General features: G+C 41.3%; 3 protein-coding genes across 7 annotated transcripts; all 3 read left to right on the forward strand.

The window, feature by feature from the left end:
• The first annotated feature begins 2243 nt into the window (after nt 1-2243).
• Nucleotides 2244-13784, forward strand: msantd2 (Myb/SANT DNA binding domain containing 2). 5 transcript variants are annotated; one of them, XM_016996777.2, is made up of 4 exons: nt 2244-2793; nt 9306-9564; nt 11367-11427; nt 12008-13784. In XM_016996777.2, the coding sequence occupies exons 1-4, from the start codon at nt 2281-2283 to the stop codon at nt 12858-12860; spliced, it is 1686 nt and encodes a 561-aa protein (XP_016852266.2). In that variant the 5' UTR covers nt 2244-2280; the 3' UTR covers nt 12861-13784. The 5 variants fall into 5 exon arrangements, with proteins under 5 accessions (XP_016852266.2, XP_016852267.2, XP_062817017.1 ...); XM_062960946.1 differs by lacking the exon at nt 2244-2793 and adding an exon at nt 2825-8754; XM_016996778.2 differs by lacking the exon at nt 9306-9564 and having other exon boundaries at nt 12008-12147.
• Nucleotides 13785-22321: 8537 nt separating this feature from the next.
• On the forward strand, nt 22322-81430 carry esam (endothelial cell adhesion molecule). Its single transcript, XM_008119086.3, has 7 exons — nt 22322-22420; nt 70360-70520; nt 72098-72311; nt 73763-73918; nt 74829-74951; nt 76294-76432; nt 77678-81430. Exons 1-7 carry the CDS (start codon nt 22384-22386, stop codon nt 78141-78143), a joined length of 1296 nt encoding a protein of 431 aa, XP_008117293.1. The 5' UTR covers nt 22322-22383; the 3' UTR covers nt 78144-81430.
• A 5012-nt stretch (nt 81431-86442) lies between these two features.
• On the forward strand, nt 86443-91022 carry vsig2 (V-set and immunoglobulin domain containing 2). Its single transcript, XM_062961241.1, has 4 exons — nt 86443-86777; nt 89333-89626; nt 90810-90929; nt 91015-91022. Exons 1-4 carry the CDS (start codon nt 86570-86572, stop codon nt 91020-91022), a joined length of 630 nt encoding a protein of 209 aa, XP_062817311.1. The 5' UTR covers nt 86443-86569.
• Nucleotides 91023-102689: the final 11667 nt, after the last annotated feature.

Below are 102689 nucleotides of genomic sequence, written 5' to 3' on the forward strand. Positions count from 1 at the left end.
GTCAGGAAATTCTTTCTAATGTTCAGGTGGAATCTCCTTTCCTGTAGTTTGAAGCCACTGTTCTGCATCCTAGTCTGCAGGGCAGCAGAAAACAAGCTTGCTCCCTCCTCCCTATGACTTCCCTTCACGTATTTGTACATGGCTATCATGTCTCCTCGTGATATCATGAATCATAAAACCTCTTCCTTCTTTTGCTATTGTGTCCAGGAGGAGCCCCTCGGGATTTCACATGCAGGAACCAAGAGAAACAGGGGTCAGAAGAGCCAACGATCTGCCTCAACCTACGGAACATCTCGCTTTTGGGGGATGCTTGGGGAACTATGGGAGCAAAGCCACAACTCCTAAGGGTTAGTTTTCACCAAGATCTATCTGGCTGTATGTGAAGAAGGGGTCCTCTAATGACTGGCATTTCATCAAGAATAGGGAGTACCCATGTGCAAGGCCTTAGATTAATAACAGAGGAGCTCAAGTGAGTGGATTCACATGGTTCCTTCTTCGGCCTGACCTTACATTAAGAATAGGGTTCTCCCATATATCTGGCATGACATTGAGAATAGGAGATCCACAAATGTGTGGCCTTACATTAAGAATATGAGATCCCAGAAGGCCTGATCTTATATTAAAAATAGGGCTCTCCCATATGCCTGGCCATACATTAAGAATACAAGATCACCTTATGCCTGGTCTTCTATTAAGAAGAGGGGTCTCCCATATACCTAGCCTTACATTAAGAATAGGAGATCCCCAAATACCGGGTCTTATATTAAGAGGGGTCTCACACAGGGCCGTAGCCAGAAAAAAAATTCAGGAGGGGTTTTGAAAATTTCGGGGGGGGGGGGGGTTAACCCCTAGCACACACCCCTCCCCGCTATACAAACCTGTCAATATCTGCTTGAAATAGTGCCTGGAGGGACTCTTAATGTTTTGTGTCTCATAGACTTAGCATGGGGATTTGGTTAACCAGTTAAAATTCATGAGTAAACCAGGTTTTTTTTATAACCTGAAAAATTTCGGGGGGGGGGGGTTGAACCCCTAAAACCGCCCCCTCGCTACAGGCCTGGACATATACCTAGCCTTACTTTAAGAAAAGGAGATCCCCTTATGCCTGGGCTTACATGAAGAATAGAGGTCTTCCATACACCTAGCCTAAAGTTGAAAATAGGATATCCCCGAATGTCTCACCTTAAATAAAGGATAGGAGATCCCCTTATGCCTGGCCTTACATTAAGATTAGGAGATCTCCGAATACCAGGTCTTCTATTAAGAAGAGTGGTCTCCCATTTACCTAGCCTTACATTAGGAATGGGAGATCCCCCAATGCCCGGTTTTCTATTAAGATGAGGGGTCTCCCATTTACCTAGCCTTACATTAAGAATTGGAGATCCCCAAATGCCTGGTATTATATAAAGAACTAGCTGTGCCCGGCCACGCGTTGCTGTGGCGAAGTATGGTGGTATGGGAAATAAAGTATTGAGGAATTGGTGGTAGTTAAGGTAAAGGGTAAACGTTTTCCCCTGACATTAAGTCAGTCATGTCTGACTATGGGGGTTGGTGCTCATCTCCATTTCTAAGCCGAAGAGCCAGCGTTGTCCGTAGACTCCTCCAAGGTCATGTGGGATGACTGCATGGAGCGGCGTTACCTTCCCGCCGGAGTAGTGCCTATTGATGCACTCACATTTGCATGTTTTTGAACTTCTGGGTTGGCAGAAGCTGGGGCTAACAGTGGGGGCTCTCTCCGCTCCTCCAATTCAAACCTGTGGCCTTTCGGTCCAGAAGTTCAGCAGCTCAGCGCTTTAACATGCTGCGTCATCAGGGGATATTATTTCCTAAAGGTTGTGAATATACAATATTTCTGATTTTTTTTGTCTGTTGGAGGCAAGTATGAATGCTGCAAGTAGGAAAAATGATTAGGATGTAATGGCCTTGCAGGTTTAAAGCCTGGCTGTTTCCTCCAAGTGAATTTTTTGTTGGGAGGTGGTAGCTGGCCCTGATTATTTCCTTTCTGGAATTCCCTTGTTTTCAGAGTGGTGTTGTTTGCGATATTTTATGTGCTTCTACTGTCTGTGGCCCTGAGAAAACAGAGGATTTGCCAGACTGTTTGCCTACCGGCTGTTAGGAATTGTGGAAGTTGAAGTCCAAAGCACCTGGAGGGCCGAAGTCCGCCCATGCCTGCGAGAGACCTGTCTCTTTGCGCCTCTGCTCCCTTTTCCTGCCTGGCGGAAGTCCCGCCCCCGGGGCCCCGCGCGGTCACTTCCGCCCGCTCGGCTCCGCAGCACCAATATGGCGGCGCCCTGTGGCTCCTCACAGCTCTCGGCCGGCGCGCCGCCGCTGAAGACGCCCAAGATGGAGGTGCTGTCGCCGGGCTCTCCGGGGGCGCTGAGCGACGGCAACCGCAGCCTGTCGGAGCCCTCCACGCCCAGCGGCGCCTCGCCCCTCGGCCCCGCGGGCCCGGGCTGCGTGGCGGCGGCGTCGGGCTCGGGCGTTGGGGCGCGCGGCGGGGCCTCCCCCTCGGCCTCGGCCTCTCCCTTCTCCCCCGGGGGCGCCTCGGCAGCGGCGGCGGCAGCAGCGGCGGCGGCCTGCCGGGGCATGTCGTGGACGCCGGCGGAGACCAACGCCCTCATCGCCGTGTGGGGCAACGAGCGGCTGGTGGAGGCGCGCTACCAGCAACTGGAGGGCGCCGGCACCGTCTTCGGGAGCAAGGCCCCCGGACCCGCCATGTACGAGCGCGTCTCGCGGGCCCTGGCCGAGCTGGGCTACGAGCGCACACCCTCCCAGTGCCGGGAGCGCATCAAGGTACCTCCTCTCCTGCACCGGGCACTCCACACCGCAGGGCCGAGGATGCCCAGTCACACGATGCCCACTCAGGGCTCGTCTTGGCCCGTCCACACAGCCATAGAACCCTGAAGATCAAGGCAGATCATCCACAGTGTCTGCCCAGAACCGGCTTATCTGAGGCCTCTTCCACACAGCTGTATAAAGTCCCACACTGTCTACTTTGATCTGGGTTATATGACAGTGTGGATTCAGCCCCCTTCCACATAGCTGAATAAAATTCCACATTATCTGCTTTGAACTAGGTTATATGGCAGTGTGAACTCAGGCCTCTTCCACACAGCCATATAACCCAGAATATCAAGGCGGAACAATCCCACAATATCTGCTTTGAACTCGGTTTTCTGAGGACTCTTCCAGATAGACCCCAGTTTCCCAGGATCAGATCCCAGACCCGGGAATGCCCCAGCCACAAAGCGCCCATTCAGGACTCGCCTTGGCCTGTCCACTCAGCCTTAGAATAAACAATATCAAGGCAGAACACCAACAGTATCGGCCTTGGACCGGGTTACCTGGAGGTCTGTCCAAACAACTAAATAAAATCCTACATTATCAACTTTGAACTGAGTTATATGGCAGTGTGGACTCAGATAACCCAGGGCCCTTCCACACAGCCATATAACCCAGAATGTCATGGCAGAATAACTCACAATATCTGCTTTGAACTGGAATATCTTGAGTCCACACTGCCATATATCCCAGTTCAAAGCTGATAATGTGGGATTTTATTCAACTGTGTGGAAGGGGCCCCAGTTCAAAGCAGATATTGTGGGATTTTCTGCCTTGATATTCTGGGTTACATGGCTGTGTGGAAGGGCCCTGAGTCCACACTGCCATATAATCCTGTTCAATGTGGATTTTTTACAGCTGTGTAGAAGGGACCCTTCACACGCTTTTGTGGGCATTTGTTCCACAGTTTCAGGCAAGTTTTGAACTGCTTTAAGTGGTCGATGTAGACAGGGCCTCGCTCTTCAGTGGCTTGGTAGCACATTAGAGACCGATTCCTCATCTACGTTGGCTTTGGAGAAAGTGCAGATTATACTAGATAGGAAACCCTGGGAGTGGAATGGTGATAACGCAAACTGCAGAAAGCTGAAGCGACCGAACCCAAAGGGTGCTTAGCCTCACCAACTGTTCCTCTTCACCCTGGAAAGAAGTGACTAGTGAAGTGCCATGCATAGAATAGAACAGCTTTATTTGTCATTGTGATATTGCACAGCGAAATTACGTGCTTTCCCCGCCGCACACACCACATAACAACACATCCATCCCTCCAAACACACCCCACCACCACCACAGTCCCCAATGCCAAACCACAGAGTTCAACATAACCACAGCTCTAGGATAAAAACTATCCTTTAATCTGTTTGTCCCTGTCTTTGTCACCCTGTACCATTTAGGGTACCTTATTAGTATTTAAAACAATTCAGTTAGATCCATAATAACATAAAAAAAAACCACAGCCGCCCCTTGTCCATCTGAGCATCCTAATATTTAGCCTTTCAGGAGGGAATGGCTCCCACACACTCTTTGGGAATTTGTAGCACTGTAGAGACCGAAGCCCTATCTACATTGACCATTTAGTGCAGTTTGAGGTTGGCAGCTAGATCAGACAAACTCCCACAAAAGAGGGTAAAAGAAAGCCCTTAATGTTCATTGATACTCTGGACCTCAAACTGGCAATAATCTGCACATGTTTCTTCGGTACCAGTTTGAAATTGTTATTAAATGGTTAGTGTAGATGGGGCTTGAGAGAAAGAAGTTGGTAGTGTGAGCTTTGGTCCACAATTTCTTGCAAGTTGGTCATTTACCTCAATTTTCTGCTAGATCTCAAGAATATTAAATGGTTCAGAAAAATCAAAGGTTGCCTTAAAAATAGTCTGGGTTGAACAGAGTAAAAAGTTCAATGTGGTGCTTTTATTTGCGAGAATTAGCCGTAAGGTAACAGTGTCTTTTTGATGACAAACCATTCTGTCGAGTTAGTGAAATTAGTCATCCACTGGAGTGGAATTTGTGTTTTGTTTTGTTAGCAATTTCTCCTAACTGGCTAGGAGCATATAAAGATGATGATTTGCACAGTGAAGTCGATTGGTTTATTCCCATGCTCAGGTTTGCTTGTTTTCTTTCTCCCTTTTCCTAATATTGAAGCAGCTGCTAAGTTTTGAAAAGTTTTCTGAAAAGTAATTTGCTGGTGTCCTTTTTTCCTTTTTGTGTAGAGCTTGCTCAAGTCAGTGCTGGTGAAATGAAATTTGATTTATTTTTAATGTGTTGACATTAATACAAGAGCATAGCTGGTTAGGACCTACTTCTGTTTGATTAAGGAGTTTTTTACACTCCAGTGTTGAAAGTGCTGTTATCCCGCTTCAGCTATGGTTTCCTCTTATGGAATTCTGGGGTTTGTAGTTTTAGTCAGGCCCAAAACCTCTTTGGCTGAAAATTTGAAAGGTATCTCCCTTAACTGCAAATCCCATGATCCCACAGGAGGCAGCCATAGCAGTTATAGTGTACTGTGATGATCTCCTTAGTTATGTCAACTTGAAAATACTCACCAGTGCGATTGAGGAGCACCAGCAGACACATCTTGTATAGGTGAACCTTCTGTCAGCAGTGTATCATAGTGATGATATAATTGATCCAGGGTTTTTAAAAAAACTAATTTCAAGGACTGTGAAACTGTTTCAAATTAGCTGCTCTCTTATGACATTGGCAACTGTTTCAAATCAGTAATACCTCTTTGGAATCATCTTTTAATCAGTTGGATAATTTTGGCTTGCAAGGAGCATCCTTTTTTTTTTTAGGCTCAAGTGTTCCGCAAGTTATAGCAATTGTGGGTCAAGTCCATTACTGACCGAAGATGTCTCAGGAATCCATGGTGGTATGACATTTTAGAAGTGAATGTCTGTCCGAAAATAGTTGCTTTACTTCTTTCCAGTATAATAGGGATTTATTTTTGAGACTTGGGTTAAAACAAGTATGTATTTTAAATCAAAAACATGGCTGTGTATCAGTATGCAAAGTGGTATGGGAGCAACTTAGAGACTGAGAGAATGAAGCTGGTAGCACAAGCTTTTATTTTGACTCCTTTTCAAATGAGGACAGTTCGCTTTGGACTAGATAAACTTTGTAATGATAATGTTAGACAAGATTTGTCATATGTACATTTTCTCCTTGTAGTATTTAAAAAGCACAATAATGTTGAGGAAATAAATAAATCAAGCTTCATAATGTAACACCTCGATGTGCCTTTAAAATGGGAGATAGGTAATAGAATTTGCCCTGATGATTTTCTTGGTTGCCCAGTACCTGTTTAATGTCATACATGTCTATTGGGTTGTTAAGATAACTGTATGATAATCTTTAATTTGTTTTTTGTTTAAATTTAGAGAGCCGAGAAAGTCATCAGTTTTAAACTAGGTGGTATTTTAGTGGGATGCGGTTTGGGATAGAATGTCTCTAAGTGCTCTTCCACACAGCCATGTAACCCAGAATATCAAGGCAGATAATTCACAATATCTGCTTTGAACTGGATTATCTGAGTCCACACTGCCATATAATCCAGTTCAATGTGGATTTTATACAGCTGCATTTGAGATAATCTTGAAATCTCTTATATCAAGGATTCCCTTCTCAGATCTCAAAGCTTTTTCTTACATGTGCCTTCTTGAATAAAGAGTCCACGAAAGACCGCTTTCAGCGTGTCCCAAAGGAAAGATTCTGAGGTAGATGGCTTTTTATTCTGGTGCAACAGTTTAATGGTTTTCTTTATATGCGGTATCTGTCAGGAGTGTTGGGTTAAACTTCCAGATTTTAATGATTTTGTCAGTTCTTTGATACTAAGCCTGGTCAGCCCTGGTTCATACTTGGATGGGAGACCAGCAACAAAGACTAGGCTATATGTTTCAGAGGAAAAAACTGGGGTCTCTAGGCAAGGGTTATTCAGGAGAGGTTTGTCACTGCCTGCTTCTTAGGCAGAGAGGATACGATGTGCCCAAGGCCACTCATTGAGTTTCCATGACTGAGTGGGGATTTGAACCCTGGATCTCTATCACTTTAACCACCCCATCACATTAACATGCACACCATAGCCTCCCATGCTGTGCATGGTTGCCAAGCCATTGCTTCATAGAATAAGAACAATGTTCAATTCTTGGCTGTATGTTTTAGTTCTATCAATTGGCAATATGGATGATAGACTTCTACTGAATGAAGCTCTGACACGACATCATGAAGTTTGCTTCCTCCTCTAATCTGGCTCTGGGCAGGTTGGTTGGGAAAATCTTTTGAAACCAATAGATCCAAGTCAAGTTTATAGTCAAATTACTGCCTTAGTTTTGAAACAGGCTGCCAGAAAATACTTTGAGATGCTAAATTGAGTCCCCAAGTAATTGAGACAGAATTTGGCATTGTTTGCTCTCCCAAAAGATCTCATCAGGGCATATTAAGACTTCTTGGCTAATTATGCTACTGTCACTGTTTGTTTTAATGCATTGTCTTTAATGAACCTCCTATTGTGTTCTGTTGCTTAGCCAGATAAACAATTTAAAGCTCAGCAGAAGTGTTTGGATTTTGGTGGATTTAGTTCTGTTGACCAGCCAATGGGACTAAGACTAGAAATAGGAAGTAGAGACTGTGTGAAGAAATTGCTCTTCTCCAAAAATAGTTTGAATGTTTTGGGTTCGGAAAAAGCTATTTTCATAGCTTGTGCACTAAAGCAGCTGGATGTTATTAGTTGAGTAAAATTTTAATATTGATAGAAAAATCTTAAAACAAATTCCTGCAGCAGTGATTAGTAGATAGCAGCCTGTGGGCTAGATTCGTCCATGTGAGGAGTACCCATCCAGTGCCACGTTCCTATGCCGGCTCATAAGCATGGATCTTACGTTGGGGAAGCAAGGCTGTTGTGGTCATGCCCTTTCGTCTGTGAGTTGTGATTAACATTATCCTGGCATTTATCTGAGTTGCTTAGATTTTTCAACAGTCCTGTGCAAAACTGTCTCAGCTAGGATCTTACATCGTTGTGTTCTTAAGTGTTATCTATAACTACTAGTTTTTGTTCCAGTATATTCCAAGTTCCCTTGTTGTTGCTTTCCCAGATCCATTGTTGGATTTTAAGAGGAGCACAGTGTTTTGTTTAAGCCACCAAATGTCCCCCTTTCTTTGCTATCTCCATATTTTTAAATAGCATCATGAAATCAACCAATTTTAATAGCTGTATTACTACTCCTAGAATTCCAGGTATTGGAAAGAATTAAATATTTTTGTGTAGTTCATGGTCAGTGGTTGAACAATAGTAGAGTCAGTGGAGCTATTAGGAAAACTTGCCAAAATACCCTTCATAAGAATACAGTTCTAACCTGCTAAAGTGGTTGCTAAAGTAGTGATACCTTTTGGCACCCGGATAACCACATTTTTAAACTTTGTTTTAACTGAAAACAAAGACACTATGTGGTTTATTTTCTTCCCAAATTCCCCCAAAAGATTTTATATTTGGTGAACGGAACATATTCTTGACAAAATACTAAGTACATTGTCTTTTGATGTTATGGTTGTCCAGTTTTAGTCTGTGGCTCATTCTTTAAAAGAGAGTACATTAAAAGAGTAATTTCTCATCTAAGAGTCAGGTAGAAACTGGGAAGGAGAGGCTCATAACAATTTTCCACAGTTTTACAAATATAGGGCAAGCTGCATGCAGCAAAGTGGGCAATCTTGAGTAAGAATGAAAGCGAAAAAAGAATTGTTTGAAACTTGGTGTATATGCTTCAGAATCTTGGCCTGGTTTAATGTTTGATAATTAGACCTGACCATCTTAGTATTGTGTATTTGATATTTGAGCATGGGAATTCAGAGCATTATTGATTTCACCTCTTTTAAATTTCAGCAGCTTCCCAAGAGACAGAGTGAGTTAGTAAGGATGCAAAATATGTAAGTAATATATTTTACTAGCTAAAGAGTTTAGGCCAACATTTTACTTTTAAATGTTTTCTTTTTGGAGTAAGGGATGATCCAGCTGTCTGCTTTTGGTGACTCCTTGTTTTTATTTCTCTTTCTGTCTCTTCTTTCTCTTAATTGCCTTCTCCAAACTGTGAGCATACTAGTAACTATTCTTTCTCCTCCTTTTGTAAAGGTGTACATCTCATGGGCTTGTTGGTATCTGGCTAGGACTTAGCTCTAAATTCTATCACAAATGATATTGGGAAGGGAAAGTCATTGGCAATAGAGATGAACAAATAAAATTGCTGTCTCTAATGATCTTGTAGATGCGTTGTCCTGTTGTGGCAAATGTACACATAACAGTGCTGTATGTTAGGGCATTAAATGACTGGAAGTTCAGACTGGCTTGATCGCTGCTTGATAGCATTCTTTTTTTGGTTAAAGCAGTCAGTGTGTGGCAGACCTTTGCTCAGCTAGATATGAATGAAAGTTGTGTAACTCATTGAGAATGATGACAGTAACAAAAGCATTTTCTGTTTTAGACCCTTCGCAGGTGTTACAGTCGAGTGAAGGAACATGGTGTTGGGAAAAGGAAAAGCAGTTACACATTTGAACAGTTGGAGCAGGTGTTTGGTCAAGGAGGATGGGATTCTCAACCTTGCCAACCAGTGCTTATCAACAGTAGTGGCCTATACCAAGAGCTTGAGTCAGATGGCAGTACAATGGAGGAGTACTCACAGGATGAATGGGGGAACCATAGTCAGGAGCTTCATTGCTACCAGTCAGGAGACCAAGAATTGGGTAAGAAATGCTAAACCTTGCCCATACTCTGACATTTTGTTTGTCTTCGTTGGGGTTGTGTGTTTTTTTATCATTACTAATGACATAATACAGCTGCTATTCCTGTTTCTGTTGACTGGTATAGCATGCTGATATCCAAATAGAACATTTGTGTTTTGTTCTCCACATGTTACTGTTATGGTAACAGGTGTCTTGTCAAATTAGGCAATGAGACAGTGCAGAGTGCTGTAGTTTGATAGAGAACTGGGTACTCGCACAGCATCTGGATGCATATTGCCTGAACTCTGTCTTGCCAATGTACCTACAAGCTGTCCAGAGTATTTCAGAGATATTTGGGCTTACAGAATTCAGAGAGCTTTTTGTGAAACAACTTTCAACTGAAAAATGGAAGTTACCGTGTTATGTACGTTTCAGATCTTGAATTTGATTACAGTATTCAGAACTTTGCTGCAGACTGGATCTTCTTGCTTGTTGTCACAATAACAGAAACATCTCAGTACATATATAGACATGTTCTTTTTTGTATGATATTGTCATGGGACTCAACACATGGGAAATTCTAACCAAATACAAAAACAGTTGTTACTCATAAAATGTATTAAAATGGGATGAATAATACGAATGAGAGGAACCAGATTCAAATAATCTAAATTGTTTATAGTAAAATACTGAAGAATTAGAGTTTTTTATTACAGCAGCATTTAGATTAGATGTACAGTTGGCCCTCCACATTTGCAAGTTTTTACTTTTATGAATTGGATTATTCATGGATTATTTGTTGCCGCTTTGAGTCCCCTTTGGGGAGATAAAGCAGGGTATAAATATATGTATAATAACAATTTTAATAAGCATCGTAACCCACTATGCCCTGACCTTCAGCCATGCATCTATCCTTCTCCACCAATGCCTCTACTTCATTTTCTTCCCTCCTGTGTCCAAGCAGCTGTGTCTGCTTTGTTCAGGCAATACCAATGATGTCACTAACTGGGGCGCAGACACACACAATGTGCAGCAGCAGCAGGAGGAACAGTTCCGATCAGGCCAGGAACCAGAGGGACAGCTGAGGTGGCAGCATGATGGCTCTCTTCCTCTTCCTTCTACACACCATGTGTGTGTATGTATCACCCAGGGCCTTGTTGGGATGTGCAAAGTGGGAGAATTAGCTCCAGGGAGCATGGTCAATTCCCTATGCAGCAGCATAGAAGAGACCTAGGGATCAACTGTGGGACAAGAAGGAGGCAACAGTGGAGCCCTGGTCTGCTGCCACTGTCTTCATGGTGACTCTTCCTTCCAGAGATGCCATTTGCACTTAGGAGGAGGGAGTCAGGTTTGTATGGGTCTGAGTCAGGGCATGGCAGCAAAGGCTGGATTTGGGCACCTCCTTGTGATGAAGAGGCCCTGGTGAAGCAGTAGCAGCCTTCACAGCCCTTAGCAGCCAAGAACAGTAAACAGGGGCAGGTGGAAGTGCCAGGAGAGAGGGTGCTACTATCGAGTCCCTTCTGCTTAGCGCTGCTGCCTGGCTAACAGGGAAAGGAGGTATGTGGCCAAAGCGGCCCCACTTTCAAGGGAGAGCACACCTAGCATAAGGTTTTGTGTTCAGAGTGGCAGCAAGTGTTTTAAATATTGAAGGGGGGTGTTAAGATATGTATGTTTTTTTCTGCTTTCACAGAGGTCTTGTACCCCTGATTTCAGCAAATGTGGAAGGTCAACATATGTTGCTTGACATTAATCGCAACAATTTGTGACACTGTTATAGACAAGTTGGCACTGCATTTTAAGTTATTCATGATCTTACCTTTTAGATGAGATCCCTACTATGAAAAAATCATTGAAGATAAAGCAAGAATCTTCTGAAGAATCACAGTAAGTAGCTTATGTGTTCCCTGGCTGTGACTTGAAAATTCTTACAGCTTCTGATTTGGGGGGGAGGGGGGGAATGGGGCGAAATCTGAACCTACTAACAGTTGCAGTGTTCGTCACACTGCATGTAATCAAAATTAAAACCTACTCTTAAGAAAGCAAGACCCTCACACTCTGTTACATGTGCTATTCACAGTCTGGTTGGCTGGATTGCAAATCTGATTTCTTTGCCAACCTTAGAGCTTCTTTCTTTCCTCGTCAAGTTTTTCTTGACAAGAATTGTTCATACCACATTTTCCTTGCCTCTTCCTAAGACTGAAGGAATACACCTTGCCCATTGTCACACAGTGGCTTTCCATGGCCAAGCGGGGATTCAAACCTTTGTTGTCCAATTCTCAAACCACAGTGCCACACTTTGTTGATTTGTTAATGCAAAAAAGGTTCAAGGCGTCATTTACAAATTTCTCCAGCTTCTCCCCATCTTTTGCTAGTTCTGCAACTTAGTATCTGACTTATGCATGTTCTGCTTTTTTAAACCACCTGCTTCAAAATTCACAATTTCTTTTTCTCTTCTTTTTTAAAGGAAGCGTGATATGATGCAGAATATTGTACAGATCTTGGAATCCGTCCAGTTAAAGTGGGAACTGTTTCAGAGCTGGACAGACTTCTCTAGGCTCCATCTTTCTAACAAACTGGCCATATTTGGCATTGGCTATAATACACGGTGGAAAGAGGAGATTCGATACCACTATGCTGAGATCAGTTCCCAAGTTCCCCTTGGCAAACGTCTCCGGGAATATTTCAACTCAGAGAAGCCAGAGGGCAGAGTAATCATGACCAGGGTACAGAAAATGAACTGGAAGAATGTTTACTATAAATTCCTAGAGATCACTATTAGCGAGGCCCGGTGCCTGGAGCTTCACATGGAAATTGACTGGATACCTATTGCTCATTCCAAGCCAACAGGTGGGAATATTGTCCAGTATTTATTACCTGGTGGCATTCCAAAAAGCCCTGGTCTGTATGCCATTGGATATGAAGACTGTCATGAGAAACCACAGTCTCCTGTCCATGAAGTCATCACTCAAGACCCTGAAAACGAGACTCTGGGGGAAGTGGAAATGCCCTTGACACAAACCTCCCTCAAAGTGGAGATGCAATCTACGCGAATCATATATTGTTACCTTGGCATTGCTGAGGTTAGGACTCTCCAGCAGTGCTTGTTCTTACACTTTCAGGCAAATACCAAAACCTTCAGCAAAGAGTGGGTTGGGATCAATGGATTTTTATCTCAGAACTGCATTGTAGACCCAGGGATTTCTCCCAAGTCCATCTACATCAAATTCGTGGAAGTGGAAAGGGACTTCCTTTCTGCAGGCTCATTGGTAGAGTGCCTGGAAAAAGCCATTGGGTACCCCTTGAAATTTAACAACTGAGTTTCATCCTTCATAAGGATCAGGGCTTTGACTCCTGTGTGGCATTTGGGATGAAATAAGCCTTTGTAAAAGAACGTGAACAACAACAAAATCATACTTGGAGGCGATTTTACAAAAAGTGTTTCCCAAGTCTGTAAAATATACAGCTTATTTGCTTGGGCCAATCAGCGGGTTTTGTAAAGCAAAGACTTTGAAAGGGAGCCTTGTAAATATAGTGACTGTTGGTACATTCCACATCGGACAAGCATACACTTTACGTTTCATACAAAAAACTGTTTTCCACAATGTCTCATTTTTACACATCTGTCTCTATATGTGTTATTACGATTATGTAATAAATAAGCAATAGATCATGGCAGGTTTAAAATTGGAGTCACACGAGACTGCTTTTCAGTGCCACTTTTAACCTCTCTTGTATATAAGTTAGCATTTCACACTTTTTCAACCATCAAGTGTTTTTTACTATTTCCAACCAGTGTTGCCTGCAAAATACCTTATGCTTCTGTGATATATCCCACTTTCCTAGTAGTGTTGCCATATCAACTTTATTTTTGTTTTGTTGGTTTTTTTGTTACATTAAAGTAATTCTGGTCTTTTTTTTTTTTTTACAAAAAAGGTCATCCTTTTTGTGTGGCAGTGAAAGTAACTCAACCACTGGGAAATGTTTAGTCAAACCATGCTTTTTATTACATGCAATCAAAGCTGTGAGAAAGGGGTGGGACAGGGTGGGAATGGGAAAGTTGTGGGATCCGGGTTACTAAGCATTTTTAATGCCGCGTCAAAATGTCACTATATAAACCCCATTATGCTGCTGGCAAGTTCCAGATTTTTTTACATTTCTTTTTTTAAAAAACTTCATTGATCCGTGGAAGTTGTGACATAACAATGAATGTGTCAGTCCAAATAAAAGCAAGCAAATCTGTCGATTTTCAGAAATGTGTTTTTAGTGGGATCTTTCTGGATTTAGCAAATAACTCATATTTATATGAAAATGTGTTTTATTATTGTTGTCTAAAATGTTATGAAATGTATGACAATCTACCAAAGGTTTAAGGAGGATTCCTCCAGGCTTACGCTCTAAAATCAGTGTAACAACATATTCAACCATTTATTTTCTGTCAAGACATTTATAAACTGATAAGCAGCCGGTTTCTGAGGACAGTGTGACTGGGATTATGTGTGTGTGTGTGTTTGCATTGTTTTTAAATAGCATCATTTTATATTTATTGTTAGCTGCCTTTTGTCCCTATAGCAGAAAAAAGCACCATAAAAATAAAATAAGAGCAGCTTTTAAGCAGAGTCGGAATGACCATCTGCTGTAGGTGCTTTGACTGTGTATTACTGTATGGCAGGGGACTGGATGGATGGTCTCTTCCAACTCTAGGATTTTAGGATTCTACATCTGGTCTCCAGAGTCCTAGTCCAACGGTCAGACTACTATTGACGCTCATTTCCTTACCAGGAAGTAGTGCACTCATCTCAATGTTCCGCACTGCCTTAGTATTTCAAAAGAAATGAAGTTGGAGGAAGAATATGATATAATTGGTACTAGTTTTTTAGTATTGTCATTGGATAAACATAAATATAAGTAATACAAACAGTCCTTTGTGAAAATACCGGCAGATTATCTATTTTCATCCCACCTTGCTTCCATGGAGATTGGGTAAATCTCATTGAGATAAATTAGTAATCTCAAATCAATATAAGCTTTGGCTTCAGTACAAAAACATCAATCCATCATTGGTTGTGAAGGTAAGGATTTAGGTTCTAGAAGTGTATAAAAGATGGTTTTTTTAAAAAAAATGTTGCAGCTTTCCACCTTTGCAAATGTAGAAGAAGGTCGCTGACAATTTAATTTATGACGCTTTTAAAATGTGCCTTTCTCTCCCAGTTCAAAGCTCATTAAGGCAAGTTAGCTTGCTGTTAACTGAACATTTGTCATTCAGTAACATCAACAAACAAACGGACATCAGTAGAAATAAAAAAATACTTTCAGGATTATTATGCCTGCTTATCTCAAAAATGAAGACCATTCCTTTTATGCCAGCAGAGGGAGTCCTGTTGCAAAGAATTAAGGGTTTCCCAAACTCTGGCCATATTCAAGCAATCTATACTATGATTTGTTGAAGGCTTTTATGGCCGGAATCACTGAGTTTTCTGGGCTGTATGGCCATGTTCCAGAAGCATTCTTTCCTGACGTTTCACCTGCATCTATGCATCTATGGCAGGCATCCTCAAAAGTTGTGAGGTCTTTTGGAAACTAGGCAAATGGGGTTTATATACGTATTTGTGGAATATCCAGGGTCGGAGAAATGAACTCAAGGTGGCACACAAGAGAAAGAACTCTTGTCTGTTTGAGGCAAGTGTGAATTTTGCAATTGGCCACCTTGATTAACATTGAATAACTTTGCAGCTTCAAGTTCTGGCTGGTTACTGCCTGGGTGAATCCTTTGTTGAGAGGTGTTAGCTGACCCTGATTGTTTCCTGTTTGGAATTCCCCCGTCTTCTGAGTGTTGTTCTTTATTTACTGTTCAGATTTAAGAGTTTTTTATGCTGGTAGCCAGTCACAAGGTGTTAAGATGCAGGATGTTCTGCAGTCAGTTAAAAACAAAATTCAAGAATGGCAGACAGAAGGTAATTGATTTGATATATTAGCATCCTGAAGATAGGATTGGCAATGAGAGAGGGAGGCACACATGGAGGTTGGTTGGGGCTTACATTAATATCCTGCCTTACTTCCAATGAACTCATGGTGGCACACAGAGCTTTCCAGCTCCCTAGTTCACGATCACAAGGCTAAACCTGATGGCTTGTTAACCTGTGTTAGGGGCTGGGATGAAAAATAATTATTTCATTTTTACAATATTCAGATACTGACCAAAGTGACATTCTCCTGATTACTGATCTACTAGTGATGTCTTAATGCAAGGGGAAGGCCCATGCCCCACTTCCAGATTTTAAACAGAGCTACACATATGTCATACAACAAAAAGTTCTGTTAAAACCTTAAAGACTAAGGTTTACTGTAGCATTGGTTTTTCTGCACTTTATCAAATGCAATATACATCAAACCTCATCTATCCAGAAATGGAGATCCACCGTTGCTAGAAATTTGGGAATACCCTCATGTCTAGCTTTGATTCACCAAGCCTACATATTCCATCTTGGGACTCCATCTGACCACCTCAGGACTTAATATTTTATCATTTTGAGGAAGAGTCTCAAAGATTGTGAATACTTGAACACTGTTTTGAAACTGTAGTTGTTCAACATAGTCTGGTTCTCTAGATCCTATTGGAGTGCATCGCCCAGCATTTCTCACAGTTTGTTTTGTTTCTATGCTGGGAGTTGCAGTTCAACATTTCATAGAGGAGCACATTTTACTAAGTGAAATATATAGTTTTAGATGCTTTGCTTGCTTGTGGATTTTGTTTCGTTCTTATAGCTCAGCACAGCTACTTTCATTTTTTTATAATGTTTAACATACACTAGTTTGTCCTGACTTTGCTTCTATTTGTGTTTGGGCTGTAGTGCCCATCATCCTCAGCCACATGCTGGATAGGGATGATGGGAGGTATAGTTTAACATGCATAGAAGACCATAAGTTGGAAGAAGTTATTATTACATGATGCAAAAAGAAGGGAGAAAAGAAGCACATATTCTTGACAAGCAAAAAGTTGCAGGATTCATTCTGACAGTCTTGTTTTGGAGGAGGAAGGAATCTCTAAAGTTCTGAGAAATGCTGCGAGTCAGTTCAGACCATGGAGAGACATTTTTGTAGTTTCCAAGAAATTCTCACTGGTTGTATTCCTGAGGCAACTCGAGACAAGGCAAAAGGGTCGGATATAAAAAATATCCATATTTTTGGCTTAAAGTTCTTAAACTACCAGTCAATAAACCTTAGGAGAAAACTTTCAGCATTGGGAGAGAGGGCAAACTACAAGCAACAGAACAATGGTATCGAGAGGGGAGTGTCAAATTGTAGACTCGGTCTGAATGTCCCCATGCCTGTTCTAAACAATGCAGACCTATTTCTAAGCAGTGGCTGACTCCAAACAAAGCAGAAAAACTGCTCATGTAGAATAAACAACAAACAGAGGGACAAAGAAATTGTATTTGTATCACCACTTCCCTCTCTTTAGTCTGGTGGATTCTTGACACGGATGGTTCAAAATGATAAGACAATAGATTTCTCTAGGAATACAAAACAGATTAACATGCCGCAGCTCTGCAAATGTAATCTGTTCATATTTAGAGATTTGGTTAAATCCTGATTTGATTTAAGAACATGTTAAAGTTGTTACTCTGCTGCTTAAATCTGATTAACATCAGTTGTGTTCATTTGAAGTTTGTTTCACCGGCTAGTAATTATTTGGGGGGGGGGGGGGTTTGACAGATGGGTGGGAAGTTGGTTATATTTCTCAGAATCAGGATGAGATTGCTAAATTAAAAATTGAAATCTCCCCGGGGCCCCTTCGAATGTAGCAGCAGATTGTACAGTATGAGCAACATAACCTACAACCCAAAACAAACTCCAAAAAGCAGGTATGAAGACCCATGACAACTAACTACCTTTAGTAGTTTTTGTCTCTAGTAGAGGTGGGTGTTTGGTAAAGCTAACGAGTCTCAATTGCTTATCCAAGATCGACTTACCCCAAAAGCTATATTTATAAAAGGGTAATGAAATTTCGGCCTAGGACAAAACAACAAAGCTACACATCCCAGAAACACTAAACTTGGCAGCACAACCCCTCATCCATGCCTCTACGTTCATACAACAAAAAGCTCCAGCTACTCCAGAAAACGGCCAGGCTTTGAGACTGCAAGGCTATTCACTGCTATTCCACCTGGCCAACAAAGGATTCCCATAAGCCACAGCAACGCGTGGCCGGGCAAAGCTAGTACACTATTTTTCAACAGATCACAACAATGTATGATGACTGCACAAATGTATTGACTCATGGGCTCCACTGTATTAAATATTACAGTTTGGCAATCCCAAGGAAGAGAGCAGAAATAGATGTCACATAATCTGCTGATCAAATAGTCCTGATTACTGCAGCACTTTTCATAATACACAGTTATGTTACTAATTATTCCATTTCATGACCCATAGCTGAAGTTCGTAGCTTGGGAAGCACTAGAGCTCTCTGATTCAGCATTTCAGTGACTTCTCCTTAAACTACACATCCCATGATTCTATAAACAGTTAAGGTGATACCATAGTGCTATAAGTGTGTAATGTGAAGAGGTCCTACATGACTGGCTAATGAAAAAGTTGTACAAGATTGATGTATTTGCAGCATTCCTTTTGTGCACCATAAAAGATGTGCTGTAGAAGTGAATTTAAGTATGTAAACAAAAGGGCCAAGGCAGCTCCCCTGTAAGGAAACTGCAATTATTTGTGGCTTTTTAGCTTGAGTGAGGAGGAAAATAAAGATGGATATGTACAAAGCAGGCATGGGCAAACTTTGGCCCTCCAGGTGTTTTGGACTTCAATTCCTAACAGCATACTTCTTAGCCCTCTTTTTAAAAGTTTTATAGCTGAAACTCTTTAAAAGGGTCGTTGTGGGTTTTTTGAACTCTAGGACCATGTTCCGGTAGCATTCTCTCCTGATGTGTCACCCACCTCTATGGCAGGCATCCTCAGAGGTTTGTTTAGAGGTCTGTCGGAAATGAGGCAAGTGGGGTATACAGTGTTCCCTCACTACTTTGCAGTTCGCTTTTTGCAGATTCGCTGTTTCGCAGTTTTTCAATGAACTCTAAAAGAATATTATAAATCATAAAAATTACAATTTACAGCCTAAGGAAGAGAGGAAGGAGAAGCCGAAGGGAGAGAAAGGGAGACCAAACAGCAACGAGAGGAGAAGAAGGCGAATTATCAACACACGATTGGTTGATAAAGACTTACAATAGTGTATAACTACTTTTCGGGATTAGCTTTTTCCCAAATATTTTATAATACTCTGGTCCAAATCCATCCCACCCTGGGGCTTTCCCACTTTTCAATTTCAATATTGCTTTCTCTATTTCTTCCTCTTTTATTGGGGCCTCTAACAATTTCCTATCCTCCTCCCTTAATTTTATATTCTAATTGCCTTCCACATATTCATTTATTTTATCAATTGAATGTTCTCCTGCTTGGTATAACTTCAAATAGAATTCCTCAAATATTTTTAACTTTTCTTTCATTTGTCTACATATATTTCCTGATTTATCTTTTATCTCATTTATCAACACACGATTGGTTGATAAAGACTTAAAATAGTGTATAACTACTAAAATAATGTATAAATATTTAAATAAATATGGGATCCCTACTTCGTGGATTTTCACTTATTACAGGTGGTCCTGGAATGTAACCCCCACGATAAGTGAGGGAACACTGTATATATATATATCTGTGAAATGTCCAGGGTGAGAGAAAGAATGCTGCAATTAGCCAACTTGACTAGTATTGAGTAGCCCTTATTTCTTTATTTCTTTTTTTATTAGCAACATTTATATCCCGCCCTTCTCACCCCGAAGGCGACTCAGGGCGGCTTACAAGTTATATTTATATACAATATATTATATTATTAACATAGCACAATATAAGCATTGTATATTACTATATTGTGCTATAATATTATATAATATTACAATATTATATGTAATATAAATATACAAGTATTATTATAATCCTCTCTTGCTGATTTTATTTTTAAATGAGATTACTCTTCCTGATCACCCTATATTTTAGCCTGAGCCTTATGTTGAGCCTGTATAATTTTTGCCTCTATATATACTTTGCACTATGCTCAGATTCATTGTTCTGACATGCTGTTTTATCCTGTTTTATGCTGTTATATGGTTTTATTGTTTATATTGTTTATATTGGTTTTATTGTATGACTGTTTATTATAAGTGACATTGGGCTTGTTCCCCATGTGAGCCGTCCCGAGTCCCCCTGGGGGAGATGGAAGTGGGATATAAAAATAAATTATTATTATTATTATTATTATTATTATTATTATTATTATTATTGTTGTTATTGTTATTATTGTTATTTTGTATTACATTATAATATTATTATCAATATTATCAATAGCCTTGCAGCTTCCTACCTGGGGGAAATCCTTTGTTGGGAGGTGTTAGCTAACCCTGACTGGTTCTTATCTGGAATTCTGCAATACTACAAATTGACTACAAATAAAGATAGAATTGCATAACATGAACTTACAGTAACAACATTGTCAAAAATTAAATATGTAAAAAGTTCAGTCCTTGATGCCTGGAGACACAGCTGTGGATCCAGGCATGAGGCAGACTGCGTTGGATAATCCAGAACGTTGGATAAGTGAATGTTGAATAAGTGAGACTCTACTGTTCTTCTTTATTTACTGTCCTGGTTTTAGAGTTTTTTAAAAATACTGGCAGCCAGGTTTTGTTCATTTTCATGGCTTCCTCCTTTCTGTTGAAATTGTCCACATCCTTGTGGATTTCAGTGGCATCCCGATGTAGCCTGACACAATGGTTCTTCCACCCTGGACATTCCACAGATAGATAGATAGATAGATAGATAGATAGTTACACATACATACAGTAGAGTCTCACTTATCCAACATTCTGGATTATCCAACACAGTCTGCCTCATGCCTGGATCCACAGCTGTGTCTCCAGGCACCAAGGACTGAACTTTTTACGGATTTAATTTTTGACAGTGTTGTTACTGTAAGTTCACGTTATGCAATTTTATCTTTATTTGTAGTCAATTTGTTAGTGGCCAATGTGTTGTAGTCAATGTTTTCAATACATTGCGATGTTTTGGTGCTAAATTTGTAAATACAGTAATTACAACATAACGTTACCATGTATTGAACTGCTTTTTTGTCGATTTATTGTAAAACATGATGATTTGGTGCTTAATTTTTAAAACCATAACGTAATTTGATGTTTAATAGGCTTTTCCTTAATCCCTTCTTATTATTCAACATTTTCACTTATCCAACGTTCTGCTGGCCCGTTTATGTTGGATAAGTGAGACTCTACTGTATGTATATGTATATTTATTTATTTATTTACAGTATTTATATTCTGCCCTTCTCACCCCGAAGGGGACCCAGGGCGGATCACATTATATACATATAGGGCAAACATTCAATGCCCATATACACATAGAACCGAGACAGAGACAGACGCAGAGGCAATTTAACCTTCTCCTGAGGGGATGTTCGATTCTGGCCACAGGGGGGAGCAGCTGCTTCATCATCCACTGTGATGACACTTCCTCATTCCAATATCATAAATTAGTTAAATTTGCCTCCGCACTTTATAAGTGGTACCTTATTTCCTACTTGATAGATGCAACTATCTTTTGGGTTTGAGTGATTATATTCCTTCTGTTTATGTGATTGTTTTAGTCAATTGTTATGTTTTGTTTTTGTTTTTAATTCTTATAGCGTTTTATAGTGTTTTCAGTGTTTTATTGTACAATGTTTTATGCTGATTTTATATTGGAAACCGCCCCGAGTGCCTTTCGGGAGAGAGGGCGGTATACAAATAAACTTTTACTTACTTACTTGCTAGGTCAGCAACGAGCAGGGGCTATTTTTTATTTTTTAATTGACGGGTGCTCACCCCGCCACGGGCTGGCCTCGAACTCATGACCTCATGGTCAGAGTGATTTATTGCAGCAGCTGCTCACCAGCCTGCGCCACAGCCCGGCCACACACCACTTGCCTCATTTCCTTTAGACCTCTGAACAAACCTCTGAGGATACCTGCCATAGATGTGAGTGAAACGTTTTTTCAGAGTGTTGCTCTTTATTTTGTCGTCTCACTCGTTCAGTCGTTTTCGACTCTTCGTGACCTCATGGACCAGTCCAGGCCAGAGCTCCCTGTCGGCCGTCACCGCCCCCAGTTCCTTCAAGGTCAACCCAGTCACTTCCAGGATACCGTCCATCCATCTCGCCCTTGGTCGGCCTCTCTTCCTTTTTCCTTCCATTTTCCCCAGCATCGTGATCTTTTCCAAGCTTTCTTGTCTCCTCATGATGTGGCCAAAATACTTCAACTTTGCCTCTAATAGCAAAGCCGGGCATTATTTCCTGGAGGATGGACTGGTTGGATCTTCTTGCGGTCCAAGGCACTCTCAGGCACTCTCATAAACTGCTCTGTTATTTACTGTCCTGATTTTAGAGTTTTTTTAAAAAAATACTGGCAGCCAGGTTGTGTTCATTTTCATGGCTTCGAAATTGTCCCCATCCTTGTGGATTTCAGTGGCGTCTCTGCGCAGCCTGACATGGTGCTTGTATTGATGATTTGAAAAAGTTTAAGAACTTTCAGGAGTGCGGCTTTTATGTTTTGATGTTGGGATGCTGCTCTTGTTTCCCAGCTTGGCAGAGGCCCCGCCCCTACCTGCAAGCCCCGCCCACACTTCCCACCTGATAGGCCCCGCCCTTGGCCCCGCCCCTCCGGCGGGCCGCTCTGGCTCCGGCACCTGCTGCGCTGGCTTTCTCTGCTCCGGAGCCGGGCGAGCGGGAGCCATGGAGCTGGTGGCGCTGGGGCTGGCGGCGTTGCTGGGTGAGTGAGCGCCTCTCAGATCCCTTGGGTCCCTAAAGGCAGCGGACGCTTCCTGGGGACCCTTGCGGCTTGGGTCGGGAGCGCGGCTGAGGCGGTTTAGTTCCCGCTTTTGCCCCTGAGGTGGGCTTTGCTTGCCTCCCCTGCCTCTCGCCTTCTTTGACCACTGGATTAGCCGCGCTTTTGTGCCCTGGGCTTGGGAAGGAGGAAAAAGTATGTGTCCATCTAGGACACGCATAGGCAAACTTGGTCCCTTCAGGGGTTTTGGACTCCAACTCCCACCATTCCTAACAGCCTCAGGCCCCTTCCTTCCGCTTAAGCGGCTGAGGGGGAAAAGGAAGGGGCCTGAGGCTGTTAGGAATGGTGGGAGTTGGAGTCCAAAACCCCTGAAGGAATCAACTTTGCCTCTGCTTCATCTAGGACAATGATGGGCAACCTTTTGCGCTTGGTGTGTCAAATTTCACCAAAAAACCTAGCATGGCTTGGATGGTATGTCACTTTAAGAAAAGAAAAAAACATAATTTCACAATATATATATAGTTTAAATAACAAAAATATATAATTGTAATATATAACTGTATTTAATAAATCAAAAACGATTTACTACCCTTATTTCCATGTACAACGATCTATGGTACCTCTTGCCGTTTCCACGCTGATTTCTCTCTATTCTAGTTTCAGTGTAGTCATGAATAATGAATAATATAATAATAACTAGCTTTGCCTGGCCACGCGTTGCTGTGGCTTATGGGAATCCTTTGTTGGCCAGGTGGAATAGCAGTGAATAGCCTTGCAGTCTCAAAGCCTGGCCGTTTTCTGGAGTAGCTGGAGCTTTTTGTTGTATGAACATAGAGGCATGGATGAGGGGTTGTGCTGCCGAGTTTAGTGTTTCTGGGATGTGTAGGTTTGTTGTTTTGTCCTAGGCCGAAATTTCATTACCCTTTTATATATATAGATATAATAGTACAGTAGAGTCTCACTTATCCAACATAAACGGGCCGGCAGAATGTTGGATAAGCGAATATGTTGGATAATAAGGAGGCATTAAGGAAAAGCCTATTAAACATCAAATTAGGTTATAATTTTACAAAAGAAGCACCAAAACATCATGTCAGACAACAAATTTGGCAGAAAAAGTAGTTCAATACGCAGTAATGCTATGTAGTAATTACTGTATTTATGAATTTAGCACCAAAATATCACGAAATATTGAAAACATTGACTACAAAAATGCGTTGGATAATCCAGAACGTTGGATAAGTGAGACTCTACTGTAATAATATTTATTTATTTATTTATTTATTTATTAGACTTGTATACCACTACTCCCAGTTTGGCGCGGAGCGGTTTACAGAAATAGATTAAAACAATACACTTAGCTTTAAAATAATAATAAAAACAATAAATACAACAATAAAAGCAACAATAAAAACAGACATAGCCCCGAGTTTTTCACAATAATAATAGAATGATTATACAGCAGAGTCTCACTCACAATAATAATAGAATGATTATACAGTAGAGTCTCACTCACAATAATAATAGAATGATTATACTATAGAGTCTCTCGTATCCAACACTCGCTTATCCAACGTTCTGGATGATCCAACGCATGTTTGTAGTCAATGTTTTCAATACATCGTGATATTTTGGTGCTAAATCCGTAAATACAGTAATGACTACATAGCATTACTGTGTATTGAACTACTTTTTCTGTCAAATTTGTTGTATAACATGATGTTTTGGTGCTTAATTTGTAAAATCATAGCCGATTTTGATGTTTAATAGCTTGTCCTTAATCTCTCCTTATTATCCAATATATTCACTTATCCAACATTCTGCCGGCCCGTTTATGTTGGATAAGTGAGTCTCTACTGTAATAATAATTATATATATATATATACTAGCTGTGCCCGGCCACGCGTTGCTGTGGCTAGGACTTAATTTTTCTTTTCTTTTTGTTGTATGAACATAGAGGCGTGGATGAGAGGTTGTGCTGTCAATTTTCAAGGTTGTGGGGCGTTTAGTTTAGTTGTTTTGTCCGGTGCCATGATTCCATTACCCTTTTATATATATAGATATATATGTAATGTGTATAATTCCCAAGGAGTAAACAACAAAACCACTGGACCAAATCACACCAAATTTGGCCACAAAAGACATAGTCATCCAATCAATCTGAATGTGGCAGCGTGGCAGCAAAAATAGCTAGGCATGTCAGTGCTGACATGCGTGTCATAGGTTGGCCATCACTGATCTAGGACCTCATCTAGTCTTGAATCTTGTATTGAAGCAGCATGTGCCGAAGGAATCTGGGAAGCATTTGGACAACACAAACCACAGAGTTCTCATGCTCAAAAGCCTTCTTTCGCCAGCTTTTGTGGGAGTTTGTTTTCTGACCGCCGCAGTTTACATAGTCAGTGTAGATGGGCCTTATGTGTGTCCATGTTACATCTATATAGATACAGATGCATATTAATATATGATAGGTAAAGGTTTTTCCTCTGACATTAAGTCTAGTCATATCCAACTCTGGGGGTCACGTGGCCGGCATGACTGCATGGAGCACCGTTACCTTCCCGCCGGAGCAGTACCTATTGAGCTACTCACATTTGCATGTTTTCGAACTGCTAGGTTGGCAGAAGCTAAGGCTAACGGCAGGAGCTAACCCTGCTCCCCGGATTCGAACCACCGACCGTTCAGTCAGCAAGTTCAGCAGCTCAGCGGTTTAACCCGCTGCTCCATTGGGGGCCTCTTAATATATGATATATGCATGCAAACTCATAAACAGGCACATACTTTCAGTGTGTTGTCAAAGACCTTTGTGGCCTTCCGGCTGGGTTGCTGTGAGTTTTCCGGGGCTGTATGGCCACATAGCATTCTCTCCTGGTGTTCCGCCCACGTCTATGGCAGGCATCTTCAGAGATTTGTTCAGAGGTCTATTAGAAATGAGGCTAGTGGGGTGTATATATATCTGCTGAATGTCCAGGGTGGGAGAAAGAACTCTTGTCTGTTTGAAACAAATGTAAATGTTGCAATTAGCCAACTTGATTAGCATTCAACAGCCTTGCAGCTTCAAAGCCTGGCTGCTTCCTGCCTGGAGGCATCCTTTGTTTGGGAAGTGTTAAATGGCACTGATTGTTTCTTTTCTGGAATTCCCCTGTTTTCTGAGTGCTGCTCTTTATTTACGGTCTAGATTTCAGAGTTTTTCTTAATACTGGTAGCCAAATTTTGTTCATTTTCATGGTTGAAATTGTCCACATGCTTGTGGATTTCAGTGGCCTCTCTGTACAGTCTGACATGATGGTTCTCCCACCCTGGACATTCCACAGATATATATACACCCCACTTGCCTCGTTTCCTTTAGACCTCTGAACAAACCTCTGAGGATGCCTGCCATAGATGTGAGTGAAACGTCAGGAGAGAATGCTTCTGGAACATGGCCATACAGCCTGGAAAACTCACAGCAACCCAGTGATTCTGGCCATGAAAGCCTTCAACAGCATGTTCTAAGTTTTGTTTGCGCACACTCAACTCATGGGCTATGGGACTGAAGCTTATACACAGAGCCCACTGTGCAGAATGTACTTCCCTAGCCTAAGTATATAGCGTATTTATTCAATTTTAGATGCCACCAATTGTAAGATAGACTCTAATTATACCAGCACCAAAAATACGTAAGACACACCTGTGATTCCATTTTTGGAGATGTTTAACTAGAACAAGATTGAAGAAAAGCAATTGTTACTCAACTTCACCCATGATCAACCCTGTGGCCCTCCAGTTGTTGTTGAACTGCAATTCCCAGTATCCCTCACTATTGATGCCTTCTATGGCTGATGGGGGTTGTAGCCTGGCAAGAACTTGTATTAGAAGGGCTTTGAACTTTTGGATTCCAAAAGATCAGAGGAGGTACCCGCGGACCTTTGTTGTTCTCCCATGCCCTTCTTTGCACGGCTCCCTTGTTTGTTTGCCTTGCGATAACTTGGACCGCTCCTCGCAGGCAACTGCTAATCTCTCCGCCAAACATTGTGTAAGTGTTGGGGGCCTTTAGCAAATAATACCACAAATACTTTCTGTAAATACAGGGAGAGAGTGCTTAGCTAATCCTTGGCAACACCACACTTGTTCTAGTTTGTGACTGTAAAGTGAAACCTTGAAAGGTTAGAAAAAACAGGTAGTTTGTATTGTGTGAGAGACGTGTAATTAAAACAGGGCAGAGGTAAGCTTTTTTGTTTTTGTCCATTCAAATGGACATGCAGGTATACCAGGGCCTTTGAGTGTTTACATGTGTTCAAACTAGGGTTGTGTGTGCTAGTTAGTCTCTCCGCATTTGCAGATATGATTATTCTCAGATTTATTTATTTATTTATTTATTTACAGCATTTATATTCCGCCCTTCTCACCCCAAAAGGGACTCAGGGCGGATCACATTACACATATAGGCAAACATTCAATGCCTTTTAACATAGAACAAAGACAAGACAAACATGGCTCCGAGCGGGCCTCGAACTCATGACCTCCTGGTCAGAGTGATTCATTGCAGTGATTCATTGCAGCTGCTCTCCAGCCTGCGCCACAGCCTGAGATGTGATGAAAAATGTTCTCTCCAGGGATCTCCCGGGTTCTCCAGTATGGGTCTATGGTCAATTATTTCCAGTCAGTGCTGGGGGACCTAAAGATTTCTAGAGATATTTCTGGAGAAAACAGCTCTCTAGGAATGTCTAGGTTCTCCAATGTGATTCCAGTGAACACTAGTCACTTTAATGGTGTCCTGTGCTCTGAACCTCAGTGAATGTGGAGGGCTGACTCTACGGGCAAGTACAGTCCCCAAGTTATGAGCAGGTTTGTTCTTAAATTGAATTTGTATATAAGTTGGAACAGTTACATTTTAAAGTGGAACTCCAGCCAAATATGTATATATTTTTAGCTTTGGCTAGCATAAGGGAAGGGTTAACACCCTTGTTGTGTTTGTTTTTCTGTCTGTGCTCCTGTTCAGAAAATATTCCCTCACTTTCAGTCCCTGTGATAAGTGGATTTTGAAAAATTGGCTTGTGAAACAAGAGTTGGTGATAGTTTCTCAAGTCGCTCCTGGCACGAAAAATAGAGCCGTGACAGTTAAAGTAAACTACAGTTAAAGTGGAACCATAATGCTAGGATTGACCAGTGTGAAGGGGCCTCTGGGGGAAGGGATGTCCAGAGCAAGTGGTGTAATTTCGCGAGAGTGTGGGTGGAGTTTTGAGAGTGAAAAATTAAATCCGGATTCCATTTTCTCAGCACTGAATGTGGGAGTCACTGTTTGGAGAAGCTGACCACTTCAGCTGTCTCCATCAAAAGCCTTGTCCTCCTTGTTTCTTTTCAGTCCTGCCATCCTTGCCTCCTTCCCCAGCTCTGCGTGAAAGGCAGCATTTCAAGCATGGATTCTTTGTTTGCAAAACAGCTTCTCTGTAAAATCGGTGGCAGTTGCCTGATAGCTTTAAAAGGAGATGGAAACGATGACTCTCAAACATGACACTGGAAACTTTTTCTGTACTTTTTAAAGGAATTCCTCTCCAGGGACTGGTTGGATAGGGCTTTGTATGTATTTCCATCTCTGATGCTATCGTACCATTCTCATCTGGGCAGAGGGAGAAAGCAGTGCAGAGATTTGAGCTTTGTATATTGGCATGGCTTAAATGATGTACGAGGAATCCTTTTCCCTTTTTTGGTAACCCCAGGGATGAAACTGATTCTAACACATCAGTGTCCATACCTCAAAGCCCCCAAAGGCAGCTTTTTAAAACCTTGATGTAGCATAGGAAGGAGGGAAAGAAGTCCTTTATCTCTGATAAGAGTCACGGGAAGCTGGTAGGCAAGACGGGGCTTCTCATGGGTCATGTAAGGCCTGCAGGCTAGAAGTACTTCGTTCCCAGCATTTCAAAAAATTAGGCAACAGCTTTCATAGAATCATAGAATAACAGAGTTGGAAGAGACCACTTGAGCCACCTAATCCAACCCCCTGCCATGCAGAAAAAGCACAAAGTATTCCTGACAGATGCCCAGCTTTATTTGACAAGGTAGACATTAATAATAATATTAATAACAGAGCCACAGTGGTGCAGTGGATTAAACCCTTGTGGTAGCTGAACTTCTAATCTGAAGGTTACTGGTTCGAATCCGCAAGATGGGGTGAGCTGCCATCTGTCAGCTCTAGCTTGCGGGGACAACGTCTCTGTAGACGGCCAATTCTCTCAAACCAGAAGCGACTTGCAGTATGTTCTCAAGTCTCTTCTGACACAATTAAAAATAATAGTAAAAATAATAATAATAATTTTATTTCTTACCCGCCTCTCCTTGTGGCTTGAGATGGGTTACAGAAATAATAATAATTTTATTTCTTACTCGCCTCTCCTTTCTTACCCACCTCTTGCCTGTTAACTGGATTCCCCTCTCCCCTGGAATTAGAAGGGTAAATTTTGCAGCAAATAATAATAAAAAATATTTCCCCAGCTCCATCAAACACCACAATCTTTGGAGCATGTCTTGGGCCTTTTTGCACGAAAGAAAAGAAATACAATTCATTGGTAGAGTACCTGTTTGCCTTACCAAAAGTCACAGTTTCAACCCCAAGGGAGCGGAATTACAGAAAATTCTGCCAGCATTTTTCGTATGCCCTATGGAAATGACTGTGATTCTGCTTTCTGGGCTAGCACAGTGGGTTAAGCTATAGAATATCCTGCCAACCAGAAGGTTGGCAGTTCAAGCCCGGGTCGGGGTGAGCTTCCGCCATTAGCTCAGCTATTGCTTACCTAGCAGTTCGAAAACAACAAACTAAGTAGATAAATAGGTACCGCTTTGGCGGGGAGGTGAAAAGTGCCCTGAAAAACATGCCGGCAAAATCCAACCTGGAAGGCATCCATGGATTACAGGCTCCTCGGCATGGAGAATGAAACAACAGCACCTCCCCATGGCCAAGTCAATCACAGCCAGATGCTGGCGACGAAAAGAGGGAAGCCTTGCCTCTGTTTATGTGTTTTTTGTCTTTGTCAATTGTATAATGGCATTGAATGTTTGCCATATATGTACTTGTAATCCACTCTGAGTCCCCTTGGGGAGACGGAGCTGAATATAAATAAAGTTATTATTATTATTATTATTATTATTATTATTATTATTATTGCAACTTCCTGTGGCATCCTGGGATATGTAGTTTGGTGAGACACTATAGCCCTCTGGCAAACAATTCTGAATGTCCCTCCCAAAATTATGAATCCCAGAAGTCCATAGGATAGAACCACGGTAGTTAGAATGAAATAACAGTCAGATTAAAAATTGCTGTTCAGCAGGGGAATATATTGGCTCAGAGTCTGGTAGAGTCTCCTTGGCTGGATGGCCATTTTTTAGGGATGCTTTGATGGTAGAATGGGGTTGGACTGGATGGCCCTTGTGGTCTCTCCCAACTCCGTGATTCTATTTTTCTATTTTGTTCCTTGTCCTTTCTCCTTGAATTTTGTATTCAGTATTTTTGCCAATCACATTCTCTATTCAATTCTCTTTGCCAAAACATATTATAATTATTTTAAAATACCCCCCTTCCCTTTTGGCAGAGTGAGAGTTAAAAGCTACTCAGACAACTCCAATGTTGTCTAAAGAAAGTCAGAATTTTTTTTCCATGGATTTTTAGTCTCTTGAGTCTAAAAGTTCCTCCTGCCCCAGGGTCGTGAGAAATGGAACAAGGGACTTTCTCAACAAGTGTTGTACTTAAGGCCAACTCATATCTGCTAATTTTATAAATAGTCCTTGCTCACAAACAAACCCCTCTGCCCCTCCCAGTGTGGAGTCCTATTCCGGCTAGAAAAGCTTATAATGTAGTTATCGGCCCTGGGGAAAGACACAGACGCACAGCAACTGTTCCGTAATGTTGGACACATTCACGTCCCAGGAAGTGGTCCATTCCACGGATACAGATATGGAGGGTAGAGCGTGGTTCCCTCGGTTTAATTTCTGTCTCAGTTTCACATGGAGATTAATCATCTTAATCTCATAGAGCGAGGTCATCAAATGAAATCCGCCTTCATCCTTTAATTCCCAAATGTTTAATAGCTTATAGCAGGGGATATCTGATTGGAGAATTATGGTCAGGAATTATGGATGTGCTGTGAAATGCCCAAAGTCCAGTTTTTGTGGTTTTGTGTGGTGGGTAAGGTGAAGGGGGGCGGGGAGGATTAGGTTAGTTTCAAACCAACATCTCCTCCTGTAAAATGGGCCCAGAGACTCAGCAGTCCAAGGAGGCTGGTTGTTTCATTTAGTACATCTTGATGCTAATTGGATTTCACCTTCATCCCCTCTTTTTCATCTTTTCTACAATTACCATCTTCCCATCCCTTCTTTCTCCCCTGTTCTCAAGAGTTGTTTTCCTGGGGAGCAAATGAGAATGGTGATCATTAAGATTTTAGTTGCACCACGTGAACTGCTGTGGTTCTATCGTATAGAATCATAGGAATTGTAGGGTTGCTGTGAGTTTTCCGCGCTGTATGGCCATGTTCCAGAAGCATTCTCTCCTGACGTTTTGCCCACATCTATGGTAAGCATCCTCAGAGGTTGTGAGGTCTGTTAGAAACTAGGAAAGTGTGGAATAATGTCCAGGGCAGGAACATGAAAGGCACTGCAGACTAACTCAAGCAGAGAAGTCAGCCATAGCAGAGCACTTGATGAACCAACCTGGTCACAGCATAATATTTGAGAACACAGAAAAGCTGGACCACTCTCACAACCACCATGTCAGACTACACAGAGAAGCCATTGATATCCACAAGCATGTGGACAATTTCAAGAGAAAGGAGGAAACCATGAAATTGAACATTTGTCTATTAATATTAAAAAAAACCCCTCTAAAATCAGTAAATAAAGAACAACAGAAAATGGGAATTCCAGACAAGAAACAGTTAGGGCCATTTAACACCTCCCAACAAAGGATTCCCCCAAGCAGGAAGCAGCCAAGCTTTGAAACTGCAAGGCTATTCATTGCTTATCAAGATGGCCAATTGCAACATTCACACTTGCTTCCAGCAGACAAGAGTTCTTACTTTCCACAGATATATAAACCCTGCATGCCTAGTTTCCAAGAGACCTCACAACCACTGAGGATGCTTGCCATAGATGTGGGTGAAACGTCAGGAGAGAATGCTTCTGGAACATGGCTATGCAGCCTGGAAAACTCATAGCAACCCAGTGAGTCTGGTCATGAAAGCCTTCGACAACATATAGGAATTATAATTTTTCAAGCTCTTTAATCTTCTCTGCCAAAAAGTTCTGGCACTTTACCAAATGGCAACTCCTTTGATTCCACTCCATGGCAGTTAAAGTGATGTCAAAATGCATTTAGTCAGTGTTTCAAGTTTTGGTTCTGATTATTTCGGGCTTGGAATGATTCTGAACTAGCAACCCTAATGATCTTTCTTCCCATTTATGTATAAAGCACAGCGGGGGGCATTTCTCTTCCCCTCCAAAATAATAATTTCTTCCCGCAGATATTTTCCTTCAGTTTCCAGATTTTTAACACTGCAGTCAATATAGTTTAAGCATCTAAGACAAAAGGGCAGGCAAAGATGCCAAGGGAATTCAAAGACAGCATTTGAGGTGCATTTTCAGTACCTCATTCTTTGCAATACCAGAAGTTTAAATATTGAAGGAAGAATTTCAAGGAGCCGTAGCAGGATTCTTACTTGTGGAGTAATGCTCTCATTTTACACCAGCTTCATGCCTGATGGCAACACACTCTGTTTTCTATAAGAAAGAGGAGGGATGTCAAACTCACACTTATACTTTCTGCCCTAGACATTTTCTCCCTTCCCAGCCCACATCCAGTAAAGAAGAACCAAAGTGACTGGAGCAAACATTTCAGAGGGAGATAATTGTGTGTGCTGTCCTTGAATACTCGCCTGTGCATCATTCAAGTCAGTTCAGACCTTAGGAAAGATCGTTTTTGTATCACACATAGAATACTCTAGCTGGGGATGCCAAGCATTGTTGTCCAAGAGTACTATTTCAAAGTACCGAGATTCAATATACACACTTGTTTGAGCTTCCTTGCTGCTGTGGTTTGCTTAGGATGACATTTGCCTCTCATGCACCTAAAGCAGGTAAGTGAGCTAGTGACTCCTGGCAGCGAGAGCAAGGAGTGCCTTTGCCTTTGGGGAGCCCACAGGCAACTGTCTTGCAGCTGAGATGGCACTTTCAGACCCTTATTTTTGATGACAGTGCATTGTTTTCTGTTTGAAAAGTGCCCTTGCGATCTCCTTGAGTTTGACATGAAAGCAGAAAGTGGTACACCTGGGAGAGAGATTCTCAGGATTTCTAAATTGGCATCCTTCTTTCTGGAACTCGGTGCAATCACCTTCTGAATGAGACGTGGCAGGGCTGGCAAAAGGCATTTTGCTTCTTGAGGTGGAAAGCCACATGGACTTCCTCCCATTCCATTCCAGTGCAAAAACAAATGAGACAAATGGTGTTGGGTTATTATTCTCCATAACACTAAAGTACACAGAAATCTATAATACGTGTAGAGATACAGTTGTCCTATTGCTAACTAATATACAGAATAGAACAATGGTAACTGACAAATTATAATCCTTACAGGCACATGAGTAATGCACAAATGAAAACCGTTTACAACATTACATCAAACATTATATTCATGCGTGTATGTTTCAGTAACAGATAAGTATGTTCAGTGACTGAGTACAATACTTTGAATTCCAGTATTGTCCCACAAACGCATGAAAGAACCCCCAGAAGCGACCTGAAGAAGGGATTTTGATCCAGAAACAAGGATTACAAAATACCCGGGAATCCTTGTTGTTCTACATTCCTTTATGTTTTACATTCCTTTTGCGCATCTCCGAGACATTAACTTGCATGGGACAGTGATGAATTTATCTAAAGTGTTAACCACAATTTACAGAAGAGGTTATCAGGTGTTTATTCCTTTGACCATGCATTTCTAAGACTTTTATCTACGTGGGACAATACTGGAATTCAAAGTGTTGTACTCAGTCACTGAACATACTGATCTGTTACTAAAACATACAAGAATGAATATAATGTTTGATGTAATGTTGTAAACAGTTTTCATTTGTGCATTACTCATGCGCCTGTAAGGATTATAATTTGTCGGTTACCATTATTATTCTCCATCACAGACAAAGCCAGGGGCCAATTGAGGGGATGCCGGCAAGCTGCTTAGCACTGCGCTTTCTCCTCCAATACTTTAACGAAATTCCCAGTTAAGAGTGAAAATGGGAGTGAGCACCTGTTCTTTCAATGACGGTGTAAAAGAAAGAAGTTTCCGAAGACGTTGCATGCCATACAACCATGTAACACCTGCTGAACATATGGCCATTAAGGAAGATTTCCAGTTTTCACTCTTGCAACTCTGCTTCCCAAGGTTGGAGCTTAAAACTACTGTCTCACTATATATCTAAGACACCAGTTTGGCAACCCCTTAGCAAGCCATAAGTATGAAACAAAGAGGGAAGTGGCATAGAGTGAGACAGAAAGGGGCATGTGCTGGCCCTTGCACAATTCAAGATATAGGATATGAGTGAGTTACCTTGACTAGATACTATTAGACTTCAGCTCCCATCAGCCTTCACAATGGGGAAGGCTACAGAGGACCGCAGTCCAACAATATAGAGAGCTACAATTCCCTAGCTCTGCCCAAAATTGTCAACAGTGGCAGCTGGTGATGGATTTCTCCTTGTTTAGGGAAGTTAGTGCAAGGTCTGTCCTAGCCAGTTGACACCTAGAAGATATGAATGAAATGAAATATGTTCTTGAGAAGGCAGGTGTCTTGGCAATTGCACTTGTAAGTAAGCCAGAGTTGGTTGGAGTTGCCAGTTGGGCATACATTCACTAGCAGCAACTCCTGTTCTGTTGGCACACAATGTAAAGTAAAAGGTAAAAAATCCCGTCTAGGTAAGAGGCTGAATTTGGCTGACAAGTTTCCCCAAAATGTATATTCTGGCTTATTCTCTTAGGGCCAAAGTGTGTAGTATTTTTTTTCTGTACAAATTCTTATTTTTATTGGTAGGTTTTTTTATAAGTTCACAAACATATCTGAATAATTCAATCTGCTGAAATAATTCAAAGTGTGTAGTATTAATTCGTTTTAATACACTTTTGCTGATATTCTGCCTTTCTCCTGAGATAGGACCATTATGTAGTGATTTTTTCAGATGAACTCTCTACGTTTAGAGCTAGCCTTATTATTGGGCAAAGTGGGGCAAGGACCACAGTAGGTGGCTACAGCTACAAGTCAACAAAGCTATTCTTTCCAAATTCCTGGCCTTTCCCCCTCTGTGGAAGGATGAAACTGTCACTCCACAGAGCCTACTCTGAACCCCCTAAACTGTTCCACTGTCTTAATTTAGAATTCCCAAGCAATGTTTACAAGGTTATAATTTCAAAGCAATATGTATTTCCAAGAAAAAATAACTGTCAATTGAACCTCAGTAGAAGAAAAAAGGAAGTTATTAAAATGGTGTTGTATTATTACCAGTGGATTGGAGAGAAGCAAGGGTTAGCCAACAGGATTTTATTTTGAGCTGCTTAGGTGGTTCTGATAAAGCAAAATCAGTTTGTGGGCTTAGTTGACTTTTTCCAAAAGGCTCTTCGTCTGTCTGCTTCCTTACAATGAAGGATAAAGTATCCATCTGGGCTTTACCGTTAGTCACTCGAAAAGGCGCAGTGGGAGATAAGGGTGGTCAACCAAGGTTAATACGAGGCTAATGTGTTCTTAGTTATTCTGTCAGGCAAGAAGGAGTCTCAGGAAGGCAACCTGTTCCTATTTCCATGCAAACAGCTTGGTAAAAGTTGCTCTTTCAGACTACAACTACCAGATTCTTCCATCCAGTAGAGGATTGTAAGAGCTGTTGTACCAGTGACCCTACTCTTTCCTTCTTCCTCCTTTTGCTATGGGCATAACTTAAAAAGCTCCTTTTAAAAACAATAAAAAGTTATTTTTAAAGTTATGTCTGTAGGAAGAACCAGGGCATGCATAGAGGTGATAGCGAAGTGCTATCAGGGACAGAGAAAACGCAGAGTTACTCAACACCATCTTTGCCTCAGTCTTCTATTAAATTTAAGGTTTCACACTCAGGCACTAAAATGAAATGCATAGATAGGAAGTATAGGTGACACTTGGCTTGACAGTAGTGCATGAAAAGAATCTAGGAATCTTAGTAGAACAAGCTGGTCATGGGCCAATGACTCTATTTACACTGCCATGTTATGAAGTTTTAAAATACATTATGTGATCAGTGTAGACTCATATAATGCATTTCCATTCAGTTAAACAGCATTGTGTGAGTCTATAGAAATTGGAAAAGTGAAAATTGGCCCCATGTTCATTCTTTAGTGACAGATGGGCACAGCTGATCCAATCCTCCTTATCTGAGCCAGGTGCTTTAAGGTCTCACATCTGGTCTCGGCTAGCCTGTTCCCTGGAATGACAAATATACTGGCTCCTTGCCGTGACTGAAGACTTGTAGGTGGGTAGGAATTGATCTCTGGCTACATTTAGGCAGAAAAAATGAAATGCACAGATAAATAAGAGGTGACACCTTTCTTGATAGCAGTGTGTGTGAAAGTGAAAAAGGAGCCTTAGTCGACATGAGTCAACAGTGTGATGTAACCATGAAAAAAGCCAATGGGATTCTAGACTGCAACAATGCAGGTATAGTCAGTGTCTAGATTGTGAAGAGTCGTATTACCATTCTATTCTGCTTTGGTCAGACTTCACCTAAAATGCTGTGGCCGGTTCTGAGCACCACAATTCAAGAAGAACATTGATAAGCTAGAACATCTCCAGAGAAGGGCGGCTAAAATGATCAAAGGTTTGGAAGCCAAGTTCTGTGAGGAGTAGCTGGGTATGTTTATCTCAGAGAAGAGGACATTAAATATTTGAAAGTACAGTAGAGTCTCGCTTATCGAACGTAAACGGGCCGGCAGAACGTTGCATAAGCGAATATGTTGGATAATAAGGAGAGATTAAGGAAAAGCCTATTAAACATTAAATTAGGTTATGATTTTACAAATTAAACACCAAAACATCATGTTATACAACAAATTTGAGAGAAAAGGTAGTTCAATACACAGTAATGCTATGTAGTAATTACTGTATTTACGAATTTAGCACCAAAATATCATGATGTATTGAAAACGTTAACTACAAAAATGCGTTGGATAATTCAGAATGTTGGATAAGCGAGTGTTGGATAAGTGAGACTCTACTGTATATCATATTGAGAAGGAGTCAGGCTTTCTTTTCGAAGATCTAGAGACTGGGACATGGAGCAATAGATTCAAATTGCAAGAAAAAATACCCGGCTAAACATTAAGAACTTCCTGATGGTAATTGCTGTTCAGCAGTTGAATGTGCTACTTTGGAATGTGTTGGAGTTTTTTTCCTCTGGAAGTTTTTAAATAGAGGCTGGATAGCAATCTGATGGGAGTGCTTTGATTTGTGTTCCTGCCTTAGAAGGGGGTGGGACTCACTGGATGGCCCTTCTGGTCTCCTCCAGCTCCATAATTCTGTACTCTATGAAATAAAATTCTCCAAACTGAAAATCTGGAGAAGCTTGCAACTCTGCTGTGAAAAGCCAAACATTAGAGTGACTTTTTTGTGCAAGAATAACCGACATCCTGTTACGGTTCCATATTTTCTTCTGAGTAGACTTTGCAGATTTACTTTGAGTACTAAATAACTCTTGAAAGTTCATAAGTAGGATCTGAGTGCATGTGATGTTTAAAGGCCTTTGCCTTGTACTCACCGACCCCTAGAATTGCTGGGGCCATTCCCAGTTCCCAAAATCTAAGCTACTTAATGCTGTCTTACTCTCTTGGTTACTAAAGCTGAACTGTGTTACCACCTTACAGATGACAATGTTTGAATGTTTAGATGCTAGGATGGGAAATTACGTCTGGCAGGGCCAACGTGTGGTCAAAGAGTGCCCGGGGCCAGCTGGAGGGATGCCCTATATATGTCAGATGTCGGATCAAACCCTTGTGTCAGTTTGACCTTCATGGGTAAACAAGGCCCTTCTCAGAATCGCCTGAAGGCTTGGCAGGTGATGCAGCCAGTAAGTCTGAATGCCACTGCTGTATTCAAATTCTTATGCAGCCCTTTGCTTCACACGATTTGAGTGAATGGTAGGCAATTTGATCACAGGTTTTGTGCCATGCACCTTCTCAATGGTAAAATGCAAATTTCCCATCATTTGTGCTCCTTCAGGAACTGGCTAATTTTCTTTCTTTTCCCTTTCCATCACCACCACTTCAATGCCCCTAGTTTCCAACAAGTTTTATATCAATACCAGAAAAATACACATGGCTTTCCTATGTCCTAAGGGAATCCAATGAAACAAAACCCCAGTTCCAAAGGTACAGAGAGAAGCTGTTGTAATAGTGGGTGCATTCTGCATATAGAAGCTTCTATCAATATATATTACCAGGAAGATTAATTGATCCATTGGATTCTCTTTGCAAATGGAAGGGCCATGTGTACTTTCAACCACTTTGCTGTAAGACATGTGGAAATGCCAATGAGAGATGCTATTATGGATGATTGTGGTGGTCTGAACTCTCTTTTCCCTTCTCCTCCACACACTTTCCAACTCCTTTCATCCATATCATTCTTTCTCCAGTCTCTTTTTACATATTTCCTCCCTGAATGCTAGATTCTGCAGTCTGTGCATCAGAGAGCTGCTTCCACTAGTATTTTAGCACCATCCTAATTGACAAGACAGTGAAGCTTTTTGGGATGTAGCCTTTGGGGCCCCATCGCTAGCCTCTTTGATGTGACCTTGAGCGGAGTCAATCACGGCTTTAGATGAGCAATAGTGCCATAAGGCAACCTTGGAAGAACCACAGAGCTTTCATAGGGAATAAGCAAACAGCATTTTCTTGCGTTTATTACTGATTCTACCATGCAGTTCTTGCTGCTCAGAAACACTCTGCGTGGACTGGATAAGGCTCATAAAGATCTGGGAAAGGTGCAAAAAGGGGCAAGTGAAAATAATCAAAGCAATCTTGTTTTATATTTCTGTTACAGTTCATACATGTGCACATAAATGCTTTTCTACTGAAGCCTCACTTCATGCATCAGAAGGACAAAGTTGTAGATCATAAAACCTTTTACTAAAACGAATTGGTTTGTCTGAGGGGCTTTTTACACTTTGATTTCACTATAACCGCAGTGGTGCAATGGGTTAAACCCTTGTGAACTGCTGACCTGAAGGTTGGGTTGCTGACCTGAAGGTTGCTGGTTCGAATCCACGAGAAGGGGTGAGCTCCTGTCTGTCAGCTCTAGCTTGCAGGGACATGAGAGAAACCTCCCAGCAGGATGGTAAAACATCCGGGCGTCCCCTGGGTAATGTCTCTGTAGATTACCAATTATCTCACACCAGAAGCGACTTGCAATATGTTCCCAAGTTGCTTCTGACACCATATATATATACACACACACACACACACACACACACACACACACACACACACACACACACACACACATATACTATAACCACCATGGTTGTATGGAATCCTGGAACGTGTTGTTTCATAAAATGTTTAGAATTCTCTCATTCTGTATTTCTCCTGTCTTTCTTTATGTTATTGTGGTTGGCTGTCCAGGACTTCACTGGCCATCCTAAGGAAACAAGGATGGTGACAGGACTAGTCTACATGCAACCACAGTCCGCTGTTGTTAACAACATTACTGGGTAAACTAGACATCTTAGAAGTTGTGGCTTGCTGAGACCCATTCTCCTTGAGTTCATTTACTGTCCCTTTTTCTTTTGAAACTCCTAAGCCATCCTTCTTTTCAATATTGTTCAGTCTTTTGACCATTTATTGGCTTTTGTGTGTGACCCTGACAACCAAGTATTAGGTGAGAGGAGAAATTTCCCCTACCTTTTCAGTGTGATTTATCTCAGCATCAAGTGTATGAAGGATGGGATTTTGAGCACTTGGCACAACAGCAACAAGAGCACCTGTCGCAGGTGTTGGGCCAAGGAAGGGTGACAAAACCATACCTGCTTTCTTGCATCAGTCACTCGGCTGTGTTCTGTTTTTATTTCATGTTGTATATAAGGTAACTCACAGGTTGTGATTGCACCATCTTGTGTTTATATTCTGTTGGCTCAAACTCTGGATGTATTTTTTTCTTGTATGAGCAGATACATAGTAGATTAATTTTTTTAGAGCCGATTAAAACATTAGCCATCTAACTGTTCAAAATCCGCTAAATCTTCAGCAAATGCCAAGTCACATGGGCTGTAATAGCATCTCTGATGATGATGGATATGGGAAGAGGGTGGCATGGTAAGAAGGATAGTAGCGCTCTGCAAGTAGAATTAGTAATTCTAGGAGATATATACAAAGATCAACAGCTCTAAAGAAATGCAAGGGTATTATACAACATGAAGATAAAGATTTTTCCTTGGCTTATAGTGCTGGCTTTCCCATTCTGCAACATCCCCCCCTCCTTTTCCTCCAGTGTTGTAATGCCAGAAATGATGCATATGTTGCAAAGCGTAGGATACGGACCCGAGGCTGCTAGGAATTGTGGGAGCTGAAGCCCAAAACACTGGAAGGCCAAGGTTTACCCATACCTGCCCTAGAATGGCATGTGGGATTCCTCATGGATGGAAGCTGCTGCATGGTGCACCATCACTTGGGAGCATGCTGTAGATGAGCACTTCTGAGTAGGACATGCCTGAATGCCCAAGGTTCCCTAAGGACATCTCTGCAACCAGGCTTATGAAAATAAAAATGTTTTTGTGGTTACATCTAACTAAAGGGATATTTTATATATACGCATATACAAAAAGTCTGAAACACTGCACAATTATTTTTATAAAAAGTCATTTTGATGTCCTTCCCATCTGATGGTGCCACCTGGTACTCCCTGCTCCAACCTAGTGTTGCCATGGCCAAAATTGACTGACAGCCAGTGTGTTGGTTGCCTGTTTTTATCTTGTGGAGGGAGATCCAAGAGAGGCCTCCACTTTGCCATGACACTCCCCCCCCCCCCAATTCCCACCAGCCAAGAGATTCATCCACATTGGCTGATTCTCTTGTTGTTTCCCATGTGAAGGGGTTGCCTAGCCAGACCTCCACTCCCAGCCCACAGAACCATAAAAGAAGCACTTGATAAATCAAATAGCTTCTATTTGATTGGATTGGCAACTCCAGGTCTTTTTGAAGGTTACAATTCCCATCTCCTGGAGTCTGCATGAGAGATTATGGAAGTTGCAGCCCACTTACATGAGTTTCATACATTTGCATGCAGCAGTACATGTGAAAAAGATCTTGGAGTCCTAGTGGACAACAAGTTAAACATGAGCCAACAATGTGATGCGGCTGCTAAGAAAGCCAACGGGATTTTGGCCTGCATCAATAGGGGTATAGCGTCTAGATCCAGGGAAGTCATGTTCCCCTCTATTCTGCCTTGGTCAGACCACACCTGGAATCACACTGTGTCCAATTCTGGGCACAGCAGTTGAAGGGAGATGTTGACAAGCTGGAATGTGTTCAGAGGAGGGCAACTAAAATGATCAAAAGTCTGGAGAACAAGCCCTATGAGGAGTGGCTTAAAGAACTGGGCATGTTTAGCCTGCAGAAGAGAAGGCTGAGAGGAGACATGATAGCCATGTACAAATACGTGAAAGGAAGTCATAGGGAGGAGGGAGCAAGCTTGTTTTCTGCTGCCCTGCAGACTAGGACGCGGAACAAGGTCTTCAAACTACAGGGAAGGAGATTCCACCTGAACATCAGGAAGAACTTCCTCACTGTGAGAGCTGTTCAGCAGTGGAACTCTCTGCCCCGGACTGTGGTGGAGGCTCCTTCTTTGGAGGCTTTTAAACAGAGGCTGGATGGCCATCTGTCGGGGGTGCTTTGAATGCGACTTCCTGCTTCTTGGCAGGGGGTTGGACTGGATGGCCCATGAGGTCTCTTCCAACTCTACTATTCTATGATTCTATGATTCTTTGATCAGTTCATCCAAATGTTCTCTGCTGCCTTCTTTGCTGATGATACAGAATTGTCTACTTTAATGGCAGCATCTGGAGCCAACCACTCACCAGTCGGGAATATCAGGGAGGCCTTTACGTGGTTCAGGCTGCTCCATGAAGGTGAGGGTGTCCTCATCACTTGCCCTTACAGCTCCAGTGCAGTCACCATGAAAATTGGTGGAGTCTATACTTGCTGATCCTGGGATTCATACACTTTCTGCATGTTTCTCTACACATAAAGCCACAATGCACTTATCTTAAGGAACATCTTTGCCAGGAGAGAGGTGACTAGTGAGTTTTCAGATGCTGTGCAAATGATGAAGATTGAATCCCCGAACCGACTGCATTTAATCCAGCTGAACAGATCAAACCCATCATTTGTATACTTGGTGGAGGGGGTGAGGCTGGACGGAGAAGGGATGCAAATCCCTGAATTTAGGTCATTGAATCCAGCCTGTAGAAGGACAAAATTGCATTTTTTCAACAACAAAAAAGCCCTTGTCCTCAAACTTCTCATCCTTCTCCTTGCATAATCACAGCATGCCAGCAATCAATGATAGTGGGAGTTTGATGGGCTTATTCTCACTATAGCGTTCCCTAAGACTGGGAAAGTCTGTCAGTTTCACTTTCTTCCATGTTCCGTTTTTGCAAATTTTGGTAAATTCACATTTATTTTTTTTAAAAAAAGAATGGACATTTCATTTTCACCAGCCCCAACTCTAAAAGAAAAAAGGGCTAGTGGACTTAAGCCGTGCTAGTAACCCTTGCTTCCTTTTGATATATAAAAGCACAACTTCAGTGGATGTATTATTGGAATCCTTTCATACTTTACAGTTATTGCACTATGGCTACTCTTTAACTGACATGACAACATCCTATGGGATCCTGAGCTTTGCTGTTTGGAAAAATTACTTTGTGAACTAGAACTCCAAGAATTTCACATCAAGCATGGCCATGTTATTTGCAGGTCTGGAAGTCATAGTTCCCCTAGAAACCCCTTGAATGGACTCTGAACTGAAATGTGGACTCTGAACTAAAATTTCTTCATGTACAATATGATAGGCTCATTTGTAAACATTCTGTATTTTTATAATCCCATCATTTTAAATCAAATATTTTGCAAAATCCTAAAGTAGAACAGCATGACACTATACCAATATATAGGAAATATATCATTTTAGAACTAAATGTTATATGTAAATAAATATATTTTATGTTCACTCAATCTAAGTAACCCAATGATTCTCATAGTGGTGATGAAATGCTTTATGCTGCTACTTTAATTGTTCCACAGTTATATAAACCCCACTTGCCTAGTTTCCAACAGACCTCACAGCCTCTGAGGATGCCTGCCATAGATGCAGGTGAAATGTCAGGAGAGAATGCTTCTGGAACATGGCCATACAGCCTGGAAAACTCATAGCAACCCAGTGATTCTGGCCATGAAAGCCTTCAACAATGCTTTAATTGTTGTTACAGTAGAGTCTCACTTATCCAACATAAATGGGCCGGCAGAATGTTGGATAATAAGGAGGGCTTAAGGAAAAGCCTATCAAACATCAAATTAGGTTATGATTTTACAAATTAAGCACCAAAACATCATGTTATACAACAAATTTGACAGAAAAAGTAGCAGTAATGCTATGTAGTAATTACTGTATTTACGAATTTAGCACCAAAATATCACGATGTATTGAAAACACTGACTACAAAAATGTGTTGGATAATCCAGAACGTTGGATAAGTGAGACTCTACTGTATTGCTAAGTAATGTACAAAAAGCCAGCATAGTGTAGTAAATTGAGCCTGGATTAGGAGTCATAAAGACCAGGATTCAACCATGGAATCTACTGGTTGACTTTGGGCAACAATTGTGAGTCACACGCTCTCCAGATAAAGTTAATGGCAAGCCCTCTTTGCCAAGAAAATCCCATCATTGTTAGAATCGCCACAATTAGAAACAACTGAAAAGCACTCAACAAAAAGGTTACCTTCTTGGAAGGAGTTGTAGTTATAGTCAGATAGTAGAAAAATGAAGGAGTTCAGAGCTGATGTTTTGGCATACGATAGCCCTGGGTATAATAAGGTACTTGCATGTATTTGTGCAAAATCTGCATCTCCATGTCATGCAAATACAAAAGGCCCCATTGTAAAGATGTTGCACATTGATTCCACTTCTCTGTTCTCCTTTCCGAATCCTGGGGGATACACAATAACAATCTCTGATTTTTGTGATCTGGATTGCTTTAGGCACATTTGTTGCAAGAAGTCACCTGTGCCACCGGAGCAATGAGGATTGTAAGAGAGCAAGAAACAATGCATTTGGATAAGAGCCAGGCATGCAGCTGCATTTATGCCATTTGCTTGAGATATATACACTGAGTTTACTAAGCTGGCTTTCTCCCAAGGCATTTTTGAAAATAAGACACAGGTTGTCACAATGCAGCTCACACAATATGGATGAAAATTCTGATTCAGTTTTTTATGGGAATATACCCAAACACTTTTGGCTGTTTTTAATTTGTATTTTTAAGTATGTTGTATTTTTAAGTACCTTGAGTCCCATTGTTGGGAGAAAGGCAGGATACAAATGAAGATGAAGAGGTGGAGAAGAGGGAGGATTGGTTCAAATATGGGGAAAAAATCCATTTTTGAAGGATTTTTCCAACATTACAAGTATCTTCACATTTTGGACAGAACAAATTTAGGGCTAAATCTGAATGTGGGAGAAAGTGAAGCAGACTCTTTGTCCCATGCCTCAACCAAAGATCTTTTCTGTAAACACAACACCCTTCCTTCCTTTCTCCCTCCCCGCGAATCCCCTTAATGGGATTGGGAATAAATGGACAAACACCAATCACACCTCAGGGTGTAAATGGGATTAGGTGATTAACCCTCTGCCAGCGGGCAAGGCTCATCCTAACACAGTTGATCTCCAGAACTGTTTTCCTTTCCTCTGCTACCAGGACATTAGTAAGGAACTGGACACTGAACGCATAAAGGGCTAAGTGTATCCGCTAGTACAGGAAGGGATAGTTGGCACTTGGTTCTATCTTTCACCATTGCCTCACCACTAGCTACTTTCAGTGGGACACTGGATTCTATGAACAGAAGGATGGAGTGGCCATGGGGAGCCCTCTCAGCCCAGTAGTAGCAAATTTCTATATGGAACACTTTGAAAAACAAGCCCTAGAAACAGCACCAAAAAAGCCAACTGTTTGGTTCAGATGCGTAGATGACACCTTCATAATTTGGAGCCATGGAGAAGAAAAACTCAGCAAGTTCCTGGACCACCTTAACAGCATCCATCCAAACATCCAATTCACCATGGAAAAGGAAAAGGAAGGAAAACTGCCATTTCTAGATGTTCTGGTCATCCGCAAACCCAATCAACAATTGGGCCACACAGTTTACAGAAAACCTACACACACAGATAGATACCTCATAAAAACTCCAACCATCACCCAAGTCAAAAAAAGAAGCACAATCAAAGCCCTGACAGACTGTGCACAAAGAATCTGCGAACCTCACCTCCTCCAAGGTGAACTAAACCACCTAAACTGGGTTCTACAGGCCAATGGATACTCCACCACAGACATCAGAAGAGCTGCAAGGCCAAGAACAAGCCATGAGAGTCAAGACAAAGATCCACCCAGAGGAAAGGTGTTCTTACCATACATCAAGGGAACCACTGACCGCATAGGCAAACTGATGAAGAAGCACAACCTACAAACCATCTACAGACCCACAAAGAAAATCCAACAAATGCTACGGTCAGCAAAGGACAAGAGGGATCCTCTCTCCTCTGCAGGAGTCTACCGGATACCATGCAGCTGTGGACAAGTCTACATAGGGACCTCCAAACGCAGCGCACAAACACGAGTCAAATAACATGAAAGGCACTGCAGACTCACTCAACCAGAGAAATCAGCCATAGCAGAGCACTTGATGAACCAACCTGGACACAGCATATTATTTGAGAACACAGAAATGCTTGACCACTCCAACAACTATCATGTCACACTACACAGAGAAGTCATTGCAATTCACAAACATGTGGACAACTTCAACAGAAAGGAGGAAAGCATGAAAATGAACAAAATCTGGCTGCCAGTATTAAAAAACCTAAAAATCAGAACAGTAAATAAGAAGCAACACTCTGAGACATGGGAACTAGGGGCAGTTAACAAAGAATGCCCCCAGGCAGAAAGTAGCTAGTAGATGTATCCATTCAATGCAAATTAGGGTGATTAACTGGAACATTTAAGCTGGCAAGAGTTCTTCCCTCACCCTGGACTTCCCACAGATAGATATAAACATTCCTTGCTTAGTCTTTCCATACCTCACAACCTCTGACAATGCCTGCCATAGATGTGGGCGAAACGTCAGGAGAGAATACTTCTGGAACATGGCCATACAGCCCGGAAAACATACAACAACCCTGTTTCACATAACTGACAATATTCAGAAAAAAGACCAAATCAAAACAATAACGCAATAGTCCTTGTGGTTATCTACTTTCAAGTCCACTCTGATTTATGGCCACCCTCCTCTTGGGTTTCCTTGGCAAGATTTGTTTAACGGGAGCTCGCCATCCTTTGAAACTGTGAGAGTGTGACTTGCCCAAGGTCACCTGGTAGGTTTCCATGGCCATGTGAGGACTTGCATCCTGGTTTCCCAGAATCCTTATCCAACATCCAAACCACTAAACCATGCTGGCTCACAACGCAATGGTTCATGGTAATTAATAGCCCCCAGATGGCGTAGTGGACTAAGTGACTGGAAGGTTGGGTTGCTGACCTGAAAGTTGCCAGGTTCGAATCCCACCTGGGGAGAGTGCGGATGAGCTCCCTCTATCAGCTCCAGCTCCATGCGGGGACATGAGAGAAGCCTCCCACAAGGATGGTAAAACATCAAAACATCCGGGCGTCCCCTGGGCAACGTCCTTGCAGACGGCCAATTCTCTCACTCCAGAAGCACTTCGGTTGCTCCTGACACAGAAAAAAAAAATGGTAATTAATAATAATTGGTTTTTACCTCTCAACTTTTTTGCCTTGGAGCCACATTGTGTGTCATCCTCAGGTTGCCCTCCTGGCATAAGGATGGGGCTGTTTGCCAGGAGGAAAAACGAGACATGTGGCAACTGCCGGGATCCTCCTTCCCGACCCCCCCCCCCCCGATCTTTGGGCTGTTCTCTTGGCATTATGCCAGGAGGAAGGTGAGACAGGCGACAGCCAAGAGCACTCCGGAGGGCTCTTAGCTACTGTGTGCCTTCCTCAGGCTGTTCTCTTGGCATAAGGAAGGAGCCGCTCGCTCCATCCTTATGCCAGGAGGAGGACGAGACATGCTGTGGCTGAGAGCACTCCACAGGACTCTCAGCAGCTGCGTGCCTTCCTCCGCTGTCCTTTCTGCATAAGGAAGTGGGGGGCATCATGTCCTTATGCAGAGAGGACAGGAAAAACGAGGAGCGCCTGAGTTAAGCACCGAAGAGGCTGCATCTGGCCCCCGGGCCTTAGTTTGTCCATGCCTGTACTAGTGTACATGCCTGACGTTGCCCAGGTGTCAGTGAGGCTGCTGCCTGCCTGCTTGCTTTCTTCCTTCTCCAGCTCTGAGAATGTCACAATGTCTCTGTGGAAATGCTCTGGCAATGGAGAGTATGTAGCTCTTCACCTAGCCACAGCCAATCTGCTGTGTTCCTTTTGCTTTCCTTTGCTCTAGGCCTGAAAGGGGTGACTATTTTTAGTACAAACCCCTCAATTGTTTCAAGATGGATAATGAAGGATATGCATACCACGTTTGGTCCAGATCAATCAAGCCTTATAGGAGCCTTATTTATTTACAGCATTTATATTCCGCCCTTCTCACCCCGAAGGGAACTCAGGGTGGATCACATTGCACACATAAAGGCAAACATTTAATGCCATGACATAGAACAGAGACAGAGACAAGACGCAGGCACCGGGCTGGCCTCGAACTCATGACCTCTTGGTCAGAGTGATTTGTTGCAGCTGGCTTGCTTTCCAGCCTGCACCACAGCCCTGTCCTAGTGGGTACCTTGGTGGGGCAAGCACCCATACTTCGACTTTTCAATCTATAAATGTTCTATTGAAAAGCATCAGGGAACGTATAGCTTTGCTGATATTTGCAAAGTGCTATTAAAGATATAGTGAGTAACAATGACTAACACTGAAATCTGAGCTGGACAGATATTTCAAAAAAGCAAAGCAGGGGCAGAAACAGGGAGAAGTAAGCCTCCACTGGGATGTTACTCTTTGAGGATGAAAACTCAGAAAACGCTCCGCTGTGCATTTCTTTTGTCCTCTTCTCTTGAGGCAATTGTAACATTCGCAAATTGCATGTGAACGAAAATTAGAATGAACGAGAAGCCAAGTATTATTTCATTCGAGATGTGCGTGATGGAGTACTGTCAAGCTGGTTTTCTTTGTAAGCAAACAAAGAAGGCTTAAAATGTAACTGCAAACACCATCTGAGGCTATTGTGATCGAGCAATTGAAGGGAGCTAATTATGGATCATATAATCAAGGTTTGGGAGTCATGCATGCCTGCAGATGTTGTTGGGCTGCAAGTGATATGATGGCCAATTTTAAATATTTCAAGGGATGGTTGTATAGAAGATGGATCAAGCTTGTCTTCTGCTGCTTCAGAAACAAGAGCACCAACCAATGAATCCAAATTACAAGGAAAAAAAGGATTCCATGTAAACGTTCTTTCCTTCAGAGATCTACCTCTCTGTCTCTCAAAAGGCATTCCACTTTCTTTTTTTGAAAATGTTCAGCCTTATCAGTGAGTGTCTGGTATATGCTGGCATTTAACTGGATATTTTCTCTGGCTTGCAAATATGATTAATGCTTTGCTTTATTTTTTTATGCTGACCTTTTATTTGGGAGTGACCTTCCTGGAGATTTTTTAGTACTCTGTCATTAGCCTTTTTGAACAATATTGTGTTGCCAAGGTAAATTCTCAGCACCACCATAATTGGGAGTGATGTCAGGATTTTCTCTTCCCATAAAACCTGAGTGAACAAACAAGGCGATTTCAGTGAGAAAGAAGTGATGCGGAAGAAACATTAGAATTGTAAGCGCAAAATTGGTTTTCTGTCTGACATGCCTTGAAGACAAGTATCTGTGTTGCTAATAGCAAACACATACTGGGTCGAGATAGTTGTTGAGACAAAATAGGGCTATAGATCAGAGTGATCCCACTTTAACTGTCATGTCCTAGGAAATACTGAAGTTTGGAATTTGTTTAGTTTTTAAAAAAAATCTCTGCTAAAGAGCTCTGGTGCTGTATTATAGGGGGAGTGTTCTAGAGCGCTCTAGTAGAGAATTGTTAGTACTAAATTACAAATATCAGGATTCTTTAGGCTGGAGCCATGGCAGTTACGGCAGTATCAAACTTATAAAACAGTCTACTCCATATAGAATCATGGAGTTGGAAGAGACCTCGTGAGCCATCCAGTCCAACCCCCTGCCAAAAAGCAGGAGAATCGACAGATGGCCATCCAGCCTCTGTTTAAAAGCCTCAAAAGTAGGAACCTCTACCACATTCTGAAGTAGAGAGTTCCACTGCTGAACAGCTCTCACAGTGAGGAAGTTCTTCCTAATGTTCAGGTGGAATCTCCTTTCCTGTAGTTTGAAGCCATCTTCGGCATCCTAGTCTCTAGGGCAGCAGAAAACTGTCAGAGTAATTAAGCAGCGCAGCAGTAGTTGGATGGAGTCAGTGGAACGTTGAACGAAGAGACATCAGAGACGATGGTAAAACTACATACAAGTTTTACTGAAAGCAGTAATCAAGACAAACAGACTTGTAGACAATGGACACAGGACTTGACTCTCAGCAGACAGCACTCGAGTCAACTCAGAACAGAACAGATCAGAACTGATGCAATCAGCAATACACACACACTTGTGTCTGGACACTCCCTGGTTCCAGCCACACATCAAGGACATCACAGCTTCTCAGCAATTAACTCTTTCCAGACTATGTTACACTCTGGATGATGCAATTAGTATGCAATACAGGCAAGACACAAATTTCATTTAAACACTCCCAATACACAAATCCCACATTAACAAAAACAAGTTTGCTCCCTATGTTGCTCTATATTTTCCCCTGGGACATGAGAGAAGCCTCCCACAAGGATGGTAAAACATCAAAACATCTGGGCGTCCCCTGGGCAACATCCTTGCAGACGGCCAATTCTCTCACTCCAGAAGCAACTCCAGTTGCTCCTGACACAAAAAAAATGTCTTCCCCTCACATAACCACTATGTCAGCACACAGAAAATGTACTTCTCTTACTGCAAACACATAAGGTGTTCAGGAAGGGTTTTGTTTCCTATCTGGCTGAAGAAAGATGAGCGCTTAGTAGACTTAAAGCATATATTTGTACTCTTATCTACACTTTTCCTGAATTACCTTTTGAATTAGCCCAGCAAATCCTGTTGTGTTCCGGATGCTTTTTTATCCATGCTGTAAACAGCATGCGCTGCAATTAGTCACATTGAATTACATTCTACATTAGATAATATTAAATATTCTCTTCAAAGGAATGCATTAATTCTTAGGGGTGGGCTGCCATCCACATAAACAAAAACTAACACAACGGAAAGTCAGAATAGAAAGTGGCAGCTGTTCTAACACTAATGGCCTCTTTCAGATCTTGCACGACAGAGTTCAGAACAGCAATAGAGAGGGGAAATAACACAAGTTGTGTGGCACCACATTTTTGTTTTACCAGGCTAGATGTGTTTTAATGGGGCTTAGAATTGTTTCTTGTTTGTACTACAACTAGAATGTGTTGTTGAAGGCTTTCATGGCCGGACTCACTGGGTTGCTGTGAATTATCCTGGGCGTATGGCCATGTTCCAGAAGCATTCTCTCCTGATATTTCTCCCAGATCTATGGCAGGCATCCTCAGAGGTTGTGAAGTCTGTTGTAAATTAGGCAAGTGGGGTTTATATATCTGTGGAATGTTCAGGGTGGGAAAAAGAACTCTTGTCTGTTTGAGGCAAGTGTGAATGTTGCAATTGGCCTTGAATGGCCTTGCAGCTTCTAAGCCTGTCTGACAACTAGAATCCCTATGGTGGAGATGAATATGGGGAAACCTCTAAAGCCAAATGAAGCGTAAAAATTCCAGAGTTAAGAAGAGTAGGCTTAACTGCTTTAGTACATTATCCCTCCCCGTGCAGAGCAGAAACAAAATGAATTATGCAAGGTAATGAAATATATTCAGAGTTGCATAATATATATTGGTGTTAGACTCCAGCATTTCTTGGCACCTAGGGTTACCTTGCAAAGGCATTTGATTAAAAGCAGGGGAGTATATGCAGGCGTGATTTCACAATGCCTGTCAGGATTCTCTGGCTGCACAAATGTTCTGACCTTTTCTGGTCCGTACTTTGGGTTGGAAAAGCAAGGCGAGAGAGAGAGAGAGAAAGAGAGAGAGGCAGCCTCTTTGCTCCACATCACCTGGGACCAGACCATCCCTTTGCATTAACTTCTGTCGAGAGGCAACTAAGTAGGGCATTTTTAATAACTTTTGCTGATGGCCTATCATCCCATGATGAGTTGCAAAATCAATAAATCATGTGCGAAGTGCTGCATTATCTAGGACAGCTCATAGTAGTGTCTATGTTCAGAGAGAATTTCTAGGCTGGGTGTTGGAGGCTGCCATATTCCTCTGTGCCAGCTTTTAAAGAGTTGTTTCCTTCTGGTTTTTTTTTTTTGATGGGTGAGGTGAGAGGCAAAAGAATCCCAGATAGAAGGAAATGGAATGAAGAATCTGGCTGGAATCATGAATCTATTGCTAATTATACCATGCAGTGCCCACCTCCAGCATTTTCTGCTTTTTATGGCCTTAGGGAAAGAAGCCAAACTCACATTGTTTTGGAATCTTCTAAGAAAGGTGCATATACCAAAATGGCTGTGCCATAGAGTGGTGAAATGCTTATTTCCATTATATTATAGGACCTCCCTTCTCAGTTTCAGCCGGGCCACATGTAATACAGTAGAGTCTCGCTTATCCAACTTAAACGGGCCGGCAGAATGTTGGATAAGTGAATATGTTGGATAATAAGGAGAGATTAAGGAAAAACCTATTAAACATCAAATTAGGTTATGATTTTACAAATTAAGCACCAAAACATTATGTCATACAACAAATTTGACAGAAAAAGTAGTTCAATACACAGTAATGCTATGTAGTAATTACTGTATTTATGAATTTAGCACCAAACTATCACGATGTATTGAAAACATTGACTACAAAAATGCGTTGGATAATCCAGAACGTTGGATAAGCGAGTGTTGGATAAGTGAGACTCTACTGTAATGTTAAATGATAAATTGATAAATGATAAATTGATAAATGGCAGAAGGCTTATGACCTTTCAAGCTTTACTTTACTACCTTCCAGTAGTTCCAATTTGGCAGGGACAGTTGATCAATGTGTTGCCGAAGGCTTTCATGGCTGGAATCACTGACCAGCTTGATTAGCATTGAATGGCCTTGCAGCTTCAAAGCCTGGCTGCTTCCTGAAACCTTTTCATGGTTTCCTCCTTTCCTGAAAATGAACAAAATCTGTCTACCAGCATTTTTTTTAAAAAAAACCCTCTAAAATCAGGACAGTAAATAAAGAACAACATTAAGAAACCAGGTAAATTTCAGGCATGAAACAAATCAGGGGCAACTAACACCTCTCAACACCTCAGTGGCCTAGGGGATAAAAGCCTTGTGACTTGAAGGTTGCTGACCTGAAGGCTGCCAGGTTCGAATCCCACCTGGGGAGAGCGCGGATGAGCTCCTTCTATCAGCTCCAGCTCCATGCGGGGACATGAGAGAAGCCTCCCACAAGGATGGTAAAACATCAAAAAACATCCGGGCATCCCCTGGGCAACGTCCTTGCAGACTGCCAATTCTCTCACTCCAGAAGCAACTCGGATTGCTCCTGACACGAAAAAAAACCCACCTCCCAACAAAGGATTCCCCCAGGCAGGAAGTAACCAGGCTTGAAGCTGAAAAGCCATTCAGTGCTAATCAAGCTGGCCAATTGCAACATTCACGCTTGCCTCAAGCAGACAAGAGTTCTTTCTCCCACCGTGGACCTTCCACAGATATATGAACCCCACTTGCCTAGTTTCCAACAGACCTCACAACCTCTGAAGATGCCTGCCATAGATGTGGGCGAAACGTCAGGAGAGAATACTTCTGAAACATGGTAATACAGCCCAGAAAACTCACAGCAACCCAGTGATTCTGGCTATGAAAGCCTTTGACATTAGTCTGTATACTTGCTTTTCTATCCTTCCATTTTAGATTAGCAAAGAAATATTTTCTTTTTTACTTTTCTTTTCCTTTTTAACATTGTAACCGTTTTATATTAGATAACAATGGAAGAAGTTGCAAGGTGTTACAAATTCCCCTCTTCTATAGCCACTCTTGTATCCATCCCCATTCTTCATATATTTTTCAATAAAATTATATTGGGGGGGGGGGACATTAGGTGGAGGTCAATGGAAGTAAAGTTGCATGAAATGCTTTGTTTTTGGTTTACCCAGTAAAATATTCCAACACTATACATCCACCCATCTACCTGAAATTGGGCTGGCTTGTTTGCTTGAGAATGAAGGGAGACCCAGATGGCATACCTTGGGACTCAGCACAGAGCCTCCTCTGGAGGATGGCCTTGCATAATTCAGGGCCTCAAATAGCAGCTTCCCGCTCTCTTCTTCCTGTGCCCCACTGGGGAAAAAAATCCCAAGAAAAGTAGAATGCAAGTCGTCGTTTGACAGCTGTTATGGAACATGGCTTGCCTCATCACCTACTAGTTCAACGTGATGCTCAGTCTGGTTCAAAGTCACAGGGAGCTGTATTAATACCATGATAAAATAGACCAGATCTGACAGGTGGAAAAGCCAGTATGGAGCAAAGAGCAGGGTGGGCTGTCTTTCTACGTCTAGCTGTATGTAGCGATGTGCTGTATTAAATTATTACGTCTCTCAAGCAAGTACAAATCATTTAATCATTTTATTCCCATAGTTGGGGAGGATAGTGGGCAAGTTAAAAAGAGAGATCTTCCATCAGGATGGGGAATGCAAGAGCCCCAGCTGGATTCCTTTCACTTGAAGAATGCAAGGTTTGGAGGGCAAGGAGGCAGGCAGCAAGCATCTGTAGGCTGGTTCCTTCCTTCCAGTCTCCTTTCCTGCCAGTCTCATAGAGCAGTGGTTCCCAAACTTTTATTGACCAGGGACCACTCTCCAACATTAGTACCAAAAGGGTTAAGAATCATTTTTTAGTCAACTTTAGATTCAGTTTGGTTATTTGTGGTGCTAATTCAGAAAATTGCATTGGATAGACCACATCAGCTCTAGTTTCTGATACAGAACATATGCCATCCAATAGTCGCCATCTGCTTGCCCACAGAAAACCATGTTTAATAATCTAGAGCTGATGTGGTCTATCCAATGCAATTTTCTGAATCAGCACCCCAAATAACCCACAGGAACAGGCCTGCTTCCTGGCACCACATGGAATGGCTCTGCTCAGGGGGAGGGAGGAGGAGGAGGAGAAGCAGCAGTCAGGAGACTTGTTGTTGCACCTTTTGTGGGTAGTCACCTCTCCCCTCCTGACATCCCCGTTGCCTCAGCACTATGAGGGTTTCGCAAGACCAGTTGCTCTCGTTGCAATTGTGTAGTAACGGTGAGGCCGCGGACCATATTTTAGTTCTTGGGGATCACTGGTGGTCCATGGATCACAGGTTGGGAACCACTGTCATAGAGTTTCTCTTACGATGTTACGAGGTGGAGGGAGAGAAATGAGAAACGGGGCTTGAGGAGCATTCTCTTTGTTGGGATTTTTGGAGACACAAAAGTTCCTCTCTATCTCCCTACTTTGCAAGCATTTCAATATTTTCCCATCCCATTTTCCTAATAAAAGAAAATAACTGTGGTGCCAGTGTGGTTACAGGTTCTCTGGAACCCATTCCACTGGATGGCCGATTCTATGAGTCTATGACTCTACCGTGTTTCCCTGAAAATAAGACAATGTCTTATATTAATTGTTGTTCCCAAAGATGCTCTAGGTTTTATTTTCAGGGGATGTCTTATTTTTCCATGAAGAAGAATTCGCATTTATTTTTGAACAAAAAATGAACATTTATTATATCCTGTACAGTAGTTGTCATCACAAACCAACATAACCAGACAAACTCTGAATCCTATCAAGAATTTCTTATTACTACCATTATTTCCATGTGCAACTGGTATGTACATTTACCAATCCTGCATGCTCTGGTGTTCTGTTCAGCAGGCATGCTTCCAAATAGAAACTTTGCTAGGTCTTACTTTTGGGGGAGGCCTTATATTTAACATTTCAGCAAAACTTCTACTAGGTCTTATTTTTCAGGTATGTCTTATTTTCGGGGAAACAGTGTATGAGTCTAGATCTCCCAGCGTGATTGGAGGAAGTTGACCATCCAGTCACACTGGAGAACCTAGAGATTCCTAAAGAGAACATTTTAAATCATATCCATGAATAATCAAATCCATAAAGGTCAAAACTGCAAATGTGTAGGCACAACTGTCATCCTATGGAGCAGGGTGTCTACAAGAAACCAGACTCAGTTGCAGCTCTCCGTTAAATGCAGACCAAATGCGGAGCTAATATAGGCTGGTTGGGTGTGCTCCAAGCCTGATGTGCTCCAACCTGAGCGCTTGCTGCTACCCGACCCCTTGCTCTGTGGGCCTGTGAGTGGCTTCTTTTCCAAGGCTGGGCATTTCCTCCGCACTGAGGCTGCAAAGAGTAGGCGGAGGTCTCCCCTGGGGTTTGTCGCACACGGCCAGTGACGGATCCCCAAAGGGGACACTTTGGAGGCTGATGGCTTTTGCTGTCTTGCTCTGTACGTCGTGATCTGTCACTGCAGCCTCAAGCTGCAGGAGGATGTTCAATATTTAACTTGAAACCCAGCCAGTAAACTGGAAGCTGCTTTCCGTCAGTTCCTGAGGGAACAAATAAATAAAAAGAAGCTGGGAACAATGTTCGGGGGGGGGGGGGGGTACTTCTCTTCCCAGGCTGCTGATCTTAGTGCAGCAGAGCCCAGTCTCAGCTTTTATTTACAAACACTTTCTTCAGTTGTGCTTCCTCTTTTGGAAATTGTGTGCTCAGACTCTTTCTGGCTGCAGCTGTGAATACACATGATGCATCTAAAGAGTCTCGTGTCTGTGGTACATCAGAAAGATCGACAAATGCTTAGACAAGTGTTCTCTTTAGGAGTCCCAAGATCCTCCAGCAGAATTCTGGGAGAAGTTGACCATAGAATCACACTGGAAGACCTAGAGATTCTTAGAGCGAGCATATTAATCAAATTGGCCAATAATCAAATCCGCAAAAGCCAAACCCATAAATATGGAGGACCAGTTGTAGTCTATTTGTTAGCAGAGTCTTGGGCGGGCCTGGACAAACTTTGGCCCTCCAGGTGTTTTGGACTTCAACTCCCACAATTCCCAACAGCCGGTAAACAGCCAGTTTACCAGCTGTTCGGATTTCTGGGAGTTGAAAGCCAAAACATCTGGGGACCCACAGGTTGAGAACCACTACCTTAGGGTTTCCATCAGTCAGAAATTAGTTCAAGGCACACAATAATAACAACAACCACCCTGTAAAATGATACAGATTATTATTATTATTATTTTATTGTACAGTTTATTGTATAGTTCCAGAACTATTATTATTATTATTATTATTATTATTATTATTATTATTATTATTATTATTATTATTATTGGCACAACAACATAGTATGACACAGCAAACAAGAAAGATATGCTGTATTTCGTATCACAAAATCACAAGTCGAACACTTCCCAAGCTTTTAGGACTGTGTGATGTATTTTCGGATGATACGCCTAGATCCCAGTAGGGTAGCCTTTTGCAGTTGGCAGATCGTAATTTTGCCAATGTGTATTATTATTATTATTATTATTATTATTATTATTATTATTATTATCACCTTTATTTTTACCCTGTTTTTTTCCTGTAGGGACTCAAGGCAGTTAAGATTAGAAAGCTTCTACCTGTAGAAATCTAACAAATTGAGGAGAAAGCAAGACCAAAGCCTTAGACTGATGCATTTACTTTCTAGTGGCATGGATTTCTTATGTGTCTGAATAACTTCTTATGCAGATTCTTACTGGAACACCAAAATGGTACCACCCAGATATTATTTTGCCATCGTCATGAAATCAAGGACTGATGCAAACTCAGTTGGCCTCCTCACACTACAGACTTTGAAGAAAGAAGGAAAAGGTTATGGGAAGCCAAGAGCAATGCTTTCCAAAAGGGCTAAGACCCTTTGAAACATTACGTCTTGCACCCTACAAACTCCAAGTCCTCCTTCCTCCCTGCACGGCTAGCCCACTACTGGCCTTCCTCCCTCTCTGTGACTTCTTAAGTTCTTATGTTCTTATAATGGAGTTAGCTATTATTAGGCAGTGAGTTGTCTCACCATACCAAGCGCCCGTTGAGGTTACGTTAATCTAATTTCTTGTGGCTATGGGTAGAAAGAGAGTGAGCCCAGCCTTCGTTTCCCTTCAGGCAAAGCCATATACTTCCCCGGTGTTTTGAGACACTGGGATTGTGTGTCTCAACGTCTTCGCTCTGCGTGCCATTTGGGTGGAGGCTACAGCCTACCATTGTTCAAAACTGCCTTGAGAGGCCCTTAGAATGAGAGGCCTTCCTGAGAACCAGACTTATCGCCCCACAGCACAGCTTCCTGCCCAGAAGTTGTAAGACATTAGCAGGAAATGTTTCTGAACATCTGGTGGTAGGAAGAACAAATAACTACGTGGCACATAAGCCGTGTAAAAATACCCAAGGCTTCTTGAAAGGTCAGTGCCCTTTTCATATTCAACAAATGGTGTGCATCATAATACAAATGGTGATACATGGATGGAAAAATCATGGAGGGTGGAAATATATATATTTTTATTTTAGTTTAGTTGGCCTTGCTCATTGCACTAATCTCTTTCAGTCTGTGTGTGTGTGTTGCTTTATATGGCTTTAAATCAGGCACAGCAATAGCTTTCAAGCTTTCTAACTTAAAGACTTTCTAAATTCTGCTTCAACTGAGTCATGGAGGAGCTCTCCTGTGCTTATGATAGGACATTCAGCTGTTGACATGCATTGATGTGAAAGGAAAATCCAAAACTATACAGCACATACTATAGGAACATGGAATGTGAGAAACGTGAATCAGGGGAAGGTAGACATTGAAAAACTCTGTGGGTTTCCATGGCTGAGCCAGGGTTCAAACCGGGTCTTTCAGAATGCTAGTCCAAAACTCAAACCAGTACATGACACTGGCTCTTTGACGTACTCAGGTCACCCCTACTAGGAGAGAGCCAAGAATTCCAAGAATTATTTGGTTCATGGATGAGGCTGTAGATTTGTGATAGAAGTGTTTCTTGAAAGTACTGTATCTCTATTTTTTTCTCTCTCACACTTCAATGGAAGTCCATCATGTGACAAGATTTTTGAATTTTTGATATTTCTCATGGCAGCCATGGTCTTTAAAATGTGTTCAGGGATTATGAATCCCTTCACTCCATGTAACATAATAGCCTCTTATCTGAGACCACAGATTATTATTAGTATTCATAAAACTTGGGCTTGCGAGGTGGAAAAATAGGGTTTTTAATCTGTGAGATGGATGGTTTTATCTGCCATTCCCTCCCTCCAAAGATCTCTTGAGCCTTATATTCTTCATGACTGAGGTCACGTGGCAAGCAACATGTTGGCTGAGTGTTTCTGTCATCCCTCTGAATAAGTCTATTCTCACATTGTGACTAGTAGGATTGCTAAGTGATTGTTGACTCTTTCAGATTACTGATCATTAAGAAATTCTGGTGTTGTTCTACAACTGACAGTCACCACATTATGGAGTTGCAGTGCTTTGTAGACATTCCTGCTCCTCACTCTGAGTTGGCAGTGGCCTTGATATGCTCTTGATTCCAGCATTTCAGCCTTCCATTCTCCTTAATAAACAATCCCTAAGATGTAAGAGTAATGCAGAAGATGGCCCAAGAGGCATCCTGGATTGTGACTTGTTTTGTGTGGAAGAGTTAAGCTGTCGATCTCATGGGAGGCTTGTGGTTGTTTGGCTCCTTACAACATAGCAATGGGATCAACAGAACATGGCTGAGGAGGTGGGAAACGTAAGCTGATGCACAAATGTGTTTCATCCTGTGGAAAAAATGTGATGCTCTATATTTTGATCTGTGGAAAAATAGAGCTGTCACTTCATGGTTCTGTGACTACCCCTGCTTGAAATGCTATCTTGGCCACTGACAGGTAATCAATCAGAAAACTGGATATAGGGCTGGAGTTGGGCTTTCTCAGCAATGTAGAGATTTGCTTTCTATTGATCCATCCAGCTCAGGGCTGTCTATTCTTAACTGACAATGACTCACCATCGTCTGAGACAGAAGCCCTGACAGCCAAGAAACTTTTCAGTGGGGATAGAACCAGGGAACCCCTTCATTCAGAGAAAACACTGCCACCAAGCAGCAGCCAAAACTTGGAAAAGTTACCTTTTGACTATTACATTTTGACTAACCAACTAATAAGGTGATTGAGGATGACTGTGGTGCTATCACAGAAATGAAGAGTACCTCAAGAGACATCCAGTTCAACCCACTGTCATGCAGGAATACACTCCCAACACATGCCCATTCAGCCTCTGTTTAGAAACCTCCAGAGATGAAGACTCCACCACCCCTCAAAGCAGCAGAGTATTTGAACAGTATTACCATCAGGAAATTCTTATCCATGCACATTCTTATCCAGGTTCTCCCTAAGCCACTCCTCAAAGGACTTGGGCAGCAGTGATAAGAATAATAATGTGTTGGTTGTGCCTTCAAACCCTTTCTGACTTTTGTTGGCCCTAAAGTGACCATCCTATGGGGTTTTTTGGAGGGGGGCTGAGAGTGTATGGCTTGTCCAAGGTCACCCAATGGGTTCCATGGCCAACTGGGGAATTGAACCCTGGTCTCCAGAGTCATAATCTATTACTAAGAACCCTACACCATGTAATAAAAATTGACAGTGAATTACTCAAAAGGTTTGTCTTTCTTTGTACACTGCTTCCAATAGCCAACAGGCAAATGTGTTCAGGAGACCCAGTTGTAAGACATGCAGGCCACAGTCCTTGCCTGCTGTTCTTTTCCATTCCCCACCAGCAGCTGGAATTCAGTGGAGTGTTCCTTTTGTAATAATAATAATAATAATAATAATAATGATGATGATGATGATATTATAATAATATATATAATAATGATAATTATAATAATAATGATTCATTGGAACTTATGCCTGAAGTACCACCTCCCAGCAGCAAAGAACTGGTGGGATCACAAACCTGCAAAAGTTTTGGAAAATGAGCACGCAAAGATACCGTGGGACTTTCGAATCCAGACTGACAAAGTTCTGGAACACAACACACCAGACATCACAGTTGTGGAAAAGAAAAAGGTTTGGATCATTGATGTCGCCATCCCAGGGGACAGTCGCATTGACGAAAAACAACAAGAAAAACTCAGTCGCTATCAGGACCTCAAAATTGAACTTCAAAGACTCTGGCAGAAACCAGTGCAGGTGGTCCCGATAGTAATGGGCACATTGGGTGCCGTGCCAAAAGATCTCAGCCGGCATTTGGAAACAATGGGCATTGACAAAATTACGATCTGCCAACTGCAAAAGGCCACCCTACTGGGATCTGCACGCATCATCCGAAAATACATCATACAGTCCTAGACACTTGGGAAGTGTTCAACTTGTGATTTTGTGATACGAAATCCAGCATATCTATCTTGTTTTGCTGTGTCATAATAAAATAATAATAACTTCAAAGACTCTGGCAGAAACCAGTACAGGTGGTCCCGGTGCTGATCGGCACATTGGGTGCTGTGCCAAAAGATCTCAGCCAGCATTTGGAAACAATAGACATTGACAAAATCACAATCTGCCAACTGCAAAAAGCCACCCTACTGGGATCTGCACACATCATCCAAAAATACATCACACAGTCCTAGACACTTGGGAAGTGTTCGACTTGTGATTTTGTGATACAAAATCCAGCATATCTATTTTGTTTGCTGTGTCATAATAAAATAATAATAATAATAATAATAATAATAATAATAATAATAATAATAATAATAATAATTTATTTATTTATTTATACCCCGCCACCATCTCCCCAAGGGGACTCAGGGCGGCTTACATGGGCCAGAGCCCAAACAACATAATTGAACAAAAACAACATACATACAATTCACAGTATAACAAGATAAAAACAAAATACAATATAAAACAGGGATATTATAATAGTTAATAATATCAGTCAACCACCAAGTAAGCAAGCTCCAAGTGATTATTATTATTTATTTATTTGCTACATTTATATGCCGCCCTTCTCACCCCGAAGGGGACTCAGAGCAGCTTACAAATTAAATTTATATACAATATTATATAAGCGTAGTACAATACTGGTAATAAATTACTATATTGTACTGTATCAATATATTGTAATATTATTAGTAATATTACATGTAAAATATAATATGTAATTATATTATATTGTATTATTAGTATTATATCGTATTACAATATAATATTATGAATATTATATGTATATACAATGAATGTATATACAATATAATGAATATTATATGTATACACAATATGTTATAATTATTATATATTATTGTAAATTATATTGTATATGTGTGTGTGTGTGTGTGTGTGTGTGTGTGTGTGTGTGTGAGCGTTCTTGATTTCTGGCGCCAGAGTGCAGGCCCAGAAATTATGGTCCTGACATATATATATATATATATATATATATATATATATATATATATATATACACACACACACACACACATGCATGCATACACACACACACACACACACACACACACATACACATATATTATAATATATATATAAAATCGGCTGATTACTGATTTTTCTTTGTTTTTAATGGGTGTGTGATCAGAATGGAGAGCATAGCTGGTTCTACACTGCCATATAATGCAGTTTGAACTGTATTATATGGTTCTACGCTGGCAGTTCAAGCTACATAATATGGCAATGTAGAACCAGTCCATTTGCTACAGAGAAAGTGGAGACAGCAAGACCTCAGCAGGAGCTCTTTGCCGCTCTCCTTCCAGCCCTGCCCCATTGACCTCTCCTCAGTAGATAATTTCCCCAGTTGATCCCTCTCTTGCTCTACTACAGAATAATCTCTGTAGCTCTGACTCCTGCAATTAAACCAGCTTGCCCTGCTGCCTGCGGAACGGCATCCCCTCGCTCTCCCCAGCATTCAGGCATCCACAAGGGCTGTGGCTCTAGCACTCCTCGTTCTCACCTGCTAATATTTCCTGACCCGTTGCTTATGGCTGGTGTCATCAGATTTGCCTGAAGAACATTTTCATAGTGCCCACATTTTGTTGTCTGCCGTGAACATCACAGTGACAGGTGGCCTTATTGCTTTGGGCTATCTCCAAGGAAACGAGTGTATATCTTTGCTATTCACTGGAGTTTAAAATACCATTCTTAAAGCAGGGATGATGTGCACAAAAAGAAGCCCTCTTGCAAATCACTTGAAGATCCCCAGCTACACACTGCATGGAGTTCAATGAGAAGCAAAAAAGAGGGTGGGGGAATTGTGTGCCTGTCTGTCTGTCTCTTATGTTTATATGCTCATATCCCAGATGGTATTCTTTGCCAGCTCTGGCACAAACTTTCTCAGGAATTCAACCTGGGTGACTAGATAGACAATGTGTGGGTAAGTGCACAGAGTTGTACTACTGCCATGTCTATTTGTATGCTGAGAGTGTGCCTGAATTTCACAGTTTTTGTACTATTTTAACAGCCAGGGTTCCATCTGATGTGATTTGTAGTTTTGAGGAGTGCTTAGAATTCTCTGGTGGTCTTTCACCAGAGTCCATTGGTGCTTTCTCATAGAAAATTTGAAGTACAAAGCCAAACGATAAAGCCTAGAGTTCTGTAGGGTGGGCCCATGTTAAACTGTGATAGTCACACTTTCTGAAGATACATTCTTCCCACACTCACTTGACCCTGATTTATTGCATTACTCTGATATTTCTGTTTTCCAGTTTTGCCTTGGGCTCTGTAGACATTCACCACTTGAGTTTACTATTAGAAGGACACACATATATATTTGTGCAAGCATTCGTACACACAGTAAGTCCCCTTGGGGAGATAGGGTGGAATACAAATAAATTATTATTATTATTATTATTATTATTATTATTATTATTATTATTATTATTATTATATTATGACACAGCAAACAAGATGGATATGCTGGATTTCTTATCACAAAATCACAAGTCGAACACTTCCCAAGTGTCTAGGACTGTGTGATGTATTTTCGGATGATGCGCGCAGATCCCAGCAGGGTGGCCTTTTGCAGTTGGCAGATCGTAATTTTGTCAATGTCTATTGTTTCCAAATGCTGGCTGAGATCTTTTGGCATGGCACCCAGTGTGCCGATCACCACCGGGACCACCTGCACTGGTTTCTGCCAGAGTCTTTGAAGTTCAATCTTGAGGTCCTGATAGCGGCTGAGTTTTTCCTGTTGTTTTCCGTCAATGCGACTGTCACCTGGGATGGCGACATCAATGATCCAAACCTTTTTCTTTTCCACAACTGTGATGTCTGGTGTGTTGTGTTCCAGAACTTTGTCAGTCTGGATTCGGAAGTCCCACAGTATCTTTGCGTGCTCATTTTCCAATACTTTTGCAGGTTTGTGATCCCACCAGTTCTTTGCTGCTGGGAGGTGGTACTTGAGGCATAAGTTCCAATGAATCATTTGGGCCACATAGTTGTGCCTCTGTTTGTAGTCTGTCTGTGCAAATTTCTTACAGCAGCTGAGGATATGATCAATGGTTTCGTCAGTTTCCTTGCACAGTCTGCATTTTGGATCATCAGCTGATTATTATTATTATTATTATTATTATTATTATTATTATTATTTTGGGAAAAGAACCTTGAAGAAGCATAGTTGATATAATCATTGTGCTGATATTATAATCCTGCTTCATATTGACTAGGGCTGTTGGCACTTAGGATCCAACATTTAGAAGGCAGCATATTTCCCTCTCATAAACTATATGTGAAGAGACCATAAGCCAGAAAATAGTAAACTTTTGCCTATGTAGCTTTGCCTCTGCATATGCCCCTCCCCTCCTGTGACCTGGTGCCTTTCTCCTGGAAGTTCTAAAGAGAGAAGAAAGCTCAGAGTAAACAAGTGAGGTCACAGGTATCATTTATACCAAGTAGGTGTGGAAGGGGAGGAAGACCCTCAGCCATTGGTCAATTCTAGATAAGCCAAAGGTATATAATCTTTGTTTGCTACACACATGTTGCGACGGCCATTTGCATGGTACGGACCCACTAAAGTGAGTGTCTACGGCTGTTTGCCTTATCATCAGCTGTGATAACAATAAAAGGCTTGTTTTATTGCTCTCTTGGAATTCTCTCCTTTACTTTCCCTCCGGGCTAGTCTCCAACATATGAAGAACTGGTGGGAAAGAAGACATTCCCAAAAAATTTCACAGATGTGAAAAAAGACAAACTCTCTGATATTTCACAGATGAAAACTGGGACATCACAGTGAAGTTAAAGTGACAAAAAAATATTAATGAAGAAAGACACAGAAGCTATGAGAGGCTGCAGCATTTTGATTTTGCCTGAGCCCACCTCTTCCGTCACTGAGTTAGTGATTTTGCACTTGAACCTCAGTTTGCAGCAATTGACATAAGAGAGAGAAAAATGGGAAGAGGATATTGAAATTGGGACATTTAGAAAACAGCTGAAAAAATGAGAGTGTCCCTGCCCAATCTGGGTAGTTGGAGGATGTATTGATCCTATTTGGATTGCAAGGTGTCTCTTGGGCCTGGGCCCTTAAGGAGGTTGAAAGAAGGATCTCATTTCAGAGATTAGGAAAAGCCAGTTCCAACACCAGCAGGACCTCCAATTGCAACATTGTTTGAATCTACAGGAAGCTAATAGGAAAGAGGCGGATGCTTTGGATCAGTCTTGGTGCCTTATCAAGCAAGACGTAAGTGGCGCTTCCTGTTGTTGTCCCAGGCATTTCCAGGGTTTTGTTTTGCCTAAGTGTTCTTTGGAAGTGGCTGGGCTTGATGTCAGCGGAGGGTTCCGGTGAGGTGGGAAGGGCCCCCATTGTCTTGCATCCTCCTGCTCAATGCTTGACCTTGGTAGGCAGGAAATCCCATCCATCTGAAGGCAGATGGCACATCCTTTATGGAGCCAAAGCTGGAGGGGAGAGATTGGGGACAATGATAATGACATCTTGATTGTTCTGAGTGCTAAGGAACCAAATGCTCAGCATGGATCAGGCCTACAACCAGAGCTCTGAAGAGCTCTTTATTGGATGTCAGCTTTCAAAAGCCATGCTGGTGGGGACAGTTTGGAAACTGGAGTCCCCCAAAGTCACTGTTCCAAGCTCAGTGAACTGAGTGAACAGAAAGGAAGAGAATGACACAGAAGTGCCTTCAGGGTTCAGTAGCTGAAAGATATCAGACTAGGGTGGTGGCAGAAGTGAGATGGACCATATTCAAGTCTTGGCTGTGATTGAAACTAAAACAGGAAAGCACCAAATTCGGGGTATAAAGAAAGAAGCTCTCTGCTCCATAAAGATATATTTATTGAACCCATTACGTTTTGGTGTGTTTTCCTTTAAAGCCTTGATCTGTCTTCCAGAATAGGACATCCATGCAGACAGAACGTTTCACACAATTGTTTCTTTCCGTAGTTGTGTGGGTGTTACATCCACAACTTCCTGTGGCAATTTGACTGATTCTGCACGCCTGCCCACCTAGTTTATGTGAAGACTACTGCATCTTGGGGAACTTTGGAAATGGTTGTTTTGGGGGGGGGGGTCTCTTTCTGGGACCACATGAGAACGATGGGCCAAATTTGACCTAGCGTCTGAAAGTTCCTCATCAATAAAATCCATGTCTCAATCACTTTCCCAAACCATAGTTATCTGACTTGAGAATGGTTAAAGATGGAGTCCAGAAATGCCATTTCCTTCCTTGTGCACATTCTGTTCTTTGGGTACCAGATGCTATTAAACATGAAGGGAATAGTCTTATCCTGGGTCACCATCCACCAGAGTTTAAAGCTGATAGAGAAATCACTCACCAACCCACCTGTTTTAGTTTTTAAAAATCTCTTTCCAGTGTCTACAAAACCCATTTTGCATTCTTTGTTTGCAGGAATGCAAAGATAAAATGCAAATGGCCACTGTTTGGTTAAGAAATTCCAAGAGAGTTGGTGCATTAAAATGCATTAGACAAGTGGTTTCTGGTCACTAGCTCTTGTACAGAAGGCTTCCCGTTTAATGGACTGCATTTCTGATACTATTCAACATCGCCGTCATAATTATTTCTGGGATTTAGGCAGGGAGCAGGCAATGGGCAAAGTCTGAAAGATACATGATAATTCTCCCAGCCTTCTGGGCAAGTTCCCCCTTCTCGTTGACATCTTCCACGGTATCGCAATGTCAGGAAGATGCAAAGCGTTTGTGGAGCATCCAATTTCAGCTGATGTTTTGCCCTCCAGCCTCCACGTCCTGATCATAACAGTCAGAATCAAGCCCATCACTTGCCCCATAGATGCCAGCTTCCCTCTGGAATGTTAGTTCTGAGATGCTGCAATTAAAACATTAAATGCAAAGAGAAGCATTTGTATTTATTTCTTTATTGTCCTGAAAGGAGTGTAACACTAACAGCGCAGAGTCATAGAGCTTCTGTTTCACATCCAAAAGAGCCCACGATGCCCAGTGGTTGAAGTATTGTACTAAGCTTGGGAGTTCCTATCCTATCTTTGCAAAGCCATGAAATGTAGAGATGTGGCTATGAGTTGAGCACTCCCTCTCATACACCAGGCCAGAATACAAATATAGCTGATATGGAAATGAACAAATAGAATGTCTACCCATCATAAGGCTAGTGCACAAAATGGAAAATCAGGAAGGGAAATCAGGACAGTATTACCTCTCACTGCCAAGTGGGTATGGATTCCTTATGAAACCAAAATGGCACCCTTGTTGACTAAAGGAAAGCTGGTTGACTGTATTTCTGGAATGGAGCCACCCATGCTACAGCGTATTAGGTTACATTATAGGTATCAGGGGTAGGCAGCTTGTGATTACTTATGATAAGACGGCCATTAGGCTTACAGAAAAGATGCTTTTGTTTGTATGATGCTTTTGTTTGTAAGTAGAGGAGAGAGAGACCCTACTGCATGAGGTTCTAAAAATGGGTCCTGGTGATGCAGACATGTCTTGCTTTGAACTGGAGCATGCTAAAATAGCCACAGTTCTTGGGTTGCTGTATGGCCATGTTCCAGAAGCATTCTCTCCTGACGTCTCACCCACATCTGTGGCAGGCATCCTCAGAGGTTGTGAGGTGTTGAAACTAGGCAAGTGGAGTTTATACATCTGTAGAATGATGTTCAGGGCGGGAGAAGGAACTTTTGTCTGCCTTAGGCAAGTGTGAATGTCACAATTGGCCATCTTGATTAGCATTGAATAGCCTGGCAGCTTCAAGGCCTGGCTGTTTCCTGCCTGGGGGAGTCCTTTGTTGGGAGGTGTTATCTGGCCCTGATTGTTTCTTGTTTGGAATTTCCCTGTCTTCTTAGTTTTGTTATTTATTTACTGTCCTGATTTTAGAGTTTTTTTTAATACTGGTAGCCAGTTTTTGTTCATTTTCATGGTTTCTTACTTTCTGTTGAAATTGTCCACATGCTTTTGGATTTCCATGGCTTCTCTGTGTAGTCTGGCATGGTGGTTGTTAGAGAAGTTCTGTGTTCTCAAATAATAGGCTATGTCTACATTGGTTCATCAAGTGCTCTGTTATGGCTGACTTCTCTGGTTGAGTTGGTCTGAAGTGCCTTTCATGTTCCTTGATTCGTGTTTGGTGGTCCCTATGTAGACTTGTTGTCCACAGATGCACTGTATATGGTAGACTCCTGCAGAGGTGAGAGGGTCCCTCTTGTCCTTTACTGAACATAGCTTTTGTTAGATTTTCCTAGTGGGTCTGTAGATAGTTTGTAGGCTGTGTTTCTACATCAGCTTCCATGTGTAGTTAGTGGTTCCCTTGATGTCTAGTGAGAACACTTTTCCTCTGGCTGGATCTTTGTCTTTACTCTCGTGGCTTGTTCTTGGCCTTGCAGCTCTTCTGATGTCTATGGTGGAGTATCCATTGGCCTGTAGAGCCACAGTTCTTATTGCACCAGTCCATTCTTCAAGCACATGACAAAATCTGGAAGCACAGCTGCTGGAGCTTGTCTGCTCCAAATCTGTGCATTGCCACTCTTCATCTGTTTTCCCCTTCAAATAATTGCATAACCCCATGAGTTCAAAATCTTGTGAGACTAGGGTTTCACAATTTATTAGTTCGCAAATGACTGGGATGAAAGAGGATCAACATGGTTTTGCAGCCAGTAGTCCTCTATGTCTGCTTGCTGGAAGATGAATGATTAGCACTTTGGCCATGGAGATGTGAAGCAGTTCTAAGTAATGCTTCCCACATGCCTACAATGGCACATCACTCTCCCCAACTGCAGAAGCGCTTTTGGATTATCGCACAATCTGAAAGCACTTTGCCTGATCATTTCAAGGAGCTCAGCCCCACGTCTAGTCATTGGGAGTTTGGATTAGGAAGCATTTTGGGACTGTGGAAGCAGAACCAGAGCCTATTCTCATAGTCCTTCAGCTGCTTATTTTTCTCTCTTTCTTTCTTTTTGGATGCGGTATTCTGCCTTTGAGTGGGCTGGATATCGGAATTTTGTTTTCCAAATAGGTGATGTAAAACTGCTTTGGCACAAGAATGTTCTACTCTCAGGAGTTCAGAGTACAGTTGCCCTGTTCTGGCATGTGCTTTTTAATTAATCAGCTTTCGCAGTCCCGGAATAGAAATACTAATGAGAGGGGGAACGCCACTTTCGTGAGTTTGATAGTTTTAAGAAAATGAGCTCCCCCTCATACAACACTGGGTATCCTAAGGTGACCACTGCTCACAGATCAGTTGCACACAAGAAATTGTATTTACCAGTCATTTACAAGGATTGCTGAACACATACACACAAACCTTTCAGAGTTAACCAGTGCAGTGTGTTCCTACTGCAGTGTTTCCACCCTAAACTGGTAAAATTCCACTGAAAGAATTTGTTTATGCCATTCCAGGAATGGAATATCCTCCCTCCTCCTTTTTTTTGGAAGAATTGATGTAATCTGGATTATTGGAGGTGGAGAGTTACATAGGAAAGTTGACATAAAGTGAAATGATCACTTCAAATAGAGAAGAAAAATATATAGTAGCTAGCATTGGAATATGGAGACTATAGCAATGATATTATTAAACTGAATGTATAGTATAAGTTTTTTATGGCATAAGGATCATTAACCAATCTGAGCAGAAATCCTATTCATTGGTGTCCCCTTGCAGACCCTGTGACCTACCTTAAGTTCTGATCTGATTAAAATATAATGGAAAACCATGATTCCGGGCATGAGAATATGTTTGCACAACACGCTTTTGCATGCCATGCATATAATGGAATGAGTTACTAGGATCCTGAGCTAAGAGCATGGTGTGTACCTTCACAGGCAAAAAATGCCTTTCCTTAATGCTTCTGACATACAAGACAAAACTAAACATCAAAACAAAGCTCCACAAACACACAGAAAAGGGGAGGAAACAGCATGTAATATATGAAGGGAAAAGGTGATAGTTGAGCTACCTCTCTGTTGGGCCGTTTCACTTGTTTTTCATGTGTTGTGGCACAAGTTAAAATAAAAGTTTTCCCCTGACATTAAGTCTAATTGTTTCCAACTCTGGGGGTTTGGGGCTCATCTCAACTTCTAAACCGAAGAGCCGTAGACCCCTCTAAGGTAATGTGGCCGGCATGACTGCATGGAGCACCGTTACCTTCTCGACGGAGCATTACTTATTGATCTACTCACATTTACAAAGCTGGGACTAACAGCCGGAGCTCACCCAGCTCCCTGGATTTGAACTGCTGTCCTTTCAGTCAGCAAGTTCAGCAGCCCAGCGGTTTAACCCGCCATGCTACCAAAGGCTCCAGTTATGCACTATCAAATGGTTCACTTGTATATGTCCCATTCCTTTTTCATCCAGAAGCTCATGATATTCTAATTTAAGTCCAGTAGAGTCTCACTTATCCAACATTAACGGGCCGGCAGAATGTTGGATAAGCGAATATGTTGGATAATAAGGAAGGATTAAGGAAAAGCTTATTACACATCAAATTAGGTTATGATTTTACAAATTAAGCACCAAAACATCATGTTATACAACAAATTTGACAGAAAAAGTAGTTCAATACACAGTAATGCTATGTAGTAATTACTATATTTACGAATTTAGCACCAAAATATCACGATGTATTGAAAACATTGTCTACAAAAATGCGTTAGATAATCCAGAACGTTGGATAAGCGAGTGTTGGATAAGTGAGACTCTACTGTACTTCTTTCTTGTGTGAATCATCAAAGAAGTGAACAATTATTTCCTTACATATATCTGTTTTAATATTGGTTTGTCTGAGCATGTATAGTGTATTAAAACAGATGACTAATTCAGCTCTATTGATAATAAAGGCAAGTACCTTATAGTATCCATAGTTTTCTTTACAACTGAGTTGACATAGAACCTTATCTATTAAATATTTGAGGAAAAGTCTGTAGATCTTAATGACAGAAAAGGAATTTACTCAATTCTCTCTCATGCTCTGCAGGTCTGTCATCTGCTGTGTTGGAAGTGGAAGTCGGCCGCAGCTCAGTGACTGTGATCCAAGGACAGCGGGCCATCCTGCCGGTCTCGTATACCACACACAGCAGCAGCGAGCCCTATGTCACGTGGCACCTGGAAAGGCCAGGGAACCCTCATCCCTTTCAGGTAAAATTATCAGCAGAATTTCACAAAGGTTTGGAAAATTGTGCTAAGCTTCCACTCTGAATAAGTATCCCATTCCTGCATCCAACACAGCAAGATCAGTAAAGTGGGGAGAGCAAACCACTTGGTGGGCTAGATTCCACAATGATATCACCATGCTATTGTCATTTTTGTGCTTTTGTCCTCTTTTCTGAATCTGAGGGTTGGCTTTGCTCTTCTTGTTGTCATTTTCTCACTTATGGTGACCCAGAGGTGAACATATCACAGGGTTTTCTTGGTAAGATATGTTCAGAGGAGGTATGCCATTGCCTTCCTCTGAGGCTTAGTACCTGCCTTGCCCAAGGTCACCCAGTGAGTTTCCATGGTAGAGTAGGATTTGAACTATAGTCTTTAAATCCTAGTCCAACACCCAAATGTCTCCACCCTACTGGCTCCTGCTCTTCCTTTTCCATATGGAACTCACTTAGACCCCTTTTATATTACACAATTATAGCACTATGGTTTCACTTGAACTGCCATAGAAACATTCCATCCTATGGAGTAGTGGGATTTGCTGTTTGAGAAAATATCTTGAGAATTCTCTGCTCGGGAGCCTTAGTGTCTCATTCTTGCTTGCCAGAACAGGGTGCAATTCCAAGCTTTCTGAAGAGCTCTTCTTGGTGCCAAACACTGGCACACAATTTCTGCTATAAGATGCTGCTGCTCAGTCATTTAGTCGTCTCCGACTTCGTGACCTCATGGACCAGTCCACGCCAGATCTCCCTGTCAGCCGTTGCCGCCCCCAGTTCCTTCAAGGTCAAGCCAGTCACTTCAAGGATAAAGCTATAAGATGAGCTTTATTGAAAGTAAAAGATGCAGCGGATGTTATATAGCAGAAAAGCATTCCAGGTGTTCTGCAGATAGTAAAACTATCGATAATATGAACCCTATATTTTGGGTATGCTTAGGCCAGAAACATCTAGAGATACCCACATATACTTTAAATATTTTTGGAGCACGGATAAGTAAAACTGTGGATATCGAATCTGTGAATAAGATGTCCTACCGTACTTTGTTTTTGCATATTGGTCTGAGGTCTGTCGTTAGTTCATAGTAGAGTAAACCACTGACTTAATGGGATTCATATTTGTGTTAACCAGGATTGCTGGATTATTACAAAAGTTGGAAAACTTTTTCTTTATATAACCTGAACTTCCCCTCAAATCCAGTATTTTGGGATATGGACCTTTCATAATCAGAGAAATGTAGGTATCATGTAATTTATGTGTTTGGACAATGTGAACAGAGAAATATGTGGTGGTTGAATGAAACCCATAATTTCATTTGGTGCTTAGCTAGAACACAAACTTGTTAATAGCTGCTTCCTGATGTCATGAATGTCTACTGCCCCTCATTCCTATACAAAAAACCTGGCAATGCTAGTTAGTGTTGTCATGTTATTTTGCAGTTGATTGAATGTGTCTACTCTGACTGGGACTAGCAAATAGCATTCAGGCCATGGTGTTTTGCTCACTGGTTTATTTTTATGGCAGGCCAAGCTGTTTCGGCAGGAGCGTTGATTCCTTTAATTTGTCTTTCAGATCTTGGTGTATATGTCTGGAACAACCAAAGTGGAAGATTTGGATCTCAAGCGACGGCTGAACTTTTTGTACCCCATGCCTTTTCACAATGTCTCGCTTGCCATCAATGATACCAAAGAAATGGACTCTGGCCAGTACATGTGTACAGTGAATGTTGCGGGAGATACAACCAAGATGGGGAAAAACACAGGACTTGTGAACCTCACAGTTCTAGGTAAATTTGGCCTCAGTTCACTACTGGTTTGGACAACCTGGCCTTGGAGGCAATTCTGGATCCTCCAAGGCAACTAGGCGAGTCATTATTTACAAGCCTGCTTTCTGTACAAAAAGTTGAGTTCCAAATGCTTCCATGTCACCATTTGGGTCCTGAAGCATTCACATCAATTGGACTTTGGCATGTCGCCTAGGTTTTCATGTCGCCACATATTAGGCCTCATCTGTGTGGCAGAGTTGTGAATCTTTGACTTACAAGAATGACTAATTTCTATAGCTCTCTACCAACTGTAGAAAAAAATTAAATGCTGTTCTTGATTGGTGATCACAGATACCCAAAATATACAGAACCGCATTTTTGTTTCAAAAATATTTTTATGGAAAACCCTCAGTGTTTCCTGAAACCCACGTTTTGTACAAAAGCTATTGCTAGAAATACAAGCAACATGTATTTCCACATGGAAACACTATGACATATGTGAATGCTGATCAAAAACTTTAGAACTCACACCTCTATGTTATCTTTCTCGACCATTTTTCCTGTCTGTTTTTCAACCAGAGAATTAAAAATGGTGAATATTCTATCACCCTTTCAGTGCAGCTATTTTTCTGCTGGGTATCGCTAAATTTTTCTTCATATTCAATCTGGAATTATAGACTGGAGTAGTCTACAATGTGAGGACTTGCAGATTGGCAAGGATTACAACATTATCTGTCATCTCCCCCCTCATTTTTTTCCAGCAACAAAGTATTTGCATGAGTGTACAATCTACAAAGGGCAATTTAGACTTATTAGCTTAACAAAAGATCTTGATGGAAACTGCTTGAATTGATTTCTGGAGAAGGATCAATACTGCTTTTTAACATTTATTTTGATATCTACTTGAGAGACCCACAAAGATACATGTGATGGAATTTATAATGCAGATATAAGTAAGAAATTAGGAAATGCAGATAAAACTGATCCCAATTTCACATTTTACCTACAAGAATTTTCTTTGCAACTATGTATAATTTATATGGCTCAACTCCATGTTCTTTGAAGGACCATATTCTTCCTTACTAGCCTGTCTGTGCTTTGAGATCAGCTGGGGAAACCCTTCTATCTGGTGGGAATATGAGAGAAAGCCTTCTTAGTGGCTGCTTTGAAGCTCCATTTTGAAAGAGGTTCGACTACAGGAATGTAGCCAAAGACTTCTCTTTTGAGGACAGATTATTTAGCCGGGACACACCTTGTATAATGGGCTGGATCTTCTGTTACGTTGTTGGACTTTTTAAAATATCTGTTGTATGCTGCCTTGAGTTTCAAACTTGGGAAAAGAAGGTGATGATGATGGCAATGATAAACATCACCGGAGCATGTCTGAGTTGGAAACTGTGAATGCAAAAATGTACTACTATACCCCTGCCACTCAATATTGGTTATGTTATTTTCTGCTCTTTGTTTTGCAGTCCCACCATCATCGCCTAAGTGTCAGATTCATGGCAGCCCCCACACTGGAGGGAATATCACCATGACCTGCCGCTCCATTGTGGGCAAGCCAGCCCCCTCTTACCGTTGGCAGCGCACTGGCCCCAACTCACAGGTCTTCTATGCACCTGTACAAGGTAGGAGAAGAATATGCCCAGATATAACTGCAAATATCCCTAACTATGTCTGAGACTTAAGCCTGGAGTCTTCCCTTGAGAGATATAAAGTGGGGCAGGGGCTGGGTGTCCAAAACATAGGACATTCATTTGGACACGCAATTCTTACATTGGTACCTTTGGAAAGAAGTGTAGTATGGTATCATACATACAGCTTTTCCACAATCCATCTTCCCATTAGCAGCCTGGTATTCTCTTTCAGATGGGCCTTATCTACATAGTAGAGCATCCATGCTTTGCTCTGTATAATCATAGGTCTGGCCCATATCTAGTAAAAAAATCAGATGTGAAGTTGGGTTATATGTTTCCTGAGCTGGAAATATTGTAGTACATTTTTAGACTTTCAGAATCTCTGAGCCAGCATGATAGTTGGACTGGTTAAGACTACATATTCCAGAACCCCTCATCCACCATGGTTTGAGAGATTAGCTGTGCTAGCCGAAAGATTATGGGAGATATAGTCAAAAGACTATCTTTCTCAAGCTCTGACTGTTGCCTATATTCCTTTGACATGTTTTGTTATGTCATCTGATTTGGCAAATTCTGGTCGACACAAAGTAGTTAAATCCATACAATTCAGCATGAAACTACAGGTTCTGAATATGGCTTGCTGAACTCAGCAACAGTTAATGCTAACCACAAGCCACATGGGAAGCTACAGTTAACAAAAATGGAAGTGAAGGAACTCAACTCCTCTAGCAAGTAGCAGAGGAGGAAGGAGCATGCATGTCCAAAGCTGCCTATAACTTGTGTGTGCCATTGCAAGCCATAGTTTAGCATGATATGTGAGCACTTTATTGTGTGTGCATGCCATGGTTTAAATGCTGAAATATGAAGCTGTTGTTCTATTTGTGTGTTTGCTTGCTTCTAGATCACGTGAAAGGGGTCTTGACACTTAAAAATCTCACCACAGATATGTCAGGAACCTATGTCTGCAATGCCTCCAGCATATCTGGCTATTCTAACTGCACTATCATCCTGGAGGTGAATCCACGTAAGTTCCCTGTAGGAACAGCATTGTTGTTGTCTATTCATTCAGTCACTTCTGATTCTTTGTGACCGCCTAATTCAAGGGCTACTGATAGTTCTTATGTCAGTGGGATAATAAATCTGCTCCAGGGTTAATTTAAAAGTTATCCTAAATGCCACATCTATTGGGAGGTCCTCAAATTTTTGATTCCCAAAATGGGGACCTTGGACAGTTCCTTCAAAGTAAATCAGAGAGCAGATTAACCATTGCACTAATGTGGAATCATGTGATCCCCTTGCAGAAACCAAATGCTGGAGGGTGTTTTGCCCTTCCATAATCATTTCATTTTCCAAATGTACTTCTCCCCACATTTTTAAGGATCAGCCAGGAAGACAGGGAATGCTACCTTCTGCCATGAAACTCCCCTTTAACAATTCATGTGACAAAAATACTGGATTGGAAGAATAAATGACCAGATTTGGTATCAGGTGTTAGTTTATGTTTCCGAGAAGCTTGGCAGATGCTTTTGACTGCTATTATGATGCAGACAGGTCCAGCACAGGAACATTCCTCTCTTGACTGGTGCTCAAGAGAAAAGCTTGGAATCCCCACTGCTCCAACAAGCTGCACCTTCTGCCAAAGCAGGACGGGCCTGTTCTTTCTGCGGTCATTGCTACCCAAATTAGCTTCTAATATTTTATTTCTTTTAAGTTGGATATCAGTTGAGCCTTATGTCTATTTATTTATTTATTACATCACTTCTACCCCGCCCTTCTCACCCATCAGGGGACTCAGGGCGGCTTACAGTATAAACATACACATCAAAAAATAGTTTTCATCAAATTTAAAAATCCATCAAGATTAAAAATTACAATAAAATTAAGAATATACATTTAAAATATACATAATTATACATTTAAATATACATTTAAGGCACTTTCTTGGTTGTTTGCTTTTGCTAGTGATGTGTTTATCTGTATTTGAACAGCTATTATTGGTTGATAAACAATTTAGCAACCCAATTTGGTGACCAGATGGTGCATGGTAGGAGATTGGACTAGATGGCATTCAATTCCCAGAAGTCCTAACAACTGGCAAACTGGCTGGGATTTCTGGGAGTTGTAGGCCAAAACACCTGGGGACCCACAAGTTGAGAACCATTGGCCTAAATGAGCCTATTCAGCTGTGGATCATCAAATAATATCAGTGCATGTCTAAACTACACGGTTCTGAATAAGAGAGCATATAGCCAGCCTTGTGGAGTTAGAGCCATTGCACTGTTCTGGATCTGGTTATGGAATATTTTATCTTCCCCTCTAACCATCTTCTTCTTCCCGTATCTTCCCTGCTGTGACTCTGTTTGCAGCGTTCAATGCAGCGGTGGTGGCTGGTGCAGTGGTGGGAACTCTCATTGGACTTGGCCTGATCATCTTGTTTCTGCTTCAGATGATGGCCTATCGAAAGAAGAAGAAAGAGGCCCAAGAGGAAATGGCTAATGAAATCAGGTAAGATGCCAAATGTTGACACAGTATAAGACAGAAGTGAAGAACCTGTAGGCCTTCAGATGTTGAGCTGCCACTCTCACTGGCCCCAACCTGCATGCTCAATATTAGAATATTGGACATTCACAGCATCTGAAGAGCTATGAAAGCTCCTACTGTTTGGATAGCTAGGATATCCCAAACCTTTCTATTTGATCAAAAAATCCTCATGAGGGGTGGAACCACCACTAAGTCTCAGTTTGGGTCAGCATCCCTAATGTGGATTAAAAAGTATGGATTGAATCCTGTTGGCTTAATGGACCCCAGCAAGAAGGAGGAACTGAGTATTTGTTGTTAATGGCAGTCAAGTTGACTTTCATGTATGATGACTTTACCAGTGAAAGCTGCAAAATCACCTTGTTATCAACAACCCTGCTTGGGTTTTGCAGATTCAGGGTGTAGCTTGCTTGATTGACTCTATCCACTTGCGATGCAGTCTTCATCTTTTCCTGTTGATTTCTACCTTACCAAGCCTCATTGACTTTTCTAGTGAGTCATGTCTTGTCATAGGAGGCACAGGGCTCAAATCCACACTTGGTCATGGAAACTCAGGGGGTGATCCTGGGCAACTCATACTCTCTCCACATCAGAGGATGGCAAAGACAACCCTTCTCTGAACAAATCATGCTAAGAAAGCCCCACGTAGGTTAATCTTCAGGTTGCCATACACTGGAAGTGCCTTGTTGCTGATATGACCTGTACTCAAGTTAACTGTTACCTTTGTACATAGCAGTATAACTGTACCCTATACACATCTGGCCTAGGACCTAGTGCTGATGGCATTTATACAATACAAAGGTTTAACTTGTGTCTGTAACTGCCTGGGACAATGGTCTCAGTGTAACCAGCAGTGTAACAATGGAGTTGGAGGCTAGATTTGTACAGGGTAACAGAAGACTGGGCTGTGGCGCAGGCTGATAAAGCAGTCAGCTGCAACAAATCACTCTGACCAAGAGGTCATGAGTTCGAGGCCAGCTCGGAGCTGCGTTTGTCTCTGTTTTTGTTCTATGTCAAGGCATTGAATGTTTGCCTTATATGTGTGATGTGATCCGCCCTGAGTCCCCTTTGGGGTGAGAGGGGCGGAATATAAATACTGTAAATAAATAAATAAATAAATAAATAAATAAGACCAGACTTTCCACATTACTGTTACCCATCCTAACTTTCTTCTCACTCATCATCTAACTTTCTCTATCTCTCCTCTTGCAGGGAAGATGCTGTTGCCCCAAAGACACTTTCCTGGGCTAAAGGCCCTGGTTCTGATGTGGTTTCCAAAAACGGCACTTTGTCATCGATGAGTACCACCCGGGATCACAAACTCTATGCCTCCAAGCCTGCCTCAGACACTGCTTCCATCACCACTGCCACGGGCAGCACAGTGGGCTTCAAGCCACCTTTCAGCAACCCCAGGAGTGGAACACTCACACCCACACCCAGCCTCTCCAGCCAATCGTTGCCCCTCTACTTTCCGCCCATGGTCAATGGGGTCCATTGCCACCATGTCAATGTGCCAACCCACCGGAGCACTCTCCACAGGACAAATGGGGCGCAACCACAAGCCCCCCGACAACAGGAGGCTGTTGCCCCTCCGGGGCTCAGCACATCCACCCTGGGCCGAATGGGAGCGGTGCCCGTCATGGTGCCTGCACAGAGCCAAGCAGGATCCTTGGTGTGAATGTTCAGAGACTTTTGCAGTACGCTGTGCAGCAAGCAGCTCTACCACTCCCACACAAAACAGAAAGACTGGAAACGCTTGCTCCGTGCTGTCTGCCTTTCCGTCTGCCTTCAGAGTGCCAGTGTGAGTGTTTGTGGGTGTGTCCTCCAAAAGAACCGTTTTCATAGCATCTCCATCCAGTGGGACATGATGGCACCTTTGGAGATGGGCTTTTGTAACCAATCGTCTTCTGTTACCTTTCAGAATTTGCTTACGCTCTTAGTTCACAAATCCCATCCATGCTCCTATTCCCTCCAGGAGCCTATGTGACAGCAGAGACTGTGTTTTCATAAAGGAATACAAACGATTTCTTTCTTTTCCCCCTTGCATTGCATTTATATCTTGCTATTGAAAAAAGGGCTGGGATTAGTTGTCTTGGCTTGGAAGAAAGGGCTGGGGAATAGATCTGTTCATTCTTTTATCTTGAATCCCAAATCTGGATTTCATGCACAGAGATCAAGGTTGCACAAAACTAGATGGTGGAAATGGTATGTTACCATGGAAATCTGTCCCCACAGGATTAAAATAGTTCTTTGTGTCAGAATTTCACCTAAGCTTGTATTGGAAAATTGCTCACTCCATCTCTTGGCACAATCATGTGGAAAATCTCCATGTCAATGTTTATTCTTTCTACCATTTGGGTTACATGTCATACTTGCTTGCCACGCCATGTGTGGCTCTATATTTTGAAGTTCATCTTCCTATTAAATTAGTATAAGGAATACACCACCCTCCAAAAGTTGTGATATGTTCCAGAGTCATAAAGTCATAGAATCGCAGAGTTGGAAGATGCCTCATGTGCCGTCTAGCCCCAAACCTTGCTCAGTGCAGGATCTCCAGCTAAAACCTCCTCAGCTGTCCTTTGTCCAACCTCTTTTTGAAGACATCCAGAGAAAAGGGCTCATCATCTCTCTGAGCAATTGGTTTCATTGCCAGACCGCTAAGACCTGACCTAATGGCTGTATTCTGTTGGCTTTGGTTCTCTTTCAGACAGTGGGCACAGCCAAGTGGTGGTTCCAAACCTAGTCAGGGCTTCTTGAAATCTAGTCTGAAGTAAGCTAAGCCTTTGAAAACTTCTCTAAGAACTCTTGCTTGGTCCAAAAACTAGGCTAGCCTTCAGATTCAGCATAACAGCTTGGGCAACTCCAAGGATCTATCAAGCTCAAGTAAAGTAATAGACACCCTTAGACTGACACCTAAATAGGGCTCGGCTGATGAGCCTTGTCTCTTTTAGCAACTATTGGATCTATTGGCATTTAGAGGAAATGCATCTCTGTGGTGGTTTCCCAGATGGAGTTTCGGGTTAGGATTTTGGTGGCAGGAATTGGTGGAATGTATGCATATTATATATGTATATTGACTTTCCCTTGCAGGCTTAGATTTGGGGCTGATCCTTACAACAACTGTGTAAGATATCTGTTATTTGTCCAAAGGCATCAATGCGAACCACCACCAAGAATGAATTTAGATGTGATTCGTTTTCAAGCCAAATGCTGTCGTTCTCATACCATAGTTTTTTCCTGGTCTCTTAGGCCCCTTCTATACTGCCATATAATCTGGATTATCAAAGTGGATTATACACATTGTCAGTTTTGAACTGGATTATCTGAGTCTACAATGCCATATAATCTAGTTCAAAACAGATAATCTGGATTTTATATGAAAGTGTAGAAGGGGCCTTAGATTTTCCACAGGAGCTAAAAAAAACTAAAGCTGTAAGTCTCACAAATGTTAAAAGATTTTAATAATCAGTTTTGCAATGCATTGTCTTCAAAGAGATGTCGAAGAAATGTATCTATGAGCATACTTTGGTCCTGTGTGGCAACCTTTTTTGGGTTTTGTATGCGCAACCTTTGAAGTATGGTTTTGGGGATGTATTTTCTGTTTTTATTTTGACGAAACGCACATTTCTCGCATCAGTATGTGAAACAAAATGCCGTTATCTTTCAGTACTAAAACACATCTCAGAATTTTGTGATGCAGTTTTCCAAGTTTTAAAAAAACACACACACATAAGGGCACATATAATATTGAGGGAAATGTACCAAAACAATATGTGAAAGAAAATGTTTGCAGAAGTAATAGAAGTTGGGTGGAAGAAATCTGAGAATAGAAAGATGAGAAAATGAGAGGAATGTAAATAACCTTTTTCCCATCCTGCTCTGAATCAGAGCTTGGGAAAGTTATATTGTGGACCAGAGGAGCCCAAAGCTCCCAGCTTGAAACTGGAGGGATTCTGGGAGCTACAGTCCAAAACCCTTGGCCAAGATGCTACAGAAAGAGGCTATGGTATGTAGCATTATGATGATGACTATATTACTGACATGATGCACAACCATGCTAGTGAATTGCAGGGATCATTGTGAAAGATGTCTCTTTACACAAAGAGGGCTCCCGCTGTTCAATTGAATATGTTGTGCATTGGGTCACATTGCAATTTGAGACACTTGTGCTACATTGAGGCTGTTATACATTGGGATATGTTGCACATCGTGGTGCATTATGCATCAGGAGTCTTGTGCAACGGCTCTACTTGCACACCTCTTCTGAGAATATGAATGTTGTGCGACAATGCATTTCAGCTTTAAATAACTGTGTCAGTTACAATAACGCAACTGCTGTACACAATGCCAGCGGAATATGCTATCTCTTGTAGCACTTAGGTCTTCTGGATCACCTAAAATAGCTTATCTTATGATAAACGTGAAGCCCATGTGCTAAAATTTGAAAATGTATACCTGCAGTTGTTTTGAATCAGTGAATGGATTAATTGGTGTGTTCTGCCTCCTTGTGATCCACTTGGGAAATGCATCTAATCCACTTTCCCAGATCCCAGTATAAGGCCCATGCTCCTTCGAGACTGAGCAGAATCCTTTGCTTCTTCCGTAACAACTGACCTGTATGTATAAAGTAACCTTGGATCAGGCTATCCTAAAATGGAGGAAGGGCACCTTCAACATGTTCATACATATTGTGCAATTATTACATTTAATCAGCAGCTCTGTCTTTTTGCTCCTTTTATAAATATACCTATAGTACATAATTTATACTTATAGATATTAACAGTCTGTGAATTTGGACGACTTTCCTCTTAACCCTTTTCATGCTGCGTCTTTTCTTTTCATTGGCTCTGAGACCTTTCTCTTGTGCAAGAAGGTAGGAAGACACTGAAGTATTTTTTATGTACAGTTTCAAAATGTATTATTTTTCATAAACAACCATTAAAAAGTATTTGTTTTTATATGAAACATGGTTGAGGGGTGTCTTTTTTTGTTTGTTTACTTGTTTCTGAGATGGTGCCTGTTGGGGGGAAAAGTTACTATGTAACAAAATCAGATGAGAGGTTTGTTGTATGTCTTTGGGCTGTGTGGCCATGTTCCAGAAGTATTCTCTCCTGATGTTTCGCCCACATCTATGGCAAGCATCCTCAGAGGTTGTGAGGTATGGATGACTCAGATGACTTTGTTAAATTTGCAATGGCTTTGCTTTGCCTTTCCACTGACCTTTGTGCAAAAAACACAATGTCAGAAATGACTTGAGAACATAAAGCAAGTTGTTTCTGGTGTGAGAGAATTGGCTGTCTACGAGACATTGCTCAGAGGACACTCGGATGTGTTACCATCCTGCTGGGAGGCTTCTCTTATGTCCCTGCAAGCTAGAGCTGATAGATGGGAGCTCACCCCATCTCATGGATTCAAACCAGCAACCTTCAGGTAAGCAACCCAACCTTCAGATCAGCAGTTCAGCTGGCACAAGAGTTTAATCCACTGTGCCAAAACACATTGAAAGGAACATAAATAAAAACATTAATTACAGAGACAAATGTAACCAAAAATAAATTTGAAACCAAGCAATTTGAAACCAGTAGATTTGAAATATATCATCCCACTATTAGTGCATTGCAAAGATGCATATCAGGATACTGGCAAGAGCATTCCAATTCACATTGTGCATTCACTAAGTAATTTCCAATTGTGCATTGGTCCTGCTGAGCATCTGTCACCTTGCCGGCTCCTCTACATAGTAACACTAGCATAAATACGTGATGTTGCCTGGGTGCTGTTGGAACCACTGCCTGTCTACTTTCTTCCTTCTCCAGCTTTGAGAAAGCCTACCTTACAATGTCTCCATAGCAATGCTTTGCCAATGGTGGGCAGGCTCTGTTTGTGGCTCTTTCCTTCATTCCTCTGTTTCCCTTATATACATTGTCCTTCTCTTTACTATCTTTCCTTCCTTTCTCTTCCTTCTTTTCCTCTCCTTTTCTCTTCCCTCCCTTCCTTCACCACTTCTTTATCTTTCTTCCTTTCCTTTCCCTCCCTTCTGTCATTCATTCTGCCTTGGTCAGACCACACTTGGAATCACACTGTGTCCAATTCTGGGCACCATGACTTAAGGGAGATGTTGACAAGCTGGAATGTGTCCAGATGAGGGTGATTAAAATGATCAAGGGTCTGGAGAACAAGCCCTATGAGGAGCGGCTTAAAGAACTGGGCATGTTTAGCCTGCAGAAAAAAAAGGCTTTTAGGAAACTATTTAGTTAAGGTGTCCCCAGTCTTGTGCTCGGCTTATCTGGGGCGTGCTGTTTGTTCTGGTGTGGAATATGGGGAGTACAATTCATTGTTTTTACCAGCTATGTTAATAATTAATTAAAAAAAAACCTTTTCTTTACAGAGGTTGGCATATGTTATGATGAGATTTGCATGGGTTTTCATACACATTTCACTGATGAAAACTGGAACAAAGAGTGTGGTCAAGATGGCAAACTATATTAATGAGGAAGAACACAGAAGCTTGGAGAGGCTCCCCCTCTTTGATTTTGCACTTTAACTGCTATGGCTCAATGGTATGGGCTCATGGGAGTTGTAGTTTGATGAGGCACCAGCACTATTTGGCAGAAAAGGAAAACTCTGACTCCGACAATTCAATAGCATTGAGCCATGGCAGTTAAAGTGGTGCCAAATTATATTAATTTGACATTGTGGATGTACCCAGTGTTAGCTCCAGCTTCTGCCAACCTAGCAGTTCGAAAACATGCAAATGTGAGTAAAATCAATAGGTACCGCTCTGACAGGAAGGTAACGGAGCTCCATGCAGTCATGCCGGCCATATGAACTTGGAGGCGTCTACGGACAATGCCGGCTCTCCAGCTTAGAAGTGGAGAAGAGTACCAACCCCCAGAGTCGGATATGACTAATTTAATGTTAGGGGAAAACCTTTACCTTTTACCTTTCCAGGTCTTCAGATCCTGTTCTGAGTATCAGGAATGCCAGCCACGGCTATCATTTCCTATCAGAGGAAGCCATTTGTTGCAGGGTGATTCAGAACTTCACTTCCAGTGTTTGCTTGAGCTCAGGTACAAGATAAAGGGCAGCCTTGCCCAGTTTCAGTTGAATTTCAGCCGCTGCAGTGGAAGTCAGGCTCCAGCCTCCCTTGAGAAAAATGGCTCTCCTGGTTCCTTTCCTCATCTCTTTGCTGCTCTTCTTCATGTTCTTTGGTGAGTATCTTAACATTTACAATTATAGGGACACCAAGTTTACAGAGTGGGCAATATATATCTCTCTATCTATCTATCTATCTATCTATCTATCTATCTATCTATCTATCTATCTATCTATCTATTCCCCTAAGCATTGTGTCAGGAAGCACATCTTGATTCCCTTTTGCTATGATATTATTTTTAGGCAGCAGAGGTTGTAGTTCTGGGGAGAGAATTCTAAACATACCTCCTTAAACTACAAATCCCAGGCTTCCATAGAACATGGTATTCCCATGTCAGTTAAAGCATAATTCTAAATTTCTCAATGAAAGGCCAGTATATATGCTTCGCTTCAATTCAGAAATCTCATAACATTGGCATAATTATAAAAAGTTCTAAAACAATTACCAAAATTAATATAACTAGTTTATCCAGGAAATATCTAAATGGAGCAAAATGTTTAGTGGCATTACCAAGCAGTGTTTAGTCCACTGATTGATATTATTAATCATCTGAATAAAGGACTATAAGTTTTCAATGTTCATCAGAGTGTCATCAAGATGTCAAAAGTTATTAACGAGGAACAACACATAATAATAATAATAATAATAATAATAATAATAATAATAATAATAATAACTTTATTTTTATACCCTGCCCCATCACCCCAAGGGGACTCGGGGCGGCTTACATGGGGCCAAGACCAGGCAACAAACAATATAAAACTCAGCAATAAAAAACAAATAATAAACAAATAAAATAAGCTATCGAGGCTGCAGCAGTTTGCTTTTGCTTGGGGCTTACTGTCAGAAGGCTGTCCTTCTTCTCCCTTTTGCTGAGTTATTTTAGTCCAAACTACTTTTGCATCCTGAACTCATTTTGCAACAATTAATCAACTGAGAATAAAAGGGGGAAAGTGAGAAGAAGGGAGAGAAACCTGGATATTTTAAAAGCAGCTGAAAAAGTGGAGAGACAGAGAGAATTCATTGGAACTATCTCTACCAAATTGGTACAGTTGGAGTGGATGCTGCATGAAGACTCTTGATATACTAAGTGTCAACCCAGGGATGTGGCAGTACTCCATGCCCAAAGTAGTAAACTTTCCCCTATATGTTTCTCCTTAGCAAATGGAGCATGTGTGGAGGTGACGGTTCCCAGTGATCCAGTGATGCAGCAGATTGGCTCTGACGTGGAGCTGCCATGTCATTATAAAACATCAGTTGACAAAAATTTCATGCTGGAATGGAGATTTGCCCCAGGCTCAACATCTCCTGATCACGGGAAACAGGTAAAGGGGCTTAAGAAGGAGCATGGTTCACAATCACAACAAAAGCTGATGATGGAGAATAGACGGATTCAATCCTCATCTCTGCCATTGTGCTGGTACGGCTGTACCAGAAGCTCCAACTTAATTTTCTTTCTGCTAATGTTTGCAATCATAGAGCAGGCCGCCTGTCCATCATCATTAAGTTTGGTTCCGCCCCTTGTTCAGGGCTCTGGGAGGGAAGGAGCCATTTTTAAGTCAGTCTCACTTAAGGAAGCTAAGCTATAGGACATAGACCAGCTCGTCCCGAAGAAAAGCTTCAGATCTCAAGAACATCCGGGGATATAGAACATCAGAGGAATCATAAACAGAAATTCCAGGGGAAAGGTCCCAAAGGTTCTGGCTAAGAGCTCACAGCCTCTCAGCCTCACAGCTCCTGAGGGAAACAGCCCTAAAGTTTCCAAATAAACCTCGGAGAGGGAAGAGCACCACAGATCCACGGAACCCCAGCTGAAACATTTGCAAGCCTTGGTTGGTAGGTCCACTCGATACCCAGACGCATTTGGAATCAGTAGTGGGTCCCACATCAGCTAGGCCCATATAATAGACAGCCTGGGAGAGGTTATAAGCGGGTTTTCTTCTTATATTTGCAATAATAAAGACTTTGTTATCTCATTAAAGACTCAAATGACTATCCTTTTCAGGAAAATCCTCAAGAACCTCTCTTTGAGGCGCCCTGGCTTCCCACTGGGCATAAAGTATACGTCCTATACAAAGACAATAGTTACAGGCCCAGAACGTGACAGAACAGCCATCAAAATACATGTGGTAACCTGTTGATAACTCATACCAGCGTAAGATCAGCATCCATCTTTCTTTGGTTGTTATGGAGGATGGAGCTCACTGCCTCCCCCATGAAAACATCTGTTGTCTGTGAAGACCCCCCAGCATAACTATTTAGTGGCTAGTGGAAAGCTGTGGGAGAGGCAACAGAGAAGCATTCTATGTCCCTGTCTCCAAATGCAGACTAATTGTGTCACCTGTTGAAACCTTTGGAGGACCCCAGAAGATCCTGGAGATGGTCCTTTTCTGTTGGACAACCAACTAAAGCAGGGGTCCTGAAACTTTTAAAGCAGAGAACCGGTTCATGGTCACTCACTGTTGGAGTACCGAACTATAGTCTGAAAAAAAAAACATATTTTTATGCACACTGCACATATCTTATTTGTAGTGCAAGAAAACATGGAAGAACACTAAAATATTTAAAATGAAGATCAATTTTAATCAACATAAACTTACCAGTATTACAGTGGGAAGTATAAGCCTGTTTTTGGCTGATGAGATAGTCAAATTAGGATTGTTGTTGCTGTTGTGTGTCTTTAGATTGTTTCAGGGTGAAACTAAGTCTAACATCTAGGGTAGGAACCAGGGAAAGGACTTTGGAGGCTTCCAGACCTTCGTTTGGGGACCTCTGATCAAAAGAGATCCAACCAGACCAGCTGGTAGATATTCCCTTTTGGGACCACTGCTTCCATGGCCCATGCCAGGTGAATGAGGCTAGGGTTGCATTTGAAAAAGTAACCTTTCCAAACTCTGTCCCATGCCAAGAGGTACCTCTTTCCAGTCGAGTCTTCCTTCTCTTTGCAGATGGTCTTCTTCACGAACAATGTGCTGTACAAACCAGGCTCTCAGTCTGAACGGATCAGCCTGATTCAAGACCCTCCCACGTTGGGAGATGCATCCATTCTACTGAAGAATATCCGGGCATCGGATGCAGGCACCTATATCTGTGACGTGAACAATCCTCCAGACTTTTATGGAACTAGCTCTGGTCTTATCCAACTCACAGTTTTAAGTAAGTCCCCATTTTCATTCTAATTCTAGGATTAATTTTAATGGTGAAGGAAGAAGGCATGCTTTTGTAGTCCAAAGCAAAGCAAACTCTAGAACTTGTGTCCTCAGAATGCAAAACCCTTCATTTCAGAAAACATACAGGCAAGAAAGACCTGCAGCAGTTTGTTTTTGCTGGAGCCTACTGGGAAAATGTGGGGCCCCAGAAATTGAGGATTTATCCCATAATTCGTTTTCCTGCTCTTTGTACTTTGAACCAAAAAAAACAAAATCCTGGGGCCTACTCTGTAATCCAACATGGTCTCAGAAAAGATTTTTAACTATGCAAGAGCTAGCTCATATAGTATTTTAAGGGTGCATCTTGCCATTGATTTATGTGGCATTTTAATGATTTATATAGTACTAGCTGTGCCCAGCCACGCGTTGCTGTGGCGAAGTATGGTGGTATGGGAAATAAAGTATTGAGGAACTGGTGGTAGTTAAGGTAAAGGGTAAAGGTTTTACCTTACATTAAGTCCATTATAAATGGGTTATATAGCTGTGTGGAAGGGCCTTGAGTCTATACTGCCATATAATCCAGTTAAAATCAGACAATCTGTATTTTATAGACAGCGTGGAAGAGGCCTAAGTGAGGCCTAACTCTGCCTGTCCCCTGGGCTGATTGGGTTGCTAGGAGACCAAGTGGGCGGAGCTTACCCTTCTAACTAGCAGCAATTGAATAAAAACAATTATTCCTCTTCCTCTAATTAGGACTTTATTTTTCTTTTCTTTTTGTTGTATGAACGCAGAGGCATGGATGATGGGTTGTGCTGCCAATTTTAGTGTTTCTGGGATGTGCAGTTTTGTCCTAGGCCGAAATTTCATTACCCTTTTATATATATAGATTTTAATGATGTATTTTGTATGGTATATAATAATCTGGTTTTTATGTATTTATTTGTTTGTCCTGTATGTTCAAGACTTATGGTCTAAGTACTGAATAAACAACTACAACTGGGAAAATTATCACCTTGTTGCTTTCCTCCACCTGCTGAGTAAATTGAACACATACTACTTTGGACTCAGAACTCTGTTTGCCGCAATCGAAATATGTTGAGAAAAGTGGGGAAAGGAAAGAAACTGAAATTTTAAAAGAAGCTGAAAGAGTGGGATAAGAGTATAAATCAGGACTGTCCCTGCCAAATCAAGGCATTTGGAAATTGCATGGCTTTAGCAGCTGGCATCTTGGGGCACCCACCGAGGTTATCTGGCAAGGCCGACTGTGCTTATACCTCCAATGGACATCCGGAGTTCTTTGTTGGCTCCAGTATTCCAAGCAACCCGAGATGAGAGGGCTCATTTACTTTTTCAATTTCTCACAATGCCTTTGGACTCAGTATCATATTGAGGAATTACAGATAATTAAAATAATTGACTTATCCCCACCTGCTTTAAGTTAAGCAACCAGAGAAATATTTCACGTGTTACTGATAGAAGGGAACCCACTTAAAATGAATTTTTTGCCCACAATGTGGCTAAGTTGTCCAAGGATACAGAGATCCTCTTGACTCAAAGGCTGAGAAATGCAAAGAGCACAAAAAGGGAAGAAGTAATAACTCTAGGAACTATGGCACTTCTCCTTTCGGATAGACAATTGATACCATCCAAGACAAACAACAGAGAACTTAAAAAGAGAGGCCACAAAAATTAACATCGAGAAGTACAAAGAAATGGAAAGGAAATTCATATGGAATTACGCACCCCAGCACAGTTAGCAAATATGATCGATAAAAATTCAACATGTTGGCATTGTGGAGTAGGCAAGGGATGGTACGCCCACATGTGGAGGGAATGTCCAAGGGTAAAAACATTTTGGGAAAAAATAACGGGGAAAATAAAGGAATTATTCAGAATATCACTCCAAGTAAACATGGAATTAATGTTGATGGGGATATTAGGGAACAATAAGATTAATGTAAAACACCAAGATCTACTCAAAGCTATGATTCTTGCAGGGAAAGCAGTAATAGCTTGGGGCTGGAAAGATGAAAAAAGTGGAATATGGTGAATTTGAATAACTATTTGTTTGACCAGGTCCAATCAGAAATTATTGCAAATGTAACCTCTGAGGATAAGAAGGAAGATAAAATGAGGAAAATTAAAGAGAAATGGATAATATATTCAGATTAGATAAACAGAGGCGAAGCCAATGTAACTATTGTACAGAAATGGGAAAAGTTTTGCTCATTGATGGAGTTAAATTTCTAATGGAATTGTGGTAAGGGGTAGGGGTGGGGGGAGGGGAGGGGCGTGGGAGAGGGGAGGGGGAGGGAAGAGGAAAAAAGAATGAACATAATGATGATATATTAGATATGTGAGTAGATAATATAGAAGGGAAGAGGATGGAGAAATGTGATAAGAGATAAATGATGTGTAGGTATGAATGTTTGCATTAATTGTGCAATATACTCACAACATGAAATATAAGATAATATCAATAAAAATATTTTTTTAAAAAAGACAATTGATACCATCCATGCATTTTGGTCCAGACTTCTGAATTCTGCTTATCTCTTTCAGTGCCTCCCTCTGCTCCAGTTTGCCAAGGGACCACCTCAGCTTCCGTGGGTTCGGACGTAAAGCTGACTTGCAACTCTTCCGAAGGTGTCCCTGCCCCTGTTTACTCCTGGACTCTCCTGGATTCCAAGGTTGCTGTACCAGTTTCCAACATGGTACAAAGTAGGTGGATTGATGCTTTGTTTGGACTCACAATTAATATAAAAAATCATGCCAATCTATTTTTAAAAACCTGTTCCGTTGGTGCCATTTTTCTCCTTGCCAATTGTTTTGGAGGCTGGCTTTCCCCAGCTAATGGCAACTTTACGTGATTCTACTTATGTGAATTGACAATAAAGTGGGAGTCATTTTCTGCATTCAATTAGGAGTGCAAACACATCCCTTTTGTTTTTTTCAGTTTCTCATTTTCCTATCCTGATGTTTGTTTTGTCCTGTTTCTGTGTTAGATTTCTTTAAAGTTCATACAACATTTCCTACCCTCCTCTCCTTCCAGAAGAGCCTAAAAACCTGGCTTTTCCAAAAGGCCTTTGATGATTAATTGTTATGGGTTTGATTTATCTGCCCATTCTACAATAGCTCCATCGTTGATGCTTTGCCATTATTACATTGCACTTTATTGTCCATTTTAGCTGTGAAACTACCTCTCCCCATTTTGGAATATTCTGCACTTTGCCCTAGATCTGTGTATTAGTCTCTTGTTTTTAACATTTTATGCTGTATGTTGATTTTAATGACTGTTTTATTGTTTTATTGATGCTGATGTTTTTATTGTTGGGATATTTGTTTTATTGTTTTGTTGTTGTTATTACATTGTTGTATCGGGCAAGGCCCCATGTAAGCCGCCCCGAGTCCCTTTGGGGAGATGGGGCGGGGTATAAAAATAAAGTTATGATTATTATCATTATTATAGGCACTTTGCTCGCTGTATCATTGGATTCTAAATCCATCTACAACTTGAAAGTATTCCAACAATTAAAAAATTCTAAAAAGCAAACGATGTTTTTGCTTTTCTGTATAAGGCACACCATTTTACTATGCCGTTGCTTATAAGGGGACATGACCATCCGTGGATTTTGGTGTGCATTGGGGGTCCTGGAAACAAACCCCAGCAGATGCTGTTTCATGTGCTTGTATCTTAGTATGTGCATTTTGGTAAACACTCTCTTCTATTTTGCGGAAACTGCTTTCTCAAAATGGCTCCGCTTTCCACCTCATTTCTGTGTATTCCATCTGGAACACGGGATATTGCATTTCATGTGAGCCTTAATTGGTTGTTATGGCACGTTCTTTCCCTGTCCTCTTGGCCCCCATTTTGCAGAAATGTGAAACCGAGGAACACTTTGGAATGTCTAGGCTGTGCTTCGTTCCATATGTTCACTTTGTAGATACATGTCTGATCTTCTCAAGCTCTGCCTAACTGTTTTACCAAGAGCAGGAGGTACATGTTTGAAGTCATTCTGTTCATCATTCCTTCCCACAGATGACCGAACAGGGTCTCTAATCCTGAGAAATGTTTCGCTTGCGTTCGCTGGGACATATCAGTGTGTATCCTCCAATGAATTAGGGCAACACAACTGCCAGATAACCCTTCATGTGACAGGTAAGGAGAATATCCAAACACATTTCCTATTAATCATTATGTAGTGAGGTTAACTCAGTAAATCTTTGCTCTGTTGATATTTCAGGAACTTAATGAAAGATCATAGTTGATAGTTTTCTCAAGTGACCTGTAATCTTCATCTCTAGCCCTAGTTGTGTGATAACCCATCAAAAAAGGCTAAGACCCCTTCTACAGTGTAGACTCATATAATCAAGGAGCCGGGCTGTGGTGCAGGCTGTTGAGCAGCTGCAATAAATCACTCTGACCATGAGGTCATGAGTTCGAGGCCAGCCTGTGGCGGGGTGAGCACCCGTCAATTAAAAATAAAAAATAGCCCCTGCTCGTTGCTGACCTAGCAACCCGAAAGATAATTGCATCTATCAAGTAGGAAATAAGGTACCACTTATTAAAAAAGTGGGGAGGCAAGTTTTACTAATTTACGACCTGGAATGAGGAAGTGCCGTCAGAGTGGATGATGAAGCAGCTGCTCCCGCCTGTGGCCAGAATCGAACATCCCCTCAGGAGAAGGTTAAATTGCCTCTGTGTCTGTCTGTCTCGATCTCTGTTTGATGTGTTTATGGGCATTGAATGTTTGCCCTATGTGTGTATAATGTGATCCGCCCTGAGTCCCCTTCGGGATGAGAAGGGCGGAATATAAATACTGTAAATAAATAAAGTAAATAATCTGGATTATCTATGTTGATAATTTGGATGGTATGGCAATGTAGATCCAGCCTCAGTCCTGTGATTGCAATGTGGACTGCATTCCCTACTGGATATTCCATATTGAAGACCCGCTCCTGATCATATTTAAGATTAAACCACACAAAACAAGTGTATTGTAAGAGCATTTCCTGCCTTTACTTTTCAAAGATATCATAACTGTTGCCTACATTTGCCTAGGAGCTGCAAAGTGATTCTGATTCAGATCAGAAACTTCACAGAACCATAAAATAATATTTTGTGAAGTACTTTGATCCTCATAATAAAAGCACTATAAAAATATCTAATTATAATGAAGGGCCCCCTATGGCGCTCTGGGTTTAACCATTGAGCTAATGAATTTGCTGACCAAAAGGTTGGCAGTTCGAATCCGGAAAACAGGGTGAGCTCCCAGTGTTAGGCCCAGCGTCTGCCAACCTAGTCGTTTGAAAACATGCAAATGTGAGTAAATCAATAGGTACCACTCCAGTGGGAAGGTAACAGTGCTGCATGCAGTTATGCCGTATAGAAATGGAAATGTGGACCAACCCCCAGAGTCGGACACAACTAGACTTAGTGTCAGGAGAAACCTTTACCTTTACTTATAATGAAATAAATATTAAGAGACAAGTATCTAATACAGGGGTCCTCAAACTTTTAAAGAAGAGGGCCGGTCCACAATCCTTCAGCCTGTTGAGGGGCCGAATTATCATTTGGAAAAAAACCCGAACAAATTCCTATGCACACTGCACATATCTTATTTGTAGTGCAAAACAACAACAATGACAACGAAAGAAAAATACAATATTTAAAAATGAAAACAATTTTAACCAACATAAACCTATCAGGCTTTCAATAGGAAGTGTGGGCCTTCTTCTGGCCAATGAGATAGTCAGGTTAATTAGGATTGTTGTTGTTGTTGTGTGCCTTCAAGTCATTTCAGACTCAGGGTGAGTCTAAGTCTAAAATTATTTATTTATTCATTTACTACGTTTATTTACTACATTTATATCCCACCCTTCTCACCCCGAAGGGAACTCAGAGCAGCTGTATGTACATACAATATATTATATTATTAGCATAACACAATATTAGCATTATATATTACTATATTGAACTATACCACTATACTGTAATATTATATGTAATATATAACATATAAGAAATATTATTATATGGTATTATAATTAGTATTATATTGTATAAAATGATAATATTATTATCAATATCATAAGTATATACAATATATTATATTATTAAAACTGATATAAAAAATTTATATTATAAATAAGGGCAGGGGCCAGGTAAATGACCTTGGAGGGCCGCATCCGGCCTTAGTTTGGGGACCCCTGATCTAATATATAGGTATCCAGTGTGGGGGAGTGGTTTGAGTGCTTGACTATGGCTATAGACCAGGCTCTGGAAACCCACTGGATGGACTTGGGCAAGTCACGCTCTCTCAGCCTCAGAGGAAGGCAAAAACAAACTGCAAGACACTCCAGAGCAGACATGGGCAAACTTTGGCCCTCCAGGTGTTTTGGACTCCAACTTCCACAATTCCTAACAGCCTCAGGTCCCTTCCTTTTCCCCCTCAGCTGCTTACGTCTAGGAAATTTTAACAATTCTGGTGTCTTTGTTACCCATTCTAAAATTATATATGTCTTCTGTGTCATTATTTTTCCCCCTTTAGTATTCAACTGTAACCCTGCTTTTGCATTTTCCTCCTCAACTTTCATAAGAAGTTGTCCCAGGTCTTTGCTGTTTTCTGCAAGTAGTTTGGTGTCATCTGCTTATCTCACATTGTTGGTTAATCTCATACCTGCTTTCTTGGAGCCTAGTCCTTCTTTTCAAGTACAGTAGAATTTATTTATTTATTTATTTACAGTATTTATATTATTATAAGTGAGATTATTATAGAATCTCACTTATTCAACATAAACGGGCTGGCAGAATGTTGGATAAGCAAATATGTTGGATAATAAGGAGGGCTTAAGGAAAAGCCTATTCAACATCAAATTAGGTTATGATTTTACAAATGAAGCACCAAAACATCATGTTAGACAACAAATTTGGCAGAAAAAGTAGTTCAATGCGCAGTAATAGTATGTAGTAATTACTGTATTTATGAATTTAGCACCAAAATATCACGATATATTGAAAACATTGACTACAAAAATGCTTTGGATAATCCAGAACGTTGGATAAGCAAGGCTTGGATAAGTGAGACTCTACTGTATGTTCTGCATATACAGTAAAGACTCAATTCATGAAAAGTTTTCCATCCATTGTAGGAAAGGACTATAGCATCCTCTAGTGGCCAAAACGTTTCTGTAAATTTTTTTAAATGTATTTTTTGCTTGTGTGAGAATTTAAATTACTAGCAGGCAACTCTGATGGCTGCAGGAACCAAGTTTCTTCTCCTGTAATCCTTGAGAGCTGTATAGACTGCCAAAAAATTCCAGAACCAGAAGTGTACAGAAGTCTGTTTGTATTTATGAAAAACAGGAAAGCACTGATAATGACTAGAATTTTATTACAAGAAGCCGTTATTCCATAGCAGTTGCATAGTCATTAATAGTGTAAAAAAGGTAAAGGTTTCCCCTGATGTTAAGTCAAGACATGTCTGACTGTGGGGGTTGGTGCTCATCTCCATTTCTAAGCCGAAGAGCCGGCGTTGTCCGTAGACACCTCCAACGTCATGTAGCCGGCATGACTGCATGGAGCGCCATTACCTTCCCACCGGAGCGGCACCTATTGATCTACTCACATTGGCATGTTTTCAAACTGCTAGGTTGGCAGGAGCTGGAGCTAACAGTGGCCTCTCACGCTGCTCCCGGGATTTGAACCTGGCACCTTTCGGTTTGCAGCTCAGCGCTTTAACGCACTTCGCCACCGGGGCTCCTTCATTAATAGTGTATATATGGGATATTGCATCTCACTTTATCTGTGCAATTGTGCTGATATGACAATCCATGGTTTTGCAACCACACTTCTCCAACATGCCCTTATAGCCCTGCCTTCCTGCAATGGAAAGGTTCCACTGTTCTAGAAATTTTAAAAGCAGTTTCACAATTTTTGCTACAAAAACAAAAAAAAAATGGGACTACAGGCAGTCCCCAAGTTATGAACAAGATAGGTTCTGTAGGTTTGTTCTTAAATTCAGTTTATATGTATTTTACCTACTTACTTAGGCGATCCCTCATAGCCAGAGGATCATGGTCCTCCAAGTATAGTGTCTTGGCGGTAGATGCATAGAATCATAGAATCGTAGAGTTGGAAGAGACCTCATGGGCCATCCAGACCAACCCCCTGCCAAGAAGCAGGAAATCGCATTCAAAGCACCCCCTAGATGCATAGGTGGCTGTGGAGACCTATTCTTGGCCCGCATGTTCTTTCGCAGTGAAGACAACAGTTTCCAGACAGAAGGCAGTCCTGGTCAGGGTTGGCTTGACACACCTTCCTCTTGGTACTTTTCTCCCTTAAGCCTTCCATTTGTGCCTCTTTGAATTCTGCAGCACTGCTGGTCACAACTGACCTCCAGTTAGAGCACAGGTTCATTGAAACATGCAAGCCCCCCACCCCAACAAGGTGACACTCCATCGAGTGTAATTTGTATGTAAGTTGCTGCTGTCACATTTCTAGTGATGTCACATCAGAGTACCCAACCATGTGACCAGAAATGTGGCATTGGCAGCAAGCCTCTGGTGACCCCAATGTGGGGTGAGCTCCCGTCTGTCAGCTCTAGCTTCCCATGCGGGATATGAGAGAAGCCTCCCACAGGATGGTAAAACATCAAACATCCATGCGTCCCCTGGGCAATTGCCTTGCAAATGGCCAGTTCTGTCACACCAGAAGCAACTTTCAGTTTCTCAAGTCACTCCTGACACACAAAAATCTGGGTAAGTGTAGACTACACATGAAGCCAATGATGGGCAACCTTTTGCGCTTGGTGTGTCAAAATTCACCAAAAAACCTAGCATGACTTGGGTGGTGTGTCACTTCGAGAAAAAAACCATCATTTTGCAATATGTGTAGTTTAAATAACAAAAATATATAATCGTAATATATAACTGTATTCAATAAATCAAAAACTATTTACTACCATTATTTCCATGTACAACAATCTATGGTACCTCTTGCAGTTTCCACGCTGATTTCTCTCTATTCTAATTTCAATGTAGTCATGAATAATGAATAATATAATAATAATATAATAGTAATAATATGATAATATAATATATGTGTGTGTGTGTGTGTGTGTGTGTGTGTGTGTGTGTGTGTGTGTGTGTATAAATGTAATGTGCATAATTCCCATGGAGTAAGCAACAAAACCACTGGACCAAATCACACCAAATTTGGCCACAAAAGACATAGTCATCCAATCAATCTGAATGCAGCAGCGTGTCAGCAAAAATGGCTAGGCGTGTCAGTGCTGACACGCGTGTCATAGGTTGGCCATCACTGCATTAAGCCATCAGTCAGCATCTTTAGGATGTTCATACAGTGAAGGTGACTGTTTAAAATGAAGCTTTATTTCATTTCTTCCTCTTGGTCAGATTTGTGCGCTTACATTTAGCTAGCATCCATCTCTTTCAACTTCCAACAGTTCCTGCTCCTGGTGTATCAGATTAAATCTTTGAGTTTACTTCTTTTCCCTGAATCTCCATTTTGACACCCTAATGACATTTCTGTTAATTCTGCAAGAAAAATCTGGGCTTGAAGCCAGTTCTCATCAACACCCTGGACATAATAGGTGTTTAATCACATTTTGAGTGGCATGGATTGTTGCAGCTGCATTGAAGGACACCATTAAAGTTAATTTGGAGGAATTAAGATGTGCCCTTGGGGAATGCAATGGGGGACTTTTCTGCATGGTAAGGTTTTTTTTTTAACTGAGTTAGCTATGCAGTTTGGACCTGTGCGTTGCAATGCATGTCGGTTGTCATTTCTTGAAGTTATACTTCTACTATGGAGTGTAGCAGAAGTGTGTTGTATTTTGCACAGATTGGATGCATGTTTTTATCTTGTTTTTTGTTGTTCATGTTGCTGATTGTAATCAGATCAGCTTCAACTTATGATGACCTTATGAATGAGAGACCTCCAAGAGACCTTGTTATTCCAGCCCTTCTGAGCTCTTGCCAACTTAAGGCGGTGGCTTTGTTGACTCAGTCTATCCACCTGTGGTGAAGCCTTTCTCTTTTCATACTGCCTCCCACTTTACGAAACATTATAGTCTTTTCTAATGAGTCAATGCATCTCATGATGTAACCAAATCCAATAGTTTCAGTTGTGGTAATTCCATTTCTAGGGAGAGTTGATTTGCTCTAGGTTTTTGGCAGTTCATGCTATTCGTACAACTTTTCCCCAGCACCATGTTTCAGATCTGTTCCTTTATTTATATCCCACCTTTCTTCTAGATTTGGGACTCTAAGAAAATCATAGTAACATAGAGTTAAAATATACAGAAGTGAGATTAAAACATTATTAAAATGAGTCAGTTCGCTTACCAACAGTTTCCTTTACTGTCCAGTTTTCCCAACAACAAACAGAAATCATAAACTGCATGGAATCGATAATCCTGACATCACTATTCAATACTTTATCTATACACTTGAGAGTCTTCTTTAGCATTTTTTCGTTGTGGTCTTGTGAACACAGGAGCCAATACATTTTTAGTTCCCATCCAGAGGGAAAAGTTTCCACTTCACAAAATATTAAGAGCCCAATATTTCGGACACTTTAAAATGTCTCTGTCAGTCATTACAGTGATGGTGCAGGTTTTTCCTGATGCTACGAGAGTTCATTCAAGCTGCTGGTTTCAGCAGACTGGAATAAAATACAGAATGTGTGTAAAAATATATTTTGGGTAAAATTAGTTCGGCAATGACCTCATTCACAAGTCTCACATATTTTGGAGCAAGTTTTCTTGAAGGTTGTTGATGCATTTAAGAATTGATGGACACATATACCGTGTGTCCCAATTTCAAGTCCTAGTTTGCGCCGCTATTCTCATTACCATACTTTTAATAAGCCTCTTTGTCATAATTTAAAGCTGGCATTAGATGAGCCCAGTCAGACTACTCAGAGAAAAGGGTGATTCCCTTTTTAAAGAGTTAAGGTACAGTATTTACATTACTATACAAAATCCCAGAATACTTGTATCTACACAAACACAAGATGGTCTATGCACAAAGAAAATATGTCCAGATAGCATATAGTATTATTAAAGTTCCCCGTACAAAGCTCAATTTGGCAGTACCAGACAAAGGAGCAACAGCTCTAACACAAAAGTTATCCAAGTCTGATATTGGTTCCAATGTATATAGGCTTCAGGGATACAAAGTCAATGAAAATAATTATTTTCTTCATTCCAATATACAGCAACATGATCAACCATCTGTTTACTTTGTTTGGAAGATATTTTCATTGACTTTGTATCCCTGAAGCCTATACTGTGTTTCCCCGAAAATAAGAAAGTGTCTTATATTAATTTTTGCTCCCAAAGATGCTCTAGGTCTTATTTTCAGGGGATGTCTTATTTTTCCATGAAGAAGGATTCACATTTATTGTTGAACAAAAAAATGAACATTTATTATATATTGTACAATAGTTGTCATCACAAACCAGCATAACCAAAGTATGAATCCTATCAAGAATTTCTTGTTACTTCCATTATTTCCATGTACAACACTCTACATTTACCGATCCTGCATGCTCTGGTGTTCTGTTCGTTGGGCATGCTTCCAAACAAAAACTTTGCTAGGTCTTACTTTTGGGGAGGCCTTATATTTAGCAATTCAGCAAAAACCTCTACTAGATCTTATTTTCTGGAGAGATCTTATTTTAGGGGAAACAGGGTATACATTGGAACCTATATATAGTAGAGTCTCGCTTATCCAAGCTTCTGGATAATCCAAGCCATTTTTGTAGTCAATGTTTTCAATATATCGTGATATTTTGGTGCTAAATTCGTAAATACAGTAATTACAACATAACATTACTGCATATTGAACTACTTTTTCTGTCAAATTTGTTGTATTACATGATGTTTTGGTGCTTAATTTGTAAAATCATAAGCTAATTTGATGTTTAATAGGTTTTTCCTTAATCCCTCCTTATTATCCAAGATATTCGCTTATCCAAGCTTCTGCCGGCCTGTTTAGCTTGGATAAGTGAGACTCTACTGTACATTGGAACCAATATCAGACTTGGATAACTTTTGTGTTAGAGCTGTTGCTCCTTTTCATTTTGTCTGGTACTGCCAAATTGAGCTTTGTATGGGAAACTTTAATAATACTATATGCTATTTGGACATATTTTCTTTGTGAATATACAGTATTTACATTGGCCAGTGGATAGGTCCACTCAGCTTTGCAGGGCTGATTTTTTTAACTAAAATTTTAGACATGAATATATACAGTACATAGCACTGAAAGTACTGTTCCAATATATGATTAACCCTGTCAGTTTGTCCATTTGTCTGAAGGTGATGGGCGGTGTGCATCACTTGCTCAACACTCTCAGAAATCCTTTTCAAAATGGAGAGGTAGACTAAGTTCTTCTATCAGATGTTATCTTGGTATTCAGTGGAGGTCTCTCATTTAAGTACTAACCAGGACGCACCCTGCTTGGCTTCCAGGATCAGATGGGGTCTGGTGCCTTGAGGGGTGCAAAATGCAATGTTTCCAGCAAACCCTTCCCCATTTATGGTCTGCCACTTGATTGATGCTGAATAACTTGCAGCATGTTCTGAGTGTTGATTCCTGCCTCAACAACTCATATCCTGCTTTTTGACACCCCTCCCACTCAGGCCAGGTCCTCTTGTTTAATTAGTCCTTGTTTCTATGGATCGCTCCCACACAAACTGGCTTCACTTCTTGTTTGGACAGACTCAAGAGGCAGGAATGTAAATGTGTAAAGGATAAAGACACGGAAGGTTCTGGGAGTTGAGTGAGTGGGAGGTAGTGAAGAAGAGGGTGGTATTAAAAGAAATATTAATTTAGGGGGGAAATACCCATTTTTTGAAAGGGGAGGGGAAGAAAGCAAAACAATAACAAAACAAAAAAAGACTTGATGGGTCTTGGAAGAATCTCAAAAACTGGAGAGGAAGATTTCCCTAATAATGTTTTTTTTTTTTAAATAAATTTTTATTTTTTAAAACACAAAAAATACATACCGTAGACATACAAAACATTTACAATTCCCACCACCAACACGAGGATTGTTTTCTTTTTACATATTCATTTCTTTATGAGACAATTTTTATATTTTTATCTTAATCCATTTCCAACCTATATACTATATAACATTTGTATCTTATTTCTTATGGCTTGATCTCCAGATTGATTCATGATATAGTTCTTTACCATTGTCCATCTTTCTTCCATTTCTCTTGTTCTATTTTCATTAGTTTTTACAACATTTAGTTTCACATTCATAATTTCAAATTCCATTTGCTCCACCATATATTGGTACCATTTATTTACTGTCCATTTTGATTTATCTTTCCACCCTAATACTATTACTGCTTGTGCACATTCAATTATTGCTTCTTTTATTTCCCTTTTATTTCCCATTTCCACTCTTTTCCCTAATACCGCTATTTCCTTTGTTATGACCCACTCATTTCCTAGTATTTGATTTGACTCATTTTGTATAGTCTGCCAAAAATATTGTACATGTTCACATTCCCACATCATGTGCATAAACCGCCCTTTCTGATGACATCCATGCCAGCAGATTTCCCTAATAATGTGACAGAATGAAGTTAAATGTAAGCGAAGTTGACTTATTTGTTCAGTTGTGCATTTGTTGGATGTATAGCCCAACTTCCTAACTGCAAATAGAACCCAAAGTGAGTGGCATCAGTGGCCACTGGTGGCTTCCCTGTTAGTGGGGCATTTTAGGGTTGAGTCCTTTTGTGCTGAATCTGTTTTAAAATATAGTATTGAAAAATTTGGATTTCTTTTTATTTGACATGAAGCCAGCTTTGATTTAAGGAATACTATGAATAAAAGCTCCCGATGGTGTAGCGCAGGGGTCCCCCAAACTAAGGCCCGGGGGCCAGATACGGCTCTCCAAGGTCATTTACCTGGGCCCCGCCCTCATTTATAATATAATATTTTTATATCCATTTTAATAATATAATATATTGTATATACATATGATATTGATAATAATATTATCATTTTATACAATATAATACTAATAATAATACCATATAATATTAATTATATGTTATATATTACATATAATATTACAGTATAGTGGTATAGTTCAATATAGTAATATATAATGTTAATATTGTGCTATGCTAATAATATAATATACTGTATGTACATACAGCTGCTCTGAGTTCTCTTCAGGGTGAGAAGGGTGGGATATAAATGTAGTAAATAAATGTAGTAAATGAATAAATAAATAATTTTGGACTTAAGCTCGCCTAAAGTCTGAAATGACTTGAAGACACACAACAACAACAATCCTAATTAACCTGACTATCTCATTGGCCAGAAGCAGGCCCACACTTCCTATTGAAATCCTGATAGGTTTATGTTGGTTAAAATTATTTTCATTTTTAAATATTGTATTGTTCTTTCATTGTTATTGTTGTTGTTTTGCACTACAAATAACATATGTGCAGTGTGCATAGGAATTTGTTAGTTTTTTTTTCCCAAATGATAATTTGGCCCCTCAACAGTCTGAAGGATTGTGGACCGGCCCTCTGCTTTAAAAGTTTGAGGACCCCTGGTGTAGCGGGTTAAACTGCTGAGCTGCTGAACTTGCTGACTGAAAGGTTGGCATTTCGAATCCAGGGAGCTCCTGCTGTTAGCCACAGCTTCTGCCAACCTAGCAGTTCAAAAGCATGCAAATGTGAGATCAATAGGTACTGCTCCGATAGGAAGGTAATGGCGCTCCATGCAGTCATGCCGGCCACATGACCTTGGAGGTGTCTTCGGACAACGCCGGTTCTGAGGCTTAGAAATGGAGATGAGCACCAACCCCCAGAGTTGGACATGATTGGACTTATTGTCAGGGGAAAACCTTTACCCTATACTTGGAATAACACAAAAATATCGAAGAAAGAGGCCACGAGTGAAAAATGTTGAAGAAAACTTGCATTAGGTCACAGCTTTTTCTTTACATGGAGAGGCCCATTAGGAGGTCAGCTCTGGTCTGGAGTCCCAAGGTCAACTTGGCAGCTTCACCAAAAACACACATTCTTGGTTCTGTTCTGTCAGACAGAATAAGGCACATCAAGAAAAAGAGAGTCAATATTCTGAGATCAATGACTTCATGCGTTTAACTTGCAAGTCCTTGTAATTTTGTCAAATTTTGGAACAGGAGAGTGAAACGCTCTGGGAAAGGGAGAAAGCAGGACCGCCTTCCAGCATGTTTGCAATCAAAACAAATGGCTTATAAAAGCAGAGCAGTTGGGAAGAGCCATCTGGTGTGAAGTGGTATCTTGAGCAGCTAAATCGGTATCATGTGGTGGGGAGTATCTGAGAAGAAGGGCTTCAGGAGAAGTGGGAAAAGCAGAGAACGGCACCCCCAAAATAGAAGCTGGCGCTATTTGTTATGTGAGAGGAGGTTTTCAAAAAATGTCTTTTCCATGATGGAGTTTTGACAATACATTTCAGGGCTTTTGATGAGACTGAGATACAATTGCACAAAGTAGTAGGAAATATTTTGACGTATGGAACTCTCTGCCACCTGATGTAAGGAACAGTAATCCTGTTGTGCTTTTTTTCAAAGGTTAGCATTTGTAAAGAAGGAACCTTAGTGAGCCAGATATGCTTCTTTGGACGCATCTCAATATCCCGTGGAGAAGGTGGAACTCTGTCAGGTGTTGCTTGCATCACCTTTCCCTATTTATTTGCAGTAGGGTGGGAATTTGGGGGAAGATCAGGAGGCTTGAAGGCCACTTCAAGGGATATACATGCCTTATTCGGGTGTAAATAATAGCTGCTGAAAAATTATTTTATACACAACTATGGAAGGAATCGGAGTCCTTTCCCTTATTTCACGAGCCAAGCCTATGCACTTGAAACTTTCCAA

Source organism: Anolis carolinensis, unplaced genomic scaffold (assembly GCF_035594765.1).
Source record: "Anolis carolinensis isolate JA03-04 unplaced genomic scaffold, rAnoCar3.1.pri scaffold_8, whole genome shotgun sequence".
Lineage (NCBI taxonomy): Eukaryota > Metazoa > Chordata > Lepidosauria > Squamata > Dactyloidae > Anolis > Anolis carolinensis.

What these genes read in the sequence shown, in the direction of transcription:
- msantd2 (XM_016996777.2), top strand. Translation starts at nt 2,281, where the DNA reads ATGGCGGCGCCCTGTGGCTCCTCACAGCTCTCGGCCGGCGCGCCGCCG. An exon ending in GTCAGGAGACCAAGAATTGG is followed by an intron (nt 9,565 to 11,366) that starts GTAAGAAATGCT and finishes CTTACCTTTTAG; the next exon opens with ATGAGATCCCTACTATGAAA. An exon ending in GAATCTTCTGAAGAATCACA is followed by an intron (nt 11,428 to 12,007) that starts GTAAGTAGCTTA and finishes TCTTTTTTAAAG; the next exon opens with GAAGCGTGATATGATGCAGA.
- vsig2 (XM_062961241.1), top strand. Translation starts at nt 86,570, where the DNA reads ATGGTCTTCTTCACGAACAATGTGCTGTACAAACCAGGCTCTCAGTCT. An exon ending in TATCCAACTCACAGTTTTAA is followed by an intron (nt 86,778 to 89,332) that starts GTAAGTCCCCAT and finishes TATCTCTTTCAG; the next exon opens with TGCCTCCCTCTGCTCCAGTT. An exon ending in CTGGCTTTCCCCAGCTAATG is followed by an intron (nt 89,627 to 90,809) that starts GCAACTTTACGT and finishes TCCTTCCCACAG; the next exon opens with ATGACCGAACAGGGTCTCTA.
- esam (XM_008119086.3), top strand. Translation starts at nt 22,384, where the DNA reads ATGGAGCTGGTGGCGCTGGGGCTGGCGGCGTTGCTGG. An exon ending in GGGGCTGGCGGCGTTGCTGG is followed by an intron (nt 22,421 to 70,359) that starts GTGAGTGAGCGC and finishes CATGCTCTGCAG; the next exon opens with GTCTGTCATCTGCTGTGTTG. An exon ending in CATCCTGGAGGTGAATCCAC is followed by an intron (nt 74,952 to 76,293) that starts GTAAGTTCCCTG and finishes CTCTGTTTGCAG; the next exon opens with CGTTCAATGCAGCGGTGGTG.